Below are 129,474 nucleotides of genomic sequence, written 5' to 3' on the forward strand. Positions count from 1 at the left end.
GCAATATATATTCTTCACAGACTATTTACAGTCTAGGGTAGAAAGCTGAGTACTGTTACCATTAAGCTCTGCATGCAGTCATCCAGCTGGATGACTGCATGCAGAGCTTAATGGTAACAGTACTCAGCTTTCTACCCTAGACTGTAAATAGTCTGTGAAGAATATATATTGCTGTGTCATTCAGTAAAGTTCAAAGGAAACATGCTGTCCTCTGCCTTTCCTCACCTGGCGCAGAAGCAAACTGCATGCATTCATTCACATCAATCTGTATCAGTTAGTTTGGGGTTTCCAAAGCATCCAGTCCCTTAACAGCCTTGTGATGTCAGGAAAACAGTAGCACTTTCACTGCACAGAAAGGGTAAATAAAGAGAACATCTGAGTAGCTTAGCCTTTCTGAGAAGCTTCCTTTTAAACACAGCAACTCAAATACTGCTAAAACTTGAAATACAGTCCTCATTGGAGACTTGCTGTAGGTGTCCACGAGGCTTAGGTTTTACTCTGATTGCAGTACTCCAGACATGGGAAGAAGGTAGCTCCTTTTAGGAATGAATAAAACTGTAAGAAGAACATTTAATCACATTGAGTATTCACAGAAGCACATCATGGCAAAAACATCTCCTTTCATCTGGCATTACCTCAGTGCTTGGGATAGTATTGACAGGTTAAGAGAAAAACAATACAGATTCAAATCTAGATTGACAAAAAGCTTCTGTTTTTCCTGCCATTTATTATCGTTATTCTGTTTAATTGCAAATCTGTGCTTATTTTTTGTTGTGCCACAAAAAATGGCACTATATATATCAGCATAATATGGCATACTATGCTGCTGAATGAGATACAAAGATAAGAAGAGACAAGTCTTGCTCAAAAAAGACATGCTTGAAAAGAAACCAAAGAACAGAGGAAAAAACCCAGTATACACAATGAGAGATTTCAGTTTAAATTTATTTAAAATGAAAAAGGCATTTGAATTGTTATTTATGTTCTCACAAACAAGAATAAAAATATTTATTTTCCATAATGTAGAATTGTTTTAAACAGTGCAGTGTGAGTGGACTAAGAATCCAGACTACTAGCTTTAGCTTACTAACAACAATTTTTGTGTGTGTGTGTCTTTCTTTGTTTTTTCTTCAGTCATCTTTCAAAAGCAATAACAACGAAAACCACTCATTCATCACCTTCTCTTTGATCCTCGCTCTTGAAAACAGCTATTTTGCATCTTCATTCGAATCACTCCACCCCATTCCTTGCAGTAATATTAAAGAGAAACTTCCTGTTCATGGATGCCTTTCTGCAATGAATCCAATTACTGCAGCTCCAGGGAGGGGTTCAATGGGCAACAAATGCAGCAGGAAAGACATATTAGTGTCACAGATAGATTTTCACAGTCCTCAAGATTGTGAGGCAGGCAAGGCAACTGCTACAGGTTGAAATAGGTAACTGCATTTTCTTAGGCCCCCAAAATCCCTGTACAGGATGAACACATTTCCTGTCAGTTCTTGGCCAGTATGGATTGGAAAAATGTGCTTTGCAAAATAAAGACCTTGGAGATACATTGTAATTCATGAAGGACATGAGCATCAATTAAAATTTCAAAAAAATGTAATGAAAAACAAACTACTGAAAAACATGCTCTTTCTAGGCATGACAGAAAAGTCTCTGCAAATCCTATGATAGACATAGCAAATTGTATTTTTAAAAGGAATTACAGCTTAACCATATTATGAACTATGAAATCATATCTCTACTGTGCAAAGCATTTATCCAAAGAGTTCAGGCAAATAGTTCCTTGCAGTAAATGGCCTCAAACCCTGCTTGCCCACACAGTGATGGGATGCTTACATTCAGTGCATTTCCCTGACTCTTCAGCAGCTGGGCACCACGTTGTATGGGAGTGTAGAGGAGCAGTGATTCACAGAGACCCTTCTGCAGTTCTTACTTGCCAGGAAGTGGCTGTACTCAGACCATTAAAACTCTTGTGAACTCATAAGTTTACTGCGAGCTGCAGATTTTTAAGGGTCTCCACTGTAAATTTATCACCATTTCTGTTGTCTTTAGCAGCTTAAATGTGCAAGTAGCATTCACAGTGTATTACATTTGAAGTATCTCAATAGTGTCATTTGACATTCCTGTGTTGGGTCGACTTTTTCCTGTTAGAGGTAGCTGCCCTGGAAACCTTGAAGCTTGATTTTCTTGCACATTCTGTGGTCCAGGATCAACATTACCCAGATGTAAATTTTGCTCCAATAATGGTTCAGATTTCATTAAAAATAAACAAGATTTACATCAAGATTTACATCAAGATTTTCTTCAGGAGACCATTATCTGAACATAAGTTCACAGTTTATTACCGTGATCACTAAGCTGCATCATTTTGCCTCTGCAGCATGTAAATGCAGAAATTAGGAAAAAAAAAAAAAAAGAAGAGGGAGAACACATTATGACATTAGAGGAACAAAACCCAGAAGCATTTAACACTTTCCTTTTACTATTACAATGAGGCCTTTAAAAGTAAGTTGGGAAAGTACAGGCTGGATAGTCTCCAAAAGATAGATGGAGTCATCAAGATATCAGTATAAAAGTAGTTTCTGATATAGAATTCAGCATTAACAGTTTTTCACTGCACAATACAGACATAAAAGTTGTTTATGTCATATACATCTGCATGCCCTTCAGACCTATCTTCTGACTCAAAGTCTGATTTTGGGATGTATAAGGAGATGAGAACTGGTAACATACGCAATCCCCTCTCCTCCTGAGTTTCAAAATAAACAAAATCAAATTTTGCTCTATTAGAAAATGGATCCTTCAAACCCAGCAGCATGTGCTGGTTTGTTTTAGAATAGTTTTACAATTATTTATGGACTTATTTAGTAATTTCTCATTTTGGTCTTCCAAAAGCTTCCAATTAGAGCAGCTGTTGAAGTGTCATCATTCACAAATGTTTAAATGAATATCTGCATTGATATCCCATTTTTGAGATGAATTGATTTCATTAGTGTTCTGCAAAGGCTTCTACATTTCTCTCTCCAATTGTGAGAGAGAAACAAACTCTTCCTACAGATACACATAAATATTATGGGAAAAAAACTATCTAGCAGTTTAACTCAAAACCACTGAACAAATAGATACAAACCATCTAGAAATCTTGCAGTAAAATCATATGCAGTTGCACTGGAAATGCAGGGTTTATCTTTTTATCAGGAAGACAACTTAGGAGGAGTGGGTGGAAAATAACAGTAATATACAGGGGACTGAAGAATAGACAAAAGATAAGAAAAATCCTCAATGGCTCCAAGAATAGTTTAGGTTATCATCACATGAACAAAATACACTAGTATTGTTATTAACAATGCTTCCAATTTATAGTCACTTTGCACTGGAACAAGATCTTTCATAAAGTTACTAATAAATTATTGACATTAAGTGTATGGTTAAGTGAATCTCCATTTAACAAGTTACTCACCCAGGTCTGCAAGTACTTCTATATATATTGACTGCTTTTACCCTTAACTCAAGCAGTTAGAGAGTATTCAGGATTATTTTGTTGGATCATTTTCACAGGAAGAAAAACACCTGTTTTACCTCTGCATATCCTGATTGTGCAAATCATCTACCCCAAATCCTGTTTCCTAACTACAGTAACAATACACAACTGCAGGGCAGTAGCTTCCCCATTCAGAAGCCTAAGCTCTTTTTCCAGATAGTACTGAGTTCAGAGTTTTTGATCCATATAGAATTACAAGTGCCAGATTTTACTGGTTTATTCTTACAGTGGAATACAAGCATGAAAATAATTTTGATGTATAGTATTTTTTGTTAAATGAGAAGTATATAATTCTAAGACAGCAATAATAGAGAATTATATATCATTAAGTAATATGAATTAAAAATTACAATAGAAGATTTGAAGACGGTTGCAAGCCAGTGACCAAGGCTTGCTCCTTCTTTTGGGTTCCCCATCAGAGCACAGTACTAGAGCTCTTCAGTGCTCTTTCTAATCTCCTGGTTGCTCCCATACAGTCATGCTCTCTGATTCGCATGCAACCAAATCAATTCTCCCTCCCTATTCTAAGAGTCACTCTGGTCTGATCATCCACTAGAGTGAAGCTGAAGCCTCTCACAACTAGGTCAATAATACTTTACCTTGATGACACAAATCAATGACCCAATAAAAAGTATTTTCCCAGTTCAAAGTTATTGCAAATATGTTGCTGGGTCAACTACGCACTGGTAGGCTTTGTCACGTTAAGCGCTGCCTTTCTGTGCAAGTGATATCTGCAGCTGTCTCATCATCCTATTCACCAGCTTCTCCTACACTGTCTCCTAGTCACTGATGCTGGTGATTGTTGGGTTGCAGGTTCCAATTTAAAATTTTGCTTTAACATCAGACTCTATGCTTAGCTGGTATTTTCCTAATCTTTTATTCAATGTCTCCACACATTTGCCTTCCTCCTAGCCTGTTTTGCTCCACCCTCAGCCTTTGCTGTTGCTTCCACCCTCTCGTGCACCAGCAAAGTATCACCACAGCCTACGCTGGAGCCATAATTAGGTTCCCCAGGTAAGAAGGTCATTTGGTAGGTCCTTTCCTGATTCCCTCTTTTGTCATTTCCAGGGCGCCAAGCCAGGACCTGGGCATTTTGCCAGTTCACATGCTGCTCTCCCACTCCACCCTGGACCTCTTGTCTTCGTGCCAACCTCTGGAGTCACGCCTGGGGCCACACCCCTTGCTACACCCCTGCCGTGGAGCCACTCCTGGTCCTGGCCCCACCAGCTCTGTGTCGGCCCTGCCTGGGACGCCATGGCCCAAGTTGGGCTCCTCCACACACCCTTGTCCTTGTGCTTCCCTGCCTGCTTTCCCAGCAGTGGAACCTAGCCTGAGTCCATCAGTCTGTAGTGCTTGATGGGTTGAATTTTGAATGCAGACAGAACATATACAAAGATGCAATTATAATTTATTCTGCTTGAGGAAAAGAGAGAACATGGGCTGTAACAGTATGTTTCTCCCCCAGATAAGCATCAATTAGACATCTAACTAGTTATGCATTTTTAATTGATTTGTAAGGCTGACATAGTGACATACCATCACCAGACACATCAGGCTCCTTTATAAGTATGTCTGCCAGCACAGGTGCTCGTCTCCTTTTGCAGTGGCTTTTGTAGCAGCAGAACATGATCAGCCCTTGCATTGGGTCTGTCTGGGATGGAGTTAACTGTCTTCATAGCCTACTCTGTTTTGCATTTGTGACTGAGACTGTGTTAGCAACACACCAGTGTGTTGAATGTTGCTGAACAGTGTTTGTACAGCCTTAGGGTTGCTTGTTTTTTTCTTTAGTCCACTCTACCGCACCAGCAAATAGTCTGGGGGTGCACAGGAAGCTCGGAGGGGATACAACCAGGACAGACAACCCAGATTGACTGAAGGGATTTTCCATGCCATATGACATTGTGCTCAGCTATGAAATCTATGGGATTATGTGGTTAAAGCATTTGTTGTGTGAAGCAACTGTAATGTGTGCTAAGGTCCTGCTTTATAAGAAGTGGCTGGACACCTGCTGCCAATGGGAAGTAATGAATTAATTCCTTACTTTGCTTCACTTGCATATGCAGCTTTTCTTCACCTATTAAACTGTCTTTATCTCAATCCATGAGTTTTTAGCTTTTGCTGTTCCAAGTCTCTCCCTCATCCCTCTTGGGAGGAGTGAGCAAGGAACTGGGTAGGACCTCAGGGTCACCCACTACAGCATACAAACTACTTTTGCCTTGGCTGACAAAGTCTTTTTTGTTGTCCTGATTGAATACAGATCTGTTTTTTGTCACCAGGGCTGATTGGAAACAGGTACAACTGTCACCATCAGGACATGGAGGAAGAACTGATTTGCTTCTCATCTTGAATTAGAAAGTGTTCTAATGAAAAAGTAGTTTTGCTACTCTTACCTAATCATCCATGACAAGGCCTAATTGAAAGGATACAGAATTATTTCTGCCTCCTTTTTGGGCATCTTCTGCCAAACATCACGGTGCCAAGGAAATAAAGGAGAGCGGAAAAATTTATGCTCTCCTGGGTAGCAGGACTCCGTTCCTCCTTAGAAACTGTTTGCTTTTTCATTACTGTTCTTCTCATCCCAATTCCCCAGACAGCATGTCCACCTCCTAACAAGATCATGATTTTTAAGATCATACAAAAAGTAGCTACCATCACCAGAGGCTGCCACACAGGGGAAGAAGTTAAGGGTGAGAGGCAGCTCCTAACTCCCTCCAGATTAATTATTTGTCCCGCTGGGAGCCATACAATTACTTCCACTGCTGCTGGCAGCTGCTGTTGTTGTTGAGTAACAGTGTGTCACCCAACATGTTGCTTTTCGATGTGCTATTACACGTAGGTAGTCAATTCTGCCAGGTGAAGGTAGTCAATTCCACGAGTGCCATTTGATACTTCCTGGGATAGCAACTGATCCCCAAAACAGGCTGTCAGGTGTCCCAGTGTTGCAAAATGTGGAATTGATAAAATTTTCTTAAGAAAGGACATTCTTTGATGTTTGATCTTTGTGTACTTTCAAGCCTAATCAACAGGAAAGGAGATTTAATCCATGAAAGAGATAGCAGCTAACAAGCTGTAAGTGATGTCTGGGTGTTAGAAAAACAAATTATTTGTTGGTAGAACTGCATTGTTAAGGTTGAGGGCTTGATATGCTTCAATGATCTCAGACCCAGGGCGAGGTTACCAAAGCTTGGGAAGAAGGATGTACCACCGATAGTGGGCACAGGGAATGCAGAGTTTATAGGCCACAAGGATATTTGGCAGAACTTCCAAGATAAGGAAGAAACTAATAATGCCAACTCAGCAGCTGTGCAGGAATCAGATCCAACTGGGAAAAAGGTAATTCCAGCAGGGGGAGATTGCGACCACAATTCAGGGCCCACCAACTCAAGAGATGATAAAGACTCAGCATACAGACTAATTGACATGACTAGCAAGACAGTCATGAACCAACAGAAGATAGAATATTAATCAATAAGAGAACTATGCAACTTGTAGCCAGTGAACATTAATGCCTTTGTTTGCTAAAATGTATAAATAGTAATAAGTTTTTATAGTTGGTGCTCCTGAATTTGTGAAATATCACCAAGCACTAAGGCTTGCACAACTCTGAAATAAATAATCAGTGTCTCTCTCAAGTGTATAACTACTGGCTTGTTGCACACCGGGTAACAAATCCAGTTTTGTGCACAACACCAGCACCACTATATAAGGATCTCTATACTGCAATAGGTCTCGTATCAAAGGACCTGCAGGGTAGGCAAGTCCTTGCAAATTAGCCCACGAGAGTAGATAGAATTTCCATTCTATATATGGCACAAAATAATTATTGTGCAATTTCACTGATTTGGTAATGGCTGTTGCCATGCCGATCCTGTGGCAACATTTCCACCATCAAATCCAGACAAGTAGATAAATGTGATTGTTTACTGAACATACACATCTCATAAATCCCTTCTCCTTTAAAGCCCAGCCATTAATAAGACTTTGCCATCTTGGTTCTGTATTTTTCTTTTGCTCTTAAGAAGGAGGCTTTTATGTAGTTTATGTGAGCTGGTGAATAAAACAAGAAGTTAAAACTGATTAAGTTATTTTGACAGCTCCTGTGCCAGCAAAAATACTTTTACTAGCACTCTTGTACTAGTAATTAAAGAAGTGAAACTCATCCTGTCTTTATAGTGTTATAAAACTTTTGTGTGATTCCTTTGTCTGATGAAATAGACCTGTATAAGGCAAAATTTATGGATGGTATTACAGGAAAATGAGAACATATATAAATTCTTAAGCATGTCACTGTGCCAAAAGCTACCAGAAAATGCTGCAGTTATATCAATATTTCTTGATTATATCTTTGGCTATAACTCTAATTGAGATATATATACTTATATATATATATGTGTGTGTGTAGCCTCTAATGCCTTTCCCGTGGATTATTGATACAATTTCTCAGTTTTCCATTATTCACTGCAGAAAAAAAAAGTAATGGATTACATAGCACAGTCAGTTTTTAATGCACAGAAACTTCATGTTGTTTTCAGTATGAAATAAAGTCTGCATGGTTCATTAACAAAGTGATAATTTGCAGGAAAACTACTAATGTAGTTAATTCAATTATAACAGGAAAAACTTCTTAATTCTGCATCCCTTCAGGGCCCAGAGTTTTAGTTAGTCTGAATCAAATGTTTTTAAATACAGGTTGACACAATTAGAACAATTCATGCATAGATTAACCCAGAAGGAGAGTACCAAAGGGGCTGAAGTTACCCTACTAACATTACATGCTATCATTTTCAGCGCTCCCCAATAAAGAGCTCTGCAGAGCACACAGTTCTCCCTTACATGCTGACACAGATCGACTATTCATAAGTGGCTGGATTTGGTGCCACAATAAAGGTAGCCAGGATGCTGTGTGGATGAAAGCTAAGAATGGCACAGCAGAGCTAGTTTACAGGAGAGTTGCTTGTTTGCAGAAAATCTCATGCCACAAGAATGGGGCAGGGTGAATAAAAGTATCCGGTTTTGCTTCATTTTTTTTTCTAACATTTTGAAGTTGCTTCTATTTCCCCACCTAATGAAATCCTCTTCCTTTACTACCAGGTGCACTGGAGAGAGTCCTTTGCCTTCAGCCACTCTGTACTGATAGAGTTCTTTTCATTTAATCCTGTTATTAATACGCAGAGTTGCTGCTTCAGTTTTTAGTATGTTTAAAATAATCCTTCCAAGGTGACCTCTTCTGCCTTTGCACCAGGGCTGTCAAACAGAGGTTGTCTGGGAAACCTGTAACACACAGTTCTCAGCACGGAGCCAAGGAAAAACAGCCTTCTCTCTCACACTGCTTATGCAGCTCCCGGTAATATTCCGGCTTCAGAATCTCAAACGTGTGTTACTCTGAAGCAGATTTACAGGTAGAAATAGAAACTGAAACACACAATAGAAGTGTAGAGTTTAACTAGAGTTTGTAAATCTCACTCGGGTGCTAAATTGTTAGTTTCACAGAGTTCCCCCTCTCGCCTCCTTCAAGACCTCTGTACCAGTTGCACACGCAAATCAATGAACTGTGAAGCCAGTTAGATATTTAGAATGAATTCAGCAAAGAGGAAAGAGAGCACAAATCTTCTGGCTTCCTCTCTCCCATTAGTGCCAGCAAAGGCTCCTGTGTTACGTGTCATGGTCATAGTCATGTAAGTGCATGCCCATTGTTTCCTCAGTTCCCCCCATTAAGATCGGGACTAGACTACATCCAGGCTACATAGTAAATTTTCAATGGTTTTATTTGGATAGCCATTAATTTCCATCACCTATAGTAGGGCCTGAAAGTTTTTATCAGACTTTCCAACTACAACTCCATCACACTCTGGTATAAAAAGTTCAATAAGCCTGTTGTTATCTGGGGTCCAGCACTGAGGAGCTCTGCAAAACTGACAGTTCAAAGCAAGTTTGAGAGTCATACTTAAACAGAGCAATAGCATCCTGCTGGACTTTATTTAATATATTACACATATTAATTAAAGAGTTAATAATCCTGTGGAAGAAAACAACATCTCTACTTCCTAGTGTTACTTGAATTAGAATTATTAAAGATATTTATCACTAAGGAATTACCTATACTGCTCACATATTTCTTTTAAAAGATGGAAGGTAAAAAAACTAATTTACAAAAAAAAATCCTGTTCAAATTAGCCTGTATTTATAGAATATCCTTTCTTATTAAGCATTGGGCATTCATTTCTCATTGAATTTAATTAAGTGTCCTTGATGAGAGAGCAAACAAAAATAATTGACAAGCTTCATTAAATTCCCCTTAAAACATACAGCTACTGACTTCAATGAGAGCTAAATCAAACCCTAAATTAAGAGCTGAATTGCTCAAGATTAAAACAACTTGTTTCAAAGCCTGGGGACAGTTTGTTCAATTTTATACTGTATTGGTAGTCTTCTTTTATTAAGTGTACAAACAGGTGGGATGGGATTCCTCTCACCTAACTTTAGACATATACAGTGTACAATTCGGAGCTGGTCATGCCAGACTCCCTTTATAGTCAATAGAGAGAAAGAGCTTCTTTTAAGGGATGATTCATCTGACCTATTTTAGATGTCTACTTTAGAATGAGATAAATTGTGCACTATAAGCATTTGGTCTTCATTGAAAATAAAGGTAATTAGGCAAACTCATTTAAAGGGAGCTGTCTGCACTACAGGTGCTTACATTTAGTAAAATGAATACTTTCTTTGGCAGATAAAGATATTTAGACTCATCATCGTTGTATGTAGAAGGGGATAAGCTAGTTGAACTGAAGCACAAATGTGTCTTTCACTTGATCTTCCAGGTGAAATTTGCTTGCTATAAACAAAGCAAGGGCAAAATATTTTTAGTCAAAAATACTCTTTATTCTTCTGACATACCATATTCATAGCTGACATCAATAGCCACTGATATTTAAAAGAAGGATGTGAATTGGCTACTGCTCTACCTTCCACTGTTAGGGGTATCAATGCAAACCAAATAAAGTAAGGATTCTGCCTTATGCTAGTGATTCTCTTGCAATAAAAGTACTCCCGGAGTTAAGTGCTAAAAATGATCACAGAATTTTCTGTGATATAATTAAGTTCTAGACTTATCTGGAATGCAAGGCATTTTTGCTCCTCGATGTATATTAATTTCCCCTGGCAAATTCACAGAGGCATTCTGATTTAGCTAGTTGCTGTACCTTGTTCTCCAAAACAGAGCATGTAAATAAACTCAGAGTTTTCTCTGGGGCATTAATAATTGTACTTGCTTCTGGGTGTAAACAGAGTATGATATGATTTTAGCAGAAACAATGTAACTAAAGATAGCATTAAGATTTTGTGTTATGCAATTTTATTAATAGAGTGTGAGATTTTTTGTTTCATTTATTTAAATTTTCTTAATTCAACAAAAATTGAAGCAATAATTTTTGTAAGATTTACTACCTTTCTTCTCCACTCTGCATTACAAATTTTAAGAATCTAAGGACACCAATCACTGTTGCTGTTAATTACTATTTCTGATAATCTGTTTATTAGTATCTAGTAAAAGGTGACCTGACATATACACCATGAAACAAACCTCCTCACAATGGGTTACATTTACATCTTGCAGTCAGTACACAGAAGCATCATGTGTCTGCAAATTTTTGTTTTAAAGATTTAAGTGTGACATATATGCTATAAACCATTTGGAATCACAGAAGCATAAAGTAATCTAAATGGACTCTGGGAGCTTGCGAGGATGAATCCCCTCTCAAAGCAGGACTAACTCCTATGTTAGATGCTCAGTGCCTTCCCCAGTCAAGTTTTGCATATCTGCCACCTTCCCAGACAACCTGTAACAGTGTTGGATCAACCATGATGCCATCACTGGAAGTGTTCAAAGCCAGGCAGGGCAAGGCTTTTATCAACTTGATCTAGTAAAAGATGTCCCTGCCCATGGCAGGGAGGGTTGGACTAGATGATCTTTAAAGGTCCCTTTCAACCCAAATCAATCCTGTTTTTTTTTTTAATAATGGTGATTAAGAACTTTTCATGCAATTTATGTCTGTTGTCGCTTGTCCTTTTGTGTTGGACATCCAAGGAAATCTATGTCTCTGTAACCACCCACTAGAAAGTTGTACACAACAATTAAATCCCCTCCTCTGGACTTGTCCCTGTATGCTAATGTTTCTTGTATTTGGGAGTCCAAAACTGGACACAATATTCCAGATGTAGCCTCTTGAGTTCACAGGGAAGTTGCTTTCTCCAGCCTGCTGGCTACACTCGTACTAATGCAGCCCAATATGTAGTTAGGCTTTGTTGCTGTAAGGGCACATCCCTGGCTTAAGTTTGCATTGCTTATCATAAATCCCATGTCCTTTCCCAAAAACTGCATTCTAGCCTGTCAAATTGTACAGTGGCATAGTATTTTTCATGCCCAGATAGAACTTTAGATGAGCTTTACTTGCCTTTTTTTTTTTTTAATTGTCTTTTTGAATTTCCAGACGTTTCTGTCAGGCTACCTCTCTGGCCTCTTGAGATCCCTCTGAATAGCTGCCTTTCCCTCCAGCATGCCATTTTCCCCCACAATTTAAAGTCATCTGCTAATTTAGTGAGGATGCATTCCATCTCATCATTCCGGTCATTAGTGAAGAAGTTAAATACTACCAGCGTCACTATCTAACTCAGAGGAATACCACTCCTGACTGGCTGCCAGTTAGACTTTCAGCTACTAAGCAGAACTCTTTGAGCCTGACGGTCCAACCATTTTTTCTAATCAACCTCATAGTCCACTCATTCTGTCCATATCTGTTGTTTTTTGTAAAGAAGAAACAGACATATCATCCTATACAACTATAGCAATTCCAGAGACTATAGTTGGCTTTATGATGCTGTCATGGTTTAACCCCATCCACCAACTAAGCACCACATAGTCACTCACTCCCAGAAGGATGGGGGAGAGAATCAGAAGAGTGAAAGTGAGAAAACTCATGGTTGAGATAAAGACAGTTTAATGGGACAGAAAATGAAAATAAAAAATAATGATAATGGTAATTATAATAAGAATAGGAATTAGGATATACAAAACAAATGATGCACGATGCAACTGCTCACCACTCACTGACCAACGCCCAGCCAATTCCCAAGCAGCAGGCCCTGGCCAGCTTTTCCCCTAACTTACATACTGAGCATGATGTCGTATGGTATGGAATATCCATTTGGTCAGCTGGGGTTAGCTGTCCCGGCTGTATCCCCTTCCAGCTTCTTATGCCAGCCTTCTTGCTGGCAGGGCACGAGAAGCTGAAAAGTCCTCGACTTACTGTAAACACTACTTAGCAACAACTAAAAACATCAGTGTCTTACCAAACTATACCAGCTACTAGGAAGAAAATTAACTATCTACCCCAGTTCAAACCAGGACAGGTGCAGCAGTCAGATTTGGGCTAGCTTTTATATAACAACACATGCAGAGGGAAGTACAGGGACACTTGAGCTATGTCTATACTTGTGTCCATACTTATGTCTATACTCATGTTAGCTTGGACCTGACCTTGCATGCTGTGCCTATGTTCCTCATGTGCTGGTTCACATAAACCTGAGTCTACCATAAACATGAAAGCTTCCTGATAAGGAATTAAGGTACAACTAAAGGAGTTTTGAGTTTGAACCTAATTCCTAAAAGCAGTTTGGATGCAAAAATTCACTGGTCATTTGAATAGGTCTACTCCCAGTCCTATAAAGTTGTCCCATCATATAGAGCAGCCTCATCTATCCTTCTCTATGCCCTCATATTTTGACACCACTCTGCTTCAACTCTGACATCCCTCTTTTAGCTGTTGTTCATGAACTGCAAAATTTTTAAGACTTTGACAGTGAAGAATGTCTGGTGTCAACACAAGATATCCCAAGGATATCACTTTTAGTAATATCCAGAAATTATTAGAGGACAGCCACTCCAACAAGATCTTATGCAGCCTTCATGTGATCGTGGTCATGATCACATTAGAGCTGACCAGAAGGCATAATAGAAGCTAAATCCTCAGGAATGTCTTATCTAAGACAAGGAGCCCTCTGCAGCCACATAAAACACATATTCATGATTGCATTTATGGATCTAGTTGTGTGATAATTGAGATCCCAGAGGCAGATCTCTTACACTGAGGCATTATTTTTATCAAAGAATACCCAGATACTCCAATTCATAGCCCATCCAGAGATGATAGTACTCTGTTATGAGCCTATTTCCCCAGGTTTCACATACATGTTCTCAGGTATGTTCATTAGAACAGGGCAAGTGTACATGAAGCTCTCTCAAAGTGTGTCTATTCTCAGCTCAGGGTTTTTTCTAAATGGTTTCTTTAATAAATAATCTTGAATGAATCTCTCAACTCCTTCTATGGTCTTTCCTGGAAGCCTTTTGCTTCAAATCCTTTGGTAAGGAGTTGCACAAGTTCATCTCCTTTTGTTTGCATTGAAATCAGCTTCTACTAACTCCATTTGATGGCCTCTCATTCTTGTACCTGAAGAAGTGCCAAAGTCAATTCCTTTCCACCATTTCTATGCCACATAAAAGTATAGAATACATAGAATTCCATATTCTAATTCTGTCATCTGTATGGAGAATATATATTAAAATATTTTCAGAATATATAGTCAGAAGTCTATGTTCATATTGTATATGAATAAGTAATATAATCTATATTCCATACAGAATTCCATATTCATATACAAACTGTAAGAAATCTATGGATTTCTTTCCTAATAACTTCTAATATTTGGTTTCCTTTTCTCATGTTTTCCACAAGTTATGCATATCACAAAGACTTTGCTTCCAAATGGTAATTGCTTACATGTGAAGACTGCTTATATGTTAAGCTAGGATTCTTTCCACACGTATTTCCTAGTCATTCTGTCTTACAAAAGCCTCTTGTGGTCCGTCACAGTCTGCCTTTGTCCTTATTACCCTGAGTATCTTCAGATCACAAACCTTCCCACCACACCAGCAAACTTTCTCACCTCAGTGCTCTTTTCTTTTCCAGGTCACCTAAGAGGTGTAATGAACAACACAAATCCCAGCACAGAGCTCTGGGAAACTCTGTGGTTACCAGGTAGTTGTGACCAGTTGTTACCAGTGACCTTCTTCCACTGTAATAAGTAATCTGTCCTCTTACCCTCTGTTTCCCAAGTTCTAACCTGTTATTTATACATAAAATGACCTTTTATTTAATCTCATGACTACTAAGTATCCTTAGAAGTTGTTGATGATAGTCCTGTGAAAAGTCTTCAAAAGTTCAAGCAGATTAGATCAGCTTGGCTGTCTTTGTCCAAATACTTGCTGATACCCTTCAAAAAGAGGACTGTAAAGCAGGACTTCCATTTTTAGAAGCCACACTGACTCTCCATAGTGTTTCTTTTATACATCAATTATTGATCAGCCCTATAGATTCTCTGATGAGATGTGTTGAAGAAGGGTTTAGTCTTGGTTTAGAGATCTTCAGCAAGTTGCTCCTCCCAGCTCTATTTTTTTTTGTCTGCTTAATTTTATTTTTATATGTTATCAGCCAGGATTTACGATTTTTTCTATTTTCTTCATTTGAATATGACTTCAGTGTTTTGAAGGTTGCCTTCTTGCTTCTAATGGCATCTCTTCCTTATTGTTTAGTCATGCATGGTTCTTTGTACCTTTACTCAACCCTGTCTTAATAGGTTGCAGGCACTGGCATATAACTTTAATATATTAAATGCATAATTCTGTCATGTCCCAGGTATTGGCCTCTGGTGATTATGTTTATGTACATATTAGTTAAGGAGGAAGAGAAGGTTACCTAGCTTCTGCCAAGAGAGCAGTTGTTATACACAGTACTAGCCAACCTGTGGCTCTGACAGTCAGGACATTAGACCTATAATAAAGCAGAAATCTGGCATAATTTCAACCAAGCACGTTCCCCCTTCCATTCCAAGCAGTGCTCTTGTACTCCGGAGATGTACAGGTGACTATCTTTTTCATATGCCTCTTCAGGCCGCAGCCATCTGCAGCAACACCCTAAAATCCCAACCTGTCTTGCCCTGGGAGGGATCCTACTCACAACACTCTTCTCTCCAGTCCAGAGAAAGCATGGTCCCAATGCGTATAAAAATGAAATTAAGTGATTAACTGAATCCTAAAACTAAGAGAGTAAGAAGGACAGACAGCCAGTCATAAGGAAAAAACAAAACAAAGCAGTATCATGGATTCATTGTCCAAAGCAGCATCAAATACACAGACAGGAGTGTCACGAAGTGTGATGGTCAGACTGCAGCCACCATTTCAAGAGATCTCTCTCATGACCACTTTTCCTTGCTGCTATGCAATGCTAATATGTTTCTGGGATATCATTCTTACCTTTCTTCTGGTAGACAAAAACCAGGTTGTATTTTGCTATGATGCCCTTTTGCCATCCTAAGGGATCAGCAAGTCTATTTCAATAAAAACAGCCCTGTACAGGAAAAAATTAAGGAGTCATATTGACAATGTGTGGGGTAGGAGGGCGCTAGGGTGAGAGGCAGCAGCAGCAAGCAGTACTCATAAGGTGAGGAAATGCGCCATGTCAGTAGGACAGTCTAAAAGTGGGGGAAGGGAACAGCCCAAGCAGCTCAAGGGATGGGGAGGAAAAGAGGAGGTGGTGAATGAGAGACTCAGCAAGAGGAAGTGTTTGAGGAAATCGTGAAAAGGAGCAATCTGCAGCCATGCAGGCTGCAAGATGTGACTTGTGAACACAGTGTACCTTGAAGACTGGCTGTCCCTGTGGGAGCAGATCTGCTGCCTGTGGCATTTACGGGGTGGACAGCAATGGCCTACGCTCCGCAACCTGCTCAGCCTGGTCCTGGCTCCGTCCTTGCCCCCTAAGAGGCTGCATAGCACACAAACAGCTATAAAAACACAAGCAGCAAAGTCCTTTTGAAGTGGGGGTTGAGGGCCCAGTGACAGATCCTGGAGGATACTCACGGCTCAGTGGAAGTGTTGACCTGTGGCAGTGGGAACCATACACTCCAAGCCTCCACATCCCCTGAAACTCAGATGGATCTCCAGGTGTTAACTTAATACACATAAATAAATCATGACTATTAGAATAAAGTGAGATATAAACAATGGGCCTGTTAAACAGAGAAGAGACACTGCTTTTGTCTTTACAAGTAGTGTGATACAACTATTTCGACCTAGTATAGTGTTAGAAATATTTATTTCAAACACAATAAGCAGATTTAATACATTTAAAATGAAAGACGCTTCATATATATTCTTTGCCTTGTCATGAAGCCATTCTTAGTTAACGCAGGGAGTTAATTAAACTAGCCTTCACTAATCTGTGTGACAATTTACACAGTAATTACTTGAACAGGAACAGACAAGACCTTACAGTTCTTCCAAGCCTCAAGGCTGATATGAGCCTCAAGGCCAATTGCTACAAGATTTAAGCAACCCTCCTGCGCATTCCCCACAATTCACTAGTTACAGATCAACTTTTAGTAACAGTCCCTCTGGCTTTCTGGAGCCCTATAGTTTGAATTCCTCCACTGAGAGTAAGTGGAATTAACACCACCCTTTAGTACAGCAGTATTTGTAAAATGCAATTTTTTAAGAATTTGCCCTATAATTAAGGTATGTGTGTCAGCATCCTCTTTAGTGGCATTGGCAATTAACATTACTAATGACATCTCATGTCTGCAGCCTCTCCTATGCTATTTTGGTCCTCTGTTTCAGGTTCCTAAACACAAGAAATGCTACTTATTTACAAGAAACACTTCTGTATCTTCCTGGAACAGCTGTTAGCTAAAAAACATGGAAAAAAATTTAGAGCATGTATCTTATCTCAGGTTTATGCAACAGAAGTTAAAGCACATAAGGCACTAGAGACTCAGTACTGGAATACAGGTAGTGTTTTCTTGCCATCATGATCCATATATAACGCATAAACTTTAAAGTGAGATGGAGTAACGAAGGGACATTTGGAAAAGCAGCTATTTTTCACAAAATAAATTTCTGGTAGAAGACTCCACAGATAGCAGCTCTTTCTAGTCATGGTCCAACACACATTTTGTAATGCTGATATGACATACCAAAGATGCTGTGTAAAACAAAGGTCTTCTTACCATACAAGATGGCTGTGCCCAAATCCCTAAATATTCTGGATAAAAGTCATTGAAATAATAACCACCATGATGTCTTGCAGCATCTCTCTAAAGCCACTAGTGGTACTTGTCACTCTTCTATACAATTCTGTTGCTTTGTACAGAATGAAAAACTGATTTCTTCCTTAATACCTGAAAGACTGTACATTGATTATACATTTGGTTTTCTCTGCACTAAAAATAACAGACATTTTGATGGTGGTGAAAAAAGTTCCAATTATCAGATTGCTAGAAATTAAGGAAAAGGATGACAGAAACTTAGAAATACAATTCCATTCTTGACCTACATGCAGGATAAATACAATTACAGACACTCACCGAACTTATGGGTGAATGACACCCTTTACTTTTAAGAACTGTAATAAATAACTTCCTTTGCAAACTCATAAGAAAATGCACATCCTTCCTATATATTCTCTCTGTATGTATATATTTTTCATCATAGAATAATAGAATTTTTTTGGTTTGGAAGGGACTTTTAAAGGTCATCTAGTCCAGTCCACTGCATTAAGCAGGGATATCTTAGATGTTTGCACAAGAAATTAAAAAAACCCACAACTTCATCAATAAGATGAAATGCTTTTAAGGAAAGTGTGGGCACTGATGAGGTTTACTGCAAGTGATGTACAGAAAAAATGTTATCACATTGCCCCTCAGCTCTGGGAGCAGATCCAGCATGATGCAACTGCTTCCCATATCCTGCATGTGCCAGTCAGAAGGGAGAGTGATGTCTAAATAACTGCCCGGGAGAGTCCCCAGAAGAACTACATACACTCAGCTTCTGCTGGTAAAACAGTCACTCTATTATGCTCACCACAACAGAACGGGGAGGACAGGACGTTTACCCTTAGAAAGAAGTTCTCTTAGTGGTCCTGGGACAGCTATGGCTCTTGCACCTTTAGAAACAACATGCTTGGGCTTTGCCCAGAAGCATCTCCTATACACTATTAAAAATTCACTGTCTTTTTTCTGTAGGAGACACCTCCTCTCCACATCATAATTCTTCATAGTTTTCATTATGTTTGCATCAATTGTCTCATAGCCTTGTTTTCATTGTTTGGTCACCAGGAATCACATAAATTCCTCTTTGGACCAGACTAGTGATGCCAGAAGCTACACCAAAACGAGGAGCTTCCTGCAACCTGTTATTCCCACTGTGCTCTAAGGTCCTTATTTCCACTTCCACCACTCAACTTCCTAGTGGGGAAGCATTCTCCCAAAGACCCACATCAGCCTGCTGCAGGGTGGGAAGGTGGCTGCACGCACCTCAGCCCCACTCTCACTGCACACTACTCTGCTGGTTTCCACTGACTTGCTTTGCCATAACAAAACCTGTGTTTTCTTTCACCACAATTTTCTTTCTCTGTTGCAGTTTGGTCCTGAATAAAGCCCTTCTTCAATGGAAAAGTTTCAAAGGACATTTTACAAACTATTCAACTAGTGCAGCGTACTAGATAGACACATACTTTGGGGAGACACTGCAGCGCGTGGTGCTCCCACCAGCACAAAGCTGAGTTGCATTAGAGCCTTTAGAATGGAATCAGAATGAAATTACTTCCCAGCTGTGACTGTAACGCCCAGGTCAAGAACTTATGTTCTCTGCTATTTCTTCGGGAAAACCTTAAAGGAGAGTAAATCGGAAACACTGCCCCGTTCTTCCCTCGTGGGAAAAGCTGCCTCTTTGTATCCACTCCGCAAGACTACGGATACGTCCTTCTGGAGCGGCGGGGCGCGGCGAGCGGAGGGGCGGCCGGGGAGCCGCGCTCCGGTGCCCGAGGATCAGGGAATAGGCGTGGCGGGGGTGCCTGGCGGGAACCGCGCCGCGATCGCCACGGGGGGAACCGCACCGGCCTGCAGCGGGCACGCCGGGCGGGCGTGAGCTCCCCTGGCAGCGGCAAGGCAAACACCGCGCTACACCCGACTCAACGCGGGCCGCCCGATGTACGACACGGACACGGGGCGACCAGCGACTCCAACTCCCCTTCCACGTCCAGCTCCGGCCCCGACAGCGCTACCATCTCCCCTACCTGCCCTGCCCTGCCCTGCCCTGCCCCTCCCCGCCCCGCCCCACCGGGCTGCGCTGCGGTGGCTCCGGAGGGTGTTGCCCATCCGCGCCGGGGCGGTGCGGGGCGGTGCCGAGCGCCCGCAGCTCCCGCCGTCCAGGGGGAAACGCGTCCCGCGGGTGCCGGCGTGCGCGGTCCTGCCGGGGTCCGGCCATGCTGGTGTGGCCCCGCGCTCCGCGGGGGTCACCGCTGCCCGCTCGCCTCCGCCCGCCCGCCCGCCGATAAGCAAAGCCATGACCGCAGCGCCCCAGGGGCCAGATCTCAGTTTTCTGAACGAGGAGGAAGCCAGGGCCATTTTCCGGGTGCTGCAGAGGGACGCGGAGCTCCGGCGGGCAGAGAAGGACAGAGTCAGGTAACTGGGTTCCGCTCCCGCCCCATCCGTGCCCGCGCGGAGTTGGAGGCGCAGAGCGGGGTCTGCGGGGCGCGCGGCCCCAGCCCCGACGGGAAGAGCGGGAAAAGGGGCAGCGGGAGGGAGGGCGCCCCGCCGTGAAGGGGATGCGCCGGTTAGGGTGCTGCGGGGGCAGCGGTGCTGCGCGGCAGGGAGGGCTGCGCTCCCAGTGGGAAGCGGCGATCCTGCTGGGACACCGGGGAGCGCCAGTGCTTCCTGCCAGCGCCGGCGGCTGCGGGGCCGCCCGAGCCGGGCTTCTGAAGCATCTGGAAGTCGGGCTTCTGAAGCGTTTGGGAAACGCGTGTTGTGACAGAGACGGCTCTGAGTCACGGCTGCGGCTTCCCTTGGCACCTCTCATTCCCCGGGGAGGAGGAGGAGGCCGCTTCTGTTCTCCGCCGTGCTGCTGGCTGGGGGTGTGGGCTAAACACCGGTACCCGGGAGACCACGGCGACGGGGAAGTTGTACCAGACCTTGCAGGGAAACGCGGCGGCTCTGCAGCTCTCGAGCAGATCCCGGAGCCGACCGGGAAAGCCTTTGGAAACCAAGCCAGGCACTCACCTGACTGAAAGGCTGTTCACAAGACTCATGAAAGTGACTTAATTGAATGTCCTGTGCCCTATGAAGATATAGGGTAACCTCGACCTTGCTTCTAGTCTATATGTCCCGTATGCAATCATCCAAGCTATTTGTGTGGATAGTGAGAGCAAACGTCGAGGAATTAATAGAAATTATGCTGGAAAAATGAGCCGTTTATCATTAAAGGTTATAATTTCTTCCCCCAGGTGAGACTTGGTACCTTGTGAAGTGAAAGGCAGTGTCCTCTCAGATTCGCAAGTGGGCAGTTTTCGCAAGTAATTCTTTCGTGTAAGATGCAGAAGGAATGTTAATGAGTAACACTTTCGTCAAGTGGATTTTTGTACTGTGTATTTTTTATTTCAGTTAAGTGCATTTTATGATGGGCATGTTTAAACATTATATGTCAACACTGACTTAGATCTTAAACTTATCTTAGTTTTCTGCGGCACATGAACCCGGACTGAGTTAAGTTTGGTGATTTCTTTCTTCCATAATTTGGTATTACTTTTCTTTCTTTGATTAATTTCTGTTCCATGTGTCCCATTATGACCCCCCGAAGAAGGAGGAATATTTTGCTGGATAGGGGGAATTACATAGCTGGATAGTTTAAAACCCTGGCTGAGACTGAAGGCAGAGTAAACACATTGAGGCTTTCAATGATGTACAGAGTCTTGTGAAGCAATAGCCTGCGCTTGAACTCAAGGCTTTCACCTGCCCCCAAATTTTGTTTCTCCATCTGTGTGCTTAGGACTTTGTCAATAGAAAGTGTTCTCTATGCAAAAGCTGTCAAAATAAACATGGTATAACAGGATGTTTCTGGTGATGCTTTACTGAGATGTAATCTGTTTAAACCTCAGCTGAAGAGGCATTCACAGGTTGAGCAGAAGATAGGCGAAGTGTTTATGACCAAGGCGCCATACTGAAAATCTAGGTTAAACTCTGGATCTCTCAAAGGCTTTGTATGTGTCCTTGGGCTAGTTTCTTAATCTCTCTTGGGCCTAATAAAAGTACTTTCTTTCTCACTCCACTTGTCTACCTGGTCTTATTTAGACTGTAAGCTCTTCAGGCCAGGGGACTCCCATCAAGAGCAGACCGGTTCCAGTCTGTGTGGTGCTACCCTGTGCTACTATAATCAAAGTAATAACAGTGATCACCCTGGAGGGCCAAATCCTGTAGTTCCTATATGACCACAGTGAGCTTCAGAGGCTCTAAACAAAATTGCATTTGTTCCTCTTTGTCCCATATGCCTTCCTCCATGTCATTCTTATTACTATTATTTTGATAATTAACTTTGTAGACTTTTTTCAGTTTAAAAGTTTTAAAATAATGCCTGAGCACTGTGGCAGCCCACTCCCGGGATATTTTAAAAGTGTGATTTTGAAGCTATTTGATTTATGCCATCAATCAAATGAGGCATGTAGGAAGGGCTGTGGAATGGAGGGAGCAGTGCCATCAATACTGCTTTTGTTTGCACAGAGTTACTGAAGTGAGTTGTCCTTTGAACTGCTCTCGAGCATGGTTTTGTAAAGAGCTAGTTGGAGCTGGGCAGAGCCAGAGAGCAAGTCAATAACAAACATCAGGCTCACTGGTCAAGTTTGTTCAGTGACCATCTGTATTTACAGTATAGGTCCCTGTATAGAATGATCTAGATGGGATTGACAGAGGGAATGAAGCATTTGCTGGCAGATCACAAGTCAGGTTCTAATGACTGCGCTGATCTTGTCCATGCTGTTTGATGTCATACGAGCAAGCACATAGCTGTCTGCCAGTCTCTTAAAAAAAAATGAAAAATTGAAATCCATTCCCAGATATAACTCTGGAATCAAAAAAGCAGGAACAAACTTTTCTCTTTTTACAAGTTGCATTTGTTATATAGAAAAATGTTAACACTAGTTAATTTCAAAATATGAAATAAGATCAGAGGATGAATCCTGGCATTCTGTGTGGTTTATTGTGTTCAACACATGACAACTATAGTTCAGGGGAGTTGATTTTCAGATAAACACAAATGTATTGCAGTGTAACATGAAATACTGACCTCCTCAAATTTCTCCTCAAATGTATTGAGCTTGTAATTGTTTCCAGATAAATATATTTAGTTTTTCTTTTCTTATTGCTTACGTATACTGGAAACTGGGTAAAACCATTGTTTCTCTCTTCACCCAGACAGCCCACACCTTTGTGAAATCAGATGCATATTGGGGATATTTTCTGGGATAAGGCTAGTTGCTTTATACAACCCCTGTGATCTCCCTTTCTCTCTGTAGCCTTTGTGTGGAGTGGGAACGTGTGAGTTAGGTGGTCAATTGTGTGCCTTTGTGTAATTCTCAGCCCCACTTAGTGTTGTCCCTCCCTGTTCCTCCTGATGCCCCAGCACATTCTCTGGGTACTGTCGGCCTTTTCTTGGCTCCCTTGACAGGCTTCAGACCTCTAAGCCTAGCCTGGAAGACCTCTCGGTATTGCTTTCACTTTTATGCAGAAATGAACTGTGTGTCCTGTTGGACCTTTATTTGTTCTTGCCACTGGCAGGGAGCCAAGCTCCTGATGTGCCCTGGGCTGTAGGTTCCCAGGACTGACAGGACATTTTTTGTCTTGTTTTCTTTCCACTGCCCTCTCGTGGCTCCTCTCAGCAGTACCTTTGAACAGCCACAGCAGATCAGCCATATCTGACACCTTCTTCCTCGAAACAGAGAAGCAGCAACAGTCAGCTTTGGTATACCTCACATGGCTGTTCACTGCTATATGCACTGAAAATAATTCAGAAACTTATTAATCACGTATTTAATTTAAAAGAAAATGTTAGTTTTGGACTTGGGTAACACTTGGCTTCAGTATTCTTTGTTCATCCAGTCCATCTCATTCATAATACCAATTCGGAGAAAACCTCATTTATCATAAGTGTTAGCATGGGAGAGAGATGGAGTTTAGGGTCTGTATATCAATATACATGCATTGTTCCATAATAGTAATTGCACCGTCAAGGCAGAAGTCCAACTCAAGTTATGAAATGCTAGTTTAGTAAGGCTGGTTAATGAAACTGGTGATTTTGCAGATGCTTGTGGAAGGAGGTTCCTTCTGACAAATATTTCAATCAGTTAGATGCCCAGGAGAAGATATGGAGGAATATAGCATGATCAAAGTGCAGTATGACTGCATGTTCAGATGGCTCCTTAGCAATTCAATTTCCGTAAGAACACAATGAATGCCTGCTGTAGGCACAGTTACTAACACCACAGGTCAGCTTTCCATATGTAATGAAATAGCCCTGAAAATCACAACATAAAAACACTCCAGATGTTATTTGACTTATGGCTTCAAGACTTCAGAGTGCACCCAGTTCATCCTTCTCAGTGTTGTTCTGCAGCTGCTGGAGACAGAAATAAAAAAAGAATTGACAGCTAATATTTGCATGGAGAGCCCCAGGTCCCAAAGGCTTAACAAACCTGTAGGTGCTACTCTTTTCTGTCCTTTATCCAAGAAGCTAATGGGTAGGGTGAAGGGAGGCTGGCTGCTTCCCATCTCTTCAGGACAGCACTTCAGAGCCTGGCAGGTAGCGGAGGAACTGACAGTCCCTGTAGGAAGGCTTAGCAGCAGTAGGGCATGAAGCTATGGGATACAGAGGTGGAGCTACTGCCTTTCATCTCCAAGGAAGCTCCTCCCTCTGCAGTGTGGAGAGGCGGGCAGTGCCCCAGCAGGTACCTTCCCCGGCAGCTTTGGGGCTCTGATGCCTCATAGTGTCTGAGCACTGGGTGCTGAGATGCACCTCCACTGCTGGAGCAGCACCAGGGCCCACAGAAAGCAGCTGAGAGGAGCCAGGAAACATGGAGCCAGCTACTTAAAAGAGGCTGCAGGTAGGGGCACGTGGCATTGGAACAGTCGGAACAGCTGGTACAGTTGCAGGTTGTCCAAGAAATGGATGGTTGGGAGATATAGCAGAAGAGCTAAGGATAAATAGAAAATATATTTAAAAGCGCACAAGAGCTCTCTATTCTTTAATAACTTTTATTTAGGAGATTTGTCTGTTTCATATAATGTTCCTATTATGACCACATACAATAGCCTTGTGCTGGTTTTGTTTATTAATCCTTGAGAAAAAGGGAAATACTCCTATCTTCACTTTCAAACAGGACATTGAAAATAACTGAGGGACTGAGCCACTGAATGGGGAAATGAACCTACCTCCCTGAATAGCAGTTGTATCTTCTAGATCATGTTTCGAAAACTAACTATGCCTGTATTGTGTAAGGATTTCTTTCTCTTTTTCAATAGGAAGAATGGCAAAAAATTAATTACCAGCTCTAGAGCATATTTTGGGCACCAGCCACTGTCTATGAATAGGAACTGAAAAAAAGAAGAAAGGGGAATGGAACTTTTGGAAGAGAAGAGCACTTATTCCATTTGCATTAATTTGTTTTGCTCTTTTCCAGTTGTTTTTTGCCTTTTTTTTAAATTTATTTAGTAGATTTATTTTACAGATTACAACGAGACTAGGTGGCATCAAAGCAGAAGTTTGTTTTAATTTATCCTCAAATTAAAAGTTGAAAAGCATATGAAATTAATTGGGAGGTACAGTCAGCACCACTCAGTCCTTCACTCTTGCTGACCCATTAACAACATATGATTCTTGTAGGAAAGATGAATCCTCTCCTTAGACTGCTCTAAACAGTCTTTGCAATAAATCATTTGGATGTACTTATTTGTTACAGGAACACAACTGTTCTTACTGCCTCACCGCAGATCATCTACTGAGTTCTTTTGTTGCATGTAATTCCTTACTGTATTTTCTTGGTCAACATTTGCTCTCATGGGTCTGCCAATAGAAGGTGGGAATAAAACTCTGCATGGGAAATGTATCTTTTCATCTTTTTCCATTCTCATAACCTTGGGAAGGCATTTGTTGCAGAAGTGCAGACATACTCAGCTTTGTATGTATTTGAGCATACTCATACTAGGTGCTTCAATTATATTGTCTTGCTTACAATTTGAGGGGTATGCCATTGCAGCCTTTGTTTTGTCATATTCACAGAAGTAGTCCTCTTTACCCTCTTGGCGACTAAGAGTAATTTATTGGGTGTTAGAGATCTAGATTTGGGGCCCAACTCCTCAAAATTACAAAGAATTTTTAGAATGAACTCCAAAATACATGAGGAGAGCAGACTGGATACCAGGAGAGCACTACTTGGGAATATTGTTGTTTCAGTGGAGCTTCCTCCCTGAACAAAGCATTAATAAAGAAATTCTTTCATAAGAGATACTCCACCCGGGAATGTCTCAGGGCGCAAGTGTTCTATTGTGTCTTGTTTGTGGAGGAGATACTATTATTACTTTCCACTGATACTGTGCCACCTGCATGTTTAGTGGTTTGTCAACACTTAGGAAAACAGGTCCTTGCAGCCTTGAAGCACTAATATGCTAAAGAAGTGCAAATAGAAGCACAAATGGCAGGGAAGACTGATCTAAAAACCTTTACACACTTTGGTAAACAATTACTGTCATAAATAATCCAATTTTGGGACTTCCCTTGTTTGAGTGGAGGTACTGTAACCAAATGCAATTAGTTAACTTGCATATCGAGGTTTTTCCTTGTGGTTTTTCAATAGTCCTATCTTGTGAGTCCTGGAGGAACTGGGACTTCACATGGGATGAGGAAGAGCAGGTAGAAATGGCCAGGGGTAGGTGGGCACAGCATGTGCCGCCTTCTCTGTCAGTTTTTAGCCCTGTCCATCTGGGCTAACTAGACCAAAGTCTGTGGTGTAATTCCAGTTTTACATCTACAGAGCAGGGTCTGGACCAGCATTGCTACCAGCTCATTGGTCTTGTGCTTTCATAGTGAACTAATGGGGCCTCTGGTGGTCTAGTGGTTAGGGTGCAGGACTCTCACTGCTACGACCTGGGTTCGATTCCCGGCCCCCCGGGCAGATGGAGCTCGTCAGCCTTGTAAGGCAATCCATCTAAGAGAAGGTCACTCTAAACAAACCTATGCTCGCGAAGACTGGCCATTATTTATTAATTCCAGTGTCAATCCTTTCCTCCAAAGCTTTGTGTTTGAGAGCAAGGGACTTCCTATAGTGTGTGTGATGGCAGATTGAGACCCAGAATCACCTTTTGGGTTGTGTTACATTTCAAAGAGCTTGTCTGTAGTGCACTGAATGTATTTCTTCTTTCTTCAGGTTACTGGGGCCATGGTGGTTCCCCATGGTGGCTCCCCACAGGGCTGGCAGGGCAGGGACTTGCCCCCGGGTCCTGTCCCACCCTCCCACTACCCCAGCAAGACAGACAGGCAGCCCCAGCTGGTCACTGTGGTGGCGTGGCCAGGCTAGGGGACTGAGTCAGAACCAGGGTCAGGGTCAGGCCTGATGAGGGCACACAGGTCCACCACAGCCCAGTGGTGATGGGGCAGGGCCATGGTGATGATACAGGGACAAGGTCAAGTCATGTAGTCATGTCAGGGTCAGGTCTAGTGACAGTGACCAGGGTCAGCCATGGTCCCATGATGGCTGGGCAGGCCACGGGTGGGATGGCCAGGATGAAGCCAGGTTGGGATGTCAGCTTGGGAGTCAAGGCAGCGGCTGTGCACAGACAGAGCTGGGGATGCATCTGGGACTGTAACTGGGGCAAGACCCAGTGGGACAGCCTCCCTTTAAAAGCAGCTCCCAGGGAAAGGAGGGCTTGCCATTGCTGAGATCTGTGGCTGTCTCCACAGCACTGTTCTCCAAGGCCACCAGCTCTGCTCCTCCCAAGCTGGTCCAGGGCCCTAGTGGCCAAACCCACAAAAGCGAGAAGAACATAGGACACTTTGACCCATGCTCATTCACACAGAGGCCTTGTGCCAGGGTTTTCAGGCTATTGAGGCTAATGTTTGCATTTTCAAGTGACAAGATAATGTAAAAATGAAAATCACAAAGATTATTATTGTTATTGTTATCTAGCTCAATTCTGATTTCACTAGGGCTCATAAAAATAAGACACTGTTGAAATTGATGAGATTTAAGCCAATGCTTACTGTTAAGCCCATCAGTAAACATTTTCTAAGTTCAAACTTAATGGTAAAAGTAGAATTAAATGGACTTTGTCTATATGGATAAATTGACCAGGCTTCAAAAATAGGTCAGACACAGCAGTACAAGCAAGCATTAACTACTGAGTAGACAGTCAATATGGGGAGTTATTCTGGAATAACTAATGCAGAATAGTTCAATTTTGTTAGGTTTTCCATGGAGATGTGACCCAATTAAGGAATCGTACACCTTGTAGGAAATCCGTACACTTCCCATGTTTGATCTTTTCAGTAGTTATGCCTCTACATTCTCAACACCATCTGTCTCCTCCAAAATTCAAGTGCAGAAGTTAAATTAATAATTGACATTAGTGGATATTGGAAGTAGCCATTAGGTGGAAGAAGAAGCAAGCAGAGTCATGGAGGTGCCTGGAGAACTGTTTGAAATGCTGAAAACATCAACAAAGTTGATGAAACTCTCACTTTAGCTCAGCTTTCTTATATATGTCTATTAAAAGTTGTTTGTAATGCCAGTGACATGTGTGTATGGTCACTGGGCCTCTGGAAGGTAATGCTACTGAGGTATAACATCCACTGCTTGTCACTGCTGTAAGGAAAGAAATGAATACCAGTTTCTCATGCTGACAGCTTCTACTCGCTGTCTGTGTCCCAAGACCTTCAAGTCCTTGCACATATTTCAGAAATAATAAATTAGTTATGCCAGTAAGTCAAAAAAGTGTGACACAGAAACATGTCTGATTTGTGTTCAAAGTGGCTGGATATCTCCCCACCTGTACTGGCACATCTGTGCTCCAGTGCTGTGCTCAGGTTATATGTGTCGTGTAGTCCTGTCAAAGACTACAGCACATGCTTTCTGTGGTGAAGCCCAAGGTGCTGGAGTTTTGTTGAATTTGGTCCCCGAGGTACATCCAACTCTCATATCCATCCGTCATGCAGCACTTGCACCTCTTGTAGTTGTGGCTGTTGGCGATGCCTGGCTAATGGCTGAGAGCAAAGCTAGTTGGGCTGTATGTCAAGACTTCAGCTGATGTTCATTGGTTTCTATTGGATACTGTTTTGATGGCATTTGAAAAATGTTGCATGTGTCTGCCTCCATTTCTTCTTTAAAATTTAGGTTTTGTCAGTGGTTTATGTATACTGACTTTAATCATCCTTTAAAATTTTTCTGCTCTCTGAATCCAGTTTTCAAGCCAAGTGGAGTTTGGCCCAATGGAGTTTTGAACTTTGGGCACAGAGGACCTTTTCTTCTCTGTTGCACAAATTTAACACAGGACTATATAAACTATGGACTGACCTCGTTTTGTTTTTTTCTGTACTTGTTTTATAATGAAAAATTACTTAATTCCTCAGAGCTTACAGTCTGAAGAATTTCACTACTTATGTATTTCATGCAAGAAATTCATTAAAGCAGGTAGGGGACAGTGGAACTTTTTCGTGAGGATTTGTGCATCTAAATGTTCGGATGAAATGTACTTCTAATCCTTCTTTGCAGCTAAATTATTGTATTAATGCTGTTCAATGTAATAAACTATTTAAATGCCTGCGTTTTAAACTCCTACCACTAACTATATTCTTTTCCTCAGTCTCACCTCCGAAATAAATAGGTCAATGCACTAGTACCATATTAACTGTGACCAAACACATCAAACCCACAAAACAAAACCTAAGAGTAATTGATGAAAAGTGCAGTCTTTTTACACTTTATTGCATATAAATTACATACAGTTTACTTTGTGGTTGGTATAATCAAGGAACCACAGTACTTCTACTTGCTGTATCTTTGGATTTTTAGATGCAGGGATCTGAGTGCAGAAAGCTGCAGTCAGGGAAAGCTGCAGCGGTGTGACTGGGGTGCTCTGCAGTCTGTTTCTTCCTGCATTATAGGCTTGTGTGTTGTTAAATATATATTTATATGTATATATAAAATTATATACATCTAAATATTATTTTTTAAAGTATTATTATACTATAATATTTCTATTTCCAGGGGAAGAGTTGTCAGATTCTAAGCTACTATAGCAGAGGATCTGCACAAGTATATATTATATACGTGTTTATAAGCATTACATTTCCAGATGAAAAACATCCACTGTGTCAACATTTAAAGCTTACATTAATTCTTGTGACCTCTTTCCTTAATTTAAAGCAATGTAAATGAGGCTTTTGTAGTGATACAGTAACACATAAACTGTCTGCAGGTACACTCAGACCTGTCTTACTTCTGTTGTCCAGAATTGTAAACTCAGCTCGTTGTGAGACTCTACAGACTTAACCTGAGATTGCAAAGGTATATTTCGAAAGCCCTACGCTTCAAGCTTAGCTCTGTGCAAACTAATGTCTAAGCCTGTTTGGAGCCTCTCAGTTTTAGGGCTCTGTCCAGACCCAAGGGCTGTCATACACAAACCTGCTTGTAGAGGTGAGACCTTGGTCTTAATTTGAAACAAATTCCCCTCATTCAGAGTTCTCACCTGGCCTGTGTCTTGTTCCTTGTTTTTCCTCTTATATTGTTTCCTGGGAAAGGTTTTGCATAAAGAAAGTCTTAAAACAACACGGGCAATAGCATCTGCATTGTATGTCTTTGTAAGGCAGTTAAATTTATAATACATGGCCGAGCTGTAAATACTTGCATAGATGACTGTCTCTTTGCATGCTAACAATATTTATAAAAGGTCTCACAATCAACTAGCAGCTCTGCCCTGGAAGAGTAAATATGTTTGCTGTTAATCATTAGCTTCAGGTTTACTGAGAGACCTGATCTTCAGCCATTCAACTCATCTTGTGGCATGCATGGTATACATATGCATTTCCATGTAAGATTTCCAGGACAGGAATTCAGGAGCTGAAAACTTACTCCTGTCCTTCAATGGTTTTGGATTGAGACTACATCTATCCCTGCAAACAAATCAGAATCTTTACATGGAGAATTATATCCATTGCCTCTATTAGCATGTATTAATGGTAATGGAAACACCTATTAATGAAGTAATCTCATTAGAGATATTAATTACTACCATTCAGAAGCTGTATGACACACTTTAAAACGATAGGTAGCCTTTCTTTCCATTGCATCATGGATTTGTTTTGTTATTACCCTGTAACATTGGTAGGCAGCTTGTATTGAGAGTATAATAAAGTAACACTCTTTTTTTCCCTATCATTCGCAGCCTGTACAGAGAGATTTTAACTCATCTGTAAAACATTCTGAGAGTGGAGCTTTCCCCTGTTTTGCACACACTGTAGAGGAAATGGCAGGGTCATGGCTGAGCTGGAAGATCGAGGACACTTGTGACATTACTGGCAGTATTCACAGAATCATAGAATATGCTGAGTATTCCACCTCATTCACTTTCATTGACCAGCTGCCCAAAGGACTAAAAGCTTTCATATTTTAAGTATGTACACATTTTAAAGGATATGTACTTAGCATCTTTTCTACTTGTTCCAGCAGGGCTGAAACAATGTTTTCACTGAAAACCCAGGGTAGCTGCTAAAGAAATAGTAATACAGTAAGGTTTTGAGGCATTGTTACAGCTTGAGAAGGGTGATTAATCACCTGTCAGCTCTGTGATCTGTTTTCAATGCTCTGTGCTCTGAAAACTTAACTTTATGAAGACAGTCAATGAGCTTCTAATTTCAGGACTTTAACTGAGAACTACTGATTCCTGCGCTGCCAGAGCAGAGAGGAGTTATATGGTCAGCATGAGAATTAACCTTGTCTTTGACCTTACAACATTTCCTAATTTTATTTTTCAAAGGAAAGTGTCATTCTGTGCTCTTACTCAAGGAAGCAGAGAAAAGCTTCAAGGGGAAAGGAGTGTTAGACTTGATTAAGGAAAACAGCAGCTAGTGTAAGTCATCTGCAGTATATTTATTTCATATAGTTTAATATGAGAAGTTAATGCTTTGGGGGAAAAAACAGAGGTACCTTTTGGCCGCTGTGCAGAGAGTGCTTAAGTTAAAGAATTATAGACACAAAAGACATTGTGACTTATAGAGTAGGAAGAAGTATTCAACACACAGTGGAAGTCCTATGAGAATGTTTCATGTATGCTGATAGTCTCGCTGTCTGTGTGGGTTGTGTGTAATCAATGTACACATTGCCACTATATTGGGCTATCTCATAGCCCAATTTAAAAGAATAAATTTGCTCAATAGAACTAGTGTACTAATGTCAGATTTGTGATTTTTTTAACACTTTTTAATGAAAAAGAAGAGAGATGGAAATGGAAGGGTTTTACCCATGAGCAGATAAGGTGGATCTTCAGAAAGGGCAGAAAAGATGTTCTGCCTTTAACTCATATATTCCCTGACTGTGTCCCTGACAGACACATCAGGACTTAATGTGTGAATTCAATATCTGTTGTCAGAAAAGTGTTCTGAGGACAAAATTACATTTACTGTTTACAGCTATGTTTATGTAGCCCTACTTGCTACTTGAAAGGATATCCTGCAGAAGTGGTATATGTGTGTTTTAAGATCTTCTGCCTATTAAATGTACAGTCTGGGAGGAAAAACTAGAGAAGATTAATTCCCTTTTCACTTTCTTCTGACTTCCATTTGGTTTTGCACATTTCCAGAATCTAAATATTTTGGGATAATTGTGAGCTGGCAACTCAATGCAGCCATCAAAGTGGGATTGAAAACATATCCCATAGAGTTCAGTGCTGGGCTGTGAAGTGTTTACCCTGTCCTTCAGGTGAATCTTTCTTAGCGCTTCCAGTTACCCTTTCCATCCAGGGGTATCACCAGTAGGTGACTCTCCCTCCCACACCCTGACCTGATGCCTGCTCAGGATAGTGAAAGTCCTTCCATTACATTAATTGGCCTTTGGGTCATGGTCAGTAACAAGAACTGAACCAACACACTCTTTGTTCTTCATTGTTGTGGCCCATCCTCTTTGCCCACACACATCTTCAGTTACAAAGATAAATACATCTGAAGGCAACTTGGTGGGTTAATGGGCATTATAAAATGAATTCATAATAACAAAACCAACAGAAGGATGAAAAGGATGAAGACTTAGATTAAAAAACTAGTATTTCAGGGGAAGGAAAAATTAAATTGGAATGGTTGATTGGCAACGACCTAGCAGGTTAGAGTAGAGCATTATTCCAACACATTTTGTTTGTCAAAATAGAGGAGACCTTGATTTTTCAGAGAATTACTGCAGAAATGCTTAACTTTAGAAATATCAAGGAAAAAAATAAGTGCATTTTCAGTTAGGTCTTTTTACATTGCCTTGTAGTATGTGCAACCAAAACATGGGAGTAATTTTTCCTCTGTGATTCACCTACTTGTGCATAATGTTTTACATATGAGACTGACTTGGTTCATTAGCCAAACAGACAGCAATACGAAAGAAAAATAAACAAAAGATGCTTTAATGTGAGTAAAAATACACCAGCTACTAAGAATAAAGACTGCCTTAGAGAACAGACCTATTGTGTGTCTGAGGTGCTCAGAAAGAGTACTTTGACTCTGTATTGTTGTTTTTCTTCCTGGTAGGATTGCACCTACCTCTGGCACCTTGGTAACCAGAATGTTGTTGTTATTGCTATTATATGTCTCTAGGAAACGGCAGATACAATTTTTTTCAAATTACTTCAGCTGTGGTAGTCTTTGCCATTGCCAGTAATACTTCTTTTCCCCTTTTTTTCCAAATATGACAACTTGAAAGTATGTCTTTAAATTATTTTCATAACATTAAAAGGAACTCTAAGTAAAAAACATTCCTACATTGCATTTTAGAGCTACTCGTGACTGTGACAACACCCAGAGTTTTCTAGAAAAATAACTAGTTACAGAAGTGGTGGAGTTGCACAGTTCACCAGTGTGGCATAATGTATAAAGCAGTGGGAAGGGCATAAGTTGAAGTAAAAAAATTAGGAAAGAACAGATTCTTCAGGCACTGTTTCTTAACATCTCTAGCCATTCCTTGCTAAAAAAGCAAGGAATATAAACAAAGGGAAAAGCTTGGTTTAGGTAACTTTTTGCAAGTTATCTGCCCTGCTGTATTTTTTATCTAATGTTTTCGACACTGTTTTTATCTGCAATCCTTTCAGCCTTGTCTTCTCAGACACTGAGAGCTTTGATCCAATGAGCAAATTGCACCTGCTTAACCTTCACCTGGTGCAATTCCTTATACTGTGTATCTGTTCTCTTGTGAGATGTGTGGTAAGAGTCCTTTAGGGCCAAATCCTGCTCTGCTGAAATCAATAGAAATCATAATTTCTGCTTTGGCAAAAGTGAGATTGAGTCCTCTGTCCCCTGCAAACAGCAGAGGTGTCCCCAGATGTCCTATTTGGCAACCTGGTTTCTACTACCTTGCGCATCTGTCTTCTGCTTTATAGTCAGGATGACGATGGTAATGAAAATACCTTTCCTCTTATAGTAGCAATTAAAGCTCCTTATTATCCTAATAGGAAGTGGCAGGGGAGGCTACACATCTATTGACAATATTTATGATAACCCACATAAAAGTACATAGAAACATTTAGGTTAAATTTCCCTGGAGATGTCCGTAAGAAATACTGGGACATGCTTGTACCAATAAGGAAGCGATGTTTTTAAAACCAATGCAAAGAAATCGCTCCTGAGTGATTCATTAGTTTAGATGCTCTGTAGGATAATAGATGGAAAAAGGTAACAAGGTGTAGCCTGTGAGGTCATTTAGGATTGCTGCCAGCTCTGGTTTGTGGAGCAGTCTCCTGTAAGTTATCCTGGGAATGGACTTGCCTTTAATCCCACAACATCTTAGAGATACTTTTTCCATCACAGTGATGTTGTCTCCTCTCAAGAGGAAGTGACTTCAAGTGTCCAAACATGGCTGTAGACAAACAAGAAGGAAGGATGGATGGAGCAGACAGGGAAGCAGGATTAGTACATTTGATTTAGAGGGCACTAGGTGTTTTGACACTCCTACAGAGCAGTGTCTTAATATATAAGTGGTAATCTGAGTAACAATAGCACTGCCTCAGAGGCAAGTTCATTGCAATACTCACTGCAGATACCATCTCCTGCTGTAATTGTTTCTTGAGACTGGCTTTCCTCCTGGCTCACAACTGTCATTCATTAGTATCATGAGGGGGCACATAAACTTGACAGAGCAGGTATATAGGGAAATGATGTGGTTTGGTGGGGGAGTCATCACGAAGGAGAAGTGCTTAATAGTCATGCAATATTGCAATTACAGATTGTGTATCATATTAATATTATTCGTTGCTCAAATAACTATGTATATAGAGTTCCATATGTGGGCCTGTGTGTGCGCATAAATATAAATACAAATACGAACAAGCAGTTTAAAGGATTTCTTTGATGAGTTGAGGATGACAGCACAATTCAAAAGCAGTACATTCACAGATAATGACTGTAGATAATGCCAAGCATGTACTCATAAAGATTTTACCGTGTTTAAACATTAAAGTCAGTGTTTGCACAAGACTTCCAGTACATTTTTCAGTGCAAGGCATGTTCATGCAATGCTTCATATGGTCGACGTTAGAGCAAGTGTGGGGGTTTTGTATTTTCCTTTGTCTCTGGAATGCGTAAACGCGAAGCGAATAGGCGGTTATGTATCCATCCTGCCCGCTTCCCGGCCGCGGGTGCGGGGTCGCAGCCCTGTCCCGGGACACGCAGAGGGACAAGCTGTGATCCTGGACGCCGCCGCTGGGTGGCGCCAGGGCCCCGCCCAGCCGACTCCCGCTGGGAACGGCGATCCCAGCGTCTCCTTCCGGAGGGAATGCATCGTAACAGATGGTCTCCGCTTTGGGGACTTCAGCAGAACTGCCGTAGCCTTGTTTACTGGGCGGGCGCTGTGGCTGCAGCCACTCCCCGAGTACCTCATGCCTGGCTCTGTGTGCCTTTACTGCTTCTTACTGGTAAGGCCACAGGAGTGAGGTCATGGCGTTGGCTCTTGAGAGCACGTTGTTCATCCCCTCTTGTTCCTCATCACTGCCAGGCTGCGTTCCAAGCTGCAGAATGCAGTGTTTAGTCACTCCCATGGTGTGGTAATATCTGTGATGATTAACATTTTTGCCTTTCTAATAAGTTTATTTGGAATGGCTAGTACTTGTGCATGTGGCTGTGTAATCGTCAAAGGAAGTACTCATTTTCTAAAAATGTCTCCCTCCAGCCTTCCTGTTCATCAGATGCCACCAGATGAACAGTAGGTGCTAGTATGGACAATGTACTCTGTATAAATTCCAGATCAAAATATATCCATTTCCAGACTAGATATTTAATTTTAAGTGTATTTTGAGAGGCAGTGTTGTCTCAGATGAGTTTTTATCGATAACAGAAATAACTTATGTTGTCTGAGAACATCTGTATTCCTAGGTATGGTTTTTACCACTGATTAAGGTGGCAGATTTACATGAAAGCCTTGCTCAAATGTTGGTATTACATCTCCAGGCTGTGCACGAAGTCTTGTTTTGTTGCCATCAGAATCAGTTGGGGTGTGGATTTGCTGCATTTACATCTGTACTTTAGGCACTTGTGTAATGTCATTTGAAAACAAGTAACTTTGCATGCCCATTGCACTATTCCCACTCCTTTGCGACTGTACCTTTTTCTTTTATGTCCAGCTAAACAATTAATTCCTCTGACTTCTTGGTCTAAAATCTGAACTTACTACTAAATAACTTCTTCAGTTGCAACCACATGTGTGTAGCTTGTGCAGGCTTCACCTTAGTGTGGCAGAACATTCATGTATTCATTATTAGTTGCCTCCATACATATTAAACACAGGCAGAATCCCTATGCAGCAAGGAAAGAGGAAAATCTGATAAACTCGTTGAACATGTTGCATCAATATCTGTTAGCTGAATTCACAATTTATTATTCTTCTTTGCATAGAAAATGTGTAGTGGACACCTCACTGTCAGGGCATTGGTGATCTTCCTCTTGAAAATAAAATTAATCTTGTTATTGCTTCTATTTAAATGAGTGAATAAATATTTCAAAAATTGCTTTGTTAGGGTGTTATTTATTCTGATTTGATTATTGGCTGAACTTAATGTTATTTTAGATTAGTTTTAGAGTGCTTATGAATTATTACCTTATTTTTGCAAGGAAAAGGAATGCACTTCTTCAAGACAGAGAATAAATCAACCATATGAGTCATCCACTTAACCTGGTCGCATAATGTCATTTGTTAAGCTGGAGAATTTTCCTGTCATTAAAAAATTTTATGTGATTGCTGTGAACCTATCATGTCCAACTGTATCTTTTAAAAAGTCATTACATGTAGAGATATACTGTAAATATTTAAATCAACACCAAGGAGAGTTCTTAATGATGTACCTGTAATATCTAAAATGGCTTAAAATATTTTTTTTCCCTTTCTAGCAAACTTCTGAAGAGAAAAAAGTCTGAAAAGGGGCTGCAAGGAGTGACTGGAGAATGGTTTGAAGAAATAAAAAGAAAAAAATTTCAGAAGTACACTGATGTCAATAGAATGTTAAAACCACCATTAGAGCATCAGCTAAGGAAGAGCAAAAACACCAGTGAGTTGCATTTTTCCATTTCCTTACATATATTATAACAGTCACCAAACCAATGTCTTACAGCATTTTAGAGTGTCATAGAGTTTCTGAAACTGCAGACTTTCTTCTCATATCATAGTTTTACCAAAGATATATTTTCAAAATGGCTATGTTTCTTTAAGCAGATTCTGTTAAAATCACAGCTGGGAGTCACAACAGAAAATTCCTGATACTGTTATGCCATACCATACAGCCTAGGCTGGAAGGACATCAGAAGGTCATTAGGTCCAACCTTTTGTTGGAAGGGGAGCCTAGATGAGATTATTTGGAACTTTCTGCAGTCACATCTTGTAAACCTCCAGTGATGGGGACTCCACCACTTCCATGGCAAGGCTGTTCCAGTGATTAATTGTCCTCACAATTAAAACTTTCTTTCATAATCAAGATGAAGTTGCTGCAATTATAGTAAATACACTGGTGGTTTTCCAATCAAAGCAGTGATGTTTGCTTTGTACAAAAATGTTGTGGTTTAACCCCAGCCGGCAGCTAGGCATTACACAGCTGCTCACGCACTCCCCGACAGTGGGATGGTGGAGAGAACTGGAAGGAGAAAAGTGGATTAAAACAGTTGAATAGGTAAAGCAAAAGCTGTGCATGTAAACAAAACAAAACAAGGAATTCATTCAATACTGTGCATGGTCAGGCAGGTGTTCAACCATATCCATCACACATAACAGTGACTTGAGGAGACAAATGCCGTCACTCTGAATGTAACCCACTTCCTTCTTCTTCCTCTAGATTTTACTGCTGAGCATGATGCCATATGGTATGGAATGTCCTTTGGGTCAGCTGGGCTCAGCTGTCCTGGCTGTATCCCCTCCCAACTCCTTGTGCACCCCCTGCCCATCCACTGGTGGGATGGGGTGAGAGACAGAAAAGGCCTTGACTCTGTGTAAGCCCTGCTCAGCAGTAATGAAAACATCCCTGAATTATCAACACTATTCTCAACACAAATCCAAAACATAGCCCCATGCAAGCTACTATGGAAAAAATTAACTATCCCAGCCAAAACCACATTCCATACCATTTACATCACTTCCAGGTCCCACACTATCCAATACATCCTCATTAACTACCCTGCTGCCTTCCTATCATTTGATACAGGTGACATTCCCTTAGTCTATGGTTCACCCCTGTAAAACATCTGTAAAATGTCCACTAATGTCCACAAAATGTCCACTGAGTTAATTTAGTTCATGACTTTGGGCTCCATGTATTATAGTGGTTGCTCAGGACAGGAGAGGTGGTGTGTTGCATGGACTTACTGAGGACCAAAGCCAGCTCAGGCTGTCCACTGCTGCACTTGGCACTGCTCCTTGCAAGGCTCATCCTGCACTCTTTTGGGTGGTTCCTGCTATAGTAATTCCTATGACATACAATTCAAATCATGGGCTACAAGAATTCAAAGGTATTTTCATTACAGTCCCCACCCATGGTCCCTTTGGGCCAGATTATGAGGGTTTAACATTGCAATGAACTCCTGCCCTTGCTCCCAGCCTGGCTAGCAACAAGGGGTTCCTCCTATTGTATCATAGAATCAGCTGGGTTGGAAAGGACCTCTGAGATCATCGTCTAACCCTTGATCCACTACCACCGTGGTTACTAGACCATGGCACTAAGTGCCACATCCAGTCTCATCTTGAAAACCTCCAGGGACAGAGAACCTACCACCTCCCTGGGCAGCCCATTCCAATGCCTGATTACTCTCTCCATAAAAAATTTCTTCCTAATATCCAACCTAAACCTCCCCTGGCAGAGCTTCAGACTCTGCCCTCTTGTCCTACTGCTGGTTGCCTGGGATAAGAGACCGACACCCATCTGGCTACAACCTCCTTTCAGGTAGTTGTAGAGAGTGATGAGGTCTCCCCTGAGCCTCCTCTTCTCCAGGCTAAACAACCCCAGCTCCCTCAGCCTCTCCTCACAGGACTTCTGCTCCAGTCCCTTCACCAGCCTCATTGCTCTTCCCTGGACCTGCTCCAGCACCTCAATATCCTTCCTGAACTGAGGGGCCCAGAACTGGACACAGTACTCCAGGTGTGGCCTCACCAGTGCTGAGTCCAGGGGAAGAATCACTTCCCTGGACCTGTTGGCCACACTGTTCCTGATCCAGGCCAGGATGCCATTGGCCTTCTTGGCCACCTGGGCACACTGCTGGCTCCTGTTCAGCTTCCTGTCAATCCAAACTCCCAGGTCCCTTTCTGCCTGGCTGCTCTCCAGCCACTCTGTGCCCAGCCTGTAGTGCCACATGGGGTTGTTCTGGCCAAAGTGGAGAACCCAGCACTTGGCCTTGTTGAACCTCATCCTGTTAGAATCAGCCCAACTCTCCAGCTTGTCCAGGTCCCTCTGCAGAGCCCTTCTGCCTTCCAGCTGATCGACACTCCCCCCCAACTTGGTGTCATCTGCAAATTTGCTAATGGTACACTCGATCCCCTCATCTAGATCAATAAAGATATTAAAACAGGACTGGGCCCCAACACTGATCCCTGGGGGGCACCACTAGTGACCGGCCACCAACTGGATGCAGCACCATTCACCACCACTCTCTGGGCCTGGCCCTCCAGCCAGTTCCTAACCTAGCAGAGAGTGCCCCTGTCCAAGCCGTGGGCTGCCAGCTTTTTCAGGAGCATGCTGTGGGAGACGGTGTCAAAGCCTTTGCTGATGTCCAGGGACACACATCCACAGCCTTCCCCTCATCCACCAGAGAGGTCATCTGATCATAAAAGGAGATCAGGTTGGTCAGACAGGACTTGCCCTTCCTAAACCCGTGCTGGCTGGATCTGATCCCTTGTCCATCCTGTAGATGTTGTGTGACTGTACTTAGGATGATCTGCTCCATAACCTTGCCAGGCACTGAGGTCAAGCTGACAGGCCTGTAGTTTCCCGTGTCCTCCTTGCAGCCTTTTTTGTGGATTGGCGTGACATTCACCAACTTCCAATCTTCTGGGACATCCCCAGTGAGTCAGGATTGTTGGTAAATGACAGAGAGCAGCCTGGTGAGCTCTTCCGCCAGCTCCCTCATCACCCTAGGATGGATCCCATCTGATCCCATAGACTCGTGAGGATCCAAGTGGCTCAACAGGTTGCTAACTGTCTCCTCCTGGATTACAGGGGGCTATTCAGCTTCTTATCTCTGTCTGAGAGACAACCTGTCTTACTGTTGAAAACTGAGGTAAAGAAGGCATTAAGTACCTCAGCGTTTTCTTCATCTTTTGTAACTATGTTCCCAGGCATGTCCAACAAAGAATGGAGGTTTTCCTTGCCCTCCTTTTGCTATTGATGTATTTGTAGAAGCACTTCTTGTTATCCCTAACAGAAGTGGCTAGATTGAGTTCAAATTGTGCCTTTGTCTCTCTAATTTTCTTTCTACACAGCCTAACTATATTTCTAAACTCTTCATGAGTAGCCAGCCCTTTTTTCCATAGTCAGTAAGCTCTCTTTTTCCCCCTTATTTCCTTCAAAATCTCCCTGTTCAGCCAGGCTGGCCGTCTTCCCCGACAGCTTGCCTTTCAGCACACACTGTGACAGCCTGCTCCTGTGTGTTCAAGACTTCCTTCTTGAAGCATGTTCATCCCTCCTGGACCCCTTTGTTTTCAAGGGCTGTTTTCCAAGGTACCCTCTGAACCAGTCTTCTGAGTAGGCCGAAATCTGCTCTCTGGAAGTCCAAGGTAGAAGTTTTATTGATGGCCCTCTTTGCATCCCTGAGTATTGAAACTTCTATTATTTCATGGTCACATTCCCATAACATGCAACTCACATCTTGGCTTACAGCAATTTAAACGTATTTTCATTACCATCTCCACCCCTGGTCCCTTTGAACCTCACCATCTGGTTTAGCATTGCACTGAACTCTTCCCCTTGCCCCTGCTCTGTCTTGGACTTACCCACATACTGCAGGGGTGTATGTGCTCCATGTGGAGCCACAGTTTCTCCCAGTGTATACTTGGTGTGATATGGACATATCTGCAGCCACAGTCCATTTGAAGTGCGTGTTTTCCAGTGAGGCCTCCTCCATAGGCCACAATGCCTTCAAAGATACACCTCCTTCAACATCTTACCCACGGCTGCAGTCCCTGCAGGGGAGTACCTGCTCTGTCATGGTCTTACCCATGGTCACACGCTCTAAGGTTCTCCAGCATGACCTCGTGCACAGCCACAGATGCTTCGAGGTGTACCTTTTCCAGTATGGACTTATTCTTGGGCCACAATCCCCTCAGAGGTACACCATAACTATGGCGCATTAGCATTCCACTAACAAGCACTAGGCTCTAATGTACAGTCAGGCAAGCAAGCCCATGGCAAGCACAGGAGCCTGTCAATTAATAGCTAAACAGCAAGAACAGCTGTAACTTCAGTCTAGCACATTCCATTGAAATCTGTCATTATCTCAAATCCTTTGAGTCCTACCTTGGGCATCATATAGGACTGTCGTGGTTTAACCCCAGCCAGCAACTAAGCACCACCCAGCAACTAAGCACTCACCCGCTCCCCATCAGGATGGACGAGAGGCTAAAAGTGACAGAACTTGTGAATTAAGATAAAGACAGTTGAATAGGTAATGCAAAAGCCATGCTTGTAAGCAAAGCAAAACAAGAAATTCATTCACTAGTGTCCATGGTCAGGCAATTGTTCAGCCACCTCCAGGAAAGCAGGGCTCCATCACACGTAACAGTGACTTGAGGAGACAAATGCCATCACTCTGAATGTCCTCCCTTCCTTCTTCTCCACTCAGGTTTATATTCTGAGCATGATGCCATATGATCTGGAATGTCCCTTGGGTCAGTAAAGGTCAGCTATCCCGGCTGTGTCCTCTCCCAACTCCTTGTGCACCCTGAGCCTACTCATTGGTGGGGTTGTGCAAGAAGCAGAAAAGGCCTTGACTCCGTGTAAGCTCTGCTCAGCAATAATGAAAAAATCCCTGAATTATCAACACTGTTCTCAACACAAATCCAGAACATAGCCCCATGCAAGCTACTGTGGAAAACATTAACTATCCCAGCCAAAACCAGCACAAAAAGACATTTCAGTTTTAACCTAGTTTTCTTAAAAATCTAAAAGCATCTAAATGATATTTGGAATAAGTAGATGGGTTTGAGTGAGAGAGGTTTGAATGTACCAGTGGAAAATTTTTCCTAGTAACACTAGGCATGCCAGTGCTGATTATCAGGGCGAGTGTCAAAACCTGCGAAGTTGGCCTGACCAGGAAGGAACTTCTGGAGATCTCTTTCACAGGTTCTGATAACCATCCAAAATGAACATGCACAAGAAACATGATGTCTCTATAGCAAGCATGGTATTCTGTACTGTCTTTCATCTTCCATCCAGATAGTTTTCATGCATAATATATGCTTTTATCCATTCACATTTCTGCATGTTTTTCATTGAGCTTTTCCTGTTTGTGCTTCATATCAACTGGAAGCAGAGTCATGTATTTCAAAAGAAAAGTGAAACCTACACAGAACAGATCTGTCTTTCCTGGCCATTTTTTCCCCAACATCCCCTCTAGTCCACAGCTATCTATGAGTTTTCTCTTTCAGAGATGGTCTAATTGATGCATTAGCTAACTAAACTCTGTGTAATTGTTCTCTGGTATTTAACTTTGAAAGCTCCTATTTCAGATCTGAAGAAGAGGTTGTGTGCCTCAGAGGCTTGTCAGATATTTCCAACTGTATAAGTTGGCTAAATAAAAGGTACTGCTTCCACCTGCAAGCCTTGGTCTGTCTACATCCCTAGACCATCCTGGCTATAGCAAAGTGCTGTTAGGACTCTCCTGATGTCACCTGCATTGTCAAGTCAATGCCTCTGAAAGGAGTAAAGAATGTGGCATTTTGAAATACACAGTGATTGTCACTGAAGTGAAAGCCATATATTACACACACGATTTAGATCATATGACATGAATTATTCGCTTCATTTTGGACTAGGTCCAAAATGCTGCCCCTTGCTGTTGTTATCAGTAGCACTTTGCTCTAATTTCTGGATTTGCTTTCTCCTACAGGCATCAGATAAGCCATTTTCAAGCTGTTGTATTGTTTCAGGCATGCGTTGTTTTAAATGTAAAAAAAAATGTAGTGCCTTATTCCTGAGTGGTCTTGTTTCTTGTGTGATACAGAAGACAGCTTAGTGTGAATTACTGTTATGTAGTTACATTACAGTCTATTAAGCCATTGTATATTCTGGGTGATCACATTTATATTTCTTATAAATGTGAAAAGAAAGTGCTAATGATTGTGGGTACCTCAATTTTCAAATGCCTAATTTACCTATATTTTGAAACAGCTATGGGTTTTGTCATGGTTTGAGCTCCCCTAAAATCCAATTTCCAAATTCCCCACAATTTTCTTCAGTGTGAGAGGGGTTTTCAGACATATCTACTTACATGGGGAAATTATATCAAAATTTATTACTAACACAATAAATACTACAATACATTTATATACAACAATTCCAACTATCTCTCCTATGGTAAAGCAATATATTTACATAGATCAAATCTCTCCTTTCCTTCCAATAAAAGTTCAGAAGAAAAGAAGAAAAGGTCTTTTCCACTTTCAGGGCAGCAGCATCTCTCCTCTTCAAGGCAGCAGCTGGATTTGTCGTAGCTGGAAAATATCTCTCTCTCTCTCTCCATTACAACACAGGGGGTTTTTTTTCACCCCTGTTGGCCCTTTGGCTCCAACCAAAGGTCTCTCCCGTGGGCTGCAAAGCAGAGACAAAACTCGCCTTACCACGGTCATATCACGGGGTGTTAGGCATCCCATGAAAGTCCCTTCCTCAAGGGGTCAGGTTCCCTCGAGTCAGTTTAGTGCTCTCAGTTCAGTTCTTTGCCCCAAGCATTCTAACAGAGCTCCTTTGCTCCGTCTCAGCTGCCAACATGGCAGGGGGGAGGGGGAAGGCCACTTCCCCTGCATTCCATCCTGGTCCAGCTCACAGGACGTCTCCGAGTTCTCAGCTCTTCTCTCTCTCTCTAGCTGTTGCTGCATTTGGGACTCCCTAAAAGTTTGGAACCCCATCCCACCTCTTCAGGAGGTTTCTGGGTTTTGGGAAGGTAATCCAGTCTTACCCAAAACAATCTCTGCTGAGTTTTCTCTGCTCTGTTGCCAGCTCTCCCTCCTTGCAAGAACATCTCTGTGTCTCTCAGCCTGGCTATGTGCCATGTTGCTGGTTGCAGGCTTTCAGCCACAGCTCTCCACTCAGCGCTGCCTCTGCCGCCGCTTTTCTGTCTTCTGCTGCCCATTCACAGTGGAGAAACTCCCCCAACCTTTGGCCACGGCACCCAATCCAGTTTTAACACTGTTCTGGGTTTCCACAGCCCCAGCCGGGGGCTGAGGGGCCTTGACCCCCCAGCGGGGCTCACTGGCCCCCACTCAAACACGTGGCATCTCAAACCATGGCTTCCTCTCTTCCAGCTACCTAATCTGGTCTCTTTTTCTGGTCTGTTGTAATATGTTAATTTCACAGGGGCGAACTGTAGCTTCTGATTGGCTCTACACCAAGAACACCACCTCCCCCGGGGTTAACCACTTTCCAACTCCAGGGGAAAACCCTTTTTAACCCACAACAGTTTTCAAATGGTTGAGTGCTGATTACTTTCTGAAAATCAGCCTCATTTATCTCACATGCATCACCCCAAAACCGATAATACTTTTTGAAACTTTAGATCTGTTTATCTTTCTCTGTCTCCTAGTTAGTCATTACAAAACAGCAGGTCACATGGTCTCTCCAAAAATGTCAGTTAAATTGCATTTCCCTGGCATAAAAGGTAAGCAAAAGAAAATTGTTTATGAAGACATAACATTTATATATATTTTTTAATACTGTATTTAGTAAGAAAAAAATCTGCTTTTTTTCATGTTTTTAGATCATAAAGAATTAAAAATGTCATTCCGCACAAATCCCCAAGCACAAAAGAACACTTCAGCTTCCTTTCTGGGATTCAGATCACCTTTTGCTTGGCTTTCCTCCTTTAGAAAATCAAGGAAAACCCAGACTCAGAAGCAACCACGGTGAGCTATAATCAGAACATACATTATTTCCAGCTTTAAAAAAGTCTATGAACTGTTCTGTGTTTTGCTTAGAAAACTTCATTAAATTATTTTTCCAGTCTCTTGCCTTTCACCTCACTGGGATGACTGGGATTTTACTTGGTCATGTAATGAGAGATTATCTGGTTTGTTTCAGAACAATGAGGACTAAGTAGCAAGTAATAGGTAAAGTCTCTTGGCTAAATCTATTTTGCTCAGGTTTTGCATAACAAAGTATATGAAAGGCTCTAGACTTAGCAGTGGCTGCATCCTATTTAATTCCCTCTCAAGAGGACAAGGTGTAAGGCACATGGGGATCAGGTGCCCTATGGCTGTGATACAATAGGAAAGTATAGCTTTCCCAAGCCACGGCAGAGAGTACCGGCCCCAGGCAGCTCTGCTGCACCAGTTCCCACCATTTCTAGCCCAGAGGCAGATAGAGACAGGCCTGCAGCTGTAGCTCCAGCCAGGCTAACAGAGCAGCTCTCAGCGCTTTTGTCTTCTGTGCTTCATCAGTGCTTTGTTTTTAGCTGGATCTGGACCAAAGATGGTCTCATATGCAGCTCTGGAGCTGCTATTTGAAGAGCATCCTTCTCCTTTGCCATCCACAGGGTTAAAGCTGCTGTTCAGACAGAACACAGTCTGGGGTAAGCCATAGTCAGGCTAGTTAGGCAGACTGTTCTCCCCTAACTTTTGTCCTGTGTGATCCTGTGTATCTGCAAGATACATCCCCATCTGCAACATCTGAATGAAGCCTTACTATTTTTGTGTGCCTCTTAAGGTAATGCTTGGGACTGGCAATCATAGGCAAAGGTGCATTGTGCAGTGCTGTGAAATCTTAAGCATGAAGGTGCAAGATCTTTGGTATAAAGAGCTGATTTTCACTCTGTTTGTGAGTGTCAGGCTGATATTCTGGTCCATGCCTGGGGCTCCCAGGTGGCATGAATGGCTGTAATAAACAATGACAGGGAATGCAAGCCTCTAAAGAAATTATGATTAGTCTGATATGTAGGTTTTGTAACACAGCAGCTTACTATTGTGGAGTGTTTGTATCAAAGCAGGAGACTTAAGGAGAGGTTTGCATAGAGGCTGTGAGGTTAGCTTTGTGGATGTTCACTGGTAACAGTTCTTTCACATAACAACACAGCACAGCAAAAAAAAAAAAATTGCAGTTTTAACACTGCTCCATACACATCATTTGGTCCTTCCTCCTCCCTGTGACACAGTAATGCCCTCATGCTGGGACACAGCAACACTGGGCCACAGCCCTCCCTGGAGAATAAAGGGGCATTTGTGTAACTGAGAATCAGATTTCAAGTGTGCTTTATCCTGGTGCACAGTAAGGTAGCCAATGCACACATGAAGGTCTGAGCTGTGCTATGGAATCTAAGCACTGAAAGATTTCTTAATTTAAGAAGGCAAAAAACCCCAAAGCGTCCCTACTCATTACATCAGCTTTTATCTGGCTTTTCCACAGAAAATCTGTCATATCTCAGGCTCAAATGCCTTTGATTTCTGACCGAGCACAACTTGAAAAATAAACAAGTCAATCCTGACGTGTAACTGCACTGATTGCTACATTTTCTAGTCACGCCTCTCTGTCGAAAACTTCCCCCACCCTCTTCTAGGTGTTGCCGTGGCATGTGGTTTGCTTTATGCATAGGCAAAGCACTGAAATAATCTGCCTCTCACCAGGTAGAGTTATTTTGGAGTGCTAGTGAAATACAATAGGACGCAGCACTGTAAATCCTGTAAGTAAGCCTAACTGGCAGAAGCTTTTAAATGGCTAAGTATTAATGGCTGGTTAGAGGGTCCTGTCTGTACCGGAGAGACAGTTTCATCAGCTGCGGTGGTGCTTTACGCTGGGAATAAATTATGGATGCTGCAAGAAAGAGTGTGCTTACATGGAGACACAGAAGATGCTAATAAAAGGTTTGTAGCTGTAATCTGAAGGCAGCGAAATGTTTGATCACTTTTGGTTCAAAGGTGTTCGGTGTTCTTGAATTCATCCTTATTATTTACTAATACGTAAGTGTGATTCATCCTGGAAAAGAAATGCTGTTTAATTGTGTTTTCAGCATATGTGAATTATGTGTTTGTTGTTTAGTTGTCTTCTTATATAGTATTGATAAGAATAGTATAGAAGAAAGTGGATTACACTGACATTAGACAACTTAGAGGTAGCCTGGGGAAGACAGGTGCCTCAGTGAAAATACTAATTCGCAGCAGATTTGAATTCATGGATTTTTATTATTGTTGTCATAGTGATAGTTACATTTTACTTATAATCCTACATTTGGTTGTCATTAAAAAGATACATATGTATAGAAGTGGAAAAGTATAAATTACAATTTCTTGTTTTCCATAGTGAGTAGTATTTTTCTAATGGTAAATATTTCTGAACTTGAACATTAATTTCACTTCTTCTGTTTATGAATAATAGACAATATTTGCAAGTATGTGTGTATGCATGTGTGTACAAAATAATGTAAACATTGCCCAGTATCCCCAACTAAAAAAAGAAACTGAATTACTTTTTCCTAAAATTAAGCAACATTTCTCTGGGAGTAAGAAAAACTTAAATTTTGAAATGCTGAAAAAGCATTTCAGAAAAAATGAGGCAGTTTGGGAAGTGGAGGGATTGGCACAGGGAAAAGATTAAAATAACCTTGTCTGTGTAAGTTAGCAGGGAGAAAAATAAAGCAGGATGCAATGACCAGTTATTTCTGAAAGAACAGTGACAACAAAGACAGGCATAAATTTAGAATAGTGCCAGAGGTGCAAATGAAAATTTAATTTTTGCCTAGACTATCAGAAGACATTTCTAACTGACATTTCTAACTAACATGTCTACTTCATGTAGCTTCATTGCAAGGAGCAATTAAGGCAACACCAAGTGTCGGGAGTGGGGAGAGCTGTAGAGCAGCTTTACACAGTAAAGCTGAAGAAGAAAGCTTCTAACAAAGCTTTTACATTTTAGTTATGCATATGAGTAAAATTAAGGTAACTTGCTAAGCCACGGGATTTCATTGAACTTTGTTTGCAGGAAATCGTTGCAAAAACTCTGAAACGTAAGTTTCAATTCTTAATTTGTTGTAGAAGCATTAAAACATAGTCAACTTTATTTAAGATCAAAAAAAGAGCTACATACATTTCTGAATTCTGGTTCTGTAAACTTCATTCACAGGGAGAGTTTACCCAGTGAATTAATAGCTATTCTTATTCAGTGCTACAAGAAAAAACTTAGGAACTTCAGATTCAGACTGTCTGGCCAGATCCTAAGCCCACTGAAGTCAACAGGCTTGTTTGGTTTCACTTGGACCCCATGTCAGAGAGGAATCCTGGTTTTACAGTTCACAATTACAGAAGCAAAAACAAATTGCACCTTTCAACTGTTCTTCCCTGCCTGCAAGCACATTGCAAACAAATGACAAAGCACTTCAGGAGGAAAGGCTGGGCCACAAAGAACTTGCCAACAAGCCGGTTTATACTTGCTGTAGAAGCACAATAAAGTAGTCTACCTGAGCACAAGAAAGTTTTAAGAGCCTAAGAACAAGGTCATTCAAAAAAAGTTTGAGACAAACAGGACTGAGCAGAACCATCTTTCCCTATTTCACTTTCTCTCAAGAATTAACTTCCTGGGAAAAAAGAGTTCTGAGACAAGGAAGAACTGGCAATAAGCACAGGCTGAGCAACATTTCCTTCAGGGCTTTTGAAGGGACTGGGTTTGCTTAGTTGTAAAATAAAGTTCTGCAGACTCAAATAGACTCAGTGAAGTCAAGTCCTGTTCTTGTTTCTTTAGTTATTTTGTATTTGTATATCTGCAAGTCATCCCATAGAGCAGAGTACTTTTTATGTTCAGGACTTCTCATCTTGTTCTAACCACTGCATTACTCACAGACACTCTAGCCAGTTCTCAGCCAAGCCCTTGCAGTCTGATATACCTTAGGAAAGCAGACGAGCCTTCTACCATGTGTTAGAAATTGGTAAATAAAGGCTGTTTTGGATGAGTAGCAGCAAATTCCAAAGTTCACACTAAAAACAATCTGCTGTCTGTCTCTCCTCCTTTGCAGGGGCAGTGCACAGCTCTATATGTGAGCAGGGTGAAATGGAAGAGAAAAACAATAGAATTGCAGATGCAAACCACTTACAGGTTTACAAGTACATAACTTCGGCTATGAGTAGTACCTACTATTGTTGTTTGGAAAAAGAAATTATACTATCTTATCATAATGCTGAATTGAAGCAACTACTTAATGGCTGTTGCAGCCATTCAGATGTCAGTAGGTTGAGTTCATTTTTGGCTGCACAGATATGATTTTTGCAAGCTGACAAAGCCAAAATGTACAGTACATTTTCCTAGTATTTTTTTAAGCAGGATTTTTTTGGGGGGACGCAGGGGAGGGAAGGATGAATTCTTCAGAGAGGAGGTTTTCTTCAGATGATTCTCAGTAGTTGTTAAAATGCGAAACTGCTGGATATTTACTACCTGATAAAATTACATCACATTCCTTTTCAAAGCCAACATTTACATCCTCCTGCCTACAGATATGACAGTTCTGCTAGCCCATCCTCGAAAGTGGAAGAAATGGCAACGGTAAGTAGCTTATCAGTTTATTCTCAGCAATGTTTTAACTACAGATTTTGCAAAAATCAGTCCCCTTGGTTTGCGCTGTTGATATAACATGTTTAAATAGTATTCTTGCAGTTCTTGTTTTAAATGCTGAGGACAATGTCTGTGTTGTGAAGTTGTCGAATGTAGTAGAATGAGCTTGCCCATTAATTCTACAAGTCCGAAGCTTTCATAGGTAAGCCCTGAGTCTAGCTCTGCCATATTTAAGTTCTCTCATAATGACAGAATAATTACATGGATCATTTCCTAGGCAAAGACCCTCACGTATCTTGACAACTGTAAGCAAACTACAAAATTCGCAATGAATAAATAGTCTAGTGTGCTTACTTCACATCACTGTACAAGGTTGAAAAAGAGTAGCTGATTTGGGCGGGCAGTAAGGTAGAGCCTCTCCTGCAACATCTCCATGCACAGAGTTGCCATGTAAATGTAAATTTTGACAGTAGGAAATTACTTTTTGGATGAATGTTCCATTTTGTAAGCACAAGATAATTTTAATGATGAAACAACAAATTTTTTTCTGATGTAATATAAGTGCGTGCTGTTGAAATAACAGATTTTCTTCCAAAGATAATGTTTTCTATTTGAATTACTTTATTACCCTATATTACTAACATGTCTTTCTTCCTTTTCACTTGAGTGGTATACCAGCAGAGGAGACTAAGAAGGTATATAGTATATAATCAAAGGCACAGAGGAGGTAAACTGGCCACCTCCCTTCTCTCATATTTCAAAAACAAAGGGATAATCTATAATAATATATGACTGAACAAAGATCTTATCAGATAATCCTGCCTCTTATATAAACATATTATATAAAGCTATATTATAGCTAGACAAGTAAAATATTATGAATATTGAGAACAAAAACATAGCGAAGTTTTTTTTTTTAAAAAAAGGAGGAAGAGTCTTAACTGAAATAGGTCAGCAGTTCAGCAATTGTCTGCACTTCTACCATCTGAAACCTGAGCTGAGAGAAATATGGGATAGAACCTCTCCAGCTTAACACGTAAACTAAACACAGATGGGGAACAGGATGACATTTTCCCCACTTCTAATACTAAGTGCTGTCTTGCAATAAGAAAATTGGCTGTAGTATTAAATTATTAAATCTCTGTTACGAGGTCAGCGTGTGAATTTCAAAATATGCTGGTCAAGGAAGAATGGATTGAGAAAAACTAAATTAAGAGATGCAATTCATTAAAAAGATACAATGCAAAAAAGATGCATATGGATAAAATAAGTAAACTATGCCCTTATTAGAAGACCATTATAACTCATGTATCCAAAATAAGCTACAGTATGAGGACAAGATGAGTAATTCTCCTTATTACATGTGTTAAAGTCTCTAAAATGCATGCAACTTGACAATCCTCAGTTGTGTATTTTAATAATACAGTATTTAAAAGATCCACAAAGAGTTTGCTGATCTCTGGGACTTGTGACGCGATTTGTCATGTGACGTGAAACGTGATCTGAACCCACATGTTGAACTAAAAACATGTTAACTTATAATTTTTAACAGGCTGAAATGTGTAATTCCCCAATGTCAACTGAAATGAGTGGTCATTCTTTTGATACAAACCAAATTGAAATGATGGAGAAAAGTACACAGGAATGGAATGATCAGCTAGAGAAGGAGTTTTTCAGTGGTAAGTGTGTGTTCTTATTTTGTTCTGATACTGTGGTGACTGGTTTCAGAGAATTTTCTGCAAAAGCATAGGCTTTAAAGATACAACTCATTACTTTCTAGCAGAGTGGCTACTTTTTGCTGTCTTTGTTTGACAGCAGAATGGTTACTCTGACATTGACTTCAAGATGTGTCACTGATCATTCTTAGACTGCATTTCATCTCGTACTGATACGATTCAGAAGAAACACACGTAAAAGTGTACAGTTCTACTCTGCTGTTTCTCAGGAGCCCATATTGCATCCTTTAGAGGCAGACATATGATTATATGAGAAGAATTTCATCCCACTTTCCTGCATGCATAATTTTGATAATAGTGAATTATTGGGCCTGGTTTTATAAATTGTGAAGCCTCAAACCACAGAAGCAAGAGGCATTGTGACATTCAGTTAGTTTTCTGGGATCCTTATAGTCAAGTGGTTCTTTTTTGTGCTTTTTTTCCCTCACACTGGGAAGGGAGGCAAGATCAGACCCAGCCTATTGGAGTACGGAGGTGTTTTTCCATAAACGTTCCAGATTTTCTTAGATCTATACAAAGAAATGTCCTTGAATATTACTTTCTACCACCCAAAACTACAAAAGATCGCAGATTGAAAGCGTGATTGGAAAGTAGTGAGTGAGTCAGCAGTGCTGGAAGAAGAGAGCACTGCATGGTGGACAGTAGTTCTGAAACTCAGCCTGTCACCTCTTGGTGTGTCTGTCATAGCTTGGCTGATGTCCTCCAAATGGAAGACTCAGAAACAACACACCTTTTGTCTTGTTCTAAGCTGAGTTTCTCAGGAGCCATCTCTTTTGTGTGCTGAAGAAAAACTTAGAAAAATGGAAAATTTTAGTACCTTGGGATCACCTTTTATTCTAACTATACATACCTAGCAATGCTTTCTTAATGATTCTGTACTATTAGCACAGATCTGTAATGACCGATCAGTCAGTCTTGCTTCTTTAAGTGGATTAGGAAATTCTGTAACAAAACAGTCATATGTGTGTTATTTTCAAAATACAAAATGAATACAATTAGCAAAGGCATAATTGGTTTTGACAATAAAAATACTTTAATATATTGCTGTCAGTCTTCTGAATGAATATTTTGGTTAATTGAGCTCTATAGTGTTTAATTTTAGGTCATGAGGTTGTCTGTCTATGTATGTAAATACATATTTGTTGCTAGATTGAATCACAGGTTCCTAACTATTAAATTACCCTTTTTTATCCAGAAAATGCTATTTTCAGTGCTCATTTTCAATTAAGAAACTACAATTCAGCAGAGAACTCTTATGAATGAAACAAAGGTGGACATGCCAGACTACTGAATATGCTTGTTTGGTGCTTTGCAGGGTTCTTTGTTTTCTTACAGTTACATCATAACTGTGGTTTATGAGCACATAGAAAGGTCCATGTTTGCCTAGTGAATTCTTTTCAGGGATTTTTTTAGTTATAAACTAGATTTGGAAAGTTTACATACACACACATACACATATATATAGCACATGAGTAAGAATTCAAATAGTTTTGTTTTTCTTTTAAGTAGCATAAAGACTAACAATTACATAAAGAGCAGTTTTAAGATCAGTCATAGAGGAGAGCATTTTTTTACTTGTAATCATAATGGGTGACTGCTGAAAGGTCGTAACGAAGAAGAATGTGTGGTTTGGGAAGGGTTTTGAATGCTGAGAAGCTGACTCCTTTTAAAACCAGTTCTGATAATTAACGTAGTACCTGAAACTTTTTAACATAAATAGTCAGAAGATTATTAAAGAAAACAGAACCAAGTATCTTTTTTTTCCCTGTGCAGTTCTAAATGATCTGGATGACCAGCTGGCCCAGGAACAAGTCCAGGACCCATTGGACAGGACAGTTTCTACTAGCAGTGCATCAAATGTCCAATCCAGTGCATTCCCTACTTCAAAGACACAGATTGCTAGTAGGGGGCAACAGAGAAATGACTGGAGTGACATACCTAGCACATTTTTCCCAGATGGACTGAGAACACTAAGGGCCAAAGATGAACACAAGATTTTCATCAGACCAAGGAAATTACACAGTGCATATATAAATTGGCACCAGACAGCCTTTCAAGAAGATTGCAAATGTGGTGATCCAGTCAATGGGAATTCTCATCTGCGCCACAGAAGGCTGTCTGCCGTTTCTTTCGGAAGGTCTTCAGAAGGTAGCTTATATCCCCCTTCTGTAACACAGAACAGCGGATTTAGGCACAAGAGTTGTATGAACAGGGATACAGCTGGCAGAAGTTACTCTGTATGTTCCCTTCGGAGATGTTCATCGTCAGTATCTTCTGACCAGCTATCAGCATCTAGTTTACAGCATCCATTGGCAAGGGAGAGCAAGAATGGTTTTGTACCAAGGTTTGGTCGGCAGAACCCAAAGAGAATTCCTCTGTCTTCTATTGTATGGAACAACACACCAGACTCGCCTGGACAAGCATCAATTCCAGAAAAAATGTTTAGAACCCAGTCACTGATGGAGTTTCATGCTACAGAGCATGGTAGATATCCCAGCTCTTTGCAAGAAACAAAGAAATACACATGTTACCACTCAAAACACCACTACAGAAGATCTATTTCAAGCAGTAATTGCTTTAGTAGAGTTAGCTGTCCTGACGAAGCTACTTCTCCATTGCCCTTTGATAACTGGGAAAATTATCCTTTATATAAATCAGAAAATAATCTCTCTAGATCCTACTATAGAGATATCTCTTCTCATGGCAAGTTGTATGCAAACAAAAACAGTTATTCTTATGGAAAAAAAGACAGCTATCCTTCCTGGGTTGATATTCCTCAGTGTTACACTGATGAAACATTCCTTTCCCCCGAGGCCAACTTTGAAGTGTTTATGGCTAATTTAAATGAGCAGCAGTGGGCACATACAAAGAATGCCAAGTTTGGTTCACAGCGCCTGGAGAACGATTTTCACATGTATGCTCCAGAAAGTATAAGTGTCAAACAGAGAACAAGAAGTGCAAACAGAACTTTCTCAGAATTCACTGAGGGCTGTCAGCCTTGGCTAAGTTGTAACTCTTCAGTTTCTTCATCTAGTATCAGAACTGATGAGTCAGTTTTTTCTAATTCAAAGGACCAAACAAAATCTGCAGGACTGAACAGGAATTCAGCTGTCGTTACCCAAAGGAGTACTAAGGCAGACTTTACACAACTAGCAAAGGCCGAAGATATGAAAGGGGCAGATGAAGACATGCCATTACAGTCAGTTCCTCAACAAGCAGATACAAGCTATATCAGCGCCCAGAGTTTTTCCTCTAACAGCCCTGCTTCTGCCATGTGGCAAAGAGATGTATCTGTCTTTAACACAATGACATCAAAGAGACAAACCCAAGTCACTGCTAGAGGAGATACTGCAAAAATTTATACATCAAATGGTGATAAAAGAAATGTACAAATGAAGGAAAACAATTGCCCATCCAACAGTGTCTTCAGTCAGCCTCCCTCTATTTTGCTAGCTGATGAGAGCAGGAAGGAACCTTTTCTTCCAAGTCAGAAAGAATGGGAACATAATCTGAATTATGCAGCACAAAGAGAGAGCATCAAACAGGATAATTGGAGTGCAGAAGCCATTAACCAAGCCACTCCAAAGAGACAGTCCTCACTGCTGAATGTTGCTTCTGCACCATCCAGTGAAAAGTTAGCAAACTGTCAAGGCAGGTTGTCCTGTCCTCCTGGATGCTCATCTAGCTGCTCACAAAGCTCTCCACAAGCACCAAGCAGCTCTTCAGTAAATTGCATAGTTACTGACTTTCAAGCAGAAGGGGAAAATACAGCTCAAATGAGCAGAATAGGTGTTACCAAATGGATTTCACAGAAAACATTGCAAAATGCAAGCACTTTAGATACCAAGGACTGTAATGGACAATTCACTACTAGTTCTCCACAAAATGGAAATTCTGAAAATAATTATATGCATAGCTTTGATAGAGATCCCAATACCTCTGAAAATAGTTTAAGTTATTTTTGCCTTGAAAAAGGAAGTGGAAAAATAAGGAGTAATTCACCTTGTATTGAAAGGCTTTACAAGAAAGACAGCTTGCTGAGACATAGCAGTAGCTGCAGTATTACTGGCTCCCCTGGTAGAAACAGCTCCAAATCTCCTGACCCTCTTGTTATTTATTATACCTTGCCTAGAAAATCAGCTAGCATTGCTGGTAGTATTATGTCAGATATGCCCATCTCTTTACCTAGGGAAAGTAGAACAACATGTGATTGTTTAAAATCTGAAACTCCGCATAGAGCTGACGCCTTTTATTCTAATCAAAGAGATGTGTCTTGTTTAGACTCAAAACGTTCTTTTTCAACATCAGCATCATTAAATGCTGGTGGAAGTAACAAAAATTACCCCAGTCCTTTAACCAAAAGTATTGATTCAGTAAGTAGTAGTACATCAGTTGATCTGACAGACAGATGTAAACATCTAAGCAGAAGAGAATCCTCCGTGTTTTCAGATTATAAGGAGGGGGGAAATTTTTTGCAGAAATATAAAACCACAAGCACATTTACAGTTTGTGTTGATGAAGATCATGTCAAGTATCATGAACTAGTTTCAATTTATTACACATTACCACGGAGGCATTCAAGAACATTTTGTAGCCTCTTTAGAGATAATACAGAGGATGCAGATTTACCTTGTCCCAAAGAAAATGCTCAGTCACCAAGAATACAAAACAAGAAAAATGAAGATCATGTGAGTTTAGAAAATGTTTTTTTCCCCACTACTTCAGAAAAAGAAGAGCCTTCATATTCTTCAGACCAAGTATCTTCAGCTCTGGTCACACCTCAGAACTTAAGAACTGCTGTTGATAGTGAAGAAGAGAATTTGCACTTATCCCCTAGCTTTGAGAAGTCAGTGAGTATGGTACATAGCAGGAAAGATAATTCAGCAGAAAATGTGCTTTCTGACATGGTGACAAAAGAAATTTCTCTTAGTGGTCCACAATCCACTGCAATAGTGGCTAAGTCCAGTAAGGCCATTTCTGATGCTTCAGGCAGCCAAAATGCAGAAATATGTCTAAAAGAAAAGAAGAAAATTTTACAAAGAGCCACACCACTAACGTCCACTGTATCAACCCCTCCCAAGCCAGGCAGATGTTTAGAGAATCCTATGTATTCTACTTCAACAAATAAAAATATTATACAGAAGGGAAACTCTGAAAGCTGCTGTCAGCCTCCTAAAGTGAATACCAAGAAAAATCTGAACAGTTTACTCCTCCGCTCAGGAGAGAAGAGTTCTCTTGGAAGGAGTGGTAAGACAGACCATGCTCCTGTGGAAGACATATACAGGGACAGTACCCAAGTCAAACAGAGAGTAAATTTCCTACACCAAACCACCCCTCTGTATAATAATAAATGCAGTGGACTGCAATTAAGGGCTGACAGTTCAAGAAAAAATGCAAATTATTTAAACTCTTGTAGCAAAGTGCTTTCAGAGTCTCAGAGCAAAACATCTGAGGTAAGCACAGCTTCCAGGGCTGATCCGTTACTTCAGCTAGACAAAGTGGTTGCCACAGATACAGATGAGGTTAAGAATTCAAAAATTAGAAAAGGGCAAAACTCACAGAGTATTCAGATGGATAAAGTTTATAGTGGTTTGCAGGAATCAGAGAGGCACAGTGAAGGCCGCCTGAACATTAAAGATAAAGTCTTCAGGGTTACACAAGATCAGAAGTTAACACAGAGTACAGAAGATGAGAACAAGCTTCTCTCTGATTTCACAAGAGACAAAGTCAAAGATATAGAAAAAAGGAAAAACAGACCATCAATTAAAAATAAACTGGCAGCTGTTTACAAAACAAGTCGAAAATTTTCAAGTAAAAATTTGCCTCCCAAACCACACATAAGTAACATTTTTTCACAGAACAATGGAAATGCCATTTCTTTGGAGGTCAACATGTCCCTTGACTCGATTTCAACAGATTCCCATCAGCCATTCTTGCAGTTGGACAATGAAAATCAGAATCACAGTCTGGATCCTGATAAGAATACACCAAGACCAAGAACAGCTGAGAATAAGACTGAAAATCATAATGATCCTTCTTTGGTTGTTAATAACACCAGCCGGAGGTCTTTTACAAGCTCATACACCCAGAAGGAAGCCATCAGTCCCAAAAAAACTACTGTGAAAGTGGAAAACAGGCCAAGACTCACAAGCCTATTTCCAGATAAAGCGGTCACCACGAGAAATAAGAACTCCCAACCACTTGATCTCAGGTTAGAAAGCAAAAGCCAGCCCATCTCTCCCAGTGCTACTACATCAGACCCACAGGATGATGAGAAAGGAAGAGCTAGCAGTCGTGCCTGCACTCCGCCCTTACCAGTTTTAACTGACACAAACTCAAACACCCCTGCAAATAGCTGCTTGCAGGCAGACACATGCCAAGAGCAAAACTTGACTTCCAAGACAGCGCTTGGTCAGTTTCAAAATACCTCTCAGTCTGCTAGCTTAGAAAATGCTAACCTCAATAGCTATCAGTTGCACAGAAGCCATGCAAAAAGTCAGCGTGAGCGTCACCTTTCTGAGAGTATTTGTGCTCGAGATTCCTTTGAGATCTCTGCCTCAGGAAGCAATATTCTACCAAAAGATGGCATACATGGGAAGAGATTTAAATCTTACTCAGAGCTGTTGTCGTGTGACGAAAATGAAAACTGGGCATCAGATAATGAAAAATATTACAGCACTAGAAATTTGATGTATCCATCTGTTGAATTTGGTATATTTGGCAAAGAACAACAGTTGGCTTTCCTGGAAAACATCAAGAAGTCACTCACAGAAGGGCGATTATGGAGACCTTGCCTTCTTAATAACCCTGGTGCTTTCAGAGATAGAGAGACCTCTTCGACAAACAGGGCTGAGCTTTTGAGCTCAAGTTCTGCTGGGAGCAAAATGTCATCGGCTGCTTCACTGCCCCGAGAGCTGACTGATATCTATGGGGAAGACCCAGCCGCTTATTCGGACTCAGACAGTGATACCACCACCGATGATGAATACTACCTAGATGAGGTAGATAAAGAATCAGAGCTGTGAAGGGATCATGGTACTAAGACGGCACAATAGCACCGTAGTTTCTGGGCAGGCAAAAACATGTCAAATACTTTGAACCCATTCTTGTGCTGCTCTAAATTGGTACAACTTCATTGGTTTCAAAGAAGTTAGTATGTTACATTTCCTGAGCATTTGACTTTTGTATTAAACATGTGGCTTCACTGTTGCTGTTTCTCCTAGCAGGGAAAAAGAATGTTTAAAAATCCCTTCCCAAAATAATAGAAGGTAAACAGCTGTGGAGCTTTGGGCAGTATAAGTCCAGAGATGGCTTTCCTCTGAGTCAGCAAGCAGTGGTTAGACTCCTGCCAGCTACACAGTGCTGGAATGGATAAATTCTAGTTTGAGCTACTTTTTCTTACAAAACTTAAAACCAAGAAGTTGCTTTGCTGATAAATTGCTGTTTCTCCGATTTTCCTCCTTTATCAGATCAAGCAGGATAATGCTAATCCATCCCACTCTCACAAAATGAAACCTGTTAAAATTTTTACAGTGTATCCTGGGAAGCATAGCAGCAATGTCCCCTGTGTCATTTGTTCTGCTGTGCAGTCGAGTTGGATTCCACACTGGGACTTTTCAGCATTACAAGAGCAGTGAGAAATTTGAGTTGCAGAAGTGCTGCTACTGCAGGAGAAACAGCTCAGCACAGGGCACAGCACTGAAAAACTCACTGAAATCCCTGAGGATGTTAACAAACACAACTGAGCATGAAAATCTGCTTTCCAGACACAGGAGATTCATAACTGGCACAGCTTTGGTTACAGTTGACATGATTGACCAGATTTCTGCCTTTGACTTAGATTAATTTGGATTAATAGTCCAACACTTTAAGCCATTCAAAATGTAAAAAGATTTACCCTGTCTATTTCCTATGCTAACCTCATGGGTTGAAACCTAATTTGTCCTAGTGATGGGAAGACAACCATAACCAAAACAACTTGTGAGGTCCCAGGGTTCTCCAGCTGCCTCTGCTTGGCTGGTCTGGGGATGAGGCATCTGCAGCCACTGGGGTCCTTCAGGGAAGCACCAGCAGGCATGGCCCAAGAGAGCACTTGGCTGGGGCACAACTGGGCCATACAGACTGGTAGCCTTTTACCTACAAAGTAAATGAAACCAGTAAGAAATGCTCTTTGCCTTTTGCTAAATTACCGTCCCTTTTTGGTATTTTTCAACTGTTTCTGCTGTGACCATGGTACTCTTCATCCTCCAAACTGAATGGATGTAAACATTTTCCAGTGGCTCTTCTTAAGCCACACTAATAATGTAGTACTATTACTCAGTAGCCAGAACTTGTCACTGGCCATTAAATTTCTAACTGAACTTTGATCTATTTTTATGAAAAATCAGAAGTGTCTCATCGAACCAGAAGATAGTATTTTTAAATACTTATACATTTACTTCTACTTTATTTCTAATTTCACATAGGGTCTCAAACGATGATCCATATTTTTATACACTTTTTCATTCAATAAAATATCAGTAGGAGAGACATAATTATATTTTTGTAACTGGAAGGACAGTATACTGGTATTTTAAAATAATGTATTTTACACAAAACAAGCAATACTTGTATCACTGACTACTCCACAAGAAACTAAAAGATGAAAATATATAGTAGGTAACAGGTATCATTTTTTATATTGTAAACTTCGTTAAAGAAGTGGGTCTATAGTTCAAATCTGTACTGATATATAAGCAGCATTACTTTATGCTGGGGTAATTTGTCTTTTGTTGTACATAGAAGGACAATAATATAAACTATGTATTTATAGTCATAATTTATCTCTGTGACATGCCTGTTTCAGAAGGAAGCAAGAGTATGCTGACATAAGTAATGCTGGAAGGAAATGGGTACTGTATAATTGCAGTTTTGTAAAATGTGGTATTCTAAGGAGAAATTATGTTTTTCTGTAAATGGCTCTATTTTCTATGTACAGGATTCTGTAGAGTATAACAATAAAACCAGCTGAGTATCTGTGCAGAATTTCTGCTGCTGTACATTTCTGCAAAATACATTAATCCAAAATGCCTACATAAGGTAAAGAATAATAAAAGAAATGTTTACAAGAGAAATAAATGGTCATACAGTTTTTCTTGACTAGAGGTGGATGGTTTAGAACATTTTTATTTGTAAATATCTTACAAATATTTTACTTGTTCAACAGTAGCTGGATTAAGTTCTCACCTTGCTGGCAAAAAATGAAATTTTTTTTCATTTGCTACGTTGTGTATGTACAGGAAATCAAGTGGCTTGATTTAATGTAAGCTAGTAAAAACTGCTTTTGGTTGTAAATCAGTTGTGGAAGACTTCAGCCTGTTGAGGATCTGCAAATTAGAATTTACACTGGATAACAGTATTCTGTTTTAACAGTCAATTGCATGAAAACATACGGAGAAATACCCTTTGAATAGCAATCAGTTTCATTCAGTTTAGCAGAGCCAGATTTTGACACTGTCACTCTTCCAAGCTTTTTCTTTGGCAAAAATATATTCTATAAATATTCATAATTTATAGGATTTTCATATTTAAAACTATTCATTTGGAATAAATTCTGTATTCAAATGAAAAAATATTGTCACTGTATTTGTTTTTAATTTACTGTGAACGCCATAGACTATTTAAACAGTATCTTAGGATGGTTGCCATGGTGCTGATGGCCAACAATACCATGGTTTTTGAACGGAGCAGCCAGCCTGCGTCCATCTTGCAGCTGTAGCCCATGGTCGCATCAGCTGCATGGCTCAGTCCTGCCTCCTGCAGAGGAAGAATGGGCTGCCTTCTCCTGTTCCACCAGCTGATGAATCTCCAGCACACAAACAGTTTTCCATCAGTGGTAGAATCTTTACAGTAGACATATTAAGTCCTTAGAGAGCCATATGCCTACAACTTACCTTCAGGAGCTAATACTCCATGTAGGGGCCGAGGGTAGTATTTGATGAGTAGTTTTACAAAGTGATAAGCTCCACGTGAAAATCCCTTCAGCTGTAATTAGGTCTGGGTGAAACCTGGCTGCCACGTGCCGTGTGATGGTGTGTGAGACTCATTACAGTCTTTCAAGTTTAATTACTACAGCCAGTATATGTGGTACATGAGCTCAGTGACACAGGTCCCTCAGCCTGGTTTCAGAAGGAAACGTGGTTTATGAACTAAGGTGGTGTTTCTGTCTAGACCTCTGTCCACCTATTATGTCATGCATGTCCCCAGATGATCTTTGAGCTTTCTACCATCTTAATGACATTTGAGAGAAGGGACAGAAATCTCTTGGTTTCATCAAAGGATAAGTCAGGGTGGGAGTGATCTCAAGAGGTCTCTGGTCCAACCTCCTGCTCACAGCAGATTGTCTTTGAGGTCAGGGCTGGCTGCCCAAGTCTTCATCCAGTTGAGGCTTGAAAATCTCTGAGGATGGAGACTGGACAGCCTGTCTGGTTGTTATAGGACATGTTATGGACATGTTATAGGCTGACCATCTCTTCTTTCAACTCATTCCAGTTGTCTCTCATCCTTCTGCCCTGCACTATCTCATGATCTCCCTGGGAGCACTGGGGGCTTCTGTAAGGCCCATCCCCTCATCGAAGATCTCTCTTAACAGACTTAACAAGCCCAAATCTCTCAGTCCTTCCTCACAGGGCAGGTGGTCCAGCCCCACCATCTCAGTGGCCTCCCCTGAATTTGATCCATTTTACTGATGTCTTGTATTGAGGAGCCCAGAGCTGGATGCAGGATCTAGATGTGGTCTAACAAGTACTGAGTGGAGGGGGATAATGACTCCCCTTGACCTCTGTCTTTGCCCCTGTTCATGCAGCCCAGGCTGCTGTTGGCCGTTGTTGCTGCCAGGACTCACTGATGGCTGATGTCCCTCTCACTGTCCACTGGGACCCCCAGGGCCATTCCCTCAGAGCTGCTCCCAGCAACTGGTCCCAACCCATACCAGCACAGGGGTGGCTCCTTCCCAGGGACAGGGGCCCAAAAGCACCAACAGACCCTGACTCCTCCACTCCTTAGGGCTCTGTCTGCCCTGCCCATGGCTCAGGACACCATTTCAGCCCAGTTTGGAGCCATCAGTCCCTGCCCCACTGATGCTGTAGGTCATTGGTCTCCATCTCTCCACTGCCTGCCTGGCCAGCCATGGGCCCCACCAAACCTGGCCCCACCCACAGGCTGACATCCCCAGGACCAGGCAGCTATGCCAGAGCTGTGTCTGACCCTAGTTCCCCTCAGAGGGACTGATCCTGATCTGCAGATTGATGTCCCTGCCTGACCTCAGCCCTGCCCTGTCCACACAGCCTGCTGGCTGATGTGGCCTCTCAGCTGCCCCAGATACTATTTGTCACAAGCAGGGCAGGGTGATGTCCTGCTGGCAGCCATGCTGCTGTGCTCCTCAGTCTCACTCCCAGGAAGCAGACTGTCCTTGGTGTTCATTGGCACCCAAGTGCAGGACTCCTGTTGAATTTCATGTATCATTCCTTCACTCTGCCCTAGGTCCCTCAGGATGGCAGCCCTGCACTTGAGCAAACTGACTAGTCCCCTGTTTGGCATTGTCTGCAAACCCAGTGATGGAGCTCTCCATCACTTCATCCCAGGCCAGGTCCCTGCAGTACTCCCATTGCCACCAGCTGCCGGGTAGTGACAACACATTAACCACCCTTCTCAAGGCCCAAGCAACCATCCTGGTGTTTTTTTACCCATCTGGTTGTTTCCCATCCAGACTATAACTTGGATACAAGGGCGTTGTGGGAGCCAGTGACAGACAGCTATGCTAAATCCAAGGTAAATGACATTCGCTGCTCTCTCCTCATAGAATCATAGAATAGTTTGGGTTGGAAGCAACCTTCAAGATCATCTAGTTCCAACCCCTCTGCCATGGGCAAGGAACATCTTTCACTAGACCAGGTTGCGCAAAGCCCCATCCAACCTGGCTTTGAAATCAGGGTCGGGTCATCCACAACTTCTCTGGGCAACCTGTGCCAGTGCCTCACCTCTCCCATATTGAAGAATTTCTTCAAAACGTCTAATCTAAACCTACTCTCTTTCAGTTTGAAGCCATTACCCCTTGTCCTATCACTACATGCCCTTGTCAAAAGTCCCTCTCCAGCCTTCCTGTAGGCCCCCTTAGGTACTGGAATATGTTATAAGGTCTCCCTGGAGCCTTCTCTTCTTCAGGCTGAACAACCCCAACCCTCTGAGCCTGTCTTTGTAGGAGAGATGCTCCAGCCCTCTGATCATCTTTGTGGCCTCCTCTGGACCTGCTTTAACAGATTCACGTCCTTCCTGTGCTGAGGACCCCAGAGCTGGACGCAGCACTCCAGTTGGGGTCTAACCAGACTGAAGTAGAGGGGCAGAATAGCCTTCCTTGACCTACTGGCCCCAGGGTTTTGATGCAGCCCAGAATGTGATTGGCTTTCTGGGCTGTAAATGCACATTGCCAGCTCATGTCCAGCCTCTCATCCACCAATACCTCCAAGTCCTTCTCCACAGGGCTGCTCTCAATTCATTCCCCACCCTTCATCAAGCCGTTCATCTGCAGAACTAGTTTATTGCCAAAGGCAATTAGGTCTGCCAGGCATGACTGGCCATTGGTCAATCCACATTGACTGCTCCCAGTCCCTTCTCAAATGTGCTCCCAGCTGGTGCAGAAGGAGAGGAAAGCTGCCCTCGCTGATCCCTGCACTGACAGCCACAGCCAGTGCTGTACTTACCTGGCCAAGAAGCACATACATAACTCCAGTTTAACACTACACAAGTTTTCTCTTGCCTGTTGGGAATATTACACTTGGTACACAGTGGAAGTCTGTGGCTATCCAAAGGGAATTGAGGAGACTCAAGACAAAAGCAAGGAGGAAACCAGACTTGATAATTCCCCATTCCAAGAACCTGTTTTTCATGATCTGTATGCACAGAGACTTGAAGTTCATGTTATTCAAAACCAAGCAGCATTCATTTGTGCTCTCATTGCTTTGCATGTGAAAATCCAGGCTTGCCCAGAAGCTTGATTTAATTCTCCTACAGCCTTACTAGCCCTCCCATCTACTGACACACTGAAATACTTTCTAGTACCAGCAAATGCTTCTAGTAAAAATGATAAAACAACCTAAGGAGACAAATCGTTGGAGTTTTTTCCCTCTGTACTTGTATCCCAACATTTTAAATCCATGAAATTACTTTGTTGCTAAACTTTCTAGAGAATAATGCAGTAATCTCTCCTTCCCCATCACCAAACATTACTGCGCTAGGGAGGCCACCAGCAACATCTCCCCCACAGGCCTCGGAAGCACTTGAGCATGGGTGCATGCCTGAGCTGTGCTGGGACAAGGCATGAGCTCGGCCTCCTCCTCGGGACAGGGAGCTGAGCCCAGGGGCAGGGAACAACATGCCAGTGCCTCCCAACAGGGTCCCCGCTCTGTCCTTCACTTCAAATACAGTCACTATGGGAAACCCTAGAAACAGCAAGGAGGAATTTTAAATTATGTCGGGGGTGGGGGGGTGGTTGTCCTTTGACAGCAATCTCTGTAAATAAGCTGGCACGGGGAGTAATAACAAGCTTTAGAGAGAGATGATTTTTTTCCTTTTTAAATTCCAGACCACCTGTTCAATTGCCGGCTGAATTGCATCCTAACCACAGGCAACGTATTGTTTGAGGAGAAGATGACACACACGTACTAATCATCAGCCTTTCAGCGTGTCCTGCACAGCGCCCACAGTCAGGGAACGAAAAGCTCTCGGGACAGGCAAGCGCTGGGCGCAGCGCAGCCGCCTGCAGACTAGCGGGTCCGAGTCCCGCTCCTCGCTCTCATACCGCCTTTTCTGTGTTTTCCGTGGCTCGTGGAAAGCACACAGCTCCGAACCTGGCCCGGCGCTCCCGCCGCCTGCTCCCCGCCCCGCGGGCCGTTCCCTGTGCGGGCCGGCTGAGCCCCGCGGCACACGGGTTCTGTCGGGGGAAGTTCTCGGCCCCCGAACTCCCTGGGCTACATCGCGGGACGGCCCGTACACGAGTCCTGCAGCTCGTCCCGGGCAGCGTGGGGGAGGCGGAGGAGGAAAGGCGGTGCCGGATTCAGGCGCCCGGGGACAGCCCGGCCCTTCCCGCGCCGCCCGCCGGCTCTGCCCGGCCCCGGCCGCGGCCCCGTCGGGCCGCCCCGCGGGGCGGGGAGCGGGAGCGGGGACGCGCAGGTCCGGAGGAGGCCCTGGCCCCCCATTCCGAGCGGACGCGGCCGGGGCGGCGCGGCGGGGCTTGGCGGCCGAGGGCGATGGGGGCCCGCGGGTTGCCACTGCTGGTGGTGCTGCTGGGCGCCGCTTGGCCGCTGCTGCGGGCGACGGAGCCGGCGGACCCCGTGAGCGCCGAGCGGAGCCTGGCGTGGGGCCCCGGGCTGGACGCGGGGCTCACCCTGCCCGTGCGGTACTTCTACATCCAGGCGGTCAGCGCGGCCGGACACAACTTCTCCCGCTCCCCGCCAGGTACCGTACGTGTGCTCGGGGGCGCGCAGGGGCGCAGGGTGGAGTCCCTGCCCGGGGCTGCGATTTCTCCGCAGGAGCTGGACGGAGCTGCCTTCGCCTTCCCCTCTTCCTTCCTTACCCACTTCGAGCGCTCGCTCTGCGGTCGCTGGGCCCGGGTTGCCCCCCGCGACCAGTCCCGCATCGCTCAGTGCGGGTCAAGACCTTTTCCTTCTTCTGGTGCAGCCCAGTGCCTCCTCCGCGGAGCTCTGCCTCTCACCCTTGGTCTCCTGTACACAGTGTGGGATTTACAGCAACGAACCAGCAAGCTACAAATAAACCAGTGCTCCTGGAGCTAGTGGATGTAAGATCACAGTACCCTGTTGGCAATTGATAACGCAGTTATCTTTAATGGTGCACGCACACCAGTTGCTTAAAATTTCTGTCTCGGTCAGCACGGCCCTCTGGGCTCCGTTATCCTACTGCTGCTCCATTAAGGAGTAATTTTCATCTGTTATTTACTCAGCACAAGCACACACCATCCCATGACACTTCTCCTGAGGGTGAGAATTGGGTTTGTTCTTGCAGGCCAGCCATATTCTGTCAGTCAGCTGCTTGCTGCTGCAAGTTAACTCCACGCACTCTATATGAACAGTTTAAATTTAGAATAAAAATTACTTCTGCATCGCAGATTCCATAATGAAGATGACCCTGAGATAGCCCCAGTGGAAATCCCATGTTGCTAATTTGTTAAGTAGGGTAGAAGCTACTTATTTTGCTCTTTGCTGTTCGTATAGATGGTACTGAGAGGGTATCTACCAAGTATGCACAGCCTCTTGGTGTCTTGCAGTTTGAAGGCTGCCACTTGTGAAATTGAAGAGTAGACATACAAGTTATGTTTTCAGTCTGACAGATGCTTCACGTCTGGACTTTCTCCAGCTGCTGTTACAGCTTGTTGCTGGATTTCAGCGCAGTTTTGTAATTGCACACAAGAATGCGACTGCACACTCGCTACCAGTGTAGTGGAGGCTGATTTGAGCTGCACAGGGTGAGCCTTGGGTTCAAGCAGGTTGCTAAAGGTGAAAAAGTGCGAAGCTCAATTGGATTCTCATGCTAGTTTAAAGCCTTCAAGATAAACCGGTAGGTCATGGGTCCTGAGAACATAGTTTTGACCTCAGTATGTTCATGTGTGTTAATATTTATGTTAATAAATTCAATATCTCAGGAAAGTTTCCAGGTCCCAATGCCATCTGGCATGGTGTGATCTCCATTCATAGAGCTGTAGCCTCCAAACCAAGACAAAGCATGCGTGCTGCTGGCAGGGAAGAGCGATTGGCTCGGCCTGTGCTGACTGCTGAGCCATGCCAAGAATTATTTAGGAGAGTGCCAAGGATCCTTTAACGATTTAGAAGTACAATCGATCATATTCCAGTGCATGAGCACTGTTTAATGTATTTATATGGACAACAGGCTAAAAACTTCCATTCTCAAATTATTTTAAATATTCAAATTCTATCTGTAAAATGTCAGCAAGAATTGCAATGAATAATATTTATTCAGGCGCTAGTTTCCAATATAAATTAAATACATCTCAAAATATCCCTGTCAGGATAGCAGAATAAATCTGCATTGTCACCTCCATTGCACAAACAGGAGCACTGCAATCAGAGCAGGAGTGCTGCAGTGAAGACTTCCCATTCGTAAAATTTGTGCAGATCTATTAAACTGTGTTTTGTGAGGATGAGAATTTCAGTCAAATAGGTCAGTACTTACTGGAATTCCTTATGAAACTTGTGTAGTAGAATTAGCAGATTTTAAATCCGGATTTGTTTTCTGAGTGTCAAGGCCATTCGGCAGAATTGACACACACCACTGCACATCGTACTGTGATTTCAACCCAGAGGCTGTAACTCTTTGACCCATCTTTGTAGGAAGATGCCAAATGATGCAGAATTTACTATTTCCCTAGAAAATTTGTTCCAAAGATTAAAAAATCACAGCTGAAAATATAGTACTTTGTTTTAGTTTGAACTGCATAGATTTTTTTCTTTGAATACTTGGATTGCCTCATCCTTCTTTTCTGCTAAGTTTTCCCTTAGGTTTAACAGCTGCCAACCATGTGTTTATGTACCATTCACCATGATAAACTTAGCAGTTAACTGTTCTTCAGATGATCTACATACTTTGCTAACAAATATTTTTAAGGCCTCACAAGTATTCTTGCAGGTTTTACCGAATACTTTCAAAGAGCAGTGGCACACTTCTTCCAGCTCTTTGCTAAACAGAGTTAGTGCCTTTCAGTTAGTGTCTTACACTCACGTTTGCCCCTGGGCACTGCAGGACCTGCCTCGGGTCTGATTGACCATGATGCTTGGGGTTTTGTGAGGGTCACACACGACTTCCTACCATAACCTGTATTTCTTTGCTCCTGGATATATGTTCTCACATCTGACTCTGTTAAAGTATATGCTATTCATTCATATGCTTCTTCTTTGACTTCCTTCTCTTCCAAGAGAAAAAAATGCATTAAGCAAGTGTCATCATCAAGATTTCTTAAAATATCCTATTTTGACTGTGTCTGTATTTTTCTTCAGTATTTGGAAATTATTTTTTACTTAAAATGCTGTCCCAGACATGTTTTCAGGGTAACAGAGAACTACTAGTGGTGATGATTCAAGAAAGACATATTTTTCTTTTTGTCATTCCTTTGGATAGAGAGAAACAAAAAAACATAGGTGAAAGTACCATGGTAACCTTAGTCTGATTAAAAAAAAAATCATCAAAAACCTGCTATAATTAAATACTTCAGTAGTACTTAGAGGCCTTGGCCCCACTACACAATGAATGTTGTAAATCATAAACATAAATCCTGTTGCCTTCAGTGAATGATTTGTACTTACATTAAATATTCAGTCTCCCCTTTCTTCCCCCCTGCTTTCAGTGGGGTTAGCTTTTTCCTGAGGAGTTCTGTTATCAGGTCACTTCCCTTATCAAATGCTTCCTGTATCTGAAGTGTCACCAGCTAAAACTAACATATCTTTTGGGTAGATCTGGAGCTCCTTATATCTCTAGAATGGTGAGGACATAACCATCAGGAAAAAAGATCCACATAGTTATTTCCTGTAGGTGAGGACAAGGAGATCAAATTCAGTAGTAGCTGACTTGCAATTTCTCAATATTCACTCATTTTTTATGACAACTGAAAACTTTATTTTCTCTGGTAGGAGATCTCTATACCCAGTGAAAATGCTGTTTTATAAAATGGGTAGAAAGAGACAAAGATGTGATACCAGAAAGCTTATTTTCTCTGTGATCCTACCTCATGACATGCTCTGGATTTTAAGGCTTTTTCATCCAAATAATGGTAGGTGATAGTCGTAGGGAGAGAATACTTGCTTAATGTCAACCACTTTTAAGCAAGTAGAAAAAGGTGGTTGTGACGAGCAGTGACATTTAGAGGCAATGTCCATTCTTTCAGGAGAGTCATCTAATCTGGAGGCTTTTGCACAGTAGTTGACTTGAATACAATTTCAGGATGCAGTGCTCTTCGGAAGACATGATTGAAAGACTCCTGCATTAACACATCAGTGCATTTATTTGTGGATGCAAAGTGTAGAATTAACTGTAACATCTCAGTCGTTTAGTGCTGTTGGGACACATTCAAATTTTAGTAACACCTTGATTCTTGTCTGGATTTTTTTTGTTTCATTTATTTCTGTATATTACTTGGTGGTAACATTCATTATATTTGTTTGGTTCACAGTGCTTAGACGATAACATTTTGTGAATAATCTGTCCCCCTCTTTTTTTTTTTTAAGAATAAAATTGTTGTTGACCACTTGTGACAGAAATAAGGGAATATAACAGACTTACATTTATGTGTACTCGTCCATAAAATATCCCATACCCAGTTTAAAAGTTATAGTGCATTAATGATGAAATGCTGGTGGTCTTTAAGCACAGGTCAGACAGGTGTCCAGGGAACATCTCTGTTATCATTCTCTTATCCCTGCTTTTCAGTAGCTGGGACTTTAAATGTGCAAGACAGTCAGCAGCAGCCCAAAGCTGAACAATTTGTATCTGACTCCTGCATGCTGCAACTGCCTTTCCACAAGCTGGCAAGTATTCTTTTCTCCTGTTATTTTAAGTTAGTTTCCTGTCTTTCTTACTCTAGAGGAAATTATTTTTCCTCAAGGCACTAACTTGAAAACTTAGTATTAAACCTAATCTTAGCTTCAAAATACTGTTAAGCTTTCCTTCTATCTTGTAATCAAATATTTAACTTTTTATCTCCACTTAGAGGTTTACCATTTATAGGTATGTGATGGGCAAGAAAAGTTGGTAGGGTAATCTTTCATCACTGGAAATTAATCTTACCAACTTGGTATAATTAAATTCTAGTGAAAAGTTAAATTAAATTCCGTGGTCTTAATCTGGAAGAGTTTGCTCTCACCTTTGTTTAGTGGATGTGATTCTAATAGCTCAAGGTGCTTTTATCTGGTTTTATTTTCCTCTTTTCAGGAAGAACACAGTTTAAAGTGGTAATTAAAGGACTTTCTCCAAATGAAGTCACCCGAATTTACACCCCTCTGCCTTTGGATAGAAATGATGGTACATTTCTTATGCGGTATCGGATGTATGGAAGTGTCATGAAAGGCTTAAAAATTGAGATACTTTATGGTGATCAGCATGTAGCTCGATCTCCTTATATTTTGAAAGGTAAGAGTATTTTCTGATTTAATGTAACATATCGAAGTTCTGAATTAGGCTATAATTGACACGGCAATACCTGAGCTGTGGTCGTTGTGGACAGTTAGAACTGTTGTGAATCCCCCATGTGCTTGGCAGGTTCACAATAATGGAGCTTCATTTTGCAAATTAATTTCACCTTGATAAAAATCTAGTATTTCTGAAAAGAGAAGAATATTGCTGTTTTCTCAGTTACACTGCTAAATTCCAGAAATTACAGGGAGGATGATTTCCCAGGAAAACTTAAGAAAACATAGAATAAAAAATGACAAGCCTCTGTAATGTCTACATATATATGCCTACATGTTTGGGGAATTATGATTGTTGGAGAATCACAAATACAGACTCTCAGTGCTTTGTTTTCCCCAGGACCAGTTTATCATGAATATTGTGACTGTCCTGAAGAAGACCCTGAGGACTGGCAGAACATTATGTCTTGTCCATCCCAAGAACCTCAGATTACAAAAGACTTCATTTCTTTTCCCACCATTGACCTTCAGCGAATGCTTAAAGAAATCCCAGCAAAATTCAGTCAAACAAGAGGTGCTATTGTTCATTACACTATTCTAGATAATCACATCTACCGTCGCTCCCTAGGGAAGTATACAGACTTCAAAATGTTCTCCGATGAAATGTTCCTGTCACTGGCAAGAAAGGTATCAGTTTTGATCATGTAAGACAATTAAGGCAATATCACAGAATCACAGACTGGTTGGGCTGGGAAGGGACCTCTGGAGATCATCTAGTCCAACTCCCTTGCCAAAGCAGGTTCACCCAGATCAGGTTGCACAGGATCACCACCTCTAGGCAGGTTTTGAATATCTTCAGGCAAGAAGACTCCACAGCCTCTCTGGGCAGCCTGTTCCAGTGCTCTGTCACCCTCACAGGAAGAAGTTTTTCCTTATATTCAGATGGAACTCCCCGTGTTTCAGCATGTGCCTATTTTCCCTTGTCCTATCTCTGGGCACCACTGGAAAGAGTGTCTCTCTTGACACCTGCCCTTAAGATTATTTGTAGGCATTGGTAAGATCCCCTCTCAGTCATCTCTTCTGCAGGCTAAACATATTTAAATATGGCAGCATCACATCTGTTGTTGTATCTTCAGATTTATAATTCCTGAAGTAAGATTTGACTTCTGTTTTTTCCCTCAAGACAACAGCGTATCTAAGGGGTAATGTGTGGGGGCTGGCCTTTGCAGTAATGAAAATGCTAGGGAAGCTGCAGGGGCAAAGTCCCGACTGCCAGCCGTTTCCTGGCTCCTTTCATACTCCGTGGCTTCTGAGTGCTCCTTTCATACTCGCTTGTAGGGCAGAAACTTGAAATTGATACCTTTAAGCACAGCTAAATCTATGAACTATGCGTTAGGTTTATTGAATCTGCATGACGTAAGAGAACCGAAGAATATATGTAAGAGTGACAAACACCGTCTCTCTTTATGTTATTATCCTTTCTTGGGTATACATTTAGGTTCGTCTTCCTGATGTGGAGTTTTATCTTAATGTTGGAGACTGGCCAGTTGAGTATCGGAAAGCTAATGATACACCTGGTCCTATACCTGTCATTTCATGGTGTGGCTCTGTGGATTCAAGAGATATAGTCCTTCCAACGTATGATGTAACCCATTCAACTCTTGAAACCCTACGTGGAGTCACAAACGATCTCCTTTCCATTCAAGGCAATACAGGTAAATTAGAGATCATGGATTTAGAGAAAGAACTGTGATTTCCATCAAAGAAGCAAGTTGCATTGAAATAATGTGTTAAAGTCTTCAGTTCACAAGTGCCCTAGGAGATCTCTTAATACAAGTAGGTTAGTCTTTACAGATTGTAACAGTTTCAACACTGCCACTGAGGAGGTGTATAATAGGGATTTAGAACCAAAAAAAGTACAGTTTGTAACAATGGTGAATTTTGACTTAAAGGTATCCAGAAGATACCTAGTGTGACCTGTCAAAAGAAAATATAATTAAAAAGCCTTTCTCCTCACTGAAGGACTCAAATATGTTTCTTCTAATCAAATAGTAATTCTTTGCCTGACGGTGTTGTGGCCCAATGTTCTGTTTACAAAAAAATGAATTTGAATCTTGAAAGAAGTAAGCTATTATGCCACAGCTCTTTCAAATGAGAAAATATTGTCTGTATAAAAAATACCTCAGAGTGTCATCTTCTGAATTGTTTTTCTAGCTTTGAAAAAAGAGTCAGTTTTACTGACAGGTGTCTTCCTCTCCCCCAGAAATTAATGAATACTTAGGGATCAGACACATGGCATATTTGCAGTACCTAAGGAGTAAAACTTGAGTGAGAAGTTAATTATTTTTATTTAATTAGTTCTCAGATTCTCTTTTCTTTATTAGTTTTTAAATATTTTAATTAAATTGTCAATTCAAGGCACTCTGTGTTTACTGATTTAATACAGCTGCATTTCCAATTAGGAGACAATAAAAGAGTACTCCACTTAGTGGGCACGTCAAGGAAATTTTCAGCAGAAGGGTAAGGAAGGACATATTTAATGTTTTTAAAAGCAGGCAGTAAGCAGAGATGAAGTCTTTCAGGCTCTTGCTAAGTATCTAGAGGACACAACATAGCTATTTATTTTCCTTTTCAAGGCATTGTTAAGTGATTCCTCAGGGACCTAATTAAATTGCTGGGTAACAGAAGTGGGTTTTGCTAAAGAAGTTTGGTTATTGTGGCAGACTTTATGGATGAAGAATTACTTTAATTATTAGTATTTTACTGATATATTTTATTATAATCCCTTATGTAGCTTTCAAGATAGTTGAAGTTATTTAAATAAAAAATTGTCTAGTGGAAAAGCAATTCTCTGATTTTCCTTGTATAAGCATCTCAATTTCTCATCACAAAATTCAAACCAGAACTGGGAGTTTAACCCTGTGATTCATAAGTGATTATGGATTCACTGGGAGAAACCATGCCTGTTATACCATGTCTCTGAGTGTAATGCCACTCTCATACCAAGTTTCTTATTTGCATTAAACATACAATGACATTTCATTACTGTTTGCTTTTACCATATCTCTCAATTGTCATAGGTCCATTCTGGGAAAACAAAACTGAGCGAGCTTTATTTAGGGGTCGAGACAGCCGGGAAGAACGTCTCCATCTTGTCAAGTTATCCAAGGAAAATCCAGAACTACTAGATGCTGGAATAACAGGATATTTCTTCTTCAGAGAAAAAGAAAATGATCTGGGAAAGGTTCAGCTGATGGGCTTCTTTGACTTCTTTAAGGTAGCAAGCAAATTAGAGTTTTGCTGTCAAGTTCTTTCCAGCTGAAAAGACAAGGCTTACTTTTGTTGATTCCATTCAGTAAATAAAACAATTATGCTACACTGGGAATATTAGTCCGTGTGGGGTAGGTAAACCACCTGTAATCAATGTCTTCTGTGACACACTTGTAAAGAAAGCCAAGAAAGACCCTTAGAGAGAGATCTGGGCTTACTTTCATTTTTATTTGTGAACAAATTGAAAAATTTGATTTCTTGCCATCCGTGTTGCTTTTATTTGGGGTAAATATGAAAAGAATGGACACAACTTGGATATACTGCAAGTACATTATGGATGTCAGGAAGAGTCCTTGGAGTAACAAGTTAAACTTTGTTGCACTTTAGCACACAAATTACACTGCCTCAGACATATAAAAAGTAAAGAGGACAGAGTCCTATATAAAGCCATTATAATACATAACAGTTGAAGTTCTGTTCCAGACATGGGTATATCAAAAATGCTGAGAACATCTGCCAGAGCAGTGCAGTCATGGTTACTTTTAGTATAATATCTCAGACTATTTTATATAAAAATATATGTTTCAGATTATTCTACAAAATAATGGAATTTTAAGTCAGAATAAATTTACTGGTTTTGAATTTAAGCATAGATTAGTTTATTTCCTTCCCCACTGTACCCCTTGCTCTATCCTAAGACACTTCAGTAGAATACCCATCAGGCAGTACCTGTGACACAAAGGTTCTTGACTGTCAGTCTGTGGTTGAAGACATATCCTTCTTCCATTATATTATCCAGAGCACCATGAAACTACACCTACTTAGCACTAAAATGGGTTTGAAGATGAGAATTAATAAACATGGTTACTTCTTGCTTGTTAAAATAATCATTCATACAGTCAGTGTTCCAATTCTAATACAAAATGTTTCTCTTTTTTCCCCTCTTCATTTTGTAGTACAAATATCAAGTGAATGTAGATGGCACTGTAGCAGCTTATAGGTTTCCATACCTCTTGCTGGGTGATAGTCTAATATTGAAGCAAGATTCCCAATACTATGAACACTTTTATAATGGATTAAAACCTTGGAAACATTATGTTCCAGTTAAAAGAAACTTAGAGGACTTGCTAGAGAAAATAAAATGGGCTAAGGTAAGTTCCATTACAAATTCATGTTCAGAGTGATAAACAAACATAACAAGAATTTATCTTAATATTTTCTTCTTTTGAATTTCTACCTACATATTTAGCATGGAGTCTATCAAGATCCTGGGATAAAATACATTTTGTTCTTAGTATTAGATGGGAAGGCCTTAATTGAAGTAACCATCTCTATTTAGGGCAGTACACAGGAGTTCAATTTAGGTGTGTGCAGAAGTGTTCATGAGTCAGAGCCTTAGTATATTGACTAAGGTACTTGTCAAAGAAACAACCAGAATCCTAGATACTACATAATTAATGCTATAGCTTTTTTTAGTTCTGAGAGTACTGTAGTTCTTCATAAGGAATTAGAGGGGAATACTAAAGGCTGAAATATAGACCTAAAAAACTTGAGAATAAGTACATGAATTCAAGCGAAGTTATTTTTAAAAGGAAGACATTGGATTCCACTGCATAAGAGAATACAACATCTGTGGGTTTGTCTTCTGTAAAACTAAGTATGTCTGGGACACGTCAGACCTGATTTTGAAGGCTTGGGCAAAAAAGTAGAGCAGTAATCAATTTGAGTTTTCAGAATTGTACGGTTATTCCTGAAAGGTGTTACTGATAGCCCTAAGGTACCAGTTGTGACAATAAAAGCAATCCAGTATTTTTAAACAAATCTGCAATTTAAAGCATGCCTTTGCAGTCTACCAGTAATTTCAATAAAGTTGCAGATGTGAATAGCCTATTTAATAAAACTTCCATTGCCAGCCAGGCTTTGAGCAGCTCACTTATTTCTGTATTATTCACTTGTTCCATCCGAATTTTCCAGGAAAATGATGAAGAAGCACGAAAAATTGCTAAAGAAGGACAGTTAATGGCAAGAGAATTGCTTCAGCCTCACAGGTTTTACTGCTACTATTACAAAGTGCTCCAGGTTAGTACAATAGATCACTGTTACTGTCCCGCAGCTGCTACTGCTGCTGATGTTACAAATTTCACATTCAGTCCTTACTTAGATCAATAGCAGATATGGTTCATATTCACAGGAGATCAGTGTGAAGAGCTTTGCTAAAACCTGCTTTATCATTAAAGAGGCAACCTTACATAATAGTTGTTTTACAGAATCAGCAATTTTATTTTTTTTGTCCCAATCCCCACAGTCAACCCTGTTTTCAGTGTCACTTGGTATGTGGTTTCTAATAGATCTCTGTAAGCGATAATCTGTATACAGTTTTCTTCCTTTCTCACACATATCAGGAGATACTCTGTTGTATTACAAAACAATGCATACATGGAAAAGAAATTACGGAAGTACGGCTAGTGGAGTGGTAGGGTAGGGGGTGAAGCAGGCCCAATAGTTATTGCTTCCCTAGGAGATGCAAATCTCTAGTGAAAGAAGTTTCTCTTCTCTGAAAGTACAAATTTTTTTTCCTTTTCTACTCTGCAGTTAGATGTCAGCTTCAGCAGCCACAGGTTGTTACAAAGTTTGAAACTGTTCAGTGTACAAAAATGACAGCATTATCTGCACAAAGTGGTTAGAGGCACAAATAATGACAATATTCAAGTTACCATTAATAATAGGCATAAACATTAAAGAGTGTTTTCAGAGGCAATGTAGCCTATTAGTAGGTGTGTTATAAAGACAGCTTGTACAGAAGTTGTAAACAATGACATAAGGAGGCTGGGTAAAGGTAAGCTTCTGAGTGGAAGGGAGGAGGAGAATTTTGTTTCATGAATTATATGTTGGTGCTTATAGCATTCTTAAATGTTGTTTACATATTTCAGGAATATGCCAAACGTCAAGCCAGCAAACCTGAAATACGGGATGGAATGGAACTTGTACCTCAGCCTGATGACAGAGACTCAGTATGCAGTTGCCACAGGAAAAAGCCTTTAAGGGAAGATCTATAACTGTACTGGATGGAGAAAATCACCCACTTAAAATGCAAGAATAAGAATTAAGCTGTGAAATCTAAGACACTTATGCACTAGCAAACATTCTTAGTTATGTATTCTTCTTATATTTTCATACCCTTTTTCACACTCACTCTAATCTACAACGTTGGTTCCCACAAGTTTGCCTCCATGACCACCACCAAACAGATACTGAGCCTGTAATGGGGAGCATCTAGGGAATTTGTTTGATGTACTGCATCATCAGGAAGAACACAGTGCTGCTTGTGTTCCGGCAGGGACCTATTTACCAAAGTTTTGTGAGGAACCAATCACCACAGAAATCTTGTCATGGGTTATTCTAAAGGAGCATTTGTAACATACTAAAACAGTGTTATGATTTCTTCATAAAGTTTACCTCAATTTTAGATGGATTCTTTTACACAAAACAATTTTCTAACTAGACAAAAGGAATATTTGATATTTACAGGTATCAGATCTGGTCTTGCTTTGAGATTATTTTGTGGTCTATGACAGGTAACAGAATAGACAACATGATATAATACTCAGCAATTTTAGAGGAAAATGGAGAGGAGGGGGAGAGACTAGAATAATATGTTTATAAGCGTCATGGCTGTGTATCACCAGAATTAAATGCTGCTTTAAAGCAGACTGTGTAACTATCACAATCACAATGTTTCTAGTGCCAACTCTGAAGACTTGTTCCCTGCCAGTGACTGTATCTGTGAATATAGACACAGATCCACAAAAGTACTTGGGAATTTCAGACCAGGCGAAATACTGGTGTCTTAGTTCAACAATACCATCTACAGTATTCTAGGCTACTTGAAATCTGAAATTTGTTAGCAGGTTTAACTTTTGTGTAGAGCTATGGAATGCCACCATCTTTTTCACTTGGCTTCAGGACTACTTTTTTCTGTACCTAAGTTCCCTGGGGCATCTTACTAATTTTCTGAATCTGGATCGTGCCTAACCTTATACTGAAATCAGAGAGTAGATCAGACTTCATTGTTTGGTTCACATATATGATGAAAAACCCTATGCTGCGCTTTCTATGTAATAGTGTAGGGGTTAGAGTCCACATTAAGCAATTGGGAAGCTAATTGTCCTCCTTGGTTTGATTTAAAGCAAATTTTCAAGAGAATGCCTTAGCTCCAGACTAGACAAGAGGTCTTCAGGTCTTCCACTTAAGTCGTGCAGCCATGAAACTAACAAAATTCACAGGGTCAGAAGGAGCTGGTCATACCATTGCAATAAAGCGCGCCTTTGGGTGGGACAGAAGAAAAATCCTAGTCCTGGATGTGGCTCCAAATACGTCTGTTGATCTTTACCCAAGTTTGTCTACTTCAAAATGCATAAACAGTCCTGGAAGGAGACACCGATACCAAGACCAGTGCCCACGCACCCATTTCTGTCCTTTGCATTTTCACTGTGGCTAATGTAGCTGCCTGAGGAGCTTCCAACTCAGCTACACTCGGATTATACCTTTCCTGGATACCAAATTCTCCCTACCATTGCTTTGGTGCACATAGTGCTCTAAACCTCATGCTGGCTTAATTTGTAGTTCTTCACTGCAAGTTACTCGCGTAAAATTTCTGCATTAGAACAGGAAGAAAGGCTAGATTTTTCTGTATGCTAAATATGAAAAGAACTTCAGGTTTCTAAAGAGGTTAACCCATCCATCATTTATTACATTATGCCAGTTAAGAAAAAATTCTGTAGTGTGTTGCTCTACCCATCATCCTCTTTGTTTTGGTTCTAACAATAATATATATAGTGGTTGTATTTTTATTTAGCATGACAATCAGTCCTAGAACTTCAGACTATAAAGATGTGTTCAACTGGTCTGACATAAAATTTTCTACATCAAAATTATGGAAGAGGGTTCCATTGCTGAAGCTGACACAACTGAGTATGGGCTTTTCTTTCCTTTTATGTATACAGTAATTTTTACTGTATGGTATGATCCTATTTTTGATATCGATTATACCACGTGCATTTTATATTCGCCGATATTTTTGGAAGTGGTGTGCTCAGCAAAGACAATTAAGCATACCAGATGGTTGAAGCAACAAAGTTTTCTGCATATTTCAAACCAAAAGTCCAAAAATTCTCCATTTTTATTTTTAAAAATGGGAGAGAACGGGGGAGTCATGATGCATACTTTATAGTTCTTTGGAAGTATCTGTGCAGGAAAACTTCCCTGGCTTGAAGTCTTTCAAACTGGAAGAAGAATCAGATTAAATGTAAATTATGAATAAATGTGAATATTTCATCCCTCCTTTCTTCCCTCATAATAAAGGGGAAAGAAACTATTCTAAATTCTTCTCTGCCGAAAAGCTCTTTGCTTTTATAATAAGCATCCCCTCAAAGCAAAAGCTGTTTTGTCACAGAATGCCTTACAGATGCTTTTATAGCTTACAGGCAAGAAATATCCTGAAAAATATGAATACGTTCATCTTCCTGACAAAATAAAAAAAACAGTATAGACATAGTGGAACTTTTACTAAAAGTCCATAGTACTTTGAGAAAATTTGGTTCAATTTATAACTACAGATCTTCCAAAGATAAAAGCCTTTCTTCTTTCCATTGGTGGTACTGCATGCAATTTAAATGAAGAGCAATCATAACAATTGCCCCACTGGGCCAGAAAGGATGTCAGACCTATTTGAGTTTGATGACAGGATGATAACCATTGGCCTAGTGTGTTACAGGAATTGTTAAATACTCAGTAAAACCTGTTTGTGCAAGTAAAGTGTAATACATACATTAAATAGTATTTTTAGAGTAGAGTCTACTAAAGTAGTTCTAGAACAGCAGCTGTTCAAAGGTATAAAAATCTCTTGTTGGTGGTAATTTTAAAAAACAGTTACCGTGCCACAGTACTGAATTTTCCTATAGTAATTTCAGCTTTTAAATACAGGGAGTAAATCTGTCCTGTTTTCATCAAGAGTTTATCAGTAATGACAGAGACAGGTTTATTTGTTTGAAATAGTATTCCCTAAAGCCCAGGGCCAATGTTTTCAAACATTGGAATCTACATAGAAGGGGTCGGACAGTTGGTCATGCAGAACTCTTTGCTTAGAGTTCTTTATTTTTAGATTCTTTTAACCTAAACAGTAGTTTCCTACTGTGAACACTGCTTTTATGTTACGTCATATATGTCCTGATATATTTAGGCACCCGCATTTGGAAATACCCAACCTCAGTTTCATCTTGAAATGAGAACTAGTAAATCATGATCTGTTGAACATAAAGGAGATAAAAATTCATATATTTTTAGACTGTATTTCTTGAGATTTACCTCAAGATAACCAGTATACTAGTTTCATAACAGTATTATGCCAGGCCCGCCTTGTAGATTCATAATTAAAAAAACCCTATAATCAAAGCTTGTCTGATGGAATGTTAGATTCAGGCGTCCATCCTGGGAAGCATACGCCCGACATTTATTACATTATAAAGTAAATTATTTAGTTAGGGAGGAGAGCTGACAGGGAAAACATACATCACCTGTTTGAGCACGTTTGAGAAGCTTGCAAAGAAACTGTAATAAGGAAAAGAATCATTATATAAACTTATGATATTATCAACTCCTTTACTACTGCAGTTTTCAAAAGTTTTGTCTGTAAGGGCAAGATTTTTTATGAATATACTATTGTTTAGGTTCACAGGATTTAAGCACCAGAATCTTCTTGCCTCTGAATATTTTTACAGCATTTTAAAGAGGCTATAGGAGTACTGATGCTTGAGTTTCGAGTACAGTGCTTCTGTTTTGAGTCATTAATAAGAAAATCTCTACTGCAGAGAGCTATGGCCCTAATTTTGTGTTTGTGTTTTGCTGTAAGATTAAGGGAAAAATGGCTACATGCATGTCTGTTTGAAGTAATTTTAGACATCTGTAGGAATTACCTTTATCGAGTCCCGTCATGTGAGTAGTGATAAACCACAAGGGTATTAGCAGGAATGTGGCCAGCAGATCAGGGCAGATGTTTCTTCACTTCTGTTTGGTAGTTGTGACACTGCAACTGGAGTACTGTATTCAGTTTTGGACTCCTTTGTACAAGAAATACGTTGACGGTCCATGTTGACCATGGACCACCGAGGTGATAAAGGGGTTGGGGCACATGGGGTATGAGGAGAAGCACAGTGAGCAGCGTTAGGTCAACCTTAAAAAGTGAAGGTAAAGGAAAGATTACCCTGCTGAACTCCAGAGGGAGGTTGTAGAAAAGATGAAGCCAGACTTCTCAGAGGTACACGGCAGAAAGCCTACAAACCACAGACAAAAGCTGCAACGTGGAAAATTCCAGTAAGATAAGAGAAAAAAAATCTTACACTGATATCCCCAAGGAGATGAAGCTTGGCTACATGACCTCCAGATTCTCATTATTCTATGAACTACATTTCAGTCATACAACAAGCATTTATGTAGTCACATAGCAAAAGGATGAAAACATGCAGATCTTCAGTGTCTCCAAGAGGCAGTGTAGCCTTTCTGTGCTGACACTTTTGACTCTATTGATGTTTATGTCTCCTCTGATAATATTGAGAAAGTTTTGCAAGTATTTGAATGTTGGATTATAAAGCTGTGAAATTATATATTAATATTATACATTATTATTATATATTACCACAATATATCATAGTCGTGCAATACACAGAAGATCTGACAGAAATAGAATGCATTGATTTGGCATTATATGCCTGGATTGAAAGTGCAAGATCTGCTTGTTCAAGAAGCTGAATATACACTTTACAGGAATGAGACAATTACAAAATGTTTTGAGTACAGTTATGAACCATCAAAGTTATTAATTTAAAGCAGTCAATAGGAATATTAATGTACTTTATAAGTTATACATAAATATCAGTATGCTCTGTAGGCCACAGGTGAGTGATCATGACATATTCCTATCCCACTCCCAACTCTAAAAAAATCAGTCAGGATCTGTACAGTAAGGTTTTATTTGCTAAAATATAAGATACAGAAGAATCAAAAAAATCATACCTCTGACATAACCACTCAAGCAAAATCTTACAGAGAGGAGATTCAATTCGTTCTGGCAAGTATCCTTAAGATAGTTTACTTACGCTGTTCGGCAAGATGAGTTATTTAAAAAATGTCAGGAATGTATGTTGCTGATAGAACCTGCATTTCTGCCAATAAATTGTGCTTTCTACTGCCTTATGAACAAAGGTACTTTAATGTGGACTAACCCCTGCTGACAAACTCTAACATGTCTTTTCACTCTACAACCATTCCATAGTATTGAGACTTTGGTATCTCCTCTGTTTCCTGAAAGATTCACTTGTGTTTGTAAGGTAGTCAACCATCTCACTGATCCCAAACTTCCTGCAACTGAAAGTGAAAAGTAGATGTAAATTTTAAATACCTGATTTGTACTAAATTAACTTTTGACTCTTTAAAAAAACCCAAACATTTAAAGGTGGTACAGATCACTTAGATTATGACTTCATAATAATCATAAATATTTGGCAAAACTTAAATGTAAGTACTACATACTTAAGGTGCAGAATAATTCTGAGTATTTCTTGTGGAATGGTTTCCAAATTTTGATTAGCTGCAGGAAGGCAAGTTTTCTGTGACAAAATGTTGTCTCAAATCAAAATATTCCCAAGGATCTAGAAAAACTGTGACTTTTTCCTGACTATTAATAATGCTATATGTATAGTGAATTAATACTATGGCTATTGCTATTTACTCTTTTGCAAGATAATATGATATATTTCCCTCATTACAGTTCCATTCCAGCCACAGAAACACACACTAGCAATGGGATCTTTTATTTCAAGTTGAGAGACACAGGAAAATTGGTTTTTCCCTGTAAAACGTGAGCCAGTCAACTCAAAAACAGGCAATCTGTGCACTGTAAGATGCCAATTGGAATGAGGTCTCCTCTAGGGACAGGTACCATCATATGGTTGTTTATGAACCAAATGAAATCTTCGGGAAGTCCTTCATGAACACACAGCTCTGTGTACCCTTCACTAGGAAATTCAAGTATTTACTTGAATCTGATGGTTGAACTACTTCCATATGCAGTAGGTGTTTCCTCCATTCCAGTCCCAAGTCAGTATTACTCCAAAGACAAACAGTTCTTCTGCTCATAAATTATCACCTTCAACCTTCTCAAGCACCTATGGTCCACTATCAAATGTGTTTGTTATATTAATTTAATATTAAGTTACACCCTGCTTTGATGGCATGCAGTAATGTGTAATAGTTGTCTGACTGGATCTGTTAAGTAGGTTACTAGATGCAGTTGTCATCAGTTCCTTGGTGGATTATCTTGTTAAGGAGGCCATTAAAAATCACTTTTGATGGGGAATACAAATTATATTTACATAGAAAGGCCAAACTCTGGTCCCATTAGAGTAAGTGGGATTGGATTTTTTGCTGAGTTCATTCAAATTTGTAGCAGAAAATAAGGTCTTGAAGGTTACCTGGTCCAATGAAAAAAAATAAGGGAAAAGCACCTATTATTCATAGGCAAATGAAAAATTGGCTTGAATATCTTTGGGTTTAAGGCACAGTACATTTAAGGCTAGCTAAGCAGTTTCCTATTTCTAGGAACTTGATATCTTAACAATTTGTCCCCCAAATCAATTCTCTTGAATGCCTTCATCATTTGTGAAGACTAGCTAAAAACCTAAAGCAAGTAAGAAATTATACAAAACTGGAAGAGTTATGGAGAAGAAACGTTTATTTCTTACCAGTTCGCTCTATTTCTTGTGGTTGCACTATCAAGCACAATTTTAACAATTTATGCCCAGATATGAAGAGCCTGATAAATGTGGCTGACAAACTGTGATTTTCAGGGCAACAGAAGCAACATCAACTCCCACTGAACTCATAAAACTGGCCCTTGAAAATTACATCATATCAAATTGTAGTCTCCTAATTGCTTCTGGTTTGTTCCAAAGAAATTCTCAGTTCTATTGAAAAAGAGAAAACTGATAATAATACTAATAATGATACTGTTAATGATACTGGTCACTTATGTAATCCAGTGCAATAAGTAAGAATAAATCCAGACATTTTCTGTGTCTTCTTGCTTGAAACGGTTTGGCTTTTACTGCAAAACTGTGTTAATTAATCATCTTATTGATTTTGAACTTCCTGAAGTGGATACTATGCTACATTGTCCTAAGTAAATAAATGGCTAAAGTCTCTTTTCCATACTCAGCAATTGCATGGGAAATAATTTTTTTTCTGATTAAGTAAATATATTCTGATAGTTCCCAAAGACTTAGAGTTGTTGCCTGAAAAGAATAAAGAATAAAACTAAGCTAAGGTTCTTTTTCACACAAGAAATATTGTGTATTGAATTGAATCAAAACCTATAAAATTTCTCCCCTTTTACTTCTTGAAAAACCATCGGATCATGAAGAATCAGTTGTTCATTGATTGCTGAGACAGATTTTCCCTTGGGAAAGAGCACAATCAAAGAAAACAAATCCTGAGTGACAACATTAGTGTTTTGACTTCACAGGAACACTTGCTGCAGGCATGGAGCTGGCAGGTACTCCCTTGGTTGGCATCTTAAGTTCTGAGAGCCATGACACCTCTCCTGGCATTTCCCTGTTATCAGGCAGAATTCACTTACAGTAGGGAAACTCTCCCCTGTATTTTCAGCTAGACTAGAACCTATTACAGGGTCTTTTTCATTCTTCTATTGAACAATGTTGTGTATTTATATTTATAGCTACCTATTTGTATAATAGTGTACATACATTTGTATTCTTCCCATATTGTCAGACTAATACTTGTCTGGATTTAGCTTTGCATTTTAATTTAATATTAAATTACATGTAATTGCTTTCTGTAATAAATCTTAATTTGGAGTACTGATGAAGATGAAGGCCTCTGGCAAGAGCTGGCTCTTAAAACTGGCCTGAGTACCTTTCAAAAGCTGTCTTGTGTGTTAACATAGCTGGGCCTGCTTTCAAACAGAATTTATATTACTTGCACAGCTTTTTGATCACTGTTTCAAAGTCTTTGAAATCAAGTTGCAATATCATCATCAAATCTAGGGTGCGTTTTTTGTTGGGCTTTACATCCTCTTCTTGGTTCAAGGATTTTGAAACTCTTTGTTACATAAAAGGCAAAAGTTTTTATGAAACAGTATCTCCTGGCTTAATCAGTAGAGGAATTCTTCTATTTTATCTGTCTGATTTTATCTAGCTGTCTGATCTAACAACATTAGCCATATTTAAGAGGTTTATTTTAAAATAAAAAAATAATAATAAAAATACTTCAGTTGTTGTTTTGGGTTGTTTTTATGCATATGATAAAGTAAATATTACAGGATAATATGCTACATGATAATAAGGGTTAATAAATCAAACTGAAATGAAGTTTCTTCTTTCTTTGATGTATTTAGAATTTCCCACTCCCTCAGTCTGGATCTATAGTGTGAATATGAAAGTCATCTATCAAGTCTTCACATTATGGACAAAGAAAATCAAAGTAATACACATGCTGCTACAATATCTAACTGGCCACAGTTAGGCTATCCAGAAATGAAGGGATTTATTAGGTTATCTAGTAGTGTCTGATTTAAGAAACAGAGATTCTGCCTACTTACTAAAGTGAAGTACATTACATAAAAATACAAAGGCACATATATATCCATTTTAAAATGGATCTATAGGGAGGTTAAATCGCGTTTCTTCAACTGTCATTGAAATCAACTTTGTCGTCAGTGGGTATTATTTCCTCCTTCTTATATTATTCTTTAAGAAATTAGATATTCTGACAGGGAGGATATCACTGATGTTCTCCTTCCCGAATGCTCATGAATTTGACTCTAATTTAAACTCTTAAACTATTCAGTAATAGAAGTACCATACTAAAAGAATATAAAATTAAAAAAAATGGCCGAGTCACCCCCCAGCAGCCATTTGACACCCCTGGCCTGCAGCAGGCTGGACTTGCTGGGGGGCACCAGCTCCCTGAGTCGCCCCCTCCTCCTGGCTTTCTCCTCAAGGAAAAAGGTGGGTTTCTGTGCTCATTCCCAGCTGGTGGGAAGCACATTTTTCACGTCATGACATGAGTTTCAGCTTGTGGAGACATCTGCCATTCAGGATGAGGGGGAAACAAGCACTGTGGAAAGATAAATGGACCCAGAAATGTAAAATGGGGGGTAGTTTCATAATTCAGGCACTGGGATTGCATTCTGTGATCTTCATGAAAGCTGTTAGTTGGAAAGGACCTGCAAGGATCATCAAAGTCCAATGCCTGGTCCTACACAGGACAGCCCCCAGAATCACACCACGTGCCTGAGAGCACTGTCCAATCATTTCTTGAACTCTGTCAGGCTTGGTGCTGTGATCACTGCCCTGGGGAGCATATTCCAGTCCCCAACCACCCTCAGGGTGGAGAACCTTTTCCTAATAGCCAACCTAAACCTCCCCTGAGACAACTTCACACCATTCCCTCCGGTCCTTTCACTGACCACCAGAGGAAAGAGGTCAGTGCTGGCCCCTCCTCTTCCCCTTGTGAGGAAGCTGTAGACTGCAATGATGTCTCCCCTTAGTTTCCTCTTCTCCAGGTTGAAGTACTATGTTTGATAAACAAAGGTGAGTGGGGGGACAATCCTGGGATTTTTCCATAAATGTTGAGCTTTTAATACAGTACAAATATTTTTTGAAGCATGACTTTTTGTATGCTCAAAATTACAGACCAAAACAAGAGGTTTTGGGACCCATGGATCTTCAATCATCAGTTTTCGCCTTGGAGCTTTCTTAAACCAGTATCTTTTGGAGAGTAAGATGTTTTATATATAAGCTGGCTTTATTTTTGTGTGTGGTAGAGTTCTAATCACATTTCAATCAAGAAAGAAGAAAAATTTGTATGAAAAACCAATTTCTTTTTGGCTAGGAATATTTCCTGAGGCTAGGTACTCACTTGGATGGAAAGTGACAGGAGGTCTATGATTAAGTAATTAGCAATAAGAAATACTACCTCAGTATGTACATCATCTCATTAGTATTTTGGATCATTTTCTACATTTAATTTTCTCATGTTTTGTTGCAGATATGTTTACACATAGTAGAGAATCTTGCATCTTTTCTCACATAAACCCTTGTTCTCTTTTTCTCCCTCTAATAATGAGGTTTGTATAGGTGTCATCACTGATAGGGCTGCTCTTCGCTGGCTGAAAATGTAGAATCTCATTGGTAGTAATAGAAATTGTGTTTATATATCAAAAAGAAAAAGATCTTTAGTAACCACTGCCTGTGATTAATTCTGCTGAAGGAGAAACATTGATAGCTGTTCCTGTAGTCAGAGACTGTATCTTTTGTATTTCTCTAGAGATAATAGAAATTATGTTCTGATTTATGAAGATCAGAATCATAGTATTTAGACATCTCTAAGTCCCTTTAGCTCATGCTTTTTCTGCCACTGATAATGCAGATTTGTTCATTGCTAGATACTTTTCCCAGTCTAGTGCTTACATCTTCCAGGAACTATTCTTGATTTTCAGTTTAAGCAGTCTTTTTCTTACTTCTTAGTTTATTGTTAGTTTCAGGAATAATTTTTGTTTATCTTAAGTAGTTCTTTTCTTCCTTGTACTTAGAAATGTGTATCTCATTTATCTTTTCAGGAAATCAAGCTTTTATTTTGCAAGTATTTGTGTCAGTTTGAATCCTTTCTTCTGCTTTTCGGAAAAGATGCACTCCTCCTCTGATTAGTTTGTGTGACACAAGGAGTTTGTGTGGAAATTAAAAAAAAAAGGTCTGTAATATGAAATTAAAGACCATGTCATTATATACCGGATAAAACAGTTTGAATTAACATTGGATAAGAAATTATGTGTGTGCCATCCCTAAGGATGATCCCAGAATTATTCCCAACTCCCACTGGTATCCTGTTCAGCCTCAGGTCCATCTCTCATCTCCTTTCTGCTCCCTAATGATACCTGTCTGTTTTTTGGACCAGCTCTTGAGAGAGGCCACTCACAAACCTGCTCCCTCTTTCTTTGCCTTTCAATATATCTGCTCGTTCCCTTCTGTGCCCTTCTGTGTAAATCCTCTTTTTTCCTTCAGGGCCATGTACCTACAGAAGTCATTCTTCCATAAGTAAGGACCTGTCCTACATATTTGCTTGTCCAACAGATGACTGTAATTCATCAGTTATACATTTATTATCTGTTATTACTTAAAAGAAGGAGGAATAGTATTCTTTAAGAGTCACAAGCAGTTACTAATGGCCAGAAAAAAATTCAAGGAAGGATATGATGACCTGGTTTTATTAAAAAAAAAAAAAGTAAAATTAGGTAGTATTAAAAAATTATTTTTCAAAGTAGCTCTGTTAAATCTAAGCTGGAGAAGAGGAGCTGAGTTCTACTCAGTAATTATTTCCAGGACAAATAAATTGAGGGATATACATGAGGTATTGCAAAATATTTTCTAAGTAATGAATGTAGCACTGTGGTTTATACCAATATGTATTTCTCTCTGAAAGCTCTTTCACCATTAGCTTGTTCTAATATAAAAATAAACTATTTCTTCTAACAATGTGTTGCATTTCTTCCATGTGAATATGATTTATTGGACCATTCCAAGGACTGTGATTCTTAAATTCTCTAAGGTTGGGCATGAGAAAATCTATTCCCAGCTTTTTTCCACAACTGTAAATTACAAAAACTATGGCTTTTTGTGTGTGTGTGTATTTGCACTTCTCTACAGGATGCACATATATTTTGCTACAATAAAGAACTTACAAGTTTTAGAGGAACAGATCTTCCTCTTTTGGTGAAGGGTATTTACCTTCAGGAGATAAGGGCTGTACAAGTTACACAGTACAGTGCAAAGCGAGATACTTACATTCTACTAGTAGCTTGTTGTGTTCTACTACTGGCTTGTCTCATTGTTTTGTAGTTGTGGCATGGTGTTGTAAAATGAGGCTTATTACGGCAATGTAAATCAAATAGTTACTTTTGATTGCCCCCAGTGTTTTCTGGGTCCCACATTTATGGGTGCACTGTGAGGCTGAAAACAACGGAAACTATGATCCAAGGGAAAACAAAGCTGAACATCAAAGTAAAGACAAAACTAAAGGGAAGGAAGAACAAAAGAAACAAGGCACACAGAAGGCAACTGTCTTTTAGAATTAATTATAATGGACTGGAACTCATTTCTCAAAAGCCACTTGAAAGCTGTTTGATAATTATGGAAATATTTATGGGTCAAGTTGACTTCCTTTGCTTATGCCTGGGAGACTGCAGATGATATGTTCTTTAAGCAGCTTTGTCTGTCTGCTAGGAACCTCATTATGTTTTGTGTGTTTTCTAGTTTCTCTGATAAAGGACCTAAACCTGATCAAGAGCCTGTTTCTGCAAGTACTGCCAAGTAATTGAAACAATATTCACAATAATATACTTTCTGACTTAATTCCTCAGTAGGATGCAAGCATTACAGATTATTACCTTTCTACTTGCAGACAGAGTTGCTAGGTGTTGCAGCAGATGCTTTAATCAAAATCAAGCTAGGTACTGCAAGTATCATTTTATGGTACATGATATTCTCTGTGGTATTCATTCTAGATGCACAACATTACCACTGTATGAAAGCATTAAGAATATTTTCATACTTTAAATGTATTCAGCAAAGCAAGTCAAGGGGGATAAAAATAGATTCCTAAATTCACAGTCTCTACAGTGCTAACCACTAGTCAGTTATTGACTCACAAATCTGGGAGTGGTCTGCTCCTATCAAGACACACCTTTTTTTCAAACTCAGTCTTGTTTTTTCTGTTTTCAGCTAAACCTGTTTCGCATGGCAGACTTTCAGCGACCGGATTTATTCCATCAGCAAGGAGCATAGTTGTTTAAGGTCTCTATGTAGTCAACAGGAAGAAATTGTTACCCTTGTAGGGCAATTGATATCTTAGTTGTTGTGAAATTGCTCTGGGGAAGTACCTTTCTAGCTCTGGTAGCTACACAGCGAGCCTGTGGCATGTAGACTTCTGAATTAGATACTATGGGGAGATTTGAAAAATGGTATGAAATGATTACACATTCTTTTACTTGAAATGTCTTCATAAATGCATCTGCTTCAATTTAGGCATAAATTGCTTGCCTCTTGTTTTTTGATATTTAAATAACTTGCAATATCATAGTCCTACATAAATGTCTCATGCTTTTGAGGCATTTAAATAAGAATTATGGCTACCACACCTGAAATTGCTGGAAGGAAGTTAAAATTGTTGCCCAGCTGTCTGGCATTTTTACTAAATCTCTGCTTTTCTTCCATAATTACTTGGTGTCTGTTCCAAACCTCCTCCTCCTCCTTATTCAACTTTACCCTATGAAAAAATACCATTTGTATGCCTCAATTAAATTATGTATATGGATATCCAAACATTAGGCACTGCTTAGACTTCTGTTCAAGCTGTAGTGTAGAGGCCAGGGTGGAAAAGTTATTTATTTTTCACAAGATGATCCTTTCAATAAGAGTTAGCATGAAGTAAGGAAGGACTATGTAGGTAGGCATTACAGAACCCTTCCATAACTTTCTAGAGAAAAAAATACACACACAATCTGTGTAGTAAGTTAGAACCCCAGATGAAAGTACTATGAAATGCAAATATTTTGTGCCAGACTCATCATTGCCAATCATGATTCAGTATTTATTTATAAAGTTCTGTGGTTGTTGCTTCAGACACAGGGGGTGTTCATCTTTAAGAAAGCAAGTAAATATTAGTCACTCTTATCATATAGGTTGACACTGTCTAAGAAAGCTTCACTCTTTCCACAGTGAAGTGTCATAGGCAATTACTGCCATGAACCCTCCTCTACAGCAATAGCAGCAAGGCAATCAATCAGCTGAATCCCAAAGCCTCAACAGTCCCTTAAAGCCTGGTTTGAAATGTACAACTGTTGCAGTCAAGGTCTCTCCATACTTCATCTACACTTTTGAATTACTCTATGGATTAGCTGGTTTTATTGTCTTTTATTTTGGCATATGGGTTTGTTAAAATCGTAACACAACTGCATGTGCACTTAATGTATTTTAGAAGTAAGTTTTTTTTGGTTCTGACTGTACTTTTTGAAAAGGAACAGATAATCTCATTAATGCAAATGCAGTTCTTTGCAGCACTTTCTTTCTATTTAGCACATCCAGTATTAGGAAATGTGTGTCTTCTTGTACACAACAAAGGCCACACGTGAATACGTGGGAGTGATCTCCTGAATCTTTCAGGAAAAACAGTTGGTTTGTATTCATCCACAGGGATAAACCTCTTTCAGATCATAAAAAATTGAGCTCTCTACAACAAGGAAGCCCTAATGTTCTTCTTAGCGAATGACAAAGCATTTTCGATAAATTCTAATTAATTCATAGAGAGACCTGGAAGACCAATGTCAAAATAATGAGTTATTCATTAATTCAATATGTTAAATGCATTGTAACAGCCAGCAATAAAAGTAAATTACTTATTTTATATACAGAACATGTTGTAACAGCCTCCTCTGTCAGCTAAGAAATCCATTGAAGTCCTTGCTGTCAATTGGATCACTTTCTTACCAAAACATTCATATTTCTAATAAAGAGTAATTGAAAAATGCAACAGGATAGAAATGTAAAAAAAAAATTTTAATGCCATCTTAATTATTTCTAAAATGATTTTATAGACATGCAATTTCTTATTGCATTATTTAACTTTAAAAGCTTCAAGCATGCGTATAATTAAGTAATGAGTAGTTCTTTCACAGCAACAAACTAAGAAAAGACCCCTGAGCTACATCTGTATTGCAGATGCTGTAATGAAGTCAGGAAACAGTGAGTGAAGTGTGGGAGGGATAGGCTGAAAGACGCATTTCAGTAAGGGCTTTTGGAATCAAAAAAAGGGCTACTATATGATCTTCACAACCATTAGAACCAAGACTCAAAAAATAGTGTAGGAGTGAGAAGGAAAGTGGTTGACAAGGTCAGTGGGAACAGTGCAAACAGGGAGCCCAGAAGCTGACTTCCATGTTTTACATAAAGTAAAACTGGTAATTTGGAACTGAATGATGACAGAACACTTTTGCTTTAAGTAATCATTGTATATGCTCAGGAGAACCAGAGGCTCAAAGGTCTGTGTTTATCTTTCTGTATATAATGTCTACCTTAACACAATACCTCATTTATTGTCATTGCTTTACAAGACCTTGTGTGTAAATGACAGAACTAAGGGGAACAGATAAGAGGTAATTATACTGAGATGTGTGTGTCACATGGAGGTTTGCACCCACAGTCATTTTTACAGACTTAAATTGATTTAAAACTGGTATTAATTATACCAGTAGGACAACTGTGTGCTGATAGGGCATCAGTTTCTCTGTTTTGACATAGCCAAGGGCTTTTAGTGTCTATGACCTACTTGCATATTATGCAACATATAGGTGTGTTAACATACATTATCAACTGATTAAAGTAGTGAGGCAAGTCTAAAAACTGAAACAAAATCATATAAAGAACCAGACTGTCCTCTCATTTACACTCACATAATTTAAATCATTTGATGTAATTTAGGAGTTACACTGCTGCGTGGAAAAAAATTGGCCAACAAATTGATTTTATGAGAAATAATTTTTTTTTAAACAATAGAGCAATATTAACCGGAAATTACTAAGTTAAAAAAAACCAAACAAACTAAAAAGTCCCAAAAGTTGTTACAAAGTGATACCTTATTTTTAGCGCTTATCATCAGGAATTTTAATCTTTAACCTTTGCACCTTTAACATTTACTTAAATACCTTTTGCCTATCTGAAGCATTAGCTCTAAGGCCTAAGAAACCATGTAATTTGCCTTGGATTTTGCTTAACTAAAGTCTTTGCCTACACTGCTAAATAATAAAGGGGCTGGGAAAGTATGCTTGAGGGCCATGGGTCAAACAAACTGGATCTCTGATTCTCCATGCTGCTTAATAATCATCTAATTTATTGGCTCTGCTTTGGGCAGCACCAGTTGGTTTTTTCTGAGCAATACTCAGGTTTAGTTTGTCAGACAGTTCATTCCAGGAACAAAGTCCAGGACAGTGGATAGCACTGCTTGGCTCAACAGGGTTTATATCCTGATCACTCTAAGATAACCTCATATTACACCCTATTCATGTAACCCAGAATTCAGCATCACTCTAAAACAGCAACAACTTCAGACTGGTCTGCAACAGAGAGGTATTTCAGAAACTGACCAAAAATCTCCTCCTATGGCAGTAAGTGTACATGGTACCTCAAAGAGCCCCAGACAAGGAAGCATCCTTGGACTTGGTCTGTGGATACAGTCAGGCAGTCTGGTAGAAGGAAACACAAACCAACATAAAGACAAGCAGAGTGAGAGATACTAACAAGGCTGGTTAGACGTTGCTTCACTTTTTTATGTCTGATTTAAATTTTAATTTAATAAGGTGGTGTTACTTTCAAAGATTTACATAATGTAAGAGTTATTTCAGATATCTTGGCAAACTTCATGGAATGCAAATCTTAACTGAGGAGTACTGGTCTAGTCCTGCCAACCACTTGAACATGGGTCAGGTGCACTCCAAGAGGCTCTCCTCCATGAAAACACTTGGTTTGGGAGCTACTTGTAGGAAGTACTCATTTTAGCATTTCCAACAGCCTCTTCTGTCGACAAATGTTATCCATGACTTCCACAGAAGGAAGGCAGGCTGGAAGCAGTGCTGGAGACTTGAGGACAAACTGGAACTCTGTATTGAACAATGATTTTGAAGTTAAATTCCCTTCAAGAACAGGACAGTTGGGATGGAAGGTATGTTGTGGAACATGTATACCACAAGCTTCAGCTATTATACAATTTTATAATTTCACATTTTCTTCTGGCTTGATGGGCCCAAATTCAAAAGTAGTGTTTAGTTAAAGGTAAGCTCAGGGGTACAATGACTAGAAGATGTCTGGAGATTCGAGGTGAGTCATGAGAGACCAAGTAGAACTACCTTATTAGTTGTTTACTTTATCTAGTTTTAACTCTGTATGGAGGGAGCACTTCTGGATAGAGCTTCCAAAGCCATCATTCTCTCTGCAGTGGCTTGAGAAACACCTACAACTAAATGTTTGGTCTTCTTGAAATAAAAATCTATCTCCATGGGAAATCTAAAGAACTCTCTACCACAGATGCGGGTAGTTTGGGGAAAGTACATGTGGAGGCGAAGCTGGTTTTTGCATGGAAGTGTTAACCCCTTTGGTGAGAATCTAACAGATCTGTATCTAGGCTGAAAAAAAATCACATAAAAGAAAGAATCTGCACTCCCTTTACTGAGGATATACTGTACAAAAATACATAATCATTTATAAGTGGGAAGCATAATGCTATGTGTTCATATGAGGCACTGGTGAAATCTGAAAAGACTTTGTGAAATTACATAATTTTTTCAGATGGAAGTTTTGTAAGTAGGTACTTCAGTAATATATATGCTTATATAATGGATGTGGAAACACTACTTAGTCATCCATTGTTAAATAATGCACAAAATCACAACTGTATGGACTTCACTCAGCTTAAGGAACTGCCATTTTGCCACTTTAGATGCTGACACCTCACATAGCATAAAGGAATTTTCCCAGACACTAAGAAATTAATTTTGCCCACCAGAAATTATTATGCTATTCCATGATGCTGACCAAAGCACCACAGACTAAGGAACTTTTTATGTGACAGTTGTCCAGCTTTCTATAAAAACAGTGCTCACTGTGATGGAGAAGCAGAACTACACCTTAGGATATTGCTTCACTTCTACCACACCACTTGTTTACTTTCAACAACACAAAATTGCTGATCCATAAGCTCAATTTTCTCTGCTTTACATGGTGTATGTGGGTACAAAACAGGGGTCCTGGGTGAAGAGATCAAGATACTAAAAAATTCCTGCAAGTCAAATGCATGTTGTCCATGGTGAGATTTTTCTGCACTTGCAGAAAAATTTCTGAGCATTACTCAGGGAGCAGTGAGGTGACTTAGCAGTAACTGGCATTAAGGATGATAGTTATAATCCAGAGACACAGTCAAACAGCCTACGCCTTGTGACTGGAGAATTGAAAACTTTATTTTGGAGTAGTTAGAAAACCATGCAGAGTTTCTCCCTCTTTACCCCCACCCCTTCCTTCTCTTATTCTAACATTCTTGATACGTGAGAGCACATGAAGAATATACCCAGCACCGCTCCAGTTGCATTTTAATCAGCATCAGGAAAAAAAACTTGTTTGTGAAGAAAAACAGTGACTTGGTGAATTTTGCTCGTTAACACAAACTTTGAAAAGAGTCAGTCAGCACAGTATACATTGTCACACTGCTTCATCCTAGAAGCTGTGGGGAGGACTCAGTGCAACATGGCTGAGGAATTTTTTAAAAAGTGGAGGACTCCTTCACAATGCATTTCAAGAAGTTCCTTCAAAAGGAGGATTTTCTATAGGCAGATGAATTTTCTTATAATCCTTTCTGCTTTGCATCCACCATATGGGCATACAGCAACCAAGGCAACCTAATAAGCTTCAATCTGCTGCATGGTATGTGTTTGGCAAAACGGGTATGCAGAGAGGGAGGAAGAGCAACTGATGCTGCAGTGGGAACTCTGGGGCAGGCAAAGGTGTAGTCCCTTTGCACCATATTTTTTGTGGACACATGTACAGAAGTGAGGAAAGAATGGGGGAACAGGGAGAGAAGCTGTGTGCACCCTTAAGGATGTTACTGACATTATGCACTGTGCATCCCTGAAAGCTGTAAGTATAGGTGTGCTCACATGCAGGACCGGTGATGTGTTATGTGAACACCACATGTCTTCTCACATAATCAAGATACAGGGAAGACTTATAAATGTGGTGGGAAGAGAATCTAAACCTTCCTTTGCACACTTTGCAGCTTTCCCTGTGGATTCACTCTTCAATCTACCTGCTGAAATGAACACTTTTATTGAACTGTAATTTTTAAGTGTCATCAGTAAGTGCTAGCATTAGGCAATCTCTCCCTGAGAGCTGTTTCAGGCCATCCACAGGTTCCAGAAGACAGCACTCATGAAGACTGACATCCTTATTTTATTTAAACTGGATGTACCTCACAAACTGGCCAAACTAATCTGATTTCTAGTCACAGAACAGAATTCCTGATAATGGAAAAGTTCCATCAAGGTATACAATTCCAATTGGTTTACCTGCTAACACTTCAATTTTTTCCAGTTCATACTCCCAAAGATGTTTCTCCAACAGACTTTTCACCTGAAAAAAGCTAATTTCAAATAAATATGCTGCTGTTTAGAAGCTCTTGCCCATCATACTAATCACAGGCCCATTTTTCCTAGAAATTATCTTTTCTGAACATAAATGTTTAAAATTACTAAGATGTATTCCAAGAAAAAATTAATAAAGAGGCAACTTGACTTGTCTCACATCTGTCTTACTAATACACAAAATATATGAGTAAATATAGAATTATTTGAAATATTTATATTCCAAATACTAACCCACCATACCATCAGTAGTAGCATTTGTGACAAATCCACTGTTCAGAGTTAAACAGCATTTCCATCCATGTTTTGTCTACTCTTATACAAGTATCTGTGATGATACATTTTTGCAAAACATTCACTTTCTAATTTTGACTTTAAAAATTAAGGCATCACTGGACCAAAAAGCACAGCCTCCAATGGTCACTATTTGGTTACCTCAAACTTTGCAGGGATGACAATTATCTCAAGAATGTCAGATTAGTTAAACTAGGACCCAATAGTAACAGGACTGTGTCACATTGATTTTGACATTAGTTTGTTAATAGTTTGAACTTTTTCATATGTTTGCCAGCTAACCCGTATTCCAGTAAGTAATGTAAGCAGGTTTCAATTAAATTTACAATATTTATATGCATTTTTATTTGTGTTTCATTCAGCTTGAACAATGAAAAAGTACAGACATTCAAAATGTAGGCACTAAGCACCAAGTTAACAGCATTGCAGAGAAATAATTATTTTCTTTGAAGTTAGGCTTTCCTGGGACAACTGTATTAGTATTGTTTCAAAATATTCCCTTTCAACTGGTATATTGAAAAGTCACGAAGGAAGGCTCTACCAGGTGTTTTTATGCAATATTCTTTTATATGATAGCTAGGAGTTCTGGTACAAAATAACGCCCAAAATGCTTAAACAAGAACTTCCTCTACAAGAAGCATGAGAAAAATTTCCAGAAATACTACTGGATTTTTTTTAAGTCTGTGTTTAAAAAGAAAAACACTTTCAGGATGTTTTGTTTAGTTCTTTCCTACTCCCCACTGCTTGGTAGAACTTTCCTCCCTTTCCTAAGTGTCATTTAAAATTCACATAAAGAGTGTATGCTCTTTCATTTATGTTTCATTTTGAGAGAACCAATAAATCACTGTACCCCTGGATCACAGTTCTTGCCCACAAAAAAAGTCAGGATGCACTTCTGGTTCCAAGGATCAACAGACAATTATGTCAGCTTCATGAAAACATAGCACAAAAGACTCATTTTGCCATGTTGACCTTATCTTATGAAATAAAGATAAAGCCTTAAAATTGTGGAAACACTGTACAAATAAAAATCCATGAAATGCTGATTGGAATGGGAATTCTTCATTAACATTGCTGTAAAAATGCTGTAAACTAAGATAATGTGAGGGTACACCAAATTTCATTCCTATTTTTAAATATAAAGATGATTTGGGAAGATTTATTAAATATACCAGTAAGACTGTTATTTGAATGGTTTTTCTGATTAACCATATTCACAGACTATCCGATTTTTTCTTTTTAAGAAAGAGCAATGTCCTCTGTAAAAGCACATGCAAACAGAATCAGATTTTTGTACTCAAAATACAACTTCAAAGTTTCAGACAGGTGTTTATTCCAGATGCAGAATGACTGTTCACTTTAGAGGCATTTCTGATGTGCTAAGTTTCATTGTATAGTCAACCTATTTTATCGAGGAAGCCTGAGCTACAGAAGCGAAATCTTTTTAATTGTTTTATACTATTAAGACTATTATAAAAATAAAGTACCAATATAATTCAATTTACAACAGGAAAAAAAGCAGCTATACTATACTTGGCTTAAAGTCTACATCTATATACACGTGTCCATTTAACTAAGCTTAAAAAACCCCAACCCCAAGAACCCTTGGTTCATTAAACATGAGGCATTATTTTAAAGTATAACTCCCCTTTAGAAATGTACTTTAGCTAGTTATCTCGTGACTCCTGGTTTTTAGATCACCCATTCTACACAGTCACATTATCACACAGAATTACCAGACACAAGACTCCAGCTATTTAACATACACACAAAGTGATGAATCTCAGGCTTTAAGAATACAATGCAACCAGTATGCCCAAGCAAAGTCCTTGAGGGTCACAAGGAACATCAAAGCAGTGCTTGGTGTTTTATACTGTATGGTGAACCTAAGTGGACAAGAAATGTTTTCTCAGTAACAGGTTATTGAAAAAAATCCAAACCATCTACTGAATGCTAATATGCATAAGGCTTCATGGTTGCTCCTGATATAAATTTTAATTATGAAATACCAGTTTGAAATGTTAAGACGCTTGCTGCATAGAAATAGTTTTTTTCTAAAAGCATGCTGGATCCTCTGAAGTCACACCCAGGGTTTCCATCCAGGAAAGAGTTGGCTCAGATTTTTAGGGTCCATGGCCTGCTGTATGAGGAGGTTCACTTGCCCTCCTACACTGAGCACTGTTCCCTCCTCAACACCTTTCAGCTTCTCCTGCAGTCTCATCAGAACACGCTCAGCCACTTTGTTAAAGCTCTGGTCGTCACTGCTGGCAGAATAAAAAAAGAAAAACAGGTGCTCTAGATACGGATCCTGAACAACATGAGCAACATTCAATGAGAAAACCATAAAGCAAGGCAAGAGTGCAGCAAGAAGACAGTAAGAAAAAAATCTTGCACCTGGCTTTTCTTTTACGTTCCTGTGGATCAGTACTGAGTGTAGAGCTCATGTCAGCCTCATCCTCTGGTCTCTGCTGCAGATACAAAGCTTTCAGGGGGTTCATGGTCCAGTCGAAAAGAGGATCATAGAGCAGCACCTACACAGAAAATAAACCTCTTTTTAATTTAAACTGTTAACTACAGCTATTTCAGTGCCCTAGCACTGTTGGTAATGCTCACACTAACCACAATATTAGGAGCTTAAGTGTTCTGGTTTGGTTTTGTTTTTTTTTAACCAATAGAATTGGGCTAAATTGCTTAGTAGACAACCCAACAATAAAACTGCATCTGATCATTCGCAGGTATTTGTGTTGTTTATACTTCAACTCAGTTTTGCCACTCAGTCCCATCTCAGCAGTGAATAGGTAATTTTTTAATACACTGCTAGGCACTAAAAAGAATCACTAGTGTTTAATGTAAAGTATAAGCTGCTCTTAAGAACGAGTTTTATTCTCTTCTTTGTGACTTACGCAAAGAGGATTTAATTCAAATGGCACTACTCCTGCTGGAAATTTTGCACTATGGCTAGAAACATTTAGATATTGAAGAGAGTAAAATGCCTGAAGGAAACAGTTCCCATAGAAAATGCTAACTGGTTATAATTTTACTGAAGAATACAAGAATTAACAAATCTGGCCAACACTACCACATTCAAATTCAGTACAAAATCTTCACCTTAAATGAATATTTGGTGTAGTAATACATATGAAGAAAAAGACAAAAAACTGAAGACATTCTGGCAGGTTACTGTTCAAAAGAATGAAAAATGCTTACCTCTACAATAGTCAGCAAAGCTTCTTGAGAATTTCTCATAACAGCCATTGTTTTCTCACAGCATCTAAAAACATTTTACTGTATTTTAGGTTCTTTTTGGTAAAATGTAATGGCATTTTCATGATTTAAATACTGGATATTTGTACTCTACTTAAAATTTCTAACATAAGAGTAACTCTTGTACTGCCATTTGGAGAAAAAAAAAAGAAATTTAGACACGTAAGACCAGAAGGAGACTGGGTAGTTCACTGATTATATTCTCTAAGAGAAAGGGATGACCTGTTTCACTGTCTGAGATGTTTCTATACACAGAATTAACCACTGAGTTAACACTGCCTGTTGAGGTGTGCCATGATGGCAGAATTGCTTGGATGAAAGAAAACTTGTGTGCCAGCGGTGCTCTGCAACATGTTGGAGCACCTTGGTAGGGTTCCTTTATATGAAACGAACAGATCCAGTAACCAGGCATTAAGCAATCTCTGAAATCTCTGCTGTAAGTTTAGATATAGAAGTTGTTATTCACTCCTACATTCACTCCCAAGCAAACTAAGCTTGTGTAAGGAATGCAGAGCTTTCCTATGGGACAGGTACTCCACTGAAAGGGATTAGGCTTCCTGTCTACTTCAGGATGAGAACACCTCTCCCCCCCAAAGTTAACTGATCATGTTCACATTCAATCCTGAAATGACTTGTTTATGGTATTTACCCCAGTACTGTTCATTACAAGTCAGTCTGGCTGAGGCAGAAACAGCGCCTGCACCAGTGCCTTTTATGCTGTGTTTACTTCAGCTGGAGCCAAGCAATTCATGTTTTTCTGTATAATGGGGCAAAAGTTTTAGAAGGAACACAAAACTGTGAATTTAGAATAGAAGTGGCAGTGACTGTTTCTTCACGGGACAAAGGTGTACTAGGAACTACTTATTAACATTAATTACTGCCTTAGAAAGACAACGCTTACACTATATACTTTTTAAAAGACATTAAATTTGGGGTTTGCAAGCATTACGTTCATGAACATCATCAAAGACTGGAATGAGAGAAATGTCCTGCTTGTTAGGGCTCTCATGGGTCATTCACAGGATATAGGATGGAGGTTGACAGAAACTCAACTCTTTAGGGATTTTTCTGTTTCGCAGTTCAAATCTATTGTTGGATTTATATTTTGTACTTGCAAAGTGGTATCAAATACATGATCCAAAAGGGGAAAAGACTCCAATTTACTTACATAAAACTAAACAGAAATTAGAGTTAAAACAAAATTCGTTTAAAGACATTGAATAGTTCTGAATATATAGTATAGGTCTGAAAGAACAGCTTAGTTCTGAAGGAAAAACAAATTCATCATTCTAAATCAGTGGTTTGCTGTGGAGCCTTTGGAAATGCTGAGCCCCCTCTGAATGCCACAAGTGGGTGACAATAACCCATTAGCTAGTGAAGAGTAGGAAACACTGAGCAACACTGATGAACTTGTAATGGGTTAAATAAACATGAGCACATAAGTTAAAGGTCAGCATTTAGGTATTTTATTATTCATATTATCAGCAGAAATCTGAGTCTCCCCTCTAGCATTAGAACTATTTAACAACAACCATCATGCTGGAAGTATTCTGCTGCCTCCTTATCCCTATGCAGTACGGGAGCACTTACCTTCTGAAGACTCCTTCCACGCCAGTAATACCCATTCCATCCACAATGTCCCTGGTTAATCTAAATGGAACAGTCTCTGGTGTGGGAAGGATTTTACCTTGCTCAAAAGCAACCCCTAAACAAAAGGATAATAAATGTTTAATAAAAACTTAAAGTAAAGAAAAGTTAATGTTTTCTTGCCTGTCCCACTTACCCAGATCTATATGCACTAGTTCTGCTGTTTGTTCATCTATCAAGATATTCTGAACATGTCTGTCTCCAAGTCCAAGAATGTAGCCAACTGAAACAAAAAGGTAAGTGCTGAAACCATATTTACATGTAATAAAAACCAGAGACAGCTTAAGAAAGATTATTAAAATCATTGTAACAGGTGCAAACAAATTACAAGTGAGAATATTTCTTCTCCCATATATAGATATTACCCAGGAAAGAGCAAATGCTATTCCACAAATCTGAAAAGAAAAGTTTAACTGAATGCAAATGCAAAAAGGTTTTTCTCATACAGATGTGTATTGTTTTATCTACTCCACAGAATTCTTGGCCATTTCTCTTCATAGATAGGTTTATCAAATATTGCAGCGTTCAAAAAAAAATTAAAATGAAGTGCACAATAAAATTAGGTTTTGTTATTGTTACTGTTTTATTTAAAAAAATCCAAAACAACAAACCAACAACTGACTTTTGTCTAAGTCAGTTTTAAAAATCTCCAGTGATCCAAATTATAAGATCTTTCATGTAAAGCCTATTTCAGTGCTTTACTGTCCTTAAATTAGAAAACCTACAAACAACATTGCCTTTGGTGCAATTTACACCCATTACTGTTTTCATCAGTTGATGATCAGCAGCAGTATTTCCTACAAAAATCTTTCATGTGAATTCTGCTTCCTTTTTTTTTTTAGCAAAAAAGGGAGTGTATAAACATGTTAGCATCTAAAATGGGATCTACTGCAATGTATATAATTTACTAACAAATGTCTTTGAGAGACTCATTACAGAACCGAGCCATCCAAAGAAGATCCACAATCCAAATACATATATTTCTTTATTAAGACAAAGCAAAAATGCCAGAGCCTAAATAACTGTTTCAGCCATGGCTGATGATGCCAGTACAAAGAAAGTAAAAGATTGAGCTTTTCAACTCAGTTAAAACATCTGAGGCTACACATGAAATGAATAAATGTTAAATGGAAACAAAAGAAATAAACAGCCAGGTAGAAACTTTAAAAACACTACCAGAACCTAAAAATACAAACCACTATATAAAACAAATACAGAATTTCATTCTATCTTTCTACTGCAGCAGATATCGGGGTGGGGAGGAACAAATCAGAAATCTTAATTACAAAAATAATGCTGGTGTTCTTGCTGGAATTTTTTGCCCTCTACTATGCCTTTTGTGGCATGTGATAAAAGCAGAACAGCCACTGCTTCTGAAATGGTATAAACTTTTTGGTTACATAATCTAAAATGCCAAGATAACTAAGACAATGTAATACCTATAGAAGATGTAGCCACACTACGAGTGTATGCCAATCGTTTTTCAAACCACACAGCTGGATCCAGGAATTTTTCCATGCAGAAATACCGAAACACAGGTTGAAAATTCTCACAGACTTTCATGAAGATTCTGTATTTCTCTTCGGGTTGTTTCTTTTGTGCATCCTTTAAACACATAAGAAATGTTTTACCCATGACTAACTGCTTTGGAAGGAAATTATGTCTTCCTTTGAAAGAACAGATTCCTACTTTCTACACCCTCTCCCCTCCATCAAATGCTGTTCTCACTCCTTTCTCTGAGCTATGAATTACTGTCTCTTTTAAAGCAATTACTAATGCACCTATCTACCTGTTTTACTAAACAATTACATTTTCATATAACACTCATGGGCTAAAAAACGTGGAAAAAACCACACTCCTATTTCTTTGGTTCAGCAGGTGCATGTATTTTATAGGCATGTACAGGTAAATGCATCTTGCTGGGAGACACTTCCATTCTTGGCACTCTCTTCTGGTACCTTTGGTTATCTAGTGGCTTCATGTCACTGTGAGAAAGTTACTCTCACTCATTCCCATGCAAAAGGTGCACAGAGCCAAAATTAAATATACTTTAATCCTGTTAATGCTATAGACATTTAAAAGGAAGTAATTTCTTGCACTGTCATGGGTATATAAAGTAACAGGTAAACCTGTCTGCAATTTTCTAAACTTACGGTGAGGTGGTCTGTGGAATTAAACTAAAAGTCTGAATATCTATTCATTCCATGCCACTGATCATATTCATTATTATATATACTAATAGTATAGTATATAATTCTCCATAAATTTCCCCTCTACTTCCCAACCCCCTGTAACTATTATAAGCCAGCTAATTTTTTTGGTGTTTTTTAAAGTTATTTTGACTCACCATCATTAGTCTTTGACATTGATAACCAGAGTAATCTCCTGGTCTGTATCTCTTGTGAGCTCCTTCTTCGACATTCACAAGAAACTCCCCAATGGGGGTTGTTCCTGAACACCACTCAAGAACACCACTTCTCTGGGAAAGGGGAACCACCTGTAAAAGCAAAACCACGGCTGCACGGGGAAGGGTTATACACACAAAACTATGAATAGGCATCCTGCAGAGCATGGGTGCACATCTGTGTTTGTTTAAAAAGACAAAAAAGGACAAACCATACAACTGATCACAATACATGTTTTAAATACAAATATATATATATATATAAAAATCCACTCAAATTTTTTCTACCAAATATTTGCAATTTTTTTCCTAGCCCAGAGACCCTTCCACTACCATACTTCAGTATAACTTAACAATTCTCCTCAATGTGCATGTTTATTTTGGCATTCTGGATGACCTATGACAGCCAGCAGGTCACTCTGTTGGAATGGGATAACACAGGCATTGTGCAAATTGCATACAAGAAGTAAAATCTCACACAAACGCATGGTAGCTGTGTGAACATATTAGGCTTGTCTTTGTCTGCTTCCCACCCCAGGGAACAGTTGCTCACTGCATAACTGGCTGTAATGGTTACCTCAATTCCTGGAGCACTGGTCAGAATGAACCATTTGCCTGCCCTCAGTAAAACAGTTACTGCCTTTATCCTTCAATTTCATTTTCTTATGAAAGTGTCTTTATCTCATAATGTGACATCCATTCTCTTTTTTCCGGATGTCATTCATTTTTGCACACATAAAAACCTGATTTTTAATTGAAGATTATCCAAAAATGTGACTTTAACTCCGCCTGAGAATTCTTAAAACCACACTAGCAATTCAGATAAGCACCTTTAGAGATTCCAGAGTGCATATTTCTCATTTGTCAAAGACAAGAGCTTATCCTTCAAGAATACTTTTTCAGAGGTCACCTTCACAGCTATTATTATAATCCCAAGCACATAAAAGGACGGAGGAAAGGAAAGCTCCTCTTCAAATACATTTTCTGCATTCAAAATAAGAATGTATTGCTGTATTCCCAATTCCAACAAAAAAGTTCTGCAATTCAAATTCTGCATGAATAGACCCTAGATGGGACTTCTGGATTCAATTGTAAGAGATATTGCAAGACTAAAATTAATTATTAAGGAATATCACAAGACAAATTAATGAGAATTCATAAACAAACTTGTATGCTCAAGTGTAAGGACTAGAAACTTACAATTCAAGGCCAGTGCACGAGTTAATTTCTTTTCAATTACAGGTTCATATAAAGAAAGCTTTGAAGAGTATTTAAATATATATTGGGCATCAGAAATTTATTTTAAGGATTTAGAAAAAATTAAATTGTAATAATTAAAATGTATTGTTTATTCCACACCTTAAGGAGCAGTGATTACCTTAATAACACATAAATAAATATCCTTTTATATTGTCTTTGGGTTAAAAAAGTGGAGAATGGAGAAATACACTTTATTTCTCTGCTGCCACAGCTTTTCAGGGTTACCTTGTATCTTCGGATATTTAATTTTCTCTTTCGTGTTTCAGTGTTTTGCTGAAGCAATGTATTGCACATCTGGAAAACCTGTTGCATGACAGCATCTTGCCTGAGGTCATCACGCCCCTTCAGCAAAAACAGAAAAAGCAGTTAAAAAAATTTTCAGCATCCAATTTCTTGTTCAGCAACTAAAAAAATTATTTAAAAAAATTGCACAACCCCCAAGTTACTTTTCCACAATAATCACATGCAATAAAATGTAATTAACAATTGATTTTTTTCTCTGTATTTGGTTTTCTAATAGTGCTCAGCTGCTTAAACAGAACCATCATTAACTTAAATCATTACCTTTTTCTTTTTTTCTGGCAAATATTATTTAAGGTTTCAATCACCCTACATGCCTTACAGCACCCTTTTTAAACATAGATGTTTCATTCAACCTATTTAGCAACCCAGCACACAGCTGAAGCAGCATCAGTTGGCACTGCAGTTCTGATTATGGGATGCAGATTTATGCTTCTCTTGAAAACTTTTGGAACTACCCCATACTTAACAGCAAAACAGAATTCTCCCAGCAGCTGCTCCATGTTTACATTCAAAGAGAGAATGAAATCAGTTGAGTCTAAAGAGAATTTTTTTAGAGATTTGTATTTCTATGTGTATACTTTTCATTGTCTCTTAATTGTAAATTTGTTTTTATATGGGGAAGAAAAAAGGAGGTATTTAACAGAAAATTTGATGGTTTTTATTTACTGCACAATCCAGGTCACCAGCTAAGACATGACCAAGCAAGTCACAGGTCTGGTAGTTGTCAGGTAAGCTACTGGATATAACATGCACTGCTGAAAAATAATTACAAAAAATTTAATACTTATTGTTTATATCATACTATTATTATATTACTTATAATATCCTTTGCAATATCCTTTATTAAAGTATTCTTCAACTGACACTGAAATGTGAAAAGTCTGCTCATGGTACAGAAGTGATACATGAGAAAACTGACAGAACTTAAAAAAAATTCCAGCATGCCAAGTCTCTGACATGTAATTACAACTGACAGAACATACCTTAACCAGCTGCCTCCTTTCTTTACCATCTGATCCTACACAGTCTATTATTTTAGGCAGGTTCATGCCTCCTGCTAAAAGAAATTCTCGCTTAAAAGATCTTATTGTGACCAAATTTTCATATTGTCCTGTGGGATCCACCTGAAATTATAAATAAGTTGAAATTAATATAAATATTACCTCCATTTCACTCAGAGCAAGTGGTAATGAGTTGTTTGCAAACCTCATTAGCAGACTATATGCTAAATATTAATACAAGTATTCCATCATTTACAAGGATAATACTCACAAAAGCTACAAAAATATGCTGAGCAAAGGAGTTTTTCTGATTCCTCCTCGTTCACCTCACTGGTAGAGGGGACATGGTGCTGCAGACTTCCACTAAACAGGCTGTGACAATGTTAGCCTGTCCCAGCTGATATTGTCCCAAGAAAACGTTCACACACAGCTGGGGGCATTAGGCTTACAATAGGCTGCAAATGGGCCCAATCTACAATCCTAAACCTGCTGCAATTTTTAGGATCTGTATCTTCAGCCATTCTTCACATCCTTGTGTCATAAAGCAACCCTACTCAGTTAGCTGTAATGAAATACTGCTCCAGCAATTTACATCCCAGACCTGCAACCATTTCAGTCAGTTTATACTGGAGAAGAAGAAAGGTAAAGAAAAGAACAATCGAGTTGTAGAAAAGAGCAACACCTGGGGCCAATAGGAGCCCTACAAACAAATGTTATTTAGCATGGGTGGCAATTTCTGGCCTCTGAAGTCAAACTGCATAAAGCAGTCCCTTGACTTATTCAGCTTTATAGACGCAGCCTGAGGGACTTTAACACAAGGAAGTCTAGCTTAGTAACATTTAAATTTAGGTGTTGGCCCAAAAAGCAACTTTACGCTCCTGAAACTGGTAAGTTCCCTCAGTAGAGCATGTGGCATTGAAGAGTGAGTGCCTACGTACCCATCCAATCAACCACTTAGGCTAACAGGAATGGATCACACCCCATTTCTGAATGGTAAAAACATACAAGCTGGCCATTTAGGAACAGGAGAAGGCATATCTATTAATTCTCATACCTTCAGGACATTAAGTGCCTCTGAGCTAGCACTTACGAAACAGGAGATTCAGACTCCCTAACCCTCTCTGTGATTTAGGTAGTTCATCACCCCTTCTGATAATAAAAGACTAGTCATTGGTAACACTGGCAAAGCCATCTTTGTACAATAAACCACTATCCAGCAACTATAAGACTTGGTCTTCTAAAGCCTAAGGAAACCATCTCAGCCTGTATCTCCCATAGGCTGACCTATAAAGAACCTGGGAATTGGATGAAGAGTTATATGCCCTGACTGCCACTACAAAAGCTTGAAGCTGATTCTATGATTTGATATTATAGTCTGTATTTATTGCAACTTCAGTCACCTTAATTTCCATGGTAGGAACAACAACATCCAAGTCCTTCAGTTTAATAATTGGCTGGTCAGCTGGAATACTTATTTGTTCTGTAATTAAAAGGAATTAATAGTTTTAAGTTCAGAACTAGTAACATACATCAAAATTGACAAAAATCAGCTTACATTGTTTTTGGGACCCAAAACCTCATTGTATACTTTTGTCAAGCTGATGAAGATGATTGCAGGGCAAATGGAGATTTCTGGACTTTGATATTCAGAGTCTGAGCCTTACGGTGCACGTAATTACTGTGACTTCTAATCCAGACTAAGTTCTACCAAAGATAGGACACAGTGCTAACGCCGTATCTCTTTTAACTAAATATCAATATTTAGAAATACACTTTTTAATCTGAGAAAACAAAAACTATCTTCACTATTAAAACAAACTTTTTCCAAGACTTACTTCTTTGAGATTTCCATGGAGTAGCATCTACATTTGCTAATGTGATGTAAGCATCACAAAGTGCTCCGATGTCTCTAACCATATGAGCTCTCTTTTTTCTTACGATATTGATTATAGTGCTAGCAGCCTCCATTCTGTCCTAAAAAACCCAAAGGAATACAAATATCAGATCTTGCAAACTACACCTTGTAATATTAAAGATATATTATAACATGCAGGAAATAAAGTACAAATGAGATATGTCCTATGAAAACAGAGCAAACTGCAGTAATGGACAGCCCTTTGTGAAAAATTCTGTGCTGTCTAATCTGAGATGATGAATAATGTAAAATATTATTGGGAATGGAGAGGGAGCAAATGTCTGGGCAAAGTGCAAAAAAACTGCAAAAATTCTTCAGAAAAGAGGAGATGTAGGTTTGGATGTTCTCCCACCATCTGCCTGCTTCTGTTACGTCCTCCCAACTGAAGAAAAGTCCTGTATGCAAAAGGCAAAAACCTGACTATGCATTCCTTCTGTGCCTGACTCTGAGACACTTGAATTTAGCATAATCCCACTCCAAAGGGTGGGACCACAAAAAACCCTATAAATTTGAGAGAAAGGTGGAAAAAAGCCACATAAAAGTGTGCTGAAAAAATGTATCAGTATGGGGGCTAAGAAGGCAATGACAACCATGCCAGGCCTACAACAATGGGGGAAAGAATGGGCATTAATCTAGGTGAGAGATGATTCCAAAGACAGGTTCCAACAAAAATTAAGCAATAACAACATGACATGAAACTACAGTTCAGTATTACCTATCATCATGGCTTTTAACATATAAAGGAACAAAGGATATACTGCACAAGGCCAAATACTTAGGTGCAACAGATGTTGCCACTCAAAGCAGAAAAAATACTCAATTCAGGATGTACTTTTAACAATAAACCCACTCAAGCCTTTCTTGCATCTAAAATGCTTTTTACAGAATGACACATCAAGGATTTTTATCACAAAAGTCTTTCCAATAATTGGGGCTATTTGTGGCAGGAAATGTTAACTATATTTTGTTCAATCCCATAATTACTTCTTTTAATAATAATGTACGCACAAAGGGGGGGGTTTATTATTAAAAGCACTTTTTCCCTCCTACTGTTTCTTAACAAAAGCCAGCTGATGAGCTCTACACTAAAATGACATGTTTTTTTTTCATTTTTTAACAAAATTAAAGGACTGAATGTGATTAATAGAATAGAATTTTTTGTAGTCACCACATCAAGCTGGGAGATTTCTTTCGGTGCATTTTTAATTAACTTATTTCTTCTTATTGCATCTGGTTTTGCGAGGAGTTCATCTTTGTTAGCATTAGCCAAAGCTAGTATTATAAACAAAGTATGATGAGGATGATCCAGTGAAATTCTAGACATTAGCTGTCAACAAAAACAAAAAGATCCTATTATTGAAAACTGTACAGAAGAAAAAAAAAAGATAATTAACATTATTAATTCTTTTGAACTTCTAAGGTTCCTAAGAAGAAATAAAATGGTAATACTTAGATGGTATTTCCACAACTGAAAAAAACATTCAAAGTACATTCCTATAGCTGCGTAAGTCTACTCTTATACAACAAGAAAAATCAATTACGTAGAAAGGAAAAAGTCCCCAATCCTCTTTCCCCACCATACTAATTTTGCATCACTTATTTTTAATACACCCTGATCACCTATGTAACTTGTTCAGCTACAACTGCACAGAGGAAGATGGATATTGTTTAGAAGTAGGCACTACTAAGATAATCAAGATATCTTTAGATAAGAAAAGCATAAATTACATTATTCAGAACTTCGTGAAATCCTAAACCACCCATCATCTTAGTTCCCATCCGAGCAGCCAGCTGGTACATCAGAGGCAAAAACTTGTATGAGGGAATCTTCTGTGCATTTTTCTGTAGTAGAGAAAATTCAGTTAGAGAGCTGTACTAAACACCAAACAAAACCTGTAATCATAAATTTTTTTTAAACTAAGAGTAATCATGGCTGTGTGATCAAATGGCAGTTCAGTGAGTATCACATTATCTTGGCCCATGTCTCGTAAATGCTACAAGTCGTTCATAGGAAAAGTAATATTTTCTATTCTACCTTTCATAGCTTTTCACCTGAAAGTATATATAATTTAAACTAGAATAATGTACCTAAGGATGCTCAAGATGGGTAGTTTCCAAAATATGTAAAGAACAAGGTGACCACAGTAAAAGCTCATGAGATATGCTTAATCATACAGATTTTTCAAATTAAAATGTTAAATTAAGTTAAATTAAAACGCGTTAAGAATTACAGGTCTCACTGATGAAAAACTAAATGATAAGCAATGACAACTGAAAAAAGCAAGTTTTGCAGGAAAAGTTAAGCAGCTACATAGGAAAGCATACTGCACAGCACTATAATTCATCTTCTAGAAACCTAGGAGAAGGAAACGAAAGATGGATATTTTAACTGTCAAGGCATTAGGAAAAAACAGAGCAGACATATACCTTCATCATTTCATTGACTCTATCAACTCCAGGATTTTCAAGCCATAGTGAACAGAGTCGGAATATCCACATATCATGTTCTTCTCCACTTAATAAACAGCTGATATAGTTCTCCACTGCTTTACACAGGAAACGTTTACGATCCTCAGTTAGGGCTTGTATGGCACATTCATCCAGTTCAAGTTCTCGCTGAACCTTCACTGTGTATCTGTGTGAACAGACATTATTTTTAAACACCACATTAACTTTTAATGAACTTGTAGCAAGGACATCCCTAGCTCTCTTACTTACTAATTTAACATTTTAAAGTTGCTTTGTATGTACAAGCACAGCAAAACAAACAACTGAGAAATCAAATTGTGGGAGCTACTCCTTTGGTGTATGCACAAAGACCCACTGCTCTAAGTAAATTTTCAGTCAGTGTCTTCTTTTAAATGATTTATTCTCAATATTGGTATATGTGTGAACATACAGTACAGATAATTTGTGTAAATACTTCAGTTTCCAACAGCTGAAAGTCATCCTTTTCTGCCCACTTTCAATTGTTCTTACTGAATCCATATGAACTCTGTATTAAAATTAATTCTACTCTTTCACTAAATGTGTAATGGAGAAAAATCTCAATTCATTTATTTTCACTCGGTAACATTTTCTTTGTCAAATAAACTGAACAGATCCAGGGAATAAACATGAATTCCAGGCCATGATCATCCATACTGTTTAACTGCTGTAACAGTCCTTGGCTTAGTTTTGGCCCACACTACCTAGCACATGCATAGACCATGTTCAGGCACAGTTCAGAAACTATTCACAGGAAGCACTATGGATTTGGCCACTGTTTTGTGGAGAAGGAAAAAATCAGCTGTAGAGATGTGACCCATACTGTACCTCTTGCCAGAGAGTTGGTAGAGATGGAGCCTTTGAAAACTCCATAGTAACCACCTCTCCATTTGAATGCTCACCTGTTGGTTTGAACTCTACATTCCCTGATGAGGCCGACCTCCTCCTTGGCCTTCTTCAGTAGTGCTTGCTTATTTTCAAACTCTGAGGATTTCATGTAATTCTCAATTCGCTGGTACTGATTATCAGAGAAACGAGCCAAAGACAGGAAAGCCTTCATCTTTCCTTTCTTCAGCTCATCACTGCTGTCTCCACTGTGGCTTGCAGCAATTTCCACAGCCTAAAGGGGAAGAAACAATAATGGTAAGATGGATAATCAGATAAACAGTATAATCAAGCATAATACTTGATTAAACTCTGTTATCAGAGAAAGTTGTTTTTCTTGGGGGGGCGGGGTTGAGGCTGGAAGGGACATCTGGAGATCATCTCATTTAACCCCTCCCGCTCAAGCAGGATCAACCTGCTCAAATAGATTATTCAATGTTGCCTGTGATGGGATATATATGCATACAAAATGAAATCTAACAGGGTATTTTTCTCATAAGTGAATTTAACCTTTAAGAAGTGTTTCAGTGCAAACAGCCAAAAAGATTATCCTGTATGAAACAGATTTAATAACCATACAGGCGTTTACTGCACTTATCTATCTTTTAGAGTAACTAGGCATGAAGTTTTACAATAGTCTTAAAGCCTTATATCACAGGATGGTGAGAAAAAAAAAAGAAGGCAGTCCAAAAAGTGCCAAAAGGAAATTATATATGAAAGTCATGGATTCAAATCACAGTGATGAAAGCACGTAGACAGTAATAGAGAAAAGCAACTATGCTGAGTTTCACAAATCAGCATGAAATAAATAAATGCAGAGTGGACAAATATTAATACAACTGTTTCTGTAACTGGCTATGAGTTTAAAAAAAAATTTACAGTAGTTTGAAACACTAGAACAAGACCTTCCAGCACCTGTCAGGGGTAACCTTATCACTCTCTACAACTACCTTAAAGGAGGTTGTAGCCAGGTGGGGGTTGGTCTCTTCTCCCATGTAACAAGCAACAGGACAAGAGGACACAGTCTTAAGATGTACCAGGGGAGGCTCAGGTTGGACGTTAGGAAGAATTTCTTCACAGAAAGAGTGACTGGACAATGGAATGGGCTGCCCAGGGAGGTGGTAGAGTCACCATCCCTGAAAGTGTTCAGGGAAAGATTAGATGTAGCACTGAGTGCCACAGTTGACATGTTGGTGGTCGGTCATAGGTTGGACTCGATGATCTCAGAGGTCTTTTCCAATCAAAGTGATTCCCTAATTCTGTGAAATACAATGGCCACATTGAAAACCTGATGAGTGAATAATCTATCCTGAGAAGGAAGGAATGGTAATGTAGAACAGGCAACTAGACTAGTAGTTGTAATCACTGCACTTCTAAGCCAATATTATACGTTTCACTGTGAATTCTATAAACCCATATTCTGAACATTTTATAAGATTACAGTGTTAACACAATACAATGTGAAACTATGTTTTTACAGGAAACCATACTTTCAATCCAGAAAAACAAAGGCTGCATTGAAAAATCTGCTTGACATTCTAACACCATATTTCAGCACAGCATTATCTCAAAGACAGTGTATTTCAAAGACCAGATGCACCTTTTCTAAGTATTTCTGCATGATGACTGTAGGGTTTTCCAAGCATGTTTCTGCTAACCAGGTTCCGCACAGCCTCAGACACTCCGTATACATCAATTTCAGGTGAGGATCATTCTCAACCTTTGAAAAAGCAAGTTTTGGGAACAAAATTAAAGAGAGGGAAGCATCAAAAAAACCCACCCCTGAATAGGCAATTTCTAAAGTTTTAAACCCTGAACAGAATTCAATCACTGAGGGCTATTACATATAATGCATCTACAAAGTCATTCACCACCCACATCTACAGCAGTTGATAACCTTAAATCACATTCACATTCTATGTTAGACTAAAGGAGAGCATGTATTTTAAAACACCTGATAATCCGAACAATGAAAAGCAGAATAAACCAATGACAATATGTAATAAAAACCACATAAATTCACAGCATGTTTCCGTAATTGCTATTTTCTAATATCCCCATTTAGTCTGAAGTATCATAGTACAATCCATAGGTAACATTCAGGAATCATGATAACTATGTGTGATCACTAAATTATTCAGACAGATCTCTAGATGGAAATTGGATTAAAAGTGCTCCGAGAAGATGAGGAGCAGGTTTCCAAAGGATGTGACTCCGGATCAGATGCTCAGCTTTAACTGTAGAGTAGGACAAGTTTGCAAAATACTTTTAGTACAGTGTACATATTAAAGACCACATGATCAAGATGGCAACACTGACTGTGAAATACTGAAGTATATCATAGGCTGTGAAAACACAAATCCTTCTTACATAGGCAGGGTAAATGTAACACTGGAAGGATTAAATTTTTGGACGGCCTCATCAACTATTCATGGAGAAATCACAAAAATCAAAAGACCAGCAACTCTTGATTTTGTCCTGATATGTATGGAGAACTTGGCCCAAAATTATCCAGCTTTTCTGTGTGACATTCCTTAATAATGTATGTGAATTCAAAGCAAATGTCTTTTACCCTCCAAAAGTACTCAAAGAAAGCCATCATAGCTAAACATAAATGTAGGACATGAAGGCATTTTTACCACATTGCTAATGAAGTTCTATCCAGAGGGACCTGGACAGGCTGGATTGATTGGTCAAGACCAACAGTATGAGGTTAGATGAGGCCAAGTGCCAGGCCCTGCCCTTGGGTCACAACAACCCCATGCAGTGCTACAGGCTGGGGGAAGAGTGGCTGGAATGCTGTCCAGAGGAAAAGGACCTGAAGGTGGTAGTCAACAGCAGCTGAACATGAGCCAGCAGTGTGCCCAGGTGGTCAAGAAGGCCAATGGCATCCTGGCCTGTATCAGCAATGGTGTGGCCATCAGGACAAGGGCAGATCATCCCCCTGTACTTGGCACTGGGGAGGCCACACCTTGAATCCTGTGTTCAGTTTTGGGCCCCTCACTGCAGGAAAAGATATTGAGGTGCTGGAGCGCATCCACAAAAGGGCAACAGAGCTGGGGAAGGGGCTGGAGGAAAAGTCTTAGGAGTAGCAGCTGAGGGAGCTGGGGTTGTTTACTCTGGAGAAAAGGAGGCTCAGGAGGGAGGGACCTTATCCCTCTCTACAACTACCCGAAAGGATGTTGTAGTTTCCCAGGCCACAAGTGATCAAACAAGAGGAAAATAAACATCAAGTTGTGCCAGGGGAGGTTTAGATGGATAATAGGAAAAATTTCTTCACTTTAATTTTCTCTCCATGGAAAATTTCAGAAAGTGGAATTAGGATCTTAAATAATTTAATTCCCATAAGTTTATACATTATATAACATATACCTGAAACCAATCTGCATCTAATTTTTTTATCATCGTTTTAAGTATATTCAGTGCAAGACTCTCTTCTTTTTTAGCCCAGAAAACCTGAGCTTCTTCTAGTTGCCATTCGGAAACTCCACATCCCTCTGGATTGTGTTGTTTGATCTGAAACATAGCTCTTTCTGGAAGCTGAAATTGAAAAAATAATAATAAACAATTCTTTAAGTGAAATACCAGTGTCTCACAGCAAGTTTTGTTTTAGACTCCATTTTCTCTACTTGTGCAGCATAGTCTGCCCACTCAATGCTATGAATTTATTTGCAGCAAAGATATGAAGTTATTTTTCTATATACTCGCAGCAAATCTTGATTTGCAACAAAAACAGACTATGGAATTAAACCTCACAAACTCTAAAATAAAGTATCAATGTTCAACATTTTAAATTGGAGGTATATAGTAAAGAAATTCTGTTATAAGTACCTACTGAAGTAATGGATTTATAGCTTAGTAATTATTATTATTATTATTACATCATTATATATGTTTTTATAGATCACAGAAAAATAATTTTAAACATGGCACCACCATACACTAATTCTTTTGCATGCTACCTCTTCACTTGTATCACTGGTGAAGTAACATCCTCATTTATTTAGTAATCTAATATCACTATGACAGTATAAAGAGCCAACTAGGTTTTTACAATGTAAATATAGCGACTGAAGTGTATTTTCATGAGTTGTCCGACCAATAACCAAATCAATCAAACTTTTAAATAAGCAATTAAAATGTAAGAATGCCTGTAAATGTAAGTTTGGGTAGTTCAATTAGTGGTCAGTGTGATGACTCTGTATGGTACTCTTACTTCTGATGGATAGTAGTGGCACCAAAGAGAAAGAGAAGCCATTAGCTGCAAAGAGTGCTTCTTCAAAAACTGTCCTGCATCCAGACACGTTGTATTATCAGCTACTGTTGTGCCAAAAGGAAAGGGATATCATCGCATGGTCTGAAAGACTGAAAAGGCCCAGAAGGATGCCCCAAAGGTTGCCCATGACCTTCAACACTGAAAAGGCTGGAATGATCCTGTTTTCAGAAACACACTGGCTCAGTCTTTCAGAATCTTCTACTCAACCCAAAATATGGTACCCCAATTTTAATCATCTTCTGTAACTAAAATTCAGAGTGAAAAAAATTAACTTCTGTAGATGCTCTTCTAGGACACTCATTGCCACAGTGTTGGTAGCTGGGCAGGCACAAGATAAAAAACATTTGAAGTAATTTTCCCCAACAATTCCAGAGGTACTGGGTAAAGCTTGCATCTGCTGATTTCATCATTACTCATAAAAAGAGTTAGAACCTTTCTGAAATCAAAGTGCAATTTAGTTTCACATATGTGAAGTGTTAAAAACCTTTCCAGGTTCTGTATTTAGCTGGAACTGCTTTCTGTAGAGGTCCTTGGAAGACATCATTGCTCTATAAGCTGTTATGGAGTTACTCCTCCAGATGCACTACCTAGCCAAGACTAACTAGTCAAAGCTGACTCTGGACCTTAAATACATCAGCAGGTGCAAAAATCACTGATACTGCAAATCCCATTAAGTCATTCACAGAAAGAGATTTACCACAGTGCAATGGTGCTTTGAGAGAATAAAACTTCAAAGATAACAGTAAATATAGAGATGCAATGAAGTTATTTCTGCAGTTTTACTCTGGAATGCTACAGCAGTATGATGCAAGTGAAAGCTGGATATATAAAATTGCAACAAAATGAGAAACAGAGCTGTAAGAGCATTCTTCACTAAAAATTTCATTTTTTTATTATCTGCCTCACAGAGTAGCTTACAGCTAGGAATAAAATTCAGAAAACACATCTATAAATAAAAACTATGAATAAGTTCTACATAGTTTAAGTCTCCAACTAATTGAATCACTGAATAAACTTAGAATACAGTTCATCTTCGGGACTCTTAAAAATTAAGTTCTTTTATAAACTAAAAAAACTAAGCATCTTTTCCTGATCTTTCCTGGAATCTGTTACCTGTGTATTTTTAGCAGTTCTTGCCAATCTAGAGAGCTCCACCAGATGTTTGGTCAGGATGTCTTTAATACATTCTCTTTTGGTATTGTCATTCTCCTTCTCAAGCAAGATCTCCAAAATTACAGTGCGCAGAGCCATGATGGGTTCCTGGAAATGGAAGTCACTGTCCTTGAGAAGTTGGGACTGTCTCTGCCACTTCAAATAAACTTCATTCAGTTGTTGAGTAGTAACAGATCTACAATTGTTACCGAAAGAAAAAAGACCAGTTACTAATTCTCAGTAAACATTCGTGAAATGCAAGATCTCTAAAAAGTGAACTACCAAGGAAGTTCACAATGTACAGTTCCAAACCAAGAAATAGTCCATAAAACCCTACAAATGTTTACTATATGTGGACTAAACTGGCAGCCTTCCAGTTTTAACAAACACAAAGATCAACATTACAGGTGAGCAGCTCCTCTGTAAAAGTTCCTTGTGTTAAAGGTCCATCAGCAAAGGGAATAGCATTCGAACAGAGGGCTGCTTAAAAGATCACAGACCAAGACTGTTTTATTATATAGGTTATATATGGATTAATACAAGAATAAATTCTAAACTGTCACACTGCAGGTTGCCATTTCATGTATTATTTTCTTAGGCAATCCATTAACTGCAAACAACAATAAGGTTCCAGACAGGCTAAATGACTGCAGCATGACTATTAGCTACCAAACTGACACAACTATGACAGAGAAAATTCAATGTTAATAGCACTACCAAGATAAATACCTTCCTGTGATTAAAACACACTGTTAAGAATATAGTATTAGAGGTCCATGAAAAAAGTGATTCAAACTGAAACAACTTTCAATAGAGCTATGGGTGTCATGAAGGAAATTGAAAACATTTTTAGAAAAGAAACTACAAGAGGATGACTCAGTTACCTGAGTAAAGCAAAAGCTAGGAGATACGACTGCTACCTTGGAGTATACTAGGGAACTCAATACAAATGAAAGAAAATAATTATTTAAAATACAGTATTGGCATAATATCAAATAATTCAAACTAGACTGTAAATAAATCCAGTCTGGAAATAATAAGAGAATCTAAAATTGTCTTCACATAGTAAAGCTAAAATCCTTTAATTTTTAGGATGAAGTTCGAGATGCTCACGAATAAAATTTGTTGAGGTTGTTACAATTTTCGTGCTATGCTTGATTACTAAAAATTCTGAAAGCTCAGAAACAATCTTAAACAATCTTAAAAAATTACCTGGAGAACAGCAGACCTGTGTTTTCCAACTCTCCAATTAGCTGTAGTCTACAAAGGGTTGGGTATAATGAATAAACAGATTCAAGACTCCCTTTGCACAGCTCTTCGACTTCATTCACTCTATGGATTTAGCAGAGAAACAGTAAATTTATTTTTTTTTTCGCTATCCACAAGTAATTGCAAATATCCATAACATAATTTCCACACAGTGAACAGAATTCAAACAGCTAAACTATTCAGTCTGGAGTTATTTTATATTACCATTAAAATTAAAATAATAAATTTTGTCAAAAAAAGAAAAGACAGTAAGCATATATAAACCCCAAAGTTCAGCCAAAGAAGAGCACCCAACACTGAAATCCACTTTAGAGGAACACAAAGTAAGGTGGTGTATACAACAGCAAATGTATCTTCAATTAGCACACAAATTATATATGCACAGATGACAAACTGAAGTTAAAAAACTTAGAAATAAAGTTGCGGTCTGGAGGTATGAATTTTATTCTATGCAGGAGACTTTATTTAAGCCCATAAAACCCCATGATAGTCTTTCATATATAACCTGGGAGTAGAAACACACATTGTCTCCATCTCTCTCTATAACAACACAGTATTTGCATACAGTTACCTGGCATCTTTAAGACTGTCATGGAAAGCAGAGAATTCCTTATCTCGTAAAGACTGAAGAGCATCATACAAAGATTCATGGTAACCTGGTCTTCGCGTTTCATCTCTAAGAAATAAAACAAAAGTAACATAAAATAAAAAGAAAAGTACATTTCTCTACAATACATCAATTTTATCTTTATGACATATATTTTCAGTTGTAGATTTTCTGCAGCTGGATTGCTATTTTTGCATGATAAAAATAATGATCCAATCTTTTATTACATTTTAAATTAATTTAGCATTTTATAAATTCAAGCTGTTCTTTTTAAACAAAGAAAAATAGTAATTGTCGAAATGTTTGGAATACAGAGAACATGTTCACAGTTGTATCAAAAATGTGCCACAAACTCAACTGCACAATAAAAGTTTAGTCATAATATCTCTCTCAGTATTATGCTGAAACATACATATTATAGTATATATGCAACTTCAGTTAAGAATCAACAGTTTTGTACAGGTAACTTCAAAAATATTCTTAAAATAGAAAAAATAAATAAAATCAGAAGGTTAAAAAACCCCATAGTGTTCAATAGAATTTTCCCTTCTTTGCCCTTTTGGCTTTTCTTTCTCCTTTTCCTTGGCCCTCCTCTTTCCTGCCATCTCTCTCATCTTACATCTTCCTTTTCTGCTCCTGTATTAAAGGTGACTACTCCATTTGCCAAGGAGAGTTATACAGACCCTAACCCAGGGACGAAGAGAGCACACCTATAAGAAATTTGTTCTGATTGTGGCATAACAAATGCCCTTCAACAGGCTGTTCATGAAGTTCTCCAGATGAGTCTTATCAATGATTTCATGACAGTGCAGGAGAAGACAATGAACACACCAGGAGTGTGTTCCCCAGAACACCTCTCTAAGTCTTAGGAGAAAAATTCTCCATTCTTCTGACTACTAAAAGTTGATATAGGAGGAGACCCCACCATGTAACTTTTGCTTTGCCAAAGTGTTGTGTATCTATTCTGTATTCTTCCTAAAACATGCCACAATGCACCTGTACTAAGAAGGAACAGAGATTCTGGCTAGTCACATAAAATAACTACTGCCATATATGGCATACCCAGTTACACATTAAGGAAGGAGATTACTCCTTATGAGGGAGTAGCCATAAATCAATACTGATGTTTGTCTATCCAGGTCTTGATAACCTCTTGTGGCTTATTAAGTAATATTTTCCCCATTTCCTTATAAATTAGACATTAAAAACTATCCAACCCTCACTTGTACGTAAGGTAAGTTTACTATCCGAGTCAAAAATGGAAAATTTCAGTTCACAATTATGAACAATCAAAAAGAATTAACCTGCGTACAGTTTCCCAGGAAAATGGAAAGTGATGTGCATACAAACCAGGGAGGTATAAGTGAAAAAGACTGCTTTTACATTCAATTATTAAGACAAATTAGGTGACCTGCTTCACAGAAACTACATTCTCACCTTGTTCTTTTTGGTTGGATCTGACACCACTGCCTTTTGCTCAATAAACTAGCAAAAGTTGGTTTACCTGACAAAAGAGATGTGGCCCCACTGCATATTCCTCCATGCTGCCTGGTAGCGCATTTCCTGTAGTTCTGTGCACCACTCAGTGTTTTCACGTTCCAGCCCTTTTAAATACATGGAAAGAGTGTGGCAAAGACCAAAATTCTGCAAAGCCTGGAATTAAGAAAATTACTAGAAGTTGGTTTTCCTCCTTTATCAAACTGAACTAGTTTTTTTAAAGGCTTTGTTTTACCTTTGCAAACAAAGAAGCCTTTGCAGGTATGACAAGACCATAAATATTTCTAAACTCAGCACTACATAACATGAAAACTTTTTAATAAAACTACTAATCCCACTATTGATATCTGCACCCCCAGAAAAGCAGTTTCATTACTACCACCATGGGTGGCATTCTTTTAAATAAATTTCCACACTTTGCTTCAAATTAACTATGAGTTCACATTTCTCCATTCCACCATTCCCAATAGTAAGTCAAAATGGGTTTTACTTCTTAATGAACCATTTTCCTGGTGGGGATTTGAAAAGGTTTCCTGCAACACCTATCTGTTTGCAGACCATAATGTCTTTATAATTGTGACCAGTTAACTAGATTATGCATGCAGCCATTATGAAGGAGAAATGCAATGGAATTTTAGCAATGATACTAAATAATTTGGGGTAAGAAAATAAAAGAAAATTTTCATAGGAAAATTAAATGAGGAGAGAAACAGATATACCTGTGCTACATTATTATAGAACTGGTGTAAACATTTTTAGGCTAAAAAAGCAACATACTTTTTAAGGGTTCAAAATAGCATAAATTCTATTTATTTATTGTATCAGAAATACCACAGTTTCAGTCAGATACTTGCCACAATGGAGAGGTTTGAAGAATGAGAGAGGAAAAGTAACCAATTACATTACTTTTCATATCCTGTCATTTTAAGAGCTGGCCTTAAGTATTTCACAAAATTCATCACCCATGACTTGGGTGAGTGACAAGAGGAATAGGAACCTTAACGTTTTCAGGACAATTATTGAGTTGTCTTATATTACACAAGTTTGGATGTGTATGACAATGGGCTGGACTTGATGAATAAAGGGATTGCTTTTGGTCCTAAAACAATTTTGGACTTAATACAAATGACTCAGTATGATGGATATCAATTCTTACATTTATTTCCTCTTACAAAATAAGATTACCTCTATTATTCCTGCCTGGCGAGTAGATGGAGAGAGGCTTGTCTCAAGGTCATATGTTACAAGGGCTTTCTCCCATACTGCTTCATGCTCATATGTTCTTAGCCTGTTGTAAGTTAACAGGATGTTTTCAATTGAAGTTCCTTATTAATAAATGAAAGCAATGACTCTAAAGAACATAAGAACATCAATAAATTATACCGCGCTAATGGTTGTAACATTCTTCCTCCTCCACAGCCATAGAGACTGTCAGGTTCTCCAATGCTTCTGTATATGTCCATGAGAAGGTCCTAGAAGATGCACCACAAAACTGAAGAGTTACCTTTTTTTGGAACCAGTTCAAGTTAGTTTTACATATATCGTGTAAGTTTGTAAATATAAGTCCTTGCACGCAACACTATCATTGCTAAATTTTCCTTTATGCAGTATCTGAGCCTGTTATCATCACAGGAAAAAAGTTATGCAGTCTAGCAAAAAACTCTTCAGGACTACCTACCTTCCCTGCTAGTTTATTAAACAAAAAACAGAACTGGGCCTTAGATGGACTGGCTGAAAAGCAAAAGGCAGTAGTACTGAATGAGCATCAGACATACCAGCTAAGCAATGCATCTTAAAAGTTACACAAGCACAGTTCTGGAATAATGAACAATGCGAAGAAGTAACTTAGACAAGGCTACTGGATCAGATTTGATATATCAAATAAACTTGCAAGAGATACTACTGCTTTGGTTTTGATTAGTACAGCCTCCCACACCACATGTTCATTTTTAATGAACATATATCTCTGACAAAAACTGAAAAATACTTGGCTAGTTATCACCATGAGTTCAGTTCTTTCAAGGAACAAAGTCTGCTTGCTGTGATGTAAAATTTGCCAGTTAATTAGTGTTTCAGGTGAACGAATACTCAATTTAACTTGTCTAGAAGGCTACTTTGTATTCACAGTTCACTTTGAATTAAAGCATGAGGAGAACTTTCAAACACAATTTTTGAATTCAATTAGATCTGCCTTCAACTCAGATAAAATCTACTCTTAATAATAATTATATGAGAAGTTTTGCTTTCAGATTATGTACCTGTAAACTTAAGCCAGTTTCTTCTTTACTTTTTTCATTCAAAGTAGTAATAGTTGTTTTTTGACTTTCTTCTTCTTCAAATGTCAAACTCTTAGCTGCTTTAAAAGAAGATCTAAAAGAAAAGTTTCAACCAATAAAGTTAAATTAAATTTCATACAAAGAACTAAAGAAATTCTGAAACAATACTTAAAAAGTAAGCAACTTAAAATACTTAAAAAGTATTAAAAAGTATTAAAAAGCAACTTTAAATACTTAAAAAGTAAACAACAAATGCAAGACCATGCCTGTCATACCCCTAAATCATTCAAAATAGCTCTCCACTAGAATAATGATAAGCTGAACTGAGAATATCAACATCAAGGGATTTTAACACTAAAGCGTTTTTTCAGAGATAAAAAAAAAACCCTTGTAATTTCCAATATTTGATTAGATCAAGTTGCTCTTGTGAATGGCTGAAGCATTCTTTCTTCTGTCAAAGAATAAAAGCAGTTAGTTAATGCATATGCTTATAATCTTCCTCTTGTTATATTTTCACTACCTTAGAGTTATTTGTAACAAAAACAAAGCTTCTAAACTAGTTCCATATTTTGATCTTGCTAGACCAGAAGACAAAAATAATTGTCCATTATAGAAGAAAACTCCTTCTCTACAAGGATCATTCAGCTCAATCCACAACAATTCTGGTTATCATTCTGGTGTTTCCTTCTTTCTTTGATTAGCTTCTGGCTTTAATTTAACCAATAGCACTAAGAAAAGTTTCTGATTATGAGTCAATGTGTTTTGGATCACATTCAAGGATTGGTAGAAATATTTTCATGTCCATACATGCACTTATGGAATATTTTTAAAGCTTCCTTCACTTTTCACATAACAAAACACTACTGGGACACACAAAACATGACCCATTTTACCAGAAATGTCAAGAAACTGCACTCCTCAAGCCTCATACCTTTCTTGCTGTTTGTCTCTGTTTATCTTGTCTGCGTAGATTTCTGCGTAGAGCAAGGCTGTGAAGTGAGCAGCACAAGACTGTGCTGCTATAGCAACCTCAAGATAATTCAGATCCAGCCAGAAGCTGTCATCAAAAACTGTACCTGAAGCAGATCTGATTAAATAAAGACTTTAATACTGCTGCAACAGACCTTCTCTCTGACATTAAACAAAATAAATCCAAACTAACTATAAAGCTTTCCAAAGGCTAATTTTATTTTAGCACCCCCCTCAAAACCCAAACTACAAGAAGTTTATCAGACAACAAGTTTTTTAGAAAACTCCTTCAGCATAGTTAGAACCCCTTAAGTCCAGCTATATCACTTCTGTAAAAAATGCAAGGTCACTACTGTATCTTCATTCTTTTGACTGACATGTTCTCTACCATGTTCTTCTTTAATCTAGAGCATCACTAGATATTAGAACAGTCATAATTAAATTAAAGCAACATTTTGGAAAGTGATAATTCACCTCTTTTGTCTTCTTAAGTAATCAACAACAGCAAGCATGGCTCGTCGAGATACTTTATCCAAACTTCTAAAATTATGGGTTTCTTGCTCTGGGATGCATATTTCAAAGGAAAGAATATAATGAACTTTTGTCGTAACATATTCTTTTTACAAAATAAAAAGGTCTATTTTGTACTCAAGAAAGTAACTAAAAACTTCCTTGGATGGCATTTCCAAAATTAAACTAATATTTTGTCACAAAACGTATTTTTCCTCCTTACACTATGTTAGAGACACTACAGTAGTTTATACCACAACTTTATCAAATTATCTTTGTATTAATAATTAATGTATTATATTTCTCATTATAGAACTCAGAGATGAACTAACACGATTGCACAAATCTCCATAACACACCTCTTCTCTTAGGCTTGAGACATATAAAGTTATTCCAAAGTCACAGAAATACTTGCTAGTAGCTTTATTGCAGATTTTATAGTGTGGATGCTTACACAAAAAACACTATTTCCCACATAGAGACACACTTAAAGAATTTCTATTTCTACGCCTTGCTTCCGGATTAAAAAAAATAAAATAAAATCAGATGGCTACAAGTTGTGTTCCATTCACTTGTTTAAAAATTTCTCCATTTTTCTGGTAATTTTTGATTTATCAATTACAAGAAGGAAGAAACAGGGAAAGCATAACCAAAGGTTTGATTACTACTACATTACAGTGAGATGTGGAACTAGCAATTTCCCCTAAAGAATGCAAAAGCCATATTAAAGAAGAAGTATCTGGGCATTTTGTGTGCTTCAACAAACAGAAATGAATGACACTTAGTTTCCACTGCTACCAAAGATCTGACAGAAGGAACACCAGCTCCTTCTTTTTAAGTCATCTCCCACATGCTTAACTTTCAGAAGACATGCAATGGGGACATCTGACTCTCAGTTTCTAACGCACCATGACGTTTTTCTCTCCATTCCCACGTGCTGCTCTCCTTGGCAATGGAGACAGCACCTCACAGGCAGGGTCCATTCTGTTGGACTGTACAATCAACGCCCCAAAGAGCTTGCTGTTTCCTCTTTCATAATTTCATCAGATGAACAACTAAAAATTTCTGAATGAGTTATATTTGGGTACTAGAAAGTATCAATGAGTTAGGGGAAGAAAAAGGCACTGGCCAAGAAAACTGGAAGAAAACAGTTATTCTTAGGGCTTTGTTGAACAATAGGCCAAATTACAATAATGGCAACTGACAGCATGGAGTTCATACTCACTAACAAGAAGCTTACAGATATAAAATGAAAATGGTGCCTGTTTTTCATGGCATCAGATCGAAAATCTAAATGCTAAGGAGTAATAACTGGACAGGTATTTAGAAATATTAATTCAACAAAAAAATTACATCTCTTCCGCAAAATAACAGATTCAACTGACCTATTATTCGCCAGACCGACATGCACTAAGTCCAAAATATTCACTATTTTTAGTTTTGGTGGGTCTGACTCTAGTCAAGCAGTTGGCAATTCACAATTAGGTTTGGTTTCTCAGGCAGTGCAGTGATTGGCATGATGTTCACACCATTTATGCTTTAAACTGCCAATTTCTAGAACTCGAATGTCAAAATGGATCAACGCTAAGACTCTTGTTCAGACACACTCAACTCTCTCATGTCTAACTGCCTGGGTTTTCCTAGTTTGGATCCTGATGGATTGGAATTAATTTAGGTTTTCTTTGATCACAATCTAATTGGAAAGAATGCCAACAGTTTGATTAGAAGGTGTTTTCCTTTTAAAGGAACTTACTGCATTACTTATGTTCTGCTGCAGTACTTCTGGTTACAACTTCCTTTTGTTCTGCCAGAATGGAACAGGTCTTTTGAATGTATAGGGAGACCATTATCAATATTTGGCAGAAGCTAAAGAAAGGGTTAGTCTTCTCCAAGGAGAAAATACAGATAAAACTGCTTTTTATCACTCTTGTTTGAGTAAGAGAGGAATTTAACTGCCGATCAGTCATTTTAAGAGACAGTCCACGACTCAAGTCTTGCAGCACACAACATTGCATAACATCTAAATTCAGGAAGTAATAAATATCATCCAGTTGTGAATAAGGAAAAAAGTTATACTGAAGAAGCTGCTTGGATGCTGCCAACGAACAGCTTCAAAATTAACGCTATCTCCATTGAAAACGATCAAACAAGTGGGCAGAAGTTTCTAAAATTCAGTCTGCCTGCAAGCGCACATCATACATTTGATGTCAGGAGATAGTTTTTTCGCAATCAGAATCCCACTTTTAGTTGAAACAAAAATATCGTGACATTACCTGAATCAGAATTTGGAGTAGATCTACTAGACGAGGCAAATTTGCAACAGGCTGTAAAAAACTTCTGGATATGAAGTGACAAAAGATTTCTCCAAGATTCATCTGAGTCATGAAGAACTATATCATGAATCAAGTATGGAAGCAAAGTTTGACACAAGTCTGTTTTCACCTAGAAAACAACCATGCACAGCAGCTGCTAAGAAAGACAACGGAAAAAACCTTTCTTTCTCTAGGTTACAACCAAACTGACAACTACTCAAACAAACATGCAATGTTTGAGAAAGAACATGTAATATGAATAATGTAAACCACTCAACAGGGCTGTGCTGGCATTCAGCTAAAGTAGCCACATAAAGTTCATCTACGTTACAATCATCTCTCAAAACTTGTACTTCAAGAATATATTTTATGAGTATCTGCAATATATGATTATAAAGGTTCTGAATTATTTAACAGCAGAAATTACTATTTGTTATCAAGATAAGTAATCATATTTTTTATGCATCACAGCACACACATACATACATACATATATGTGTATGATTTAGCTCACCTCACACAGTGGCTTCATTAACTGTAGAACTTCATTTTTCACACCTCCACTGTCCAATATCGAACTAGTTAGGCACTTGATCCAGGTCTCATGACTTTCTCCCAGAGGAATCCACAGGTTTGTGTCATCCAAAGTTTCTAAACGAGCCTCTGTATCATTAGTAGATACTACAAGAAACTAGAAGGAAAATACACATAATACAAACATAAAAAAATTCTAAGGCACTTAAAAAAGCCATATGGCAATCTGCACAGACCAAAATATATTAACTATTACTGATGCTTCAACTGACTAACAATATCAATTCTGTTCATGTAAATGTCAAGTTTTCCAAGAAAATCTGAAAGTACTAAAACCAAAATTTTACTGGTAATATACCAAGGTCACTGTAGGCATCACGTTTAGGTCACAAATCAAAAGTTTCAAAATGAGGAAATATCTGATTCAAAATATCTGATTTGCGGTTAATTATGCACTTTTTTCCTGACTTATTTTCCACCGATTTTTTGCATCAAATGACACTGGAATCCTGAGAAAGTGTGTACTACATTCATCAAAGCCTCTAAAAAAATATCTATTTTTATTTTTTTCTCTATCCTATATGCTATATATGTAAGACATATCAGAAGAACTACCTTTTTTCTAGATGTTCTGAAAGGCTGTAGATAGATTAACAGGGGATCAGCTTTACTTTTATAAACTTCCCAAAATTCACTTCCAGACTCTGTGGCTAATATGTTTTTCAAACAGGAAACAGCAGCAGCTCTAACACCAATACTAAAAAAAATAACATACACAACATCTTTATTATTAATTTAATTCAGATATTTGACTTTCAAAATCACCTTTATAAATATACAAGGCAAATAACTCCACAGTCTATGTGCGCATCAAATCAGAAAATTTTGGAATAGGATGTGCCATTGCATATTTTATTATAAAACAAAGCCTGATTATTTCCTCCACAGCACTGCTATCCTGTACAGCACAGAGGAGACTCTCTGACTTGAGTCCAACTAGGGAATTTCTAGGAAACATCTAAGTTTGACCGGGTAAGTAATGCGAGCCCTGAAGCAGCACATGGTTAGACACTAACAGGTGTTAGCAAAACTTTCAGAGAGTTACTCTGAGCTGATTTGAACAACATACAACTTAAAGGCTCCTATTAAGCTTTGAGGTAACTAAATAAGTATACTCACCAATTATCTGTTAAAGCAGTATTTATTTGAGTTAACATTATGAAGACCCACTGACGTTTTCTATCTTCAAATAAGTCTGCTGCTCTAGAATCCAGTGCATTTTCAGCACGCTGAAGAGCTATGGTGGAGAAATCCATGGGACCTATTTCTCCCAAGCAACTTCCAACAGCCTCTGCAAATGCAAGTAATTTTACAGTCTTTCTGTAGTCTTATGAACAGTAAAACAAGGTCTCACCCTACTTTTAGAACTGAGATTGTTATGGGGTAAAAAGCTGCAAACATAAATAATCACTTAAGGAGCTTTATGATTAAAATTACATGTTAAAGAATTTTGCAGCATAAGACTCACAAATAATCAAGTTATGCTTTTTAACTCAATTTTCTAGGAGTGCCTATGGCTCTGGATGTTCCAGTTTATATCGGATAAGAATTTTATTTTTGCTTCTGTCAGAAACAGGCAAGTGCAAAAGGTCAGAATCATTCATGTTCATTCCCTAAGGGTATGGTAAATACAAACAGTAGCCTGTGTAAGCACAAAACGTAGACTGTAAACTCAGTCAGAATTAACCTACATTTTACATAAAATGATGTACCTATGTGTCCCTCATTTGTTTTCCAGACAAAATACAGAAAAGAATAAAACAAAACAAAATTGACCTTGAAAATAATATTTAAAAAGGCATGTTAATGTTCACCAGAAAGAAAACAAAATCTATTTCCCTGCTCTTTCTTTCAAACTCTGCATGTGCATGGAAAATGTTTCCATCTTCTACAACATTGTTTTAACCACCAGAACAAATAAAGAACACACTGAAGATACACAGGTTGGGTTTTGAACTAAATTTGACAAATCACCTAAGGAAACGCAATGAAGAGAAGGCTGAAAGCTGCAGCTTGCAGAGGTGCTAAAGAATCCATTATACTGAAGTCAACATGAGTTTCAGTTCCTCAGCATTTGTAATTATCAGTCATTAGTCTTTTAGAGAGACAATATATCAGGTGTACATATAAAGGTGTTT

The 129,474-nt window shown here is 39.3% G+C and overlaps 2 protein-coding genes across 10 annotated transcripts in view; one reads left to right on the forward strand and one right to left on the reverse strand.

The window, feature by feature from the left end:
- Nucleotides 1–19,893: 19,893 nt before the first annotated feature.
- Nucleotides 19,894–82,352, forward strand: KDELC2 (KDEL motif containing 2). Of its 8 annotated transcripts, XM_017816007.1 has the most exons (13): nucleotides 19,894–20,116; nucleotides 37,095–37,252; nucleotides 44,976–45,050; nucleotides 45,150–45,294; nucleotides 49,834–49,909; nucleotides 51,471–51,597; nucleotides 70,642–70,839; nucleotides 71,239–71,525; nucleotides 72,337–72,553; nucleotides 73,919–74,115; nucleotides 75,065–75,259; nucleotides 76,083–76,187; nucleotides 77,039–82,352. In XM_017816007.1, the coding sequence occupies exons 1-13, from the start codon at nucleotides 19,998–20,000 to the stop codon at nucleotides 77,162–77,164; spliced, it is 2,025 nt and encodes a 674-aa protein (XP_017671496.1). In that variant the 5' UTR covers nucleotides 19,894–19,997; the 3' UTR covers nucleotides 77,165–82,352. The 8 variants fall into 8 exon arrangements, with proteins under 8 accessions (XP_017671496.1, XP_017671489.1, XP_017671490.1 ...); XM_017816008.1 differs by lacking the exons at nucleotides 19,894–20,116; nucleotides 37,095–37,252; nucleotides 44,976–45,050; ... (1 more) ...; nucleotides 49,834–49,909; nucleotides 51,471–51,597 and adding an exon at nucleotides 65,937–66,144 and having other exon boundaries at nucleotides 77,039–77,642; XM_017816000.1 differs by lacking the exons at nucleotides 70,642–70,839; nucleotides 71,239–71,525; nucleotides 72,337–72,553; ... (2 more) ...; nucleotides 76,083–76,187; nucleotides 77,039–82,352 and adding an exon at nucleotides 53,428–61,228.
- A 14,666-nt stretch (nucleotides 82,353–97,018) lies between these two features.
- Nucleotides 97,019–129,474, reverse strand: part of ATM (ATM serine/threonine kinase) — a 64,766-nt gene continuing 32,310 nt past the window's right edge. Inside the window, exons 34-63 of one of the 2 annotated variants that reach the window (XM_017816054.1) lie at nucleotides 128,456–128,627; nucleotides 127,892–128,033; nucleotides 127,257–127,433; nucleotides 126,704–126,872; nucleotides 124,395–124,482; nucleotides 123,883–124,038; nucleotides 122,934–123,045; nucleotides 122,059–122,147; nucleotides 121,861–121,963; nucleotides 120,683–120,831; nucleotides 119,143–119,247; nucleotides 118,515–118,634; nucleotides 117,264–117,498; nucleotides 115,247–115,414; nucleotides 113,475–113,594; nucleotides 111,892–112,109; nucleotides 110,930–111,137; nucleotides 110,231–110,344; nucleotides 109,671–109,829; nucleotides 108,423–108,561; nucleotides 107,988–108,067; nucleotides 106,570–106,710; nucleotides 105,509–105,625; nucleotides 103,967–104,116; nucleotides 103,059–103,224; nucleotides 101,756–101,842; nucleotides 101,563–101,677; nucleotides 99,916–99,979; nucleotides 99,103–99,239; nucleotides 97,019–98,969 (exon numbers count right to left, since the gene is read on the reverse strand). In XM_017816054.1, the coding sequence (XP_017671543.1) occupies nucleotides 98,789–98,969; nucleotides 99,103–99,239; nucleotides 99,916–99,979; nucleotides 101,563–101,677; nucleotides 101,756–101,842; nucleotides 103,059–103,224; nucleotides 103,967–104,116; nucleotides 105,509–105,625; nucleotides 106,570–106,710; nucleotides 107,988–108,067; nucleotides 108,423–108,561; nucleotides 109,671–109,829; nucleotides 110,231–110,344; nucleotides 110,930–111,137; nucleotides 111,892–112,109; nucleotides 113,475–113,594; nucleotides 115,247–115,414; nucleotides 117,264–117,498; nucleotides 118,515–118,634; nucleotides 119,143–119,247; nucleotides 120,683–120,831; nucleotides 121,861–121,963; nucleotides 122,059–122,147; nucleotides 122,934–123,045; nucleotides 123,883–124,038; nucleotides 124,395–124,482; nucleotides 126,704–126,872; nucleotides 127,257–127,433; nucleotides 127,892–128,033; nucleotides 128,456–128,627 (4,181 nt within the window). In that variant the 3' untranslated portion in view covers nucleotides 97,019–98,788. Of the gene's footprint in view, nucleotides 98,973–99,102; nucleotides 99,240–99,915; nucleotides 99,980–101,562; nucleotides 101,678–101,755; nucleotides 101,843–103,058; nucleotides 103,225–103,966; nucleotides 104,117–105,508; nucleotides 105,626–106,569; nucleotides 106,711–107,987; nucleotides 108,068–108,422; nucleotides 108,562–109,670; nucleotides 109,830–110,230; nucleotides 110,345–110,929; nucleotides 111,138–111,891; nucleotides 112,110–113,474; nucleotides 113,595–115,246; nucleotides 115,415–117,263; nucleotides 117,499–118,514; nucleotides 118,635–119,142; nucleotides 119,248–120,682; nucleotides 120,832–121,860; nucleotides 121,964–122,058; nucleotides 122,148–122,933; nucleotides 123,046–123,882; nucleotides 124,039–124,394; nucleotides 124,483–126,703; nucleotides 126,873–127,256; nucleotides 127,434–127,891; nucleotides 128,034–128,455; nucleotides 128,628–129,474 lie in introns of both variants that reach the window. The other variant, XM_017816053.1, reaches the window with a different exon arrangement.

Source organism: Lepidothrix coronata, unplaced genomic scaffold (genome assembly GCF_001604755.1).
Source record: "Lepidothrix coronata isolate B3197 unplaced genomic scaffold, Lepidothrix_coronata-1.0 Scaffold53, whole genome shotgun sequence".
NCBI classification, from domain to species: domain Eukaryota; kingdom Metazoa; phylum Chordata; class Aves; order Passeriformes; family Pipridae; genus Lepidothrix; species Lepidothrix coronata.

What these genes read in the sequence shown, in the direction of transcription:
- KDELC2 (XM_017816000.1), top strand. Translation starts at nt 19,998, where the DNA reads ATGACCGCAGCGCCCCAGGGGCCAGATCTCAGTTTTCTGAACGAGGAG. An exon ending in GCATTTCCCTGGCATAAAAG is followed by an intron (nt 45,051 to 45,149) that starts GTAAGCAAAAGA and finishes TCATGTTTTTAG; the next exon opens with ATCATAAAGAATTAAAAATG. An exon ending in AAGTGGAAGAAATGGCAACG is followed by an intron (nt 49,910 to 51,470) that starts GTAAGTAGCTTA and finishes AATTTTTAACAG; the next exon opens with GCTGAAATGTGTAATTCCCC.